We start from the raw sequence: 120,637 nt of genomic DNA on the forward strand, positions 1-120,637 counted from the left end.
AATTTGAAATGGATTCTAGTACAGAATGGAGAAAGCAAATGGATATGGAGAGTTTTGAGACATTCTTCTTTACCTGGAATATGTCTTTTTTTCATTAATGAAATTGTGTCCTTGATTGTGTATAATTCAAGTGTAGCAAAACAGCTCAGGGAAATATCTGCTGTTTTGTATAGGTTTTGTTTAGTCTAATTTTGAAGGGCTGGCGATATAAGAAATGTGTCTTGTAGTGACAAAAGAAACCAATTCTTGCTGTGAGCATAAGATGCAGCAGACATTGAGGGTCCTTTAGTAGATTAACTCTACTCCCCACTGCCCTAGCCAGCAGCTTAGCCATTGCCCTTAACTGTATCCATGGCATCCTGTTTGTCTGTCTAGATTGTAAGCTCCTTTGAGCAGGGACTGTCTCCTTTGTGACTGTACAGCGCTGCATACATCTGGTAGTGCTATATAAATAATAGTAGTAGTTTTTACTGCAGAAAAGTGCCATTAGCTTGCCTTTATAAAATTTTCCAAATTAATGGCCATGCACTAGTGTTAAACCAAACAAAAAGAGTAGGATTAGATGAATTATGTTCCAAAATAGCTGAAAGAAGATCAATTAACAAGTGGACATTGAGAGCTCTCTGTAGTGGCTATCCAATAAAACTGTTGATTGAGCCTCCTTTGGCTATTTTGGAACGTCATTTATCTAACCTTACTTCTTTGGTTTGACCACTGCAGTGTTTGCTTGTTTCCTTTTTTTGTGTGTGCGTGCACAAATGTCAGCGCACAGCCATTAACAAAAATTAGCATGCAAGGCTTTATCACCACCTATTTTGTAGGCTCTGAGGCTCACATGCTAATCCTGCGCTAAGCGCACATCAATGCTGCTCCCCTGCCGCCCTCCCCCCACATGCCCCCTTGGCCAAGAAATATCTTTTAGCCTGTTAGCAACACTAGTTCAAAATTCTAATATAAAAGCACACTTCTACGTTAACATCTTACAGATCTTTCCCACCTTACCTCTATCTCCAAACCTTTAACTTTCACAGACATGTTTTATCAAAATTAGCATTTTGGTTGAGCTCTCATAAACTTGTGCTAAATCTAGAGAAAACTGTCACCTACTGGTTCACTTGCTCTCATCCTTCACCATCCCTTTTCCCTTTTCTATTTGTCATTCCCATTCACCTAACTGACTCATTTCAGTACTTGACACAAATTTATCATTTGACAAACATTGTACTTGTTAAAACTTGGTTTCTTCTTGCTCCATTGTCTTTCTCCACTTGGTAGTCTTTCTCCCACTGCTCTTCACACATTGGTACAGGCCGTTATTATTTATTGACTTGATTACTGTAACCTTGTTTATGCAAGTATTACAAAATATGAATTCCGTAGGCTACAGCCGCTCCAAACACATCATATATCTCCAGACTTTTGCTTTTTACACAGGCTCCCAGAACACTGTTTATGATTCTAGGCCTGGCATTAAAGGCTTAGCAGTGAGGAGTCCCATCTTATTTATCCTCACTTATCATTCCTTATACCCCATCCCCCCCAAACTGATTGCTACATTCAGATGATGTCCATTGTCTTGTTCTCCCAGCCCCCAAAATGGCTCATTATGAACCAACTTGCAATTCTACCTTTTTCTTGGCCCCTAAATTGTGGAATACCCTACCTCCATCTATCTGCTGTGAATCTTCATTTCCTAGATTCAAAAACGTATTGAAGATGTAATATTTTGATTTGGCCTTTAATGTCACCTTTCAGTAAATTATAGTATGGCCTATCTGAAGGCCTGGAAAGGTCAGCTTTGTTATTTAGCATACTTTTTAAAATTTTGTGTGAACATTTCTTATCCTATTTTTTTATGGCGTTCTGTTTACTTGGAATATGTGAACTGCCTTGATCTGTTATCAGAATTTGGCAGTATAGCAAGTTCATTTAATAAACATAACATTTGAAATTTACCACAGGATGCCTCAGCATGCCCCATGGTAAGCCTTTTTAAGCTGCAGTAACCCATCCCTACTGCTAGCTTTAGCATGTATCTTATGGGTGCTTTCATCTTACCCACCAGTTATCACAGAACATAGTGAGACATTGTATCATAACCTACATTGCTCAGTCACAGATGATATACTGTGCCAACCATGTTACCAGAGCCAGTGATTATAATTTTGCCACCATGGTCCTTGCAACCCACAGGGGTCCTTTAAGGTATCCCAGTGCTCCGTTTGCATCATAGTGATGTCCAGAAGTGAAGGAAAAAAATTAGTCTGGGCCTAGTGCTACTCATAACTGTACACGGAGCAGTGGAGGTCTGAGGGGTATCTAGCTTCAGAACCCACAAAGTCTCAGTAATGACCTCCAGTAAAACTGCCAGTTTAAATAGATAGCACACCACTGGGTCCACTCCCTGGTCCAGCGGCATCAGAGACTCCTCAACTGGAGCCCCCGCCTGTATCCTCCCAAAATGAGGGTTTATTTTGAGGCTGAATCACCACAGGGGGGAGCCATACTCTGAGGGGAAAACCCCATGAGAAGCCAGCAGAACCCAAGGGGATAGATTGTCCCTGATAATCCATATATGCTTTGAACATGAGTCTAACAAAGGCAGAGGTAACGTCTGAGGCAGGAGGACCTGTGTTAACCTCCAGGGATGTCCCTTGCCTTTTTGTGGGTCCAGATACTTCTGCGTGCTGTCACATTGCAGACACTGCAGTCACTGAGGGCTCCAGGGAAGGGGATTTCCACAAAAACAGCCCTAGAGGGACTAAGCTTGGTGAACCCATCCCCCACACGCTCTATAGCATGTGGTACAAAGACACTTAAGTGGCCATCCAGCACAAATCTGGCATGAATCAGGTAAGAATACATGAGGAGTCCATATTTATTGATTTTAAGCAAAATTGAGGTGTTTCTGAGGCAAACAAGTCTTAAATCTGGACCAAAAATCAAAGATGGCCACCACAGCTGCACGAGGGTGCCCAAAAAATGGCCCAATGAAAAGTGCCAAAATCATGGGAAAGGGGTTTTTGGAGGTGGGGAATCTGAAAAGAAGTCCCAGAACTCCCCCCCAAACACACACAATCCCCCCCACCCCCGCTATTTCTAGTGCAATAGGTACGTCATTCCAGACAAGTGGGTAGTAAATCCAAACCTGCACACTATGTAGAAGGTATCCATCACAAGTTTTCAACTCCTATGGTGAAATATGCTGCCCCCTTTAGTTTTTTTTTAAATCTACTCTATTTTAAAACTCTTAATTGCAATTTTATTTTTTCATCAACTTTGAAAGTCTTTTTCTGGTGTTTCAGAGTTGCCAGTTTTTCTGGGTCAACACGGCCTGAGAGAAGAGCAGATTTGGGGTCTTGAGTGAATTAAAAGATTGAGCACCAAAGGTAAAATATCAGTGCTATTGAAAAAAAAAACAGGCAGATCTGTCAGTAACACGGTTACCCAAAAGCATACAACCTAAAATTCCATCTTTCCCGGTTTTAACTATAGAAAAAGTATGGGTAACACGATGTTTATGTGAGACTTTGAGGGGCATAATCAAAAGGGACGTCTAAGTCCGTTTGCATCCAACTCGCAAGTCGTCCAAAGTAAAAAACAGCCTAAGACACAATTTTGCAAAATACGTCCAAAATTTTTTTTTGTTTTGAAAATTGCCTTATTATGCGTCCTGCCGATCTGATCGTCCAAATCACTAAATCATCCATCTTTATACCACATTTCCATCCAACTTTTCATCCAAGTCCAAAACGCCTAGAACACGTGGGAGGGGTCTGCAAAGTGATGGACTGAACACCCAGACATGGCACCTAAATAGTGGGGTACTTTACAGGGCACTGCTGTGAACTTCACAAAAAGGGTGCCATGTCTTCTCCTCACTACAGCTCCCTTATAGGTCATGGTGAGCACCTCAAACCACCTCCAGAATCCCCTAGACCCACTTATCTACCACCCTAATAGCTCTTATGGCTGCAGGAGCCACTTATATGCCAGTACAAAAGGGTTTTGGGAGTGTATAGGGGAGTGCACATGTTTAAGTATCAGGGCAGTGATTACAGGGGTTTATGGGCATGGGTCCTCCTCTCTATGGGTCCCTAACCCACCCCCAAGACGACTTAAGCCGCCTCTGCTGGATGACTAGGCTTTCCTATGCCAGGCGGCCAGGTGATGATGGTCTGGAGGCTGAATTTTAAAGGTGTGATTAATATTTTTTTGGAGGGGGGGTCAGTGATCACTGGGGTAGTGTGTGGGGGGTCAGTATTATGTGTTTGCAGTGCTTATCTGTTGACTTTAGATCCCAGCCTGTATAACTTTTGGTTATACATGCTGTACGACTAAGTCTAAGCCGGCCCACGTCCTGCCCAACTCCTCCCGAAACGCCCCGTTTAGCTTTGGTCATTCAGCAGCACTATGAAGGCCTAGGTCATTTAGAAATACATCCAAAACCCATTTTTAGTATTGGCACTTGAACGTATTTGGGAAATGTTTGTCCAAGTGCCGACTTAGGCCGGTTTTTGGACATTTTTCCCTTTCGATTATGAGCCCCTTAGTGTATAAGAACTTTGAGAATTTCTTGAAAGTGCTAAAAAATAGTTACTACTTTAATTCTGTTTCGCATCAATACTAACAGAATTTGTTCAGCAATCATTATCTATTTCAGATGGAAACCTCACTTAATTGATAGATAATGATTGCTGAATAAATTCTGTTAGTATTGATGCGAAACAGAATTAAAGTAGTAACTATTTTTTAGCACTTTGAAGAAATTCTCAAAGTTCTTGTATACAAAGTCTCACATAAACATCGTGTCACCCATACTTTTTCTATACAAGGTAACACAGTTACCAACAGGTCTGCAGCAGTTGGGTTTGACAATAGTAAAACCCAATGCAAAATAGCCAAGCAATTGTTAGTGAATCAATCGCTTGGCTATTTTGCATAGGGTTTTACTAATTTGTATGGGTGGATCAGATTGGGTAGGAGTTTGATCAGGCAGCAGTTTAGTGAATCAGATCAGGGTCGGGGAATCGTTGTTACAGGATCAGTAAGTTTTAATTTTCTTTGCTCTATCTTAAGGTGGTAGTACTTCCTGTTTGGGAGTGTGTTAACTTTAATCTTGACCATTTGATATGATAACTGCAAACAATCTCTTAAGTGTGTTACTCAGGTGTCTAATTTATGGAATTTGCTACTGTTGACAATCCAAAATAAAAGTGAGTTTTAAAAATAAATCCCTGAATTGTAGAATCAATATTAGTATGAATTTTTAATTTTAGTACCCAATCTGAACAAGCAGGTCAAGGTGGGTTACAAAATTACTTATGCATATGCTTGAAATCTTGTGGTTTCTCATATTCACACTGCAGCACTTTACATGAACAAATTTGGAGATCACTGGCTTAGCTTGTGTGAGGGGTGAAAATTTACTCAGAATGGTTTAGTGCACCATCTCAGTTCTTTTATATTTTAATTCCAAATTAAACAAAAAACATATTTTGATAAAGATAGTGGAAATCTCCAATACAGTAAAAAGGAATCTTATCCAACATGAATTTCTGCTGCTATAGTCCAAAAATAAGAGAACCCAAACACCAGAGGAAGGTGTGTTTAAATAGGTAAAGTAAACCAAATAGCACCTTTTCATTGGCATTGGAGTCTCAGACAAGGATGCTTCTACCTTCAAGAAAAAACTGTAACTGAGACAGTTCATGAAGCACTGACGCATGATTCTCAGGCAGACTGACAAGACAAAAGATTTTGGGGAGGTCTATTTTTAATTGCTATATGTGCAAATAGTGTTAGAACCAGATCTCTCCATTGCTCACATAATATTTTGTTCTGAACAATTTTCTCTGTGATAGTGTGTTGGTATATAGGTTCAGGGCCTCGGGTGAGACATGTCCCCAAATATTTGAATTCTTCCTTGTCCATCGTAGGAGGAGATCTGTCCATCTCTCCACATTGTTCCTATTCTGTAATCTTAAGATTTTAGACATCATAAATTATTTTCAGGCCAGCAAAGCTTCCAAACTGTTCCATTAGATTGACATTTTTCCCTGGCATTTCCTACATACAACAATATATCATCATATACCAATTAATCCTATACTCTTTGGCTTCTACCCTTATGTCCTTTTTCCACTCTCCATACTGATTTTCACAACCAAGGGTTCTAGGGAGGGTAGAAAGAGGAGTGGGGAGAGGTGTCAACCCTATTTCATTCTTCATTTGATTTTTGTTCTATTCCCATTTATTAAAATTTGAACACTTGGCCTTTTGTAACACATTCTTACCCAGTTTACAAATGTACCCTGAATTCCATACCTCAGCAGTACACATTCCATTCCAAATATACCCATGTAAGTTTCAGCAAATGCCTTTTCTGGCATCCAAGCTGATCAACAGTACTTAAGTTAGTTAAAAAGGTTTTAATATAGAACCAAATCTTTTCCAGAGAAGAGAAAATGGTAAAACTAGAGGGCATAGTTTGAGGTTGCAGGGAGGAAGACTCAGGAGCAATGTTGGAAAATTCTTTCTTACGAAGACGGTGGTAGATGCCTGGAATGCCCTCCCAAGGGAAGTGGTGGAGAGGAAAACGATGATGGAGTTAAAAAAAGGGTAGGATAAACATAGAGGATCTATAATTAAGGTTGTAAATTAAAGAACTAAGGCCGGTACTGGACAGACTTGCACGGTCTGTGTCCCATATGTGGTGATATGGTGTAGGATGGGCTAGGGAGGGCATCAACGGGAGCTCTACTAACTTGGAACGTGAGGATGTTATAGACAGACTTTAAGGTAGATATCCTGCAAACAGGATGGCTGGAGTGAGCTTGGACGGCAACTTCAGCAGTTAGAACCTAGGACAATACCAGGTGGACTTTGCAGTCTATGACCCAGAAATACCAAAGAAGAGACAAGTTAATTTAATCATGTATTTTAATGGGTATAACTAATGAGTAGACTGGATGGACCGTTCAGGTCTTTATCTGCCATCATTTACTATGTTCATGCCCAGACCATAGCATTGCCAATACATTTTATAGGTTCACCAAAGCATATCTAGTCCTTGTGAACCAAGTCCATTATTGTGGTTAGTCTGTTTACCAGTATTATTAAAATATTTTGATCCCTATCTCTGCAAGATTTGGAAGAACCACCATGCATGCATGATTTTGGTGAAGCTCTGCTTACTGCTTCTGCTTCCATGCTCATCATTTCTTAATGTGTCCACCCCAAAATCCCCAATGATTTTATAATCAGCTCCCAGTCTCATCCAGTCCTCAGCTGGTTTTAGATTTTTGATGATTGATTTGCATAATTTCTTCTATTCCTATGTTTGAATTCAAATAAGCTAACTGGCTGCCTTATTTGGGGCATTTTTGTGTCCCAAAACGTTTGTCTCTATTTGTGTTTTTTAAGGAGCCCAAGGAGTATAGCTTCTCATAGTATTGTTGGAAGGCTTTCATTATGCCCCAAGTTTCCAGATGTTGTTTGTCTTGGATTAGGAGTGGCAGAGCTCTAAGAGATGTGTTAGCAATTTGCCTAATTTCCCCATTTATGAAGTCAGTACTTATAAAATTGAATTTTAGTCATTGGTTGATGTGGGAACATCTTGCTGATTCTCATGTTTTGCTCCTTACCTGACAACCTTGCAGCATGTTCTTTATGTTGCCTTTGTAACTTTTACCAGTTCTGCATCTCTCTATTTTCTAGTTAGAGTATAGGCCATTATTTATCCCTTTAACAATGCTCTTTCTGCCTCCCAGTATATCACTAAACCCCTTTATCATGTATCTTGAACTCCCTTTTTGCTAAGAAATTCAATAGAGGGTTGGGTTCATTTGCCACCAGACACTTTCCCCTGGGTTTCCACTAGTGAATGGCCAGAGATACTTGTCAACTTTATTTTTGTTTGGGTTAATGTATTAAGCTGTCTCACTGGTACTAGAACATAATCTATTCATGAGTACACTTTAGTGTTCTACTTTCAGCCCAGTGGGGCTGAGAGTCTTCAATGTGGCCAATATGCTACTGGTGTCTTTACATTGTAGCCTTCTGCAATTTGTGTGCTTTTTATGTCAGATGTGTTTCTTGTAAGAATGTGATATCCATCCCTTCTAAGTGTTACAAAGAGTTGTCATACTGGGACAGACTGCAGGTCTAGCAAGCCCAGTATCCTGGCCAACCCAGGTGAATGTATTTCCCCCACACTCTAGGTGATCATTTTCAAATTGGCCATATCCAATAAGTAATCTAAGCTTCCCTATGACTATATGCTTTTCAGATCCCCAGGGACCCCCAGCTTAACCCCTGCAGGTGTGGTGCAAGTTGTGGTACCTTCTAGCTGAACTGCTGATTTTTCAGGGGTTCATGACTTTTTGGTGCCTCCATGTACAGTTGTGAAAAGTTGGTAAGTACTTGTCCTAAATAAGTAAGGACTGTAGAATTCCTATGAGCATGGGAGCATTTACCTCACCGACTTTACCTACTTTTCAGAACATTCTTATCAGGTTAACCTTAAACTCCGCAACAAAACCATACACCAACAGCTTTGGTGTTCCACAGGGTTCAATACTTTCTCCGATCCTATTCAATCTGTTTCTGTCACCATTATTAACCTTGGCTCAATCAATAGGTTTCACAGTCTTCGCATATGTTGACGACATACAACTTATACACCCCATTCAAAAGCTTGATTCAGGAGAAATCCAAGAAATCAATCAAAAACTGGACAAAATTAGCCAATGGCTTAACAATAACATGCTCTCACTGAATATCTCTAAAACCAAAGCCATGGCTTTTCCCCTGCAACGAAAAGGAAAATTTAAAAACTCCAATCTGCATAACATCAACACCATTTAAAATGGACATTACCATTAAATTACTTGGTGTAATCCTAGATGATAAACTTACTTATCACCAGCCCATAAGTTCAGTGGTCCAAAAATGTTTCTACAAACTAAGAATGATTTGGTCTCTCTTGAGTCTCTTGGAACAAAAATCTTTTAGCATCCTTATTCACTCACTAGTTATTTCTCATCTGGACTACTGTCATTCTCTTTATCAAGGTATTGTAATTCTCTTTATCAAGGTATTATCCAAAAAGAAATGAGAAGACTCCGTCTTATAAATAATTTTCACAGCTGTGTTTTGTAGAAGGCCAAAAAATATGATCATGTCACTACGCTCTTACAAAAATGCTCATTGGCTGCCCATATCTCACCGTATCACTTTCAAAATCTTACAAAATCTTACTCCTCATTATCAAAACAAAACTAGAACACTCTCTGGCATTTATCAATAGATTATTACTTCCTTACACTGCTTCTAGATCACTTCGTTCCACTCAACAAAATCTCCTTTTGATTCCATCAATTTGTCATATCGTTTATGACACCACACATAAAACCATTTTTTCTATAACTGCACCTACATTATGGAATGTTCTTCCTAGCCATCTTAGACAAGAAACCTCTTTACCAAATTGTAAATCAAATCTTAAAACATTTATGATTGAGGATGCCTATACTGTCTATATTAAACCATCAGGAGTAAACAAGCAACATTTGTTTTACCCCCTTCCCATCTGTGCAGCCCTTTTTTTTTTTTTTTTAGAAATTGTATCTTTCTCCATTCTCTCTTTTGTATCTAGTCATTGTTTTTACTATATATACTTATTTTAAATGTACTGTAAACTGCCTAGACATAATGATAGGCGGTATAATCAAATTAAAAATAAACTTGAAACTCTGCAAAAGGAACCCTAAGTAAGCAATCAGGCCAAAAGAATTGCTATTTTCTCAAAAATTTAATATACCTGAGCATTGAGACATGGACCGTAAGCCTAAAATCTTGTATTCAGGCTAACAGTAATCACTTTACCTGAAAAAAGGATCTTATGTTAACACATTTACAATTCAAATATCTGCATCGATGACCTAAATAACTGCCTCCACAAACAAATATGTAAACACATAAAAATTCAGGATTTAGTCTGACAGTGTCTCACTGACAAGGAAAAAAATCCCAAACATGTCAGAATCCAAGTTCTATTGGAGCAATGTGCAAGACCAGAGATGGGTCTGTGGCTTGAGGGCCAATTCTGCTTATTTTACTGAAAATGTGGCTTTATAATCAAGAAAATAGAATACCTGTCCTGTTTGGCAACAGGTGTCCTAGAACATCTCTCTTCTTCTGTCTCCCCATTTTATGTTGGGTAGAGGCAAACCTTAGGCTTTTGTGTTACTCTGCATTTAGTAGCTATAGATCTAAGTGTTTCCCTGCTTTGTATTCTTATTCCTTTAATCAGTCTACTTTTTTCCTTTGAGCACTTGTATTTACCTAGCTATGTTCTTCCACACTGTTCTGATTTAAAATGACCTTCTACTCCCTCCTTTAAGCATGCAAGTTCAGAAGCAATTGCTAGTGACTAGTTAGATGTTAAGCATGCATGTACGAGGGGCGTTCAATAATTTATCTACCCAAGTATGAAAGAAAATAGCAAACGTATTGAAAGAGGTCTGTGTATGTTATGACATGTCTCAAGGTTACTCATGCACAGCTGCAGCTCAGTGTAAGTCTAACATTCCAAGATACAGGATGTCAAGAGAGTCCTTGTGCAAATCAAGTAAGAAACTTCTAGATCTGGAGCACCATTCAGTGATAAAATTTCTGACAAATGAAGGGAAAGCAGATCCATGAATGCATGACTGCAGTTTATGGCAAGTCTGCCCCATCATCCTACAAAGTAAAATTTTGCAGCAAGCAGTTTAAGCGGGGTAGAGAGTCCATTCAAGATGACCCTCACACTGGACGGCCTGTGGAAGCAACTTCCACAGAAATGTGCAAGAAAGTTGAGGATTTAAATTTTGTCAGAAAGACGAATTAAGGTTTCCTGAATAGCTGAAGAAATGGGCCTCTCGGCAGATACATTTTGGAAAATAATTCATGAAAAGTTGGGCATGTCCAAGGTTAGTGCAAGATGGGTTCCAAGAATTCTGATGCCATATCAGAAGGCCGCAAGACTCCAGTGCTGTCAGGAGAATTTGGAGATGCTCCATGAAGACAAAGTGAATTTTTTTTCATCGTTTGGTGACTGGAGATGAAACATGGGTCTATCACAAAGATCCTGAGTCCAAAATGGAGTCAATACATTGGAAGCACAAGTCATCCCCCACCCCAAAATAAGTTCAAGATAGAAAAATCTGTAGGCAAAGTCATGGCAATCATGGGATGATGAAGATCTTTTGCTTCTTGAGCTCATACTACACAAGATAACCATAACTGTAAAAAGTTACAACCAACACAATAATCACTTTGTGGGAGTCAATCAAGGAAAACACATGAGGAAAACTCAAAACAGGTGTGCTGCTTCTTCATGACAATGCACCAGTGCACATGTCAGACAATCACAGGCTGCCATCCGAGAATGTGGATTTCAGCAGCTAAACCATCTACCATAAAGTCCTGACCTGGTTCCCTTAGATGATTTCCTGTTCTGAGTTTTGAAGAAATCTCTCTGTGGACAGTGGTTTTCAAGTGATGAAGATGTCAAAGAAGGTGTGATATCCTGGTTTGAAGGTCAAACAGAAGAATTCTTTTCAAAGGGGTTAAAGTCATTGCAGGAAAAGTGAATGAAGTGTATGGAGCTATCAAGGGACTATATTGAAAAATAATTTTTTTTTAAAAAACCTCTTCTTTCCTACTGCGGTAGCTAAATTATTGAATGCCCCTCATACACTGGATTTTTAGAGGAAAACCTTTTTAAAGTATGGTGCATTTACAATTAATTAATTAGCTGTAGGTGCAGCCTATTTTCCACCAGCAAAAGATTACAGAAACTGGGCCTCTTCTCCCTCGAACAGAGGAGATTGAGAGGGGACATGATCAAAACATTCAAGGTACTGAAAGGAATAGACTTGGCAGATAAGGACAGGTTGCTCACCCTCTCCAAGGTAGGGAAAATGAGAGGGCACTCTCTAAAATTGAAAGGGGATAGATTCCGTATGAACATAAGGAAGTTCTTATTCACCCAGAGAGTGATAGAAAACTGGAACACTCTTCCAGAGTCTGTCATAGGGGAGAACACCCTCCAGAGATTCAAGACAAAGTTAGACAAGTTCCTGCTGAACCGGAATGTATACAGGTAGGGCTAGTCTCAGTTAGAGCGCTGGTCTCTGACCAGAGGGCCGCCGCGTGAACAGACTGCTGGGCACGATGGACCACTGGTCTGACCCAGCAGCGGCAATTCTTATGTTCTTAACAAACAATGTGCTCAGTTTGGTTTTCTTTTGATATTTTTCCCAGAAACATTAAAACATTTTTGAAGAGCTAACCTGCTGGGTTCCTGCTTTGATTCCTAGCAGGTCTTTCACACTCAGGTTGGCTGCACTTGGATATCATACAAAGGGAACATGCCCAGGCTCAGGAGAAAGGCCATGTACAAGGTTCCAGAAGGAGCCCTTCTGTGTAGTACCTTGCCTGAGGAATAGTTCTACAACAACTAGACTAAGTACAGTAGGAAAACAATGGCCAATAGCAAAGGACAAAAGAGGACTGGCAAAACCCTACCCCACAATGTTTTTGTGACAAGTAGATGGAAAGCAATTTGTTAATCTGCAAAAAAATTACATTCTGTAAACCAGATTATATCAAAATAGTCTAAGGTCTAAACTATATGCAATGTATTTTTTTAGCTGGCTGTAATTCTATGTATGTAGTTTAAGATTATGCTATAAGATTATCTTGAGTGTAATATGGTTGTATTACAATTTCTCCATAACTAAAATATATATAAAGAAACAGAAATGAAAATCTAACCTGAGAAAATAAAGCAGCGGCACTAGCTACTGCAGGTTGAGAGGCATGATACAGTACAACTTTGACTATGTATTTAGAAAGAATAGTAAATAGATGATGATCCTAGAGCAGGGGTGTCAAAGTCTCTCCTGGAAGGACACCTCACGTGTGCTCAAATTAATCAATGTGATAAATTAAACAGTGATATACAATTGGTCAGTCACATGAGTGCAAGATCAAACAGGAAGTCCCGCTCTGAGAACTCCCCAGCCAGCTCCTAAAAATAAACTCACTTAGCTTGAAAATATGTCCATTGGGGGCGTGGCTTGGAGCGCGCACGATATGGCAGCTTAACCGCGGCGCTCCTTGGTCCCAGGCAACAAACTGAATAAAAAGAAACTGTTTACTTAGCTCACCCGATCTGAAAATAATAAAAATCAACGTCGGAGATGGCGGCGATAAGGCAAGGAAAGAATGAAAAACCATGTACATCGGGAGTTTCGGCGAAAAGGTCGAAGGTCACTCCCGTGTCGCCGTCGAGTGTACCAATTCCGCTGGAAGCTGAGGAACTTAATGAAAAATCTGACATCATGGCGGAATTATTTAAAATCAAAATAATGTTGACTGATAATGCCAACAAAATTTCAGAAGTTAAGGAGGAGCTGATCAATCTGAAACAGGAGATCCAAACTGACAGGCAGAGAATGTCTGTGATAGAGGAAAGAATCTGGCAGTTGGAAACTTTCACACAAAAGTGTGAAGAGGAAAAGAAAGATATTACAGCCTTAAAAAATCAACTAATTGATATGGAGAATCGAGGAAAAAGAAAGAATATTAGAATCCTTGGTTTAGCTGAAAATCTTGAAGGTGGGGATCCTATACAGTTTTTGGAAAATCTTTTGCCTAAACTGCTGCAGCTAAATTCTAAATGGCCGTTAGAGATAGAACGTGCCCACAGAATCCCCACAAGAAAAACAACAAACCAGGCAGCTCCTAGACCTTTGATCTTCAAAGTATTAAGATACCAACAAGCATTTGAGATTTTAAAAGTGGCAAAAGCAAATAAAAACCTAAACTATAAAGGATCTAAATTGATTTTGGTTCCTGACTTTGCTAAATATACTGCAAATATAAGGAAACAATTCCTCACATTCAGACAACAATTAAAAGAAAAGGGCTACATGTATGGTCTATACTATCCGTCTACAATGAGAATTTCTACTGGGAATAAATCTATGTATTTTCAAGATCCTGCAAAACTGAAAGAATTTTTGACACAAGAAGAACCAATGTCTACATAATAAAACAGAATAAAGCAAATTTCTATCTAACGAAAATAGATGGAAATAAAAAGGGAAAAAAGAAGAGGAACTAATGTCTACATATAATCAGAATAAAATGAAAGTTTCATCTGAAGATAGGATATAGAAAATGCAAGATAAAATAAGAAAAAAGAAGATGATTAAAAAAAAAAAAGAAGACAATGATTACTAACAGAGTAAATTATTTTTAAAACGTTGACAATTTTTGATTCAAATATTATTACAATATATTGAATATTATGATTTAAATTAATTATTGATTTTATTCCATCCATTAAAAAAAAAAAAAAAAACATTTTATAATTTTTGATTCAATTATTATTAATATATTGGATGTTATGCTAAAATTATATTATAATAGAATTTAATACTATTTATAGAATTATTGCATCTATATTTAATACTGCTAATATTAATTGAAAAAAAATAAAATAAAATTTGGAATTGATTAAATGAGTGGGAAATTATTATAACATAGATATTTAATTCCTATACATATTAGGTTACTATAAATGATGATATTTAAAAATGTTTAAAATGATATTATTACAATTTGATATATGGAATTAGAGCTATATTTAAAATATATTGAATTTATTGTAGGGATAATATATTAGTTATATCTAAGACTTGAAAATATTAATATGATTTATCCAATTATAATTGATAAGAATTATTGCATCTATATTTAATACTGCTAATATTAATTGAAAAATTTTTTGGAATTGGTTAAATGAGTGGGAAATTATTATAACATAGATATTAATTATAGAATATTTTTGATATAAATATATATTTTATTTAATTACCTATACATATTACGATACTATAAATGATGATTTTCAAAATGTATAAAAAGATTTTATTAAAATATTTACTATTATCTATATAGGAATAGATATATCTAATTTATATATATAAAATTAGAACTATATTTGAAATATATTTAATTTATTGTAGGGGTAATATATTAATTATGTCTAAGATTTGAAAATATTAATATGATTTATCCAATTATATTTGATATGAATTATAATATACAATGGGATTTAATGAAGGTTTAAATGAATAATAAGGTGGGTAAAGAAATATGAAATGTATTGAATTAGAGGTTATTTTTAAAATAATTTATGAATGATTAGTTGCCTGGGGGAGGGGATTTAGGTTTTGCATGACCAATGTGTGTTCCAGGTCAAACATTGATAGTGGGAGGGTGGGGAGGGAAAATAGAGGGTGGGAATGGGGATCAATATATATTAATTGTGCTGAGATCTAATCATGTATATTATCATAGAATATTGGTTAAAATTTAATGATAAATAAGATGGATATAAAAATTTATTCTATGAATGTCAATGGTTTAAATCATCCTATTAAGAAGAAGAAAATATTATCGTTCCTTAAAAATCAAAATGCGGACATCTACTTCATTCGAGACGCATCTTTCTGAAATTGAATCTAAAAAATTATCTGGGGGTTGGATTTCTAAATGTTTATTTGCACCGGCTTTAAAGAAAAAAGCTGGAGTGGCTATTCTGATAAACAAAAAATGTAATGCGAATTTCAAATTAATAAATTATGACCCCTTAGGTAGATGGGTGCATGTCAAAATGGATCTGGGAAATACAACCATGGATTTATTCAATTTATATGCTCCTAATACGAATCAAATGGAGTTTTTCAAACAAATTCAACAATTACTTTTACCACTGGCTACATCTAATTTAATAGTAGCAGGGGATTTCAATGCTGTAATGGATCCAATTTTGGATAAAAAACCAAGTAGAATTATGAAATCATTAGGCTTAGATAATTTGATTCAATCTTGTGATTTAGTAGATATATGGCGTATTCTTCATTTTAATGATCAGGAATTTTCTTTTTGTTCTCAGGTCCACAAATCCTTTTCACGAATTGATTATATATTTGTTTCTAATAACCTAGCGCAGCGTGTGTTAAAAGCAGTTATAGATCCTATTATAATTTCTGATCATGCTGGTGTGTGGATTAATCTTCAAAATTATGATATTGAACATTTCAATTCAATTTGGAGATTTAATAATACTTTTTTAGCGGATTCAAATTTTCTCGAAGAATTTAAATTAAAAATACAAGAATTTTTTCAAATTAATGATTCGGATAATATTAATGCTGAGATTTTATGGGACGCTTTTAAAGCAACAATGAGAGGGAATATTATTTCATATTCAGCATATATTAATAAACAACATAAAAAACAGTTTCTTGAATTAGGAAAACAAATTAAGTTATTAGAAAAAAAATTAATTGAAAAATGGGAAAATAATACATTACAAGATTTATTAAAACTAAAAGTTAAATATAATGAGATTTCTTCTCAATTTGTGAGAAAAGATTTATTTAATAGACAAGTTCAATTTTACGGAAATTCAAATAAAGCTGGAAAATTATTAGCAAATTTTCTTAAAGCAAAAAAAAGAAAGTCCAAGATTATTGCAATAAAAGATATACAAGGTAATACACACACTAACAATAAAGACATTTTAATACAGTTTCTTGATTTTTATAAAGATTTATATTCTTCTGAATCTTATGAAAATAAAGAACCAGATGGACTTAATTTTTTAAATTCATTTATTGGACCAAATGTTCCAGATCATATAAAAAGAAGTTTAGAAGAACCTATATCTTTAAAAGAAATAGAATCAGCATTGAAGTCTCTTAGAGTTGGATCCGCTCCGGGTGGTGATGGTTATACGGTTGAATTTTATAAATCATTTCAAAACATTATTTTACCATATCTATTAAAATTGTATAAATATCAAATGAATAATGGAAATATATCAGGTACTATGGCTGACTCACTAATTATTGTCTTACCAAAACCAAACAAAGATCCTACTTTGGTTTCAGATTACAGGCCTATTTCCTTATTAAATGTAGATGGTAAATTAATTTCTAAAGTACTAGCAATAAGATTGGCAAAAGCTCTTCCTTTCATTATTGATGTGCATCAAACAGGATTTATTGCTAAAAGACATTCATCACACAACACTAGATTAGCATTTCATTCTTTAAATTTAGCAAAAACTATGAATGATCCTGCATTTATGGTATCTTTAGATGCAGAAAAAGCATTTGATAGAGTAGAATGGAAATTTATGTATCAAGCTCTAGAATGGTTTGGATTAGGTCCCGGTTTCATTAAAATGATTCAAACTTTGTATAGCTCTCCTGGTGCAAGATTATATATAAATAACAATTTATCAGAAAGATTTAACTTGCAAAGGGGAGTTAGACAAGGATGTCCTTTGTCCCCCTTACTTTTTGATGTTGTTTTAGAACCCTTGTTAATTGCATTTAATCAAACTAAGGAGATAAAAGGAATCACATTTTCTAACTGGGAATATAAACTTTCTGCATATGCAGATGATATCTTATTATATTTAAGAGAACCGGGGAATACTATTCCAAGTTTACTTAATCTTCTAGAGGAATTTGGAAAATTTTCTGGATATAAAATTAATTGGAATAAATCAGAAATTCTTCCTATTAATATTCACTGTACCAAAGGATTATTTGATTCATATTCATTTATTTGGAAAGAGGAAGGTTTAAGATATTTAGGAATTATGATTAAAAATACAATTGATGATACAGTCAAAGAAAATGAAAAAATTTTATTGAAAAAAATTACAGAAATGTGTGAACAATGGAATCCTTTACATCTTTCATGGTGGGGAAGAGTTCAAACAATTAAAATGATGATTTTGCCTGTGGTTTGTTATCAAATGAGTATGATACCAATATTTTTTCAGGGGTCCTTTTATAAAAAATTAAATAATATTATTACAAAATTTGTTTGGTTTGGGAAAAGACCCAGAATTGCTTTAGTATCTTTACAAAGACCAATTGTGGAGGGAGGGGTAAATTTTCCAAATTTTTATAGGTACCATTAAGCCTATATTCTAAGACAGGGTATGTATTGGATCCTCCCAGATCTCATGGAGAATGTACCAGATTGGCTATATTTAGAATGGCGGCTCCTGTTCCCATTACATTTAGATCATTTAATTAGTATAACAATGCCTAGAAGATACAAAGATAATAGAATTTTATTAGACACTTGGAAAACATTAAGATATATAAATAACCTATCACCAGATCCAATTTGTAAATCACTAAATCAGTCTATTTGGGTAAACTCCAGGATCAAAATTGGCGGATTTAAGATCGTCTGGAAACAATGGATAAGTGCAGGTATACGAACATTAAATGATGTCATTTCAGAAGGTTCACTGCTTAGTTTTTCACAATTGCAAAATAAATTTGGCTTAAATAAATCACAATATTTTAAATGGATGCAATTGAAGCAGGCCATTCAGGTAGGGTTCCCTGAATGGAAAAATCTTAATACTCAATATAGTCTGCAGGTTTTATGTTTCCAGGCGGATTTCTTGGGTCACCAAGCCGCAAAATGGTACAAATTGATATATGGATTTTTAAATAAAAAAAAGAAAACCGGTCTTAGGGATATTTGGAGTATTGAGATTGGACAGACAATTTCTGCGTCTCAATGGCCACGATTTTGGTCCTGGAGATTAAGATCTACAAAGTCAGCATCTATGAGTCAAACATGGATGTTTTTATTACATAGAGTGTTATGGACCCCTACGCGCCTGCAAAAGATAGATAATACTAGATCCAATAGATGCTGGCATTGTAAAATAGAAATAGGGACGTTAGATCACTTAATTTTTTTTTGCCCCTGTGTAAATGCATTTTGGAAACTAATTTGGCCCCAAATTAACAAATTACTAGAAAATCATGTAGGACTCTCATATGATACCATACTATTTGGCACTGCAATGAGAACTCAGAGTCCGATCTCAGCAAATAATAACAAGCTGCTATTAATATTGACAGGAGTCGCCATGCAACAAATCACTCAAAATTGGAAAGACTATACCAAATTAAATTATACATTCTGGTGGAACTCTGTCTGTCATATCTACAAAATGGAAAAAGTATTAGCATTACAACATGGGAATCTTCATAATTTCAAGAAAATTTGGCAACCATTGACTAATTATTCTAATGATTAGACTTCTTAGCACATTCGCAGTACTTATATAGGAATGGGGTGGGTTATGCATAATTTTTGGAAATATTATTTGTAAAAATGGGGAGGGATTTATAACTTTTGATTATATATAATTTATAATATATACTGTTTATAAATTAAGTTTTATTAATGATAGATACAATGATATATAGTAATTAATTATATTACTTGTGAATCATTTATTGTAAAAATGGAAATTAATAAATTAAAAATTAAAAAAAAAAAAAAAAAAAAAAGAAAATATGTCCATTGGTCCGTAGTTAAGGAAGGAAGGCAGCACTCTGGCATTCTAAGCCCTCTAAAAACTCTTCATACTTGGACCTCTAACCCTTCATTGTAGTTCCTTTCTATCCCATCTCCTGTAAACCGTGCTGAGCTCTACGAATGTGGAGATGATGCGGTATACAAACCTAAGGTTTAGTTTAGTTTAGTTTAGACACCTCACTTCACTATAATAATTTGTATGATTTATTCTATAAACATTATTACGTGGTCTTCTCCTCAAGTGCTGAGACATCAAGTTCTTCCCACTCAGAGAACCTATTGACTTTTATTGCTTTTTTGTGTGGCTTTTAAGTATCTATAGCAGGGGTTTGTTGTTTTTTTTTTTTTTGAGACATTGCATTGTTTGATATAAATTCAGAAACCAAGACTGGCCCAAAGTTTCCCTTCTAGAACTAGATCACTTGGGTGTTCTGCAGTATGCACAAGACTGTTCCTTCTGACACTGTTAGTCAGATTAAGATTAGTTACAAGAAAACGAAAAATGTTATTGTATAGAGATTACACACTTCCAAGGCTAACAAGTAACTAAAAGTACAAGTTTTGGGAACTTCTAAGGCCACTTCACAAAATGCTGCACACTGCTTCAGTTGATTTGCACCAGTGGTCTCAAACTCATGACCTGCCCGGTACTATTTTGAGGCCCTTTATGGAAAACTTGTGCCTTAAGTGTCCGGCGGTTGTTGTAACCTCACTCACGCAAGCGCTTTCTTGCATCTGTACGCGACTGTAAGGTGGAGTCCAATCGCATGCAGGCGCAGGAAAGTGCTTGCATGAGGTTACAGCAGTGAGGCGGGCAACGTTCCAGAACGTAAGGTAATCATTGGAGGCAGTGCAGCTTGTGCGTGTGTCCTGTGCTGGAGGAGGTGAGAGCTGAAGATGGTTATGGACGCGACCACCAGACACTTAAGGCACAAGTTTTCCATAAAAAATCATTCTTTATAATACCGAGGGCCTCAAAATAGTTGGTCCAAAATCTTGTCTCTTGCAGTTGATACTTTTTCACTTTCTACGTGTTGCACTGCTTTCAGCTGTGTATAGCTGAAATTATCAGAAGCAATTAAGGAAAGATTTAAAAACTATATTACAACTATATGACAACTTTGCATGAGGTAAAACTCGTTATAGTTACTATATCGAGTTTTACCTCATGCAAAGTTGTCATTTCTATAATAAGACATTAACTATTTTTTTCTGAGGTCCTCCCAGTACCTACAAACCCAAAATGTGGCCCTGCAAAGGGTTTGAGTTTGAGACCGCTGATTTGCACTGTACAGTCCAATAGCTCCCTGAGCAGTAGTGAGAAGATGGAATTGTTCATACAAAGTTTTCTCTTTTTTAAAAAAATTGTAAAACATTAGTTACTACTATTAATATCTTTTCTATAGTACTACTAAATATAAGCAATGCTATACAAGCACACATAAAAATAGTCTTTTAAGCAGCTTACAATCTAATAAAGACTAACATACAAGAATCACTTTACTCTTATCAGGGAAGTAAATGAGACTAAGAATCATGTGCCTCAGCAGTGGAATGCACTGATTTAGGTCTTCTTGCAAATAAATATTAAAATTCTCTTTAAATGCTTATCTAATGGGTGATCCCTGTAAATATTGCTGGTTGTAGTCTGAGTCAGTTGTACCCTGAGGCTGTTGGATTCTTAATTCATTGGTCCATAACGCTAGTGCAGCTCCTGAGGTTTGTGAGGATTTCACAGAATGTAACACTCATCCCAGGAAAGTGGAGATAAACACGCTGGTGTCCAGGTTTAGTGTTGCATGCCACCAATGATCCGGAAAGTACAGCACCTGCCAAGCCCAATAGAGGGAATAAATCATCAGAGGAGACTGCACAAAAAGGTGTGATGCTTTCTGTCTATGCAAGGGACACTTGTAGAGTCAGTCAAGACCACTCAGATCTACTACTCAAAGTTTACTGTCCGTTCCCTTATTAAGAGTTATTAATAAACTACGCTCTACTATATTTTCTGTTACAGCACCTCGAATATGGAATTCCTTGCCTGCCCACTTGAGGGAGGAAACAAATTAGACAAGTTTAAAGGATTCCTGAAAAGTTTCTTGTTTAAAGATGCTTTTGAGTTGTAGAAATTTTAGTTAGACACTTTTAATTTCAATCTGCAGTTCACTCGAACTTTCTGCCATGTTCTTAAAGAGCTTTAAATAATTTCTCCCTCCTTATGTTTTTTTCCTTTTACGTTCACTTTCCTTTACTTATTGTGGTTCACCCTATCTTCCACTGTGTTTCAGTACATCCGTTATTGTCACTGTCTGCGTGTTAACTATGTTTGTTTAATTGATGTTATATGTATCTCTCTATAATTATTATTGTACATCGCTTAGAAGTTTTGATAAGCGATTAATGAAATTTTATAATAAACTTGAAACTTGAACATAAGAGTTGCCATACTGGGACGGACTAAAGGCCCAGTATTCTGTTTTCAAAAGTGGCCAACCTAGGTCACAAATACCTGGCAAGATCCTACAGAGTAAAAACAGATATCATGCTGCTTATTCTAGGAATAAGCAATGCATTCCCCATGTCTAATGGCTTATGGGGCTTATTTTAGGAAATTGTTCAAGCCTTTTTTAAATGCTGCTAAGCTAACTGCTTTCACTACATTCTCCAGCAACGAATTCCAGAGTTTAATTACATGTTGAGTGAAGAAATATTTTTCTGGTTTGTTTTAAATCTACTACTTAGTAGCTTCATTGCATGCCTCCCCTAGTCCTAGTATTTTTGGAAAGAGTAAATAAGCAATCCACATCTACCCATTCCATTCCACTCAGTATTTTATAAACCTCCTCTAAGCCATCTCTTCTCTAGGCTGAAGAGCCCTGGCTGCTTTTCTGTACCTTTTCTAATGCTGCTATATCTGATCCTGGCTGCAAAGTGACAGAACACCTGTTCTGGGAAGATGGAGTGGGGGAGAAGACATAAGTAGTATAATGGGTACACTATATGTCAAACTGATTGACAGGTAAGATAAGGATTGACCAATCAGCATTCACTTCCAGGTTAGACCATGCCCACCCCACACCCACTGCCCCTCTCCTCGGGATGAATGGTGGTAGCTCCACCCACTGCCCACCCCCACAATTGCACACTCATCTGTGAACTTTTCTGATGACATCAGCAAAACAGGGTATCTGACAACCCTCAACCCCCCACCCCCCTTCCTGCTGAAATGCACTTTCTGATGATGTCATTGGAAACCGGTTTTGTCTGACACTGGAAATGCAAGTGACTGCTACTGGAGTATATAGTCATTACAGGAAGCCATCAAATAAAATAGAGAGCAGAAAAAAAAATGTTAGCTCCCCCCTGTTAAAAGACAAGATTAGCAGTGTTGTGAATCTGAAACAGAGAACAGTGCTAGGGTCTGCTTTTAAAAATCCAAGATGTGGCATTATTTTTACAGCTCCCGCAAAACCTTTAAGTTACAAATACATCTTAAAAAGAGGCATGTCCAAACATGCCCGGGTAACTATTTGTAGAGGTAGAAGTCCTGTTGTCATGGTGAGGGTTTAAAGGAAATGATGTGGCGAATAACTTGCAGTATGAACAAGCACTAGGTAATCTTTAACAAGCTGTGTTAAAGCAAGTAAAAAAAACAACCCCAAAACAGCTAACAGAATGACAGCAGAAAAAAAAGGTGATCCCGGAAATGAAAGTGGCCGCTACCAGAGTCAATACCGGAAGCAGTCTAATAAAACAGAGAACATAAAAAAATGTTATCCCTCCTGTTAAAAGACAGAGGCTTTAAGACCTAGTTTTTAGAGAGAAGGGACATAAGAAATTATATAAGAAACAAAAAGCACATAAGGACAGTGCTCCAGCCATCACTCAGCAAAGACACCTACAGCTTGGTTATGTAATTCAGTGTTCTTCAACCTTTTTACACCTATGGATTGGCGGAAACAAAAGAATTATTTTGTGAACTGGCAAACTATTAATACTGAAATAAAAAAACCCGTTTGTGCCCCATCCCTGCAGCTCAGTCCCCGTCCTGTCCCCGTGAACTTGGTCCCAGTCTCCATCCCATGTACAGGGAGTGGGGAAAGAGAGATCCATGGTGCATCTCTCCCACTCACTCTACTGCCATATCTAACATTTTTCCCTCTCTCATCCCCCGGATCATGTGCACTATTTTTCACTATTGCCCACCAGTCCCATGCCCAACATTTCTCCTATCACCCCTCTCCAGCACCATGCCACACCTCTCCCTCTATCACTATGTCCAACATTCCACCCCCTTCAATCTGTCCCTCTGTTCCCTCTCCACCACCATATCCAATATTTCTCCCTCTCATCCTTCTCTTCCCCCTGTATCTCTACCTCACTCCTCTCTGTCTATGCCCAACAATTTTCCTCTTTCTTCCTTTCCCCATGTGCACCATCTTTCCCTCTCACTTGCACACTCATCCCCAACAATTCTCCCTTTCTATCCCCTCCCTTGTGTCCCAAGTTCATGCCTTCCCTATTCCTTCTATGTCCTGAGTTTGTGTCCACTCTCCCTGCCTTCCAACCTTTGTCCCAAATTCATGCCCCTCCCTTGTCCCATGTGCTCCTCCACCCCCCCCCCTTTTCTCCCTTTGTCCCACGTTATCGCTTCTCTCCCTTACTTGTTCAGGGCCATCCAGCTGGGCATGCCCCCCTCTGCCGAAGCCGGATCAGTGTCCCCTGCAAACATGTGTCCGTCTTCCTTCTGGCTTGGCTGCTCCTTATCTTCAGCGCCAGCTGTACTTGTTTGCTGGGACAGCGCACAGCGGCTCTTGCATGCTGCTGACCTGGTTCCGGGTCAGCCATGTGCAGTGTGCAAGAGCCACTATGCACTGTCCCAGCAAACAAGTTGCAGCAGGCACAGAAGATAAGGAGCAGCCAAGCCAGAAGATGGACATGCGCTTGCATGGGACATTAATTCTTCACAGACCGGCAGGAAAGTTTTGCGGACCAGCACCGGTCTGTGGACTGGCGGTTGAAGAACACTGATGTAATTTACTTGTACTAGGTTCCACAGTCTGGACCTGTCAACTAGAAGAATGTCACTGGAATAATTAAAGAACTGAACTAGAAAAAACCTCCCAAACCCCAAGAAAGGAAAATGACTCGGGGAAAGAGACAAAGACCAACTGAACGCTCAATCAACTGATGTTAGAAATTAATGACTGCTTAAGCGGGAGAGCCCTCAGTCACACAGCCACCACTGGGAAACCCCAGGGAAAAGCTGACGCGAATTACACCCAGAAGAGTGTTAACTGCGAAACATCCCCGGGCTCTCTCCGGACTGGAATAATTAAGCCATAGAGAGGGAGGAGACAGAATACAAATATAGAGACTTAAAAAAAAACAAACAAGCATTGCTGATGTACTTTCTGGACTCTTCTGGGTATTTTGTGACGCAAGTTGATGAACCCGAGTCTGGCTAAGTATGACTTTTTCTTTTATTCTTTTGAGAAACCTAAAGAACTCTGAATGAAGGCTCATAGTGCAATAGCAGGAGAAAGATGCTGAAAACACACACAAAGAAAAAAACAAAAATGGAAAAAAAAACTTGTGGGATTGCTAGAGCACATCAGCTTTCACAAAGTCTCCAGAACTTTGAATCTCTTACTAGATTTGCTTTTAATAGTACGCCACTATGAAGCTTAATTGGGCCATTTGATGGTATATCAGATCTGAATAAAATAAAACCAGAAATAAAACTAGATGGGTACTCTGATTCTTCTGAGATTGGATGGCTAAGTCTTTCCAATCATGTTGATGGAATTCCTTTCACTTTTATAGAGCTATCTGATATTTTAGAATTGTGAACCACTTAGGTCTGAATAAGGACAGTGGTATATCAAGCTTTTAAGATAAACATTATTGGATGGGTTGATTCTCTGATTCTTCTAGATCAGAGGTTCTCAAGCCAGTCCTCAGGACAGACCAAGCCAATCAGGTCTTCAGGATATCCACAATGAATTTGGATGAGCTACTTCCATTGTATGTAGATCTCTCATGCATATTCATTGCTTTTATGCTGAAAACCGAAGTGACTAGGTGCATCCTAAGGGGTGGATTGAGAACCCCTGCTCTACGTGAACTGCTGATCCCAGTCCCAGTTTTCATGAAATGCCAGAGTAGTGAAACTCACCTCACCTGGATGGATAGTACACTCCAAGGGTCGATCCACATCTAGCAACAGAGGGTATGTTTCCATCAGCCATGAGAGTGTTGTTCTATTCGGATTGAATTCTGGTGTCTTCTCTGGGGGATAAAGGAACCAGCGCTTTGAGGAAAAGAAATTAAGAGCACAAATTTGGGTGAGTTGAGGTGGCTTCCTGACTCTTGTTTCCTTTGAACAATTATTAATTGTCTGCAGTTTTGTTTCTGTGAGCCCTTCCCAAAAGCATTAACTAGTCAACATTTGGAAAGAATAGGGCCTGTTCTCACCTTCCTGCCAAATATCACTTCTGAAAAACCTGGTCCATGCCAGTGGAATGGGACACCGGTGCCAGAGCCTGTGGAAGACAGGAAGTAGGGATAAGGGTAAACCTTCACTTTTTGTCCAGGACATTCTTACTGTACAGACTGATGATACACATATATATTTACAGGTGCTCTTAAACAGATAATTCACTTGCAGAGAGAGATGTTTTCACACACAGAGGAACATATTTTTGGTTGGAGTAAAACAAACCTATATTCAAAGACAAATGCTTGCACATGTATAGTCCATTCTAGTTATTTGTGGTAGTATGGTTCCTGGAAAAATTTGCAAACCACAAAATCACAAATAACAAAATTCTACACCTATGGGAATACAGAGGTTAGGTTCCAGGAGTACATTTTGTGCCTCCAAACCATGTAAAGTGAATACTGGATCATATAGGGAAAATAGGACTAGATTCCTGCATGGTACAACATTTGACAAAAACCATAGTAGAACATTTAGAATGTTGCAAACATATTTTTTATTTGCAGTACTGCTTATAAAAGTAGAATTCTTAAAATAATTCCACAGAACAGTGCTGAAAAATCCTGCACAGAATTGCACAATCACAGTAAGCAATTAGTCTGCTTAACAAGCAATGTAATGCACCGTGGTTTTCTCATCATTAGAAGTAACACTGTTAAATGAAAAAATTGAATACAATAATGCTGGAAAATAAATCAGCAATGTAATGTACAGTATTGCACAACCACAAGGCCCATTTTACAAAGCCACAGTAGCAATTCTCCTGTGACACATGCACCAAAGCCCATAGGAACTGAATGGGCTTTGGTGCATGAGCCACAGTGGGACAAGCTATTGGGCTTTCTAAAAGGGGCCCTTAGTGTACTCACCACTATGGTTTATTAAACTTGTTGTACTGCTCGTTCATTTTACTGGTCCAAGCGGTTTACAAAATATAATAAAAATAAAATGAAGATAAAACAAATATAAAAAAGAACTCCATTATTAAATAGTAAAGACCTAATCCATATAAACAGCAGGTATACTAAGAAACATTCACTCTTACAAAAAACATTCACACCTAAATAAAATTATATAATTACCATTAAGCTTTAAATTTTCCCAAGACTGCTAACTGAAGATCAAGAACATTCAGAAGATATGAGTAATATCCGATTGATTTCAATCTAGTCCGAATGCTTCTTTAAAAAAATACTGTTTTTTAACATAAATTTGAAAGATTTCAGATTTGCCTCTAGTCTCAGCTTTCTTGGCATATGATTCCATAAATTTGGAGCTGCAAAACAGAATGCTTTATTTTGAGTAGACTCCTATCTAGCTCTATGAACAGAAGGTATTACCATTCTATTATCCTGAATAGATCTCAAGTTCTTAATAGCGAATAAGGAATTAAATATGAATGTAGATAAGCAGGCTGCAGAGAGTAAAAAACTCTATGCGCAAGAAATAAAGCTTTAAATTGGATTCTATAAAGAATGGGTAACCAATGATATTGCAAATAAAGAGGTGTTACCCCTATCGATTTTTTTCTTAAAGCCTAAAACTTTTATTGCGGTATTCTGTAGAGTTTGTAATCTTTTCAGATTCCTATTTGAGGTCCCCAGGTATACAATATTGCAATAATCCAATTTTGAAATTATTAAAGCATGGAAAAGGGTGTGTAGATGTTTCTCCTAGAATAATCCTCTTATGGTCCTCAAGGCCCTTAGAGGGGCATAATCGAAAGGGACGTCTAAGTCCGTTTACGTCCATCTCGCAAGTCGTCCAAAGTTAAAAAGAGCTTAAGACACATTTTCGAAAGATACGTCCAACTTTTTTTTCGTTTCGAAAATCGTGTAATTATACATCCTGCCGATCTGATCGTCCAAACCACTAAATCGTCCATCTTTATACCACATTTTAGTCCAACTTTCCATCCAAGTCCAAAACGCCTAGAACAAGCCTTGTTGGACATGGGAGAGGTCTGCAAAGTGATGGACTGCACACCCAGACATGCCACCTAAACAGTGGGGTACCTTATAGGGCACTGCTGTTTTACATGGTCTAAGTCACAACATCCAAGTTCTATCAATCATGGGCTGTATAACTTTTGGTTATACATGCTGTACGACTAAGTCTAAGCCGGCCCACGTCCTGCCCAACTCCTGCCCTTGCCACACCTCCTGAAATGCCCCGTTTAGCTTTGGTCGTTCAGCGGCACTATGAAGGCCTAGGTCGTTTAGAAATACGTCCAAAACCCGTTTTTATTATCGGCACTTGGACATTTTTGAGAAATGTTCGTCCAAATGCCGACTTAGGCCAGTTTTTGGACATTTTTCTCTTTCAATTATGAAAGCCCCTTAATGTATAGAATCCCATTTTTATAACATCTGATACTTGTTTTTCAAAGGTCAATTGATAATCAACCCAAATTCCCAGATATCTAAAACTTTTTACCAATGGGATATGCTTTCCAAAAAATTCAACTTCCAAATTTGGTTGTACGTAATGTCCTGTAATCCAACAAGATACACATTTCTCAATACTCAGGACTAATCTATGGTCAGCTAATCATTAGGCAATTACTGAGAGTCCTTCTTTCAGAGGATTCAAATCTAAATGAATTGGATCAATTTTAGCAACTAATAGAATATCATCAGCATAACAATATACTCTAAAGCCCATCTCCTGAATCAAAGAAATAAGCAGCGCTAAAAAGATATTAAATAATATAGGAGATCCTTGGGGGATTCCACAAGATAGCTGATATTTTTTAGAAGTAGATGTCTTTCCTTTTACTGAATATGTCCTATTAGGTAGAAAAGATTCAAACCAATTCAAAACAATGGATGACAACCCTATTGATTACAACCTTTTTACCATTAAATCAAGGTCCACAAGATCAAAAGCAGCAGCCAAATCCAATGAAATAGCAAAGAGATAAAATCCATTATCTAACATTTCCAATGTTTCACTAGGACAAAATGGTTCAGAGGTACTATAGGATGCTATATAAAGAGATGGTACAGAAAGATTAAGTTACTCACCTCTGTTAATCTTTTTTCTTGTAAATAGCCTCTGGAAGTTTCACCATAGGGTCTTGCATCTATTCTACCCTTGGCTGTAGAACTAACAAATAAATCCATCCCCCTCTCCTAGGTCACCTCTCAGGACACTCCCCTCCCAGCTCAGTAGGTAGCAAAGCCAGGAAGATCTAGTAGAAACAGGAAATACAAGAAAAGAGAGAGGGGAGGGGGGTGCGTGGACTCCCCGCTACAAGTTAATTCTGCTCATGATCATGATAACCAAATACATGATTAACAAATGCCACAAAAGGCCAAATTTGAACATACATAAACTGCAAAACTGAGTAACGTTTCTCTAAGCAGACACAGCCTGAACATCAGTGGCACGGCAGAGGGAATCACCAGCAGAAGGCCGCAAACTGCGAAGCAGCCTGTTTAGAGTGCTGCGGCTGCCGACGAGTGCTGGAGGGAGGTTTGTCGGTCTTCTCACAGTGGGAGGATCGATGGGGGAGGGCGTGGGGTGATAATGCTGGGGGAGGGGGGGCCCGGGACGATGATGCTGGGGGGGGCGATGACTCTGCTGCAATCCAGCCCTGATGGCAGCCGTTCTCAAACTGCCGGTGGCTGCCCTGAAGCTTTAAGACCCAAAGTTGTGAACTGGATTAGAAACTGTTTGACGGACAGATATCAGAAGGTGGTGGTTAATGGAATTCACTCGGAGGAAGGAAGGATAAGTACTGGAGTGCCTCAGGGATTGGTGCTGCAGCCAATTCTGTTCAATATGTTTGTGAGTGACATTGTCGAAGGGTTGAACTGTAAGGTTTGCCTTTTTGCAGATGATACCAAGATTTTTAACACTTCTAGAGGGAAAGAAAAATGGTAAAACTAGAGGACATAAATTGAGGTTGTGGGGTGGTAGACTTAGGAGTAAAATGAGGAAATTATTTTTTAAAGAGAGGGTGGTGGATGCCTGGAATGCCCTTCTGAGGGAGGAGAAAAGTGACAGAACTCAAGAGCATGGGATGAGCACAGAGGATCTCTAATCAAAAAATAAAGGGTATAATTGCAAGAACCAAGGTCAGTACTGGGCAAACTTGAATGGTTTGTGTCCTGTATATGGCTATTCGGCTTACGATGGGCTGGGGAGGGCTTTGATGGGAACTCCAGTAATTTGGCGTGGTCTAGATAGACTGGAGTGAGCTTCGACGGCAACTCCAGTAGTTAGAACCTAAACACATTACTGGACAGACTTCAACAGTCTATAACACAGAAATATCAATGAACAAAGACAATTGAAAGCATGTACCTATTGGGCAGACTAGATGGACCATTCAGGTCTTTATCTGCTGTCATTTACAATGTTACTACCCTGTTTCCCTGAAAATAAGACCTATCCCGAAAATAAGCCCTAACATGATTTTTAAAGATGCTCCTAATATAAGCCCTACCCCAAAAATAAGCCCTGGTTAAGACCCCTGAAGCAACCCCTCTACCCCCTCACCCAAATGTACCCGACACTCCCGGACTCCATCCCTGACACTAGTGCTGCCTGATTTGATGAAAAAAATTGAACTCGTTCATTCAGCAACCCCCATACTCCTGCTGCTTTAGGAGGCATCGGAGCCGAGGTATGTCAGTCTCATGGTGGGAGGGTCAGTGGGGTTCTGCTGCACAGGGGGATGGGAGGGAGGGATAGAAAGATGCTGCACAAGGGGATGGGTGAGAGGGGAGGAACGATACTGCACATGAGGGGGGGGAAGAAAAAGGAAGAATTTGGAAGTTCAGCACCATGCTCATCGCTCTGGATCGATGTTTCGCCCCGTGTCCAGGAGGAGAAGAAGGGAGAGATCATTGTTGTACATGAAAACATCCCTGCATTTTTTAGATCCAAAATTAATATGACACTGTCTTATTTTCAGGGAAACAAGGTATTAAATTGTATTGTTATTTAATTGTAGCATTTCAAATACACTATTCAAATTGTAAAAAAATATAATCATTTTAATTTATATAGTATGATAGATGTTATTTATGATCTGAGGTATAAAATGCTTATAATTAAGCAAAAGGTCTAGGGCTCCAATAGAACTATTCTAAACTGAATTTGTGATATTTCCAACCTTAAGTCAATATTTACAGAGGTTGTGGTAAGATCAGATAGCATAGCTGGTTTTAGGAAAGGTTGGGATACTTTTTTGGAGAAAAAGTCCATAGTCTGTTATTGAGAAAGACATGGGGAAAGCCACTGCTTGCCCTGGATCAGTAGCATGGAATGTTGCTACTCTTTGGGTTTTGGCCAGGTACTAGTGACCTGGATTGGCCACCGTGAGAATGGGCTACTGGGCTGACCCAGTAAGGCTGTTCTTATGTTCTAACATACCTGTAGTGATTTATGTGCTGCCAATCCTCTTTCTCTTCCCCTAGTCCCTGCACCAATTCTCACCTGCAATCCCAAAACTGTATGCTTTGCTGGTGCCTGGGATCTGGAAAGGAGGTGCAGAATACTTCTCGAATAGGGGGCCCCATTCTGTAAAGTTATTGTCGCCAAAAAAGTATAGTGTGTCTGCAAGAGAAAAAAATAAGAATCATCATGTTATATAGCACTGATTTTAAAGAGATAGTGGAATCTTACTGAAAATGAAGGGACTGATGCACTCTGCACATCCCAGGAAAGGAACAGGCAGGAAGGTGGAAATCAAAGGGGGGGGGGGGGGGAATAAAGTACTCTACATCTCCTAGGGACTGGAATCCTGTGGTTCTCTCAGGAACTTAAAGAAATAATACTAAGCTGTACTGACCACTCCCCAGACAGTCCTGGTCCTGAGGTTTCAGCAAATGCTCCACATATTCCCGGAACCGAACATTCACTGTATAGAAGGAGAGAAGAATCTGAGTTCAGGTGTCCAACTTCCAACAGGGTAAGAGACACAAAAATGGTATACAGGATTTTTTTTCAGATCTACACCATATCTTTGCAATCCTCCCAGCCAAGATCTGAATTCAAAAGTTCATAGGATATCTGAGGGAGAGGAAGGGATAGTAGATAGTATGGAGGATGGGCAGATTGGATAGGCCATATGGTCTTTACCTGCCTTCATTTTTCTACATGCCTACATTTCTATGATCTCCTGCTGTTCACTCTTTTTTATAGTGACCCTCTTTCTTTTAAAGTCAAGGGGAGTGTGTGGCGCAGTGGTTAAAAGCTACAGCCTTAGCACCCTGTGGTTGTAGCTTCACACCCATGCTGCTCCTTGTGACCATGGGCAAGTCACTTAATCCTCCCATTGCCCCCAGTACATTAGATAGATTGTGAGCCCCCGGAAAAAACAGGGAAAAATACTTGAGTACCTGACTAAATTCATGTAAACCATTCTGAGCTCCCCTGGGAGACCGGTATAGAAAATTGAATAAATAAATAAGTAGGGGGCGAAGGGGAAGGCAAAGTTAGGTGGAGCCATTTACAGTGAAAGAGTGATGATGGTAGTCTAGTACTTTGGAAAATCCAATGAATGGTCCAAGATGTTATTGAAGAAAATGGCACCAAATGGGCAGATTGGGAGAAAGACGCTCCTTGGGCTTAATCCAGAAAATGACTTATCTGTGTTTAGCTGTCAGAAACAAGGGATCTAAAACTATAGCTTGCTAGTTAGTGAAAAAGGGAAAAGACTTTGTGTGATGAGTTTCCTTCACTCCTGTGGCTCACAAATTTGAATCAGATGTTTCAATTATACTCTCCACAAAGTGCCCCTTTACTCCTGCCACCCAACCCCACACTATTTCTTGCCCATTATGAGTTGCCCAGGTAAAGTAGTCTTACCTTTCTGATAGGAATAGGTATTGGCTGTGCTCAGACGCACCAGATGCTCACCGTACTCCTCCAGTAGCCTCTCCTTTGTACAAAGGGCTTGGAACTCCTGAAATATATGTGAAAGAAAGCACTGAGCAGAGACTATGTGACCAACCCCAAGACGACCAGTTCCATGGGCCAGTCCCACAGACAGCCCTAAAAGCTAAGCTAAGCTAATAAATAGCTCCCAAGCTGTGATTTCTCAATGTGCCTTAGGTACTAGTGCTAGATTAGCAGATTCAGAACACAGCTAAGTTATATAATGTAATTCTGGTTGGCAGATGTCAAATGCAATGCATTGACTAGTTATTTCTAAGAATGTTATAGCAGGGATAAGGGCAAACCTTCACTTTTTGTCCAGGACATTTTTACTGGTGCTGTTAAACAGATGATTCACTTGCAGAAAGATATGTTTTCACACACACAGGAACATATTTTTGATGGACTATGATGACTAGGAATCTACACAATCATACTTGCCAGAAAAGGAATAAATACATGACCCTCTGTGGCCACTGACTAAATGCAGAAACCAGATACAATGAAACCAAGCCCTTAAGTGTGTGTCTCTGTTTGTGTATGATGTATTCTGGGAATGCAGCCCCCTCTAATAGATGAGTGAAGCACAAGAAAAGAGTAAGACACTAATAACCAAAAGGAGTACAAAGTTTCTGGGGATCAAGGAAATAGGGTAAAATGATATGCTGCAGCTTTTAGCTCTAGAGCAGGGTCCCAAAGTCCCTCCTTGAGGGCCGCAATCCAGTCGGGTTTTCAGGATTTCCCCAATGAATATGCATGAGATCTATGTGCATGCACTGCTTTCAATGCATATTCATTGGGGAAATCCTGAAAACCCGACTGGATTGCGGCCCTCAAGGAGGGGCTTTGAGATCCCTGCTCTAGAGGGAGACCTCTGCATAGTCCCTCAGTACTCCATAGGTCATCAGGCTTCCCAACTGCACAAAATGAAGATTATTCCCTAAACAAAGTCAGTTGTCACTCACCGAGTTATCTGTGAGTCCCTGAATGATAACTGGTCTCAAAAAGGCATATCTGTGAGAAAGACAAGGAAGGAAAAATTGTGTCTCTCTTCATAACCATCAAAGTACTTAAAATGAGCAGTGTATTGTGGTTGCAGTCACTTCAGTAATAAGGGTCAAACAAGTTAAAGGTGCACACCTTCTACCGGAATACTAACTTTTGAGAGCTATGCTGACCTGATTTAAAAAAGTGTACCTCTCAAAAACCAACATGAAGAAAAACCAAAAACATAGGAAAAAGCAGTAGATAAAGACCATATGGCTTCTCTAATCTGCCCGCCCACATGAACTACTAAGCACCTTCAATCCTCTCAGAGGTACTTTAGACTGAGACCAACCCATCTCAAACATCTTTGGATGGCTGTCAGATGGAATATCCTCAGAATATACTGGTACAAACTACCACCAGGAACTCTCACTCTTAAGGGCTTACCAGGAGTTAGGCTTATGCCTGCATTCCTCCTATTGAGAGTCACTCTCCCAAGACTCTTGAAATATGCTTTGTTCATCTGAAGTATCATAAATAGGTTCTCCTTTTTACCTTAGGGTGAGAAGATGCCAATCCCCCCATCAAAGACCCCCCTGGAGTCCTATAACAGGGAAGAGAGGACTTCCCCTCCCTTTCTGGGTCTTTCCCCAGTCCTTAGGGTCACTTAATGGCTTCAAAACCCCTTGTATCTTTTTAGAAAGTACATATACAAATAACTATGCAAATCAGGTCCTTCAAATACAAATCATTCCATTCTATCTTCTGAGTTTTCTTTAGTCAACAGTCACCCTGACCAGGGTGTCCTCATCGAAAATAATTTAGATATCTGGGTCCTGCCACCACCCTCCTAGTCTCTCTATGCTGTCTAGTACCTCCCCATACAGGACCGTAATCCTCTCCTCCCTGAGTTATGTGATGAGTTGATCTGGAAGTAGATGAGGAGACCTGGGTTCCTGATGTTCCTGGGATGGGATGTACATCCCATCACAAAATCATTAGGACCTTCCCAATCATAACTTTAGATTTCTATTTTCTTAGGCATATAGAGAATGACACGGTGACAAATTTTTCCCCGTCCCCACGGGAACTCATTTTCCCATCCCATCCCCATGAGTTATTTTCCTGTCCTTGCCCCATTCCTGCAAGTTCCATCCTCATCTGCACAAGCTTTAATATCATAAGTGTTTGAGGATTGTGCAGTTAAGGCAGAGCTTACATGAATGGGGCAGGAACAGTGACAAAACTCATGGGGACGGGATGGGGAAATTGAGTTCCTGTGGGGACGGGGACAAATTTGTCTCCATGTTATTCTCTATATACAGCTTGATTTCCATACAAGTGAATCTAAAGTGTTTTACATCGTCAAAAATAAAATGCATCAGTACCATACAGTATAAAATGTACAAAATAATTTCCACAAACCCTAATACAGCTATCCTTACACTCATTCTCACCCAGGAAAGATGAGAGTGCATCACAGAGCTACAAAATAATAATGACTCCCAATTTCAATGCAATAAATACAAACATAAATACAAGACATAATATCAAAAACATAAAATTGGCAGAATCACAGTAAATACAGCAACAAAACAAAACACAGAATAAAGCAATAATTCCCCCCCCCCTTCCACTAACAAGTGCCAACAAGTCCAAAAACCTGTATTACTTCCAAAGGGGCAACAGCCTTAGGTTCACCTCTTGAGGAGTATCTTTTCTCTCTGGGGAATGGCCAGAGTGGAACAGCCTCAGCTTGGGCAGCTGGAACTGCAGCAAAACTTCAACTGCAGGCAGGCCTCCTTCTAGGTGCCTAGAAGTAAAAGACTCCACAGAGTTGTGCTAGGGATATTCATGCCTAATATTCCAGGGCTACAAATTAACTGCTTTGGTTGGTTGGTTTTAGAACAGCAGTTAGTGCATGAACAGGAATGGGGACCCATGAGAGCGGTGAAAAGCCTTGCTCTTACAGTAATCACTTTTTCTTTTTTTTTACTGGTCAGTCCCTCTATGCCTTCCTTCCACCCTGCACCTATGGTTTTAAGGAGCTTCAGCCATTACGGAAAATCTTCACAGGCCTCCTCAGAAGCCTTCCTTCTGCCGAGTCCCTCTTTCTGATGTAACTTCCAGTTTTCACGAAACAGGAAGTTGCATCAGCAGAAAGGATCTGGTAGAAGGAAGGCTCCGGAGCAGGCCTGTGAAGATTTTTCTTTTGTGGCTGAAGCTCCTTAATGTACTGATGGGTGCAGGGTGGGAGGGAAAGTGGGGAGGAAAGCATAAAGAGGCCGACTCATGGGCACAAGAGTTGCATAGGTTTTTGGGTTTTTTAACCACAAGGGGAGGGTTTCTGGGACTACAGGGCCCACAAGTGGGGGCTGATGGACCTGCAAAGGGGGGGAGGGGCAGGCTGACTGGCTCCAGAGCTGTTGTTGAAGGGAGAAAGAGGTGCTGGATCTGGAGGAAAAAGACAGGGTGCTGGGGGGGGGGGTGGAGAGCTAGAGCTGGAGAGAAGGTAGAGAGGTGCTGGATCCATAGGAGCATGTTGAAAGAAGACATGTCAAATGGGCAGGAAACCCTGGAATGTGAGTTAATAGAAGACAGAGGGAAACAGAAACCAGAGCCTGAGACCAACATGATTTGAAAAATAAAATGAAGATACAACAAAAAAGTAGAAAATTAATTTTATTTTCTATTTTGTGATTAGAATATGTGATTAGAATATTTGTGATTTGAAATGTGTATCCTGCCAGAGCTGGTGTTAGACTTAGCTGGGGATCACAAATTCCACTGCCTTCTTCAGCTTCCAGCAGGGGAGGGGGGAGACATGATCGAGACGTTCAAATATGTCACAGGCCATATCGAGGTGGAAGAGGATCTCTTTTTCCTTAAAGGACCCACAGCAACAAGAGGGCATCCGTTGAAACTCAGGGGTGGGAAATTTCATGGCGATACCAGAAAATATTTCTTCACTGAAAGGGTGGTTGATCGCTGGAATAATCTTCCACAACAGGTAATTGAGGCAAGCAGCGTGCCAGATTTTAAGAAAAGATGGGATTGGCATGTGGGATCTCTTCATGGAGGTAGTTAGGGGGTGGGCTATTAGTGTGGGCAGACTAGATGGGCCATGGCCCTTTTCTGCCGTCATGTTCTATGTTTCTATGTTTTGGGCTTTCTCTGGCTAGGGGGCAGTGACCCTAGTTGCACCTCACCCCCAAACGCTATCCCTCTTATATGTGATCTTTATGTTTTGCACAATATAGGAAGAAATGCATATTTCTATATGGTATTGTACTACATGCAAAATGTAGCTTCTTGGAATTTTGGTTCAATTTATGTTTATCATTTTTGGTCAGCTATTATGTATTTGACACTCTGAGATTGCGAGTTTGATCACAGTCTGCTCGCTGTGACTCTGGGCAAGTCCACTTAACTCTCCACTTCCCCAGGTACCACAGTCAGAGTGTGAGCCTTTTGGGACAGATAGGGAAAATACTTGAGTACCCAGTTACTATTCAATGTATTGTAAACTGCTTTGGGATCTAGCTAGGTACTTGGGGCCTGGGTTAGCCACTGTTGGAAACAGGATACTGGGCTTGATGGACCTTCAGTCTGTCCCAGTATGGCAACTCTTATGCTTTTATGTTCTTTATGAAAAGAACAGTTAATAAATCCCAATAAATAAATTTGTGTTCTGTAAGTATAACCGGGGAGACAGGGGTTTTGTTGATTCTTGTTCTATATTATTTGTGATTGATAAAATCCACAGTTGTACAGAATATTGGCTCTTTTTATACTTTAATAAGCATAACTATTTGAGGCTTGTGTGGATGGGATCAAACAGAGTTCATGGAGATGGGGGTGGGGAGAAACTTTGTCCCTGTGTCATTCTCTAGCAGTATATTAATACCACAAATAAATAAATTGGCTAATTTTCAAAATACAAATAGGAACATCATCAAACACAGAAGAAAATACAATAAATTTTTTTTTAATAAATGCAATAACTACAAAAACCAAGGGGTCCTTTTATCAAGCCGCGCTAGCGGGGTTAGCGCGTCGGACATTTCATCACGTGCTAACCCCCGCGGCCAGCTAAAAAACTAACGCCTGCTCAATGCAGGCGTTAGCGGCTAGCGCAGCAGGCGGTTTAACGTGCGGTATTACGAGCGTTAAACCCCCACCGCAGCTTGATAAAAGGACCCCATAAAGCAGTAAAAGAAGAAACAAATATTTCTAATGGCAGTGTCTGGAACTGTTGCTGTTTTGCAATAAAAAATTTTGAACAAAAAATAAAAAAGAGATTTTCAAAATAAACTGTTTGCCCATTGAAAGGCAAAATATGGGAGAAAACTATGAAGCTATACCCATTTTGGAAACCCAATCTAAAATTATTTAAAGTTGTCATTTTTCAGGAAGGTCTCTGTCATCCACTCCCCTTCCCAAGCAGAAAACCTAGGAAATGCCAGTAAACTGCGCCAGCACCAAACTGAATGAGACCAACTTTGAGGTCCATTGTCAATATCCACTGGTCTGCCAGAAAGGACTGACTGACTGATACTGTGGTAGCAGCTGCCCTTCCTGGGCTTGTGTGTGCTACCTCTTAGGCACACCGAAGCCAAACTACTTCCGTCCACAGAGATAGCTGAAATGCAGGGATTTTATTCATCTTGAGTGTCCCAGTCCTCTTGAGCCTTGCAGATGTGACCCTGGAGGATCCAAGTTCAGCAGCAACAGCAATGGCTGCTGCCTTCGATAAGAAGCTGATCCGGTCCTGCTTCTAATCTACTATCCGTATGGCTATGCAAGTAATTCTGATTTCTCTAAGCAGGACCATAAAACTATGCAAGAACTGGGGAAATCGGGACAGGTTCAGCTTTCTTGGGTTGATTTGGTTAAAGTGACAATCTAGTAGCAGGGGCTCCGATACCTACTGTTGTATGAACTCTGCATAGGTGAGCGACGCACCTCTTCTCTCCACAGTGCAATGTTTTTCCTCTAAGAGCCTTGTGCTTCTGTTCATCAGCCTGCAGCAGGTGACAGGGAGAAAGTACTTTTTCAGAAAAACACATCCAGAATCCTTTATTATGAATTAATTTTCCCCTAAAGCAAGGTTTCTCAAACTAGTCCTCAGGACACACCAAACCAGTCTAGTTTTAAAGATATCCACAATGAATAAGCATGAGATAGTTTTGCATACAAAGGAGGCACTGCATGCAAATTTATTTCTTGAATATTCATTTTGGATATCCTGAAAATATGGCTGGGTGTATCCCAAGGACTGGGATGAGAACCCCTATGCCAAAGCTACAGTGTAAATGAAGTTATCACTTTCACAAGAAAAGTCTTTTCATTCAAATAGTCTCAGCAGAGTGCTAACAAAATAATTTCTGGGCAAAATTAGAAGACTTTCAGGAGGGAATGAGAATTAGGGGATATGATAACATGATTAGAATTTATGAAGAAACTAAAATCCAGTCAGCTGTGATTAGATATAGATACTGTACAGTCTTGATTATCTGACCATCCGTCATATCTGACAGACACCCGCCCCCTCACACGCACACTTATGTCATTGCACTGCCATTAAGAGTCATGACTTCTCTTTCCATTTTCCAGCGTAGCATAGAGGGAAGTTTTGCACCTGAGACAATTTGTTTTGAACCCGGAACTCATTTTACTGTAAAAACAGCACCGTTGTGGCCTAGGACCCTGCATTTTCTGCCTTTGTTTATGCATGAGATAATCAAAACTGTACTGTATAGATACACTTCTCCCTCCAAATTCATGGGTTTAGGACTAGCGAATTTGGTTATTCGTGAGTTTCTAAACCCTGACTCACCCCCGCCTCCCAGATCTCTCCATGCCATACCTGATGGCATAGCGGTGAAGCAGAGCAGGGGCGATCTTCCTACGCTCCTGCCTCCTGCCATGACCTGCGATTGTAAGTTGTAAAGGTACAGAGCCATGAAAATTCTGAGTTCCTTTCCTCCTTTTATGTGGCCGACTCTGACCCATCCCTTCCCTCCTCCTGCCTCCAGGACCTCTCCACATGTTACCTGGTGGTCTAGCGGTAAAGCGGGGCAGGCGCGATCTTGCTATGCTCCAGCCCCGTGCAGAGCCATCAACAAAAATGGCTGCTATGAGTTCCTGCTGTAATCTCATGAGACCACGGGAACTCATGGCAGCCATTTTTGTTGACAGCTCTGCAAGGGGCAGGAATGTAGGAAGGTTCCTCCAATACTCAACTCAATAGAAAACCTTCCAGTCAATTGATACAATCTCTTGGTGGCTTAAATGTAACTTAAAAATCAATTTTTGTGCTAGCTATACCTCATAATAACACCTCATCTTAGGAGTGAGATTCTTATGTTGAGGATAGTCTCAATTTCCAAGTTTACTGCTAGTGCAGATCTTAATACTTGCATTCTGCCAGAAGAGCTTCCTTCTGGAGCTCTCGGGATATAGTATATCAATTTATAATCCTGTCAGGGCTTATCAATGAACTTTCAATAGCTTCAATACTATGAATTTAAAAAAAGCTATTTTAACATTTAATTCATCATTAACCATTAAGTTAAATATAAAATAGTTTTATTAATTTTATGAAATAATCTTAAATATACCTCATATAACATCACCATACATATAGAGCCCACCCAATTCATACATTAACTATAAAATCCCCCTAAAAAGATTTCATGAAATGTTCACCCATCACTTGGATATAGCAGCAATCAAATAGCACCAATATCCACCAACCAGCATACAAAATGTTTGGATTCAAAGTTCTCACTCATAAATATTCATAATTTGCTTCAATTGCATTTATCCCATTGATGTTCAGTGATGTCCAGTTCACCCATACACAATGTTCTCATACAGCTTGACACGATTCACGTGTTTCGCCACCAGGCGTCTTCAGGAACTTACTGGGTATGACTCCATTTCAAATTAACATGCTTGAAATTTCATATACAGCAATTCATATGGTCAGAGTGTCCAAACCAGGATTACCCATTCAACTTCAAATTGAAAGGAATGCACTGCTTTCATTGTATGCTAATAGATCTCATGCATATTCATTGGGGAAATCCTGAAAACCCGACTGGATTGCGGCCCTTGAAGACCAACATTTGACACCCCTGGTCTACAGGGAAAGCTGATCAATGTCATCTTGATCTAAGTATATGCTCCAACGACAGACGCAGAAGATGAAGATATAGAGTTGTTCTACAAACAACTTCAAAATTAAATAGATCAAATGCCAAAACAAGATCTACTAATCATTATGGGGGATTTCAATGCCAAAGTAGGAAGCACACCTGAAAATGCAGTGGTTGGACAGCACAGCATAGAAGAAAGAAATGAAGCTAGTGATAACTTAGTACAGTTTTGCAAAATGAACCAACTGTCAATCATGAATACGCATTTCCAATACCACAAACGTTGCCACTACACATAGACCTCTTCAAATGGCATGCATCAAAATCAAATCTGCATAGGACAGAGATGGAAATCTGAAGTTTTGACTGCAAGGACTAAACCAGGAGCTTATTGTGGAAGTGACCACAAGCTTTTGACATGAAAGATCAAAGTAAAGGTTTGCAAGAAGATCATTAGAGACCTCCCAAAATATTACATTGAAAATATTCCATCAGGCTATGGGATAAAACTAGACAACAGATTTGCTTGTCTTGATACAGAAGATAGAGATAATTAGTGATGAAGCTAACACCCCCACAAAAAAAAAAACAACAACCCAAAAACACTCCAGAAGAGAATGAAAGCCAAGAAATTGCCTAGGATCTCAGAAGAAATTAGAAAAGTAGCAGAACAAAAAAGACAAGCAAAACTTTCCTTGATAAGAGAAAAAGTATCACAAATTATCTGCGTGTTTCAACATCAAGTTTGGCAAGATAAAGAAAAATAGCTAAAGAATATTTGTCAGAAAATTGAATCGGAACAAGTAAACAGAAAAACCAGATTAGCATATCAGGAGGTTAAGAGATTGCGGCTGAAAATCCAGCCTAGATTAGGGATGGTTAAAGACACCAATGGAATTATATTGAATGATCCAGAAAGCATTAAAAAGAGATGGAAAGAATATACATAAAATCTATACAAAAAAGACAATGAGAATAATATTGGGGAAATTGAACTGGAAACTGATGTTAAAGAAGAACCAGATATTTTAAAAGAAGACATCATAGCAGCAATTAAAACTTTATCGAAAAACAAGTCACCTGGTTTTGATGATATTCCAATTGAATTAATCAAAGGTACTGAAGATGCTATCATGGCCCTCACTCGACTGTGTCAACAGATTTGGAAGGAAAAAACTTGGTCAACCTATTAGAGAACATCATCGTTCATACCTATACCAAAGAAAGGTGATGTCAAGGACTGTAACAATTACAGAACGATTGCATTAATTCCACATACCAGCAAAATATTGCTGAAAATAATACAATGAAGATCTAAGATGGCGGATTGGGAGTAGCTGTGGAGAAGCCGACGCGCTCATGGTGTGGATTCCCTGCGAGCTATGGTAAAAAGGAAGTCTAAACTTCGGGTATTCCCCGTTGAGGCAGCAGCACCATTGGGCCCGATGGACGTCTTCGTGGAGCGCGGCTCACGAACGCCACAGCCGGAGGATGCCATGGCTGGAGAGACTGCACAGGCTGAGGTGCGGGATCTCTCCTTTGAGGCTGTTATTCTGTCTCCGGACGAGCGAAGACCGCCTAGCTGTCCTGCAGCGACGGAGGAGTCGCTTGTCGACTCGCTGGCTCGAGATGCCCTCTTGCTGTCCTCTCCGTTTGGGAGGACTAACCCTGGAAGGGGGGAAGGAAGAGTTTTCAAGATCACAGCAAGCGGTGAGGAGTTCACAGCAAGCCCAAGGAAACTCTTCAAGTACCCTGGCGGCTACAGGTATTTCAGTAGCCCAAGGAAATCTTTTGATAAATGAAGTGGTATCTGGCTCGATGGGCACTGCAGGGATACCTGGAACTGAGATTGTTCCCTTGCAAAGGCCCAAGGTAATTACGATGGAATCCATATGGGAGGCCATATCCAATATGCAAACTTTACTGGGGAGTTAAATTCAACAATTATCTTTGCGCTGTACTACTGTTATATCGGAAAATTTGGAACTTAAAGATAAAGTAACAGGTCTGGAAAATAAAATGAGTGACATTGAGCCTAAAGTAAAAACTTTGGAAGTACAAGCCCTGACTTGGGATAAGGACAGTGCTAGTTTGCACTTTAAACAAGAAATGTTGGAAAATTCTGTTAGAAGATGTAATCTTCGGATCATCAATTTTCCAAAAGTACAAACAACAACTGCCCTAGTTATGTTTAAAAAATATTTGTCAGAAATTTTGAAGGTACCAGAAACTTTGTACCCACCTCTCACAAAAATATATTACCTGCCAACGAGAGTTAAATCTCAAAATCCAAATCAACAGAATTTATCTGTTGATAGTTTGGATTTAACACACTTTCTAGAGAGGTCGGATACTGAGAATCAGGTCCCCGCTACATTAATAGTACAGTTTGCAATTGATTCAGACAGGGATTGGTTGATTAAAATGTTTTTTAAGCATAGAGATGTTCATTAGGATGTACCCTGATGTATCTCGCTCGACCCAGAAAAGAAGAAAACAATTCTTAATATTGAGACCACAGGCTGTTCAGCTAGGGGCGACCTTCGTCCTAAGATATCTCTGTAAATGCGTTTTGACATATGGGGGGATTAGATATGTATTTTATGATTCACAGCATTTATCTAAATGTATTTCTGATAGAGAATCTTCATGAGCTTCTTTGTTCTCCTGTTAAGCTCTAAAAAAAAAATTGGTTCAAGAGCACTCAAAACGCCTATCTTGTTTGCCTTATACTAAATTGCTTTGATGACTTATTTCAGTCTTTTTCATCAGCTTCGTCTCCAAATTTGTGGACTAATAATGCGGTGTATAGTTTAATTTTCTTTAGCTGTTTGGAAATTTGATTTAATTTCAATCTACAGTGTATGTTTTCTTTTATTGACCTGTAATTGTTGTCAATTATTAAAATTATAAATAAAGAATTTAAAAAAATAATAATACAATGAAGACTACAATCATACGTTGAGCAAGAACTACCCGAAGTTCAGGCTGGTTTCAGTAAAGATCGAGGAACAAGAGACATTATTGCCAATGTTAGATAGATACTGAAGAAGAGCAAGGAATACCAAAAGCCCCTATACTTTTGCTTCATCAATTACAGCAAAGCTTTTGACTGTGTGGAGAAATCTTGCACAAACAGGAATGCCCAAACACATAACTCAACTGATAAAGAGCCTCTATGAAAATCAAGAAGCTGTAGTGAGAACAGAATATGTCAACACGGATTAGTTTCCAATAAAATGTGGCATTAGATAAGGATGCATCTTGTCACCTTACCTGATCAACCTTTAGTGAAGCCATCTTCAGAAAAGCAAATTTGGAAGAAGAAAGAGTTGGTTTCAAAGCTGGTGGACGAAATATAAACAACCTATGCTAAGCAGATGTTACAATGCTCATCACCAGCAGCAAAAAAGACATGCTGTATCTACTGAGAAAAGGCAAAGCTGAAAGTCATAACATGGAATTAGAACTGAACATAAGTAAGACGAAGATCATGAAAATTATTAAGATTTTAGCTCGCAGGTGATAGAATTGAAGTTGTAAAGGATTTCAATATCCTAGGCTCTTTTGTAAATGAAGTAGCAACTAGCAGGGAATAAATACTCCGCAGAATAGCACTGGGTCACTCTTCAATGAAGGCTCTTGACAAAGTATTCAAAGGCAAGGAAATAACATTCCAAACGAAGCTCAGACTTGTTGATGGACTTATTTTCTCAGTGGTCAATTACAGATGCGAAAGCTGGATAGTATGAAAAAGAGACAGAAAGAAGATTGACTCATTTTTTAGCTTTGGTGCTGGAGAAGGATGTTATGAATGCCGTGGACCGCCAGAAGAACCTGCTTGGTAACCTTCAGTTGTTTTTCCCTGCAGCCTATTGGCTAACTAAGCTTCATTAGGAATGTTTGGCAGTGGGCTACAGGGGAGGGGGAAGGAGGGAACAGTAGCTACAGTAACAGTGCCTTAGCAACCTTATGTCCTGGGTTTTTCTTGCAGCGCATTGGCTGGCTAAGCTTCAGTTATCTTTGTTTCACTTTCCATGCTTCCCCCAGCTTGCATAAACTTCAGCAGTGTTCTCCCTTTTACATTCCATATCTCTTGCCTCAGCCTCTCTTTCCCTCGGAACCCATTAGCTACACTGCAGGTTTTCTTCTTTAGCTAGTCAATAAGCTGCAGAGGAGATAGGGCATCATCCTTCATTCCTGATTTTCTGTGTAGCCTATTTACTGACTAAGCTTCCTTAGGAATGTCTGACCAATGGGCTGCAGGGGTAGGTAGGAGCAGAACCTACAGAGACAGTGCCTTAGCAGCCTTCAGTCTTGTTTTTCCCTGTAGCCTATTGGCTAAGTAAACTTCCAGTAGCTGCTAAGAGAGTGCCTTAGCTACCTGCTTAGCAACCTTCAGTCTTGTTTATCCCTGCAGCCTACTGGCTGGCTAAGCTTCCTTATCTGACCAATGGGCTGCGGGGGGAGGGGGCACAGGAACATCTGAAAAATCCCCCGTTTGACCTCCCTCAAATTAATTTGGCAAACTTCAGACCTATCTAAATCACTTTCTCATATTGAAAACCGTAAATTGACTCCATTTCATCAAAATCCTTAGAGACATTTTCAAGATGACAGTCAGAGTTTACTCACTTTATATAATAGGATAAATAAACAACCAATGGGCTTGCTTGCATACCAAAACTTTTGCCAGAGTTCTAGCCTGCAACCCAACCTGGCGCCATCTCTAGCAGTATTTAAATCCACACTAAAAGCCCATTTTTTAATGTTGCTTTCAACTCCTAACTTCCACTCACCATAAAATTACCTGCCATTCTCTGCAAAAAACTCCCCAAACCCCCCCCATATGTTCTGTCTGTTCAAATTAGATTGTAAGCTCGTCTAAGTGGGGACCATCTGTTGCATGTCGAATGTACAGCACCACATACACTTTTCTGCACTATAGAAATTATAAATAGTAGTAGTGGTAACCTGGCATCCTTGATAACAGCACCTCTACTGCCCACTGTTCTATATGCTCTTCTCACCACGGTGCAGTTGCTTAAAATCTTTTTTTATTAATTACCTATATACCACTGACTGGTGTTTTAAGTTTTTTTCAGTTACCCATCTCAAAATAAATGAGTTCTAAGACAACACATTTTTCTCTAGATGCCAATACATTAATACCAACTCAAGCAAACTGTCTGCTTCTCTGGTATTCTACACCAGTGTTTCTCAACTTCTTTAAGCCAAGTACCCCATAAGTCTAACAAATATCAACCGAGTACCCCCGCCCAAGCTGCGCCCCAGACCTGACCCCCCATAATAATTGTACTAATTGTAATGCAATTTCTTCCATTCATTTTTCATATACACACAATATAATCTTATTAACAATACATAATGGTAACCACAAATTAAAAAACACAAAGCATACTGTACGCAGAGAAATTGTTAATTATCATTTATATTTGGGGTTTTTTCAAAGAGGTCAAGGTAGATGACTTAAAAATATGCAATGTCACCTCAGGAACAGCTACAAAAAAATAGACAAATATAGTGCAGATATAAATTTTCAAAACTGACACATTTTGATCACTATATTGAAAATAAAATCATTTTCCCTACCTTTGTTGTCTGATGATTTTATTAGTCTCTGGTTACACTTCCTTCTAACTGTGCATCCAACAATTCTTTCTTTCTGCCTCCTGCACGCTTTCTCTCCTCTTGACCTCATTCCCTTCCCCAACCATCTCTCTCTGTCCTCCATAAGTCCAACTTTTCTTCCTCTCTCCTCCATCCCCATTAGCAACATGTCTCCCTCTCTCTCTCACTCACCATCTGTCTCTCATTTCCTTCCTTGCTGCAAAAGGAGTGGAGAGAGAGATTGAGATCCATAGAGCATTTCTCCCACTCCCTCTACTGCCACATCCAACATTTCTTCCTCTCTTATCCCCTGGATCAAGTGCTGCATCTTTCACCACTGCCCACCAGCCCCACACCCAACATTTCTCCTATCACCCCTCTCCAGCACATGCCACATCTCTCCCTCCATTCCCTCCATCACTATGTCCAACATTCCTCCCCCATTGCATCCCTTTCAATCTGTCCCACTGTTCCCTCTCCATGACCATATCCAAAATTTCTCCCTCTCATCCTTCTCTTCCCAATGCATCTCTACCTCACTCTCTCTCTCTGCCTCAAAATTTTCCTCTTTCTTCTTTACCCCATGTGCACCATCTCTTTCCCTCTCTCACACACTCATGCCCAACAATTCTCTTTCTATTCCCTCCCTCCCTTCTGTGTTCCAAGTTCATGCCCCTCCCTTCCTCCTTCAACATGCATCTTTTCCCTTCTTCCTTTTCCCTTCCAGCCATGTGCACCTCCTCTCTCTATTTCCTTCCATTCCACTTTATCCATGTGCACCTTATTTCTCTCTCTTCATTTCCTCTTCATCCATGTGCATATTTTCTCTTTCTCTTCAGTTTCCCTTCCCTCTCCTCCATCCATGTGCACTTCCTCTTCTTTCTTCCCTTCCTCTCCATCCCATAAGCATATCCCTTCTCCTCCATCCATGCCCAGCATTTCTCCATACCCATCCATCCATCCAGCCTTATCAACTCTCTCTCCATTTCCCCACATCCCTCAGTCCAACATCGCTCCCTCTCTCCTCCTCCCCCGGCAAGTCCAGTGTTTCTCCTCTTCTAACCTTCCTCCTTCTGCTGCCTTATCATAGAAACATAGAAGATGATGGCAGAGAAGGGCTACAGCCCATTAAGTCTGCCCACTCTGCTTACCCACCCCCTGTCCATGCCCTAATGACCCAATTTCCTTATCTTGACCCTCGTAGGGATCCCACATGGGTATCCCATTTATTCTTAAAGTCTGGTACGCTGTCTGCCTCGATCACCTGCATTGGAAGCTTGTTCCAATGATCAACCACTCTCTCTGTGAAGAAATACTTTCTGGTGTCGCCATGAAATTTTCCGCCCCTGAGTTTGAGCGGTCCCTTGAGAAAGAAAATATCATCTTCCACTTCGACACGTCCCGTGAGGTACTTAAATGTTTCGATCATATCTCCCCTCTCCCTACGTTCCTCAAGAGTGTAGAGCTGCAATTTGTTCAGTCTCTCTTCGTACGAGAGACCCTTGAGCCCCGAGATCATCCTGGTGGCCGTCCGTTGAACCGATTCAATTCTGCGCACATCTTTACTGTAATGTGGCCTCCAGAATTGCACACAGTACTCCAGATGAGGTCTCACCATGGCCCTGTACAACGGCATTATGACTTCAGGCTTTCAGCTGACGAAACTTCTATTGATACAACCCAATATCTGCCTTGCCTTAGATGAAGCCTTCTCCACTTGATTGGCAGTTTTCATGTCTGCACTGATGATTACTCCTAAATCTCGTTCTGCTGAAGTCCTAGTTAAAGTTTCTCCGTTCAAGAAGTACGTCCTGCATGGATTTCCGCTTCCGAAGTGCATGACCTTACATTTCTTAGCATTGAAGCCTAGCTGCCAGGTTGAGGACCAACTTTCCAATGTAAGCAGGTCCTGCGCCATATAATTCTGTAAACTGCATTCACTTACTATATTACATAGTTTGGCGTCATCGGCGAATAGTGTTATTTTACCTTGAAGCCCTTGAGTCAGATCCCCTATGAATATGTTGAAAAGGAGTGGACCCAGGACCGAGCCCTGCGGCACTCCACTGGTCACCTCCGATGTTTTAGAGAGGGTACCATTAACCACCACCCTCTGAAGTCTGCCACTCAGCCAATCATTGACCCATGCAGTTAGTGTCTCTCCTAACCCCATCGATTCCATCTTGCTTAGCAGCCTGCGGTGTGGGACACTGTCAAAAGCTTTCCTGAAGTCCAGGTACACGACGTCCAAAGACTCTCCCAAGTCCAACTTTCTTGTTACCCAGTCAAAGAAGCTGATGAGATTGGATTGGCAGGACCTACCCTTGGTGAATCCATGCTGACTGGGATCCCGAAGATTCCCTTCATTCAAGATCGTGTCCAATTTGCTTTTAATTAGTGTTTCCATGAGTTTGCACACTATTGATGTGAGACTCACAGGTCTATAATTCACAGCCTCTGCCCTGCAACCCTTTTTATGCAGAGGAACGACATTAGCTAATTTCCAGTCCAGGGGAACTTTCCCCTTACTTAGGGAGAGATTGAATAGCTCAGCCAACGGTTTCGCCAGGACATCGCTCAATTCTCTGAGCACTCTTGGGTGCAAATTGTCTGGTCCCATGGCTTTGTTCACCTTGAGTCTTGCCAGTTCACTGTAAACTTCACAAATTCTGAAACGGGTCTTCTGTGCTTTGTGTTGCCTTCAACTGCGGACCGTGTCCCGGTGCCTCACAGGTGAAGACTGAGCAGAAGTATTCATTCAGTAGTTCGGCTTTATCGGAATCTGCTTCCACGTAACTTCCATCCGGTCTTCTAAGGCGTACTATCCCGCCTGTGTTCCTTTTTCTGTCACTAATATACCTGAAGAAGGATTTGTCCCCCTTTTTAATGTTTTTTGCCAGAATTTCTTTCACTCAAAGTTTTGCCTCCCTAACTGCCATTTTGACCGCTGTAGACCTGGTCCTATATTCTACTTTTGCCTCTCTTTTCTCCGTGCGCTTGTAGGAGAGAAACGCTTTTTTCTTCTCCTTAATGAGGTGCGAGATCTCCGCGGTGAACCATTGGGGTTTATTGTTTCTTTGTCGTTTATTTACTGATTTTATGAAGCGGCTAGTTGCTTCATGTATGGTTGATTTCAGTGTTAACCACTTAGCTTCTACATCATCGGTCTCCGCTTGGTCCTGCAGCGTCTGATGGACGAAATCTCCCATGCGTGCGAAGTCTGTGCCCCGGAAATTGAGTACCTTTGTTTTCGTGTTTGATCTAGGGAAGCCTTTCCTAAGGTTGAACCATACTATGTTGTGGTCGCTGGAGGCTAGCGTATCTCCTACTGAGACCTCTGAGACGCTTTCCCCGTTGGTGAGTACCAGGTCGAGGATCGCCTGGGCCCTAGTGGGCTCCGTTACCATTTGTTTGAGACGTGCTCCCTTTATGGAGGTTAAGAGCCTCCTGCTACCGCTGGTTGTCGCTGAAAATGAGTTCCAGTCTGCATCAGGCATATTGAAGTCCCCTAGCAGTACAGCTTCTCCTCGTAGAGTGATATTCTCTATGTCTTCAATTAATTCTGCGTCCATGTCTTCCAGTTGTCTTGGGGGTCTGTATACCACACCTAGATACAGGCATTTTTCTCTGCCTCTTGCCAGGTTTACCCAGAGGGACTCCCCGGTGTACTTGACATCTGTGATCCTGGTGGTTTTGATGTCCTCTTTAATGTATAGAGCTACCCCCCCTCCTAACCTGCCCTCTCTGTCCTGATGAAGTAGATTGTAGCCCGGTATAGCCATATCCCACCCATGTGAGTCCGTGAACCAAGTTTCAGATATTGCCACCACATCTAGGTCGGCATTCCTTATTTCAGCCTCCAATTCTAGAATTTTGTTACCTAAACTGTGTGCATTGACATACATGGCCCTCCATATCTTGTGTTTGCTAAGTCCCTGTGAGGCGTATCCTACCCGAGTCGGTGTGACTCCCAAAGAACTGTTTTCAATGTGGGTACTTACCTTGGACATGGAAGCGGAGTTTCGACTCACCTCATCAGGATAATTCCTTTCTGCACTAATATGTGAATGGGTACCCTCCCCCGACTTACCTAGTTTAAAGCCCTGTGAAGCAGGCGGGCTAGTCGGTGTCCAAAGACGTTCTTACCCCTACTGGTCAGATGGAGTCCGTCTGGTCCCTGAAGTCCTTGTAGCGCTTCCCCATGGTTTAGGAATCCGAAGTTAATATCCCAGCACCATCCCTGTAACCACTCGTTCGTCCTCAGGATATGTTCATCTCTGGCTCTTCCCTTGCCTCTAACTGGGAGGATCGATGAGAAAACCACCTGCGCTCCTGTCCGCTTCAGCCTCTCACCCAGTGCTCCAAAGTCTCTGGTGATGGTCTCCGGTGTGTTCCTGGCAGTGTCATTGGTTCCTATGTGGACAAGAAGCATAGGAAAGTGGTCTCGGGGCGTGAGTAGTCTATCCAGACTGGCGGTGACATCTCGTATCCTGGCTGCCTGACCTGGAATCTGGATTCCACACAGGGCTTGGTATCAACTTCAATGAAGAGCCTTCATGTCCACGCACTCAGGAAGGCCCTGTCGGCTCCACCTACTTTGACACGTTTGCGTCAGAAGGACAGTACCAACAATGCCTCGTGAGCGGATAGACTCAAAGGCTCTGTGTCAGTTATGCTAGTGCCAATGCCGGGCCTTGTATAGACTCTGGACTCCCTAACAGGAAGCGGGAGGGTGGCAGAAGATAGAGGGCTCTTCATTGCTGGAGTTAGCTTGGTGTTGCCCAGACTGTAGGGTCACCCTGGCTAACCCAGAAGGCAGAGGGAAGCTAGCTTAACTAACGCAGAGAATTTGAGTCTATCACTTGTGAGGCCCTGTTGGTACCGCCCCTCCGACGCAAACATGTCAAAGTGGGTGGAGCCAAAAGGAACTTCCTGAGTGCATGGACGTGAAGGCTTTTTGGCGGAGGTGGGCATGCCACTGGAGGAAGGGGGATCGGGGAGACTCACACCACATACCCCCCCCCAAGCAGCAAGTGTACTTTTACTGCATGTTGAGAAACATTGCTCTACACTGTAAATTAAACATAAAAAATTACTATATTTAAATCAGTCCCATCCCCCAATATCTTTTACCTAATCTCTCATCTCTGTTGCCATCATTGTCCCCTACATCTACCCAAAGCATGCCCAGCCTTCACCACCTTTAACAGGACATCATTTCAGATATCCACCACCTTCTTTGCCTTAAGCTACACAGAAAATGATGAAAAACTGTATTGAACTTTAGGATTTCTGAAATGTTTGTTTGTCTGGCTGGCAAGATCTCATTAACAGAAACAGGATGCATCTCTGATGCATGTGAGCAACAGTGCATTCTGTATGTCCAGCAAGTTCTCGTGAGCATTCTGTAATACTATTTAGTACAAACAAGGAATGGAGCAGAGTTGGTAAGCGCCCTTCCATGACAAAACATCTTATTGGCTTCTGAAGCAATTAAAATCTCATCTTAGCTATGAGAACTATGGAAGCATATGATGTCTCCTTTCAGGTGAAGACTCATCATTGTTAGGTGTAACATATTAGATAAATAGCTGCCACGATGGCAGAACAATTTCATATCTTGATTTTGATGGCATACCCATGCAGCACTGTTCTTCCATCAACAATTACTTAGCTTTCCCCCAAAAAATTCACTTTGTTATCCGTTAGAAAGAAAGTCTCTGATTGAAACCACAAAGTAAAAACAGCAAGAACAAAATCAAACTATACTCACTACTAACCTAATTTTAGCTGCCTTTACTGAACCAAATGATGTTTTCAGGATTTAGCTCATGCCTTTTTCTGTATTACACTTCTCCCTCCGTATTTGCAGTTTCGATTATTCACGGTTTTTAGCTTGCTGACGCCCCCCCCCCCCCCCGCTGATTCCCAGTACTTTCTTCACCGTGTTTTGCCTCTCCTTCAGGAACAGGCCAGGTCTCGCACCATGTTATTCACGGTTTCACCATATTCACAATGGTTTTTAATAGAAAACAGCAAATAATATGAAAAAGTTATTTGAGGTTTTTCTGTATTTGCAGTTCTGTTAATCCCCCTATCACAGCGAATACGGAGGAAGAAGTTGTAGTTCAAGGCCAATTACATTCAGGTACAGTAAGTTGCTATTTTCTTATTTGCGGAGGCTTACAGTCATGTTACTTGACCAAGATCATAAGGAAATTTTTACAGTTACAAGTATCCTGCCAACAAATTAACAGCACACTACTGGTTCATATTACATCAATAAAGCCAAGTTCCTTCTGTGCAGTGTTCCAAGTCATTATCTTCCTGAAAATTGGACATAATCCAGTATGTTTTGAATAACAATATAGTTTGCAATAGAGGTTGCATAACATTGCTGAAAATACTGTATATTTACATTATTCCATGAGCTATGAAATACTAAGCCCCACCATACAATTTTTAGGGGTTTAAATGCATCAAAAATATTAAACACTATGTGAAGTTATTCACTACCGCCAAGAGCAATCGCAGGCCAACAACATAACATGCGGTTTTAATTAATTATTCCAAACAATCTAACAAGACCGTCTTACTTACCACCCCCCATCCCACTTTAGATATTCTGAATGTTCAGCAAGTATCTGTGAGGTGAATGCCAGGAAGAAAAAGTGTTCCAACAATGCCATCCGCAGCCAAAAGATTTGTGAAAATCAGCTGTTATAACCACTTTCTTCACTCTGGGATTTCTAAGAGGCAACAAAAAAAATAGTGAGACCTATCAACCCCAACTGAATTAAGAAAGGGAACCACACCAGCTTTAAAGCCACTCTCCTACGTTGTTCCAAAGTGTTGATGTCAAATAAAAAAATCTGAAGCTTAATTACATACCATTAAAAAACCCAACCCAAAACAAACAGTACTCCAGTAACACAACGTAGTGGAACCCTTCTGCGCATGAACACGAGACGTCACCGCCTCCATACCCCGCTTGCAGTTTGCCGCAGCCATAGTATTGCGCATGCTCCTTTCAGAAGGCTGTTTCAATAGAAAACAAAAGCAAAACCAAAAAACCCAAAGAAAAAAAATGCGCGAAACTGATTCTGTGATGCCCACATTTCAAAATGATTGGGATGCCAAACCCAATACTTGTTACCCTCCATGAGAGATCCCCAACCAGTTCTCAGGACACACCCAATCATTTTTTCAAGATATCCACAATTAATTTGCGTGAGACAACTTTGCATACATCTTAAAGCAGGGCTGCTGAATTCCAGTCATCGAGGTCCATAGGCATGCCAGGTTTTCAGATTATTCTCAAAGATTATGCATGAGAAGGGTTATCATATATGTAGTAGTAAAAAAGGATCAAAAACAAATGTCACACTCTCCTCTATACTATCTTATACTGCTTGCTTCAATTCTTTCATAAATCTCTCATCCATTCAATAAAGCACCATTTAAATATAGTACCTCAGTGGCTATACTTGAACATCATATTTCATGTAAAGTTCAAGTTGTACCGTAGCCATCCTCCTCATCAGTGACTTACTTATCATTATCTTAATTTTTTTAATATTTTAAATATTTTTGTGGTATAAAAACCATAAATAAATGTATCTTAAAGTTGATACACTGAATGGGTTTCCGACATGAATTCAGCATTTCGCAGAGAAGCTGTTTCAAGAAGCATCCCCTAAAACAGGGGTGCTCACACTTTTTGGACTTGCGAGCTACTTTTAAAATGACCAAGTCAAAATGATCTACTAACAATAAAATTTAAAAAAAAACACAAAGCACACTGAAAGACAGAGAAAATGTTAAATATCATTCATATTCCGGAGTTTTTTCAAAGAGGTCAAGGCAGATGACTCTATGCCAGGGGTCTTAAAGTCCCTCCTTGAGGGCCGCAATCCAGTCGGGTTTTCAGGATTTCCCCAATGAATATGCATTGAAAGCAGTGCATGCACATAGACCTCATGCATATTCATTGGGGAAATCCTGAAAACCCGACTGGATTGCGGCCCTCAAGGAGGGACTTTGAGACCCCTGCTATGCAATATCACGTCTGTAACAACCATACAAAAATAGACAAATATACCCCCTCCCTTTTTACTAAACTGTGATAGCAGTTTTTAGTACAGGGAGCTGCGCTGAATACCCTGCACTGCCCTCGACGCTCATAGGCTCCCTGCGCTACAAACCGCTATTGCGGTTTAGTAAAAGGGAGTCATAGTGAAAAATATAGACAGCGGATATAAATTCTTAAAACGGACACATTTTGATCACTAAATTGAAAATAATATCATTTTTCCTACCTTTATTGTCTGGTGATTTCATGAGTCTCTGGTTGCATTTTCTTCTTCTGATTGTGCATCCAATATTTCTTTCCTTCTTTCAGCTCCTGTATGCTTCCTCTCCTCCAAACCTCATTCTCTCCCCAACTTTTTCTTTCTCCCTGACCCCTTCTTTCTTTCTTTCTCCCTGCCTCCCTTTCTTTCTTTCTCTCTCTCTCTCCATGCCCCCTTTCTTTCTGTTTCCCTTCTTTCTGACTCCCTGCCTGTCCCCTTTCTTTCTTTCTCCCTGCCCTCCCCCAAACCACTAGGTTTGGCGCCATCGGGGAACAGGCCCCCAAGCCACTAGGTTTGTCACCGCCATTGGGGAACAGGACCCCAAGCCACTGCTGCCCCAAGCTCTCCCTGCAGAAGCGTCACGCTGACCAGCATTCCGCTCTCTAATGTCAATTCTGACATCGGAAAGGAAGTTCCGGGCCAGCTAGGCAGTGATTAGCTGGCCCAGAACTTCCTCTCCAACATCAGAATTGATGTCGGGGAGAGGAATGCTGGTTGGTTCGACGCTTCTGCAGGGAGAGCTTGAGGGCGGTGGTGGGGGATGTTGGGGAGAGGAAGGCTGATCGGCCCGGTAGATCGGGACGGCAACACGAGTCTATCACGGAGCCCGGGATGGGCTTCGCAATTGACTCACGTTGCCGTCCCGATCTACTGGTCGATCGAGATTGACGTATTGGGCACCCCTGCCCTAAAGCATTAAACAATCTTTCAGTGCAACCTGAAGCTTATGCAGTAAATTTAACCATAAATATATAGAAATAAACTCAAACTGCTCTCTCATCATTTTAGACTGTATATCCCTATGAACTGTCTTTCTTTGGTTAGTTAGAAATATTATGAATTGTAAACTATATTTTAGTTTGTATGCCTGGGAAACAACACTGTTCATTTTAAATCTTAGTTTGGATTGCCAACTGTCTGTAGATTTGCCAGTAGGTTTGGCCTGGTATGTAGAGACATGTGACTGCTTTTCAAAAGGAATGTAATAAAGATAAGAAAACTTCAAATTCATTCAAAAGGTAGGATAAATTGTTAAAGAAACCTGTAAGCAGATGATAATCCTAATTGGTTTCTCATGAGATAGTGGCTCCAGATGACACCACACACTCTACCCTGTTTGTCACATGGCCTCTCCTACGTTCTCTCTAAAGACGATCTAAAGGCGAAAAAACAATGTAACAAGGCGGTGGCTGCTGCCAGAAGGATGCTGGGCTGTATAAAGAGAGGCGTAGCCAGTAGAAGGAAGAAGGTATTGATGCCCCTGTACAGGTCGTTGGTGAAGCCCCATTTGGAGTATTGTGTTCAGTTTTGGAGTCCGTATCTGGTGAAGGACGTAGGAAGACTTGAAGCGGTCCAGAGGAAGGCGACGAAAATGATAGGAGGCTTGCTCCAGAAGACGTATGAGGAAAGACTGGAAGCCCTGAATATATATATCCTAGAGGAAAGGAGGGACAGGGGAGATAAGATTCAGACGTTCAAATACTTGAATGGTATTAACGTAGAGCAAAATCTTTTCCAGAGAAAGGAAAATGTTAAAACCAGAGGACATAATTTGAGGTTGAGGGGTAGTAGATTCAAGAGCAATGTTAGGAAATTCCACTTTACAGAGAGGGTGGTGGATGCATGGAATGCGCTTCCGAGAGAGGTGGTGGAGAGGAAAACGGTTACTGAGTTCAAAGAAGCGTGGGATGAACACAGAGGATCTAGAATCAGGAAATAATATTAAATATTGAACTAAGGCCAGTACTGAGCAGACTTGCACAATCTGTATCTGTCTGTATATGGTCGTTTGGGGGAGGATGGGCCGGAGAGGGCTTTAATAGCTGGGAGGGTGTAGATGGGTTGGAGTAGGTTTTGACATAGATTTTGGAAGTTGGAACCCAAGCATAGTACCGGGTAGAGCTTTGGATTCTTGCCCAGAAATAGCTAAGAAGAAAAAAATGTAAAAAATTAAATTGAATCAGGTTGGGCAGACTGGATGGACCACTTGTGCCTTTATCTGACATTATCTACTATGTTACTCTCTTTTCTATTATCCATTCCTCTCACACTTATGAAGATGGCTGGAAAAAAGGCATAATTTTTTTAACAGAAAAGTCCTCATCTTTTGAAGACTGCTAAACCTCACCTCTGCCTCTACATTCCAGTGAAATAGTGCCTGCCCCATGCATTGGTGTAGCTGGGACTGACTGGGACTCAGGCAGAAAAATGAAGATGGACTTCTCCTTATAATACCATTGCTTCTAAAGTGGTTGTGACTGGGGTGGGGAAGGGAAGAAGGATTAATATTTCCTAAAGTTGACATATTACTATTAATACATTCAGAAAAATGTACTTATTTTTCTCCCTTTGTTGTCTAAGCATTGCTTTGTTTCTAGTGTCTCTCTTCTGCTTTTCTGTTTCTATTTCTTAATTCTCTCCAGGGTCTCCTGTCCTTTTGATATTTCTTCTCTATGTCTACTATCCATCTTTCTTCTGGACTCTATGTATCCAGTCCACTGTTCCCTTGCAGGGGTGTCAAACTCAATTACATAAGGGGTCGAAATCTAAAATATAGGCTAAGTTGCAGGCCAAATTTTTTATTAACATACTTAGAGGTCCTTTTATTAAGGTACGCTAACCAATTTAGCGCACACTAAATGCGCATCTTAATAAAAGGACCCCTTAGTCTTAGTAGAAGTATAGGGTTACAAGTCTCCAGTCCCAAACAAAATAAATAAAAAAGACTTTTCCTTTCTCTTTTAGGTTCTACTTCACGCTTGTTGTCTAACACTAGCTCTGGCAGGATACACATTTCAAATCTGACATATTGTACTCATAAAACAGAAAATAAAATTATTTTTTCTACCTTTTGTTGTCTGGTCATTTTTTCTACCTTTTGGTGTCTGGTCATTATTCAAATCATGTTGGTCCCAGGCTCTGGTTGTCTTCTGATAACTCGCTTGCCAGGGTCTCCTGCCCATTTGTCGTTTTCTTCTTTCTCCGTGCTAACCATCCATCTTCCATCTCTGTCCTCCCCTTCCGTTTCCCTTCCCTCCCCCGGAGGTATGGCATGTTTCTTTTTTTTTTTGTCTCCATCCCTGCAGCTGCAGCAATGGAACCCACCATCCCCAGATCTACCATCTCTCCTTTTCTCAATTACCTTTTCATCCAGCATTTCTCCCTCCTTCCCCACCACCCCAGGATCCACCATCTCCCTTTCTCTTCCCAACTACCTTCCTATCCAGTATCTCTATCCCCCCTCCACATCATCCCTTGTGTCCAACTTCCGTCCCTTTCTGTTCCTTCCCTCCCTCCATCTCATTGTCCACCATCTCTTTCCCACTCCTCTGATTTTAGACCTATTATTTCTTTCCCTTCCCCCACCCTCAGTCTGGCAAATGCACGTCTCTTTGGACCCCTCCTTCTCTCCCTATGTGTACTTCTACATCAGGGCCCGCCCCCCGCCCCGAAGGCCTGCATGTTTTCCCCCTTCTTCTTCCCAGTCTCACCTTCAAGATTTGGCCGGCCGTTCCTTCCCTCCCTCCATCCCAGCTTCCCGGTCTCATCTTCAAAGCAGCCTGCAGAGGATCGCCGGTCGGCTGTAGTGAACCTAGCAGGCTGCCTCTGCCTCCACAGCACGTTCCCTCTGCCGCGGTCCCAACCCTCCTCTGACATATGGGATTGTGGCAGAGGGAACTTGCTGCAGAGGTTAACAGCAGCCTACTAGGTTTGCTACAGCTGACTGGCGATCATCTGCAGGCTGCTTTGAAGATGAGACCGGGAAGCTGGGATGGAGGGAGGGAAGGAACGATGGGCCAAATCTCAGGCCAAATATAATTACTCTATGGGCCAAATTTGGCCCATGGGCCTGAGTTTGACACCCTTGCTTTAGAGCTAGAATCTTTTTTGAGTCATTGTCCCTTTCCATGTCCAGCTTATCTCCTCTCTCTCTTCCCTTCCTCCTGTGCCCACTCCTTGTAGTCTGGCATCTCTCTCTTCCTCCCTCTCTTGGTTCAGCATCTTTCCCCTGATCCAGTCTCTCTTGTTCTCTCTCTCTCTTTCCTCAGCTCCTCACCCAGGTCCAGCATCTGTCTCTTCTCTTAAGAACATAAGCCATACTGGGAGAGATCGAAGGTCCATCAAGCCCAGTATCCTTTTTCCAGCAGTGGGCAACCCAGGTCACAAGCACCTAGCTAGATCCCAAGTAATAAAACAGATTTCCCCAAGCCATCTCAATAATGGCCTATGGACTCACCATTTAGGAATTTATCCAAATCTTTTTAAACTCTGCTAAGATGATTTCACCACATTTTCTGGCAATGAATTCCAGAGTTTAATTACATGTTGTGTGAAGAAATATTTTCTCTGGTTTGTTTTAAATTTACTGCTTAGTAGCTTCACATGCTTTGCAGTCCTAGTATTTTCAGAAAGAGTAAACAAGCGATTCACATCTACCCTCCCTTTTGGTCCTCAGATTTCCACCCCCCCTCCCCTGTAACTTTGAGTGTCCACTGGTCTTTGTAATTTTTGACGGAGTAAAAAATTGATTCACTTGTATCCGTTCTACACCACTCAGGATTTTGTAGACTTGAAATTTTTGCCAGCACGAACAGCTTCTCCGGCCTGCAGCTCGCACCAGCATTGGCTTTCCCTCTGACATCACTTTCTGGCCCCACGACCCAGAAGTGATTTCAGAGGGGAACAATGTCACAGAAGCAGCAGGCCAGAAAAGCTGCTTGCATTGGTGAAGATTTAAAGAGGTATAGAGGCGGGGGAGGGTGCAAATGTGGCATGGGGGAAGGGGACGGAGAGGTGTTGTGCCCCCACAAGACAGTACCTGGGATGGTCCATACACCCCCCCCCCCCTGCTTTCCCCTTACTACACCACTGTCTGCTCCTTCTCTTACCTCTCCCTTTTGGTCCAGGACTCTCTGGCTCCATTCTCTCTGCTCCCACCCCCAAGTCCAGTCCCGTTCCCTGCCACAGTCTGGTATGTCTCCCCCTCCTATCTCTACCTCCACCTCCCATGTCCAACTTTTCTCCAACAACCCCTCTCCTCCCCTGTGGGTCTGGTATCTTTCTACTCTCCCCCACTCCTGCAAATGCTGAAAACTGCTCTCTGTCCAATGGAGCCTTTCTGCACATCCCAATTCCCAGCTCTATAATGCAATTTCATGTGGGTGGGATGCAGAGGAAAGACAGAAAGCAGTTTTCAGCACTGCTTCTACCCTGACCCTCTGCAGTGTTTTCAGAAGAGAGTGTGTCCTAGTAATTTTTCAGGATTCGTTCAATGGTAGCTATGTCCCTGGCCCCATATTTGACATAATGCAAGTATTTCAGCACTGACTGAAATCATACTCCAATTCTCATACCCTCTTCTCATATTACTTTCACCATATGTGAAGAACTAAGATTTGGAGAAATTGCCTCCTAGACAAAAAAAAAAAAAAAAAAAAGGAAAAGTCGAAGAAGGGGGGTGGAGCTGCTAAGTTACCCATTCCACAAAGACTTTTTTGTTTGTTTGTTTTTTGGCCAATCCTGGGTTTAATCTTGCGTCCTCCAAAGCAGTGTAGTATTTGTAGTCCATGATTCTACTCATTTAAATCAGAGCTGCAGATTCCATAATGCAACATGAAAGAGAGTGGTAAAAAACCAAGACCGACTAAAAAGTCTCTCTCCTGAAATAGGTAAAATTGGCAGCTCTGTATCTTTACGGTAGGGTGTTTTGCTTGGAGGCTATTCTCGATGTCAGGGAAATCATAGGCAGTTCTGCTGAACAAATTATTCTGTTTACTAACGTTTAACTAGTTCTCTACAACCACACCTTCGAAGCCTGCCTCGCGCTTTAAAGTGGATTGTGCTCCAATGGGAGACGGAGAAGTATTTGAAAGAAACTATAAAAGAGACGTTCGATACCGCCGTGTAAAGTGATTGGCTCACCTACTTAAAGCGAGGTTTACGCTAATGAGCGCTCGCGAAAAGTATTTAAATGAACCTATGTAAATAAACTTCCGGAGCGTTTGTGTAATTGGTTTGCTGAGAAAGGTATCCGTTGGAGCAATGTGCGCTCGCGGGAAGGGATAGCTCTTGCTCATTGTACAGTAGAGGCCGAGTTACTTTTAATTAGAGAATATCTTCGGGACAACTGACGGTAAGTTACGAGATGTTGATCGGGATACATTTTAATACTTTCTATTTTTAATCATAAGTTTTTATTAACAAATATCGGATACATTTATATATGATTGAAACAAGCCGTTTTAAGTGCTGACCAGAAATGTGACTTTTAATGTCGTAAGTGCGTCTCAATTATTTGACTAATTGAATTAAGTAGTAGCCTTTCAATACAATAACAAGGCATTATTATAGCAAATATTTTAAGACAATTGTGACTATTCCTGCGAAAATTAGGTTTTAGTGAATACTGTTAATAACACAACAGTCCAAACTTCATCCTTTTTATTTGAAAAAAGTTTCAGAAATTTAAGTATGTAATCTTCTTAGGCCTTTTATGGGCCCATGATAAGAAAAATAGGCTATTCTATTTTGGATTTGCTACCTTAATCACCTTTTCCCAAACACTTTTGTAAGCTTATTACAATATAGGTATTAAGGAGAAGATATTGGTGTACATACTGATACATGTTTTTAGCTGGTATATGATGTTGGGTGTTAATCATCATGTTTTTAGATCAGCTACATGTGCATTGTTTGTTTTGGGATTATGATGTTCTTAGTGAAATCCATAGGAAAACTAGAATCAAATTCGTATGGGCAACAAGTTGACTTAGGGCTCCTTTTACTAAGGTGCGCTAGCGTTTTTAGCGCATGCACAAGATTAGTGTACACTAGCTGAAAAATTACCGCCTGCTTAAAAGGAGGCATTATCAGCTAGCGCGTGTGGGGTATTTTAGCACGCCTTTGTAAAAGGAGCCCTTAGTCTTTCTGAATTTATCTAATGGGATTTCTTAAAAACTATGAAGCTACTGTCACACTATGTAGCTACTAATAAAATTTTTTTTTTTTTTTGGGGGGGGGGGCAAAAGCTCTACCCTGGCTACTCCCCAGATCTTACCCCCTGGTAGCACTACAGTAAATCCCTGCGAATTTGTGGTTCACAAATCGCAGACTCGGTAATTTGTGGTATTTTCCAATCGCCTTTTCCTAGTGCTAAAGTCACTGTTACACCAATCAGGATCTGCTTTGATATGCCAGATAGCATGTCAAAGCATCTTCTGATTGGTGTAACCATGACTTTAGTATTGGGAACAGGCGGTCGGAAAATGTGCCCAGCTTCCTAAGTACAATTTAAGCACCTGCTGGCGCCCCAGCTGCTTTCTCCTGCCTTCGATCAGCTGAAAACCATATTCACGGTTTTTCAAAACTTGTGGGTGTTCCTGGAACGGAACCCCTGTGAATTTCAGGGGAGTACTGTAATTGTAAATGCCAATTCTCCCATTCATTTTTCATATACAGTATGCACAATATAATCTTATTAATAATACATAATGGTAACCACAAAATTAAACTACTTTCAAAAAGTTCACTCTTTTCCCCTCCCCACCACTTCTCTCTCTCTCTCACTCTCTCTGCATTTCTGCTTCTATCAGCCCTCTCCAGCTCTAAGCCACATCTTCTTCCTCCATTCCCTCCCGCATCCATTTCCATCTGTCCCACTGTTTCCTCTCCACCACCACATCCAACATTTCTCCCTCTTATCTCTTTCTACCTCGCTGCTCTCACATCACCATGTCCAATAATTTTCCTCTTTCTTCCTTTCCCCCATGTACACTATCTCTTTCCCTCACTCACATCCATTCTTAACAAGTCTCCCTTTCTATTCCCTCCCCACCTCGGCATCTATTTTCCCCATCCTTCCATCATATGTCCCAAGTTCATGCCCCCTCCCTTCTGTGTCCCAAGTTAGTGCTCCCTCCCTCCTTTCCAGCCTTTGTCCCGAGTTTGTGCTCCCGCTCCGCTTCTGTGTCTTAACATGTCCCCTTTTACATTCTGTATCCCAAATTCATGCTCCCTTCCTTCCTTGTCTCAATGCGCCCTCCCACCTGTGTCCCAACATGTCTCTCTCCCTCCCTCCTGTGACCCAATGTGCTTCTCTTCCTCCCTTCTGTGTCCCAAGTTCATGTCCCATTCCAAAAGTGTGTACCTGTGTTCTGTCTGGCTCTAAAACATCCAAGTAGATCTCCTCCTCCTTTTTTCCAGCTGTACTTCTTTCTTCACAAAGCCGCAGTAGCAGCAGAGTATGGCCAGAGGTCCTGGTGTGCTGGGTGTGCAGCCACACAGCTTAGAGGGAACATTGCTTTATACCTTTTCACTTTTTATCTAGACAACTTTCTATCTCTACTATTTTTATAGCATTACCAGACATATGCAGTGCTGTACAAAAGACAGTCCCTGTTTGAAAAAGCTTACAATATAAACAGACAAGACAGAAACAGGATCTCCTTCTCTCATCCCCTCGCTTTCACATTTCTCATCTCCCTATTTTCTTTTATCTGCTTCCCATTACCACATTTCTACCCTTGTATACTCATTCTGCTCACTCATCTCCCTGACAACTCTCTCATATGGATCCACCACTTCTAGTATCTCCCTTCCTTGTTGCTTACTCCACCCTTGTAGCACAGCATTTCCTTCTTCTTTCTCTCTACCCTTGTAGCCCAGTATTTCCTTCCTTTCTTTCTCTCTACCTACAACAAGTCCAACATCTCTCATTTCTGCCCTTCTGCTCTCTCCTCCCGAGTATGACATCTCTCACCTCTTCAGGCCCCCATTCCATATCCCCTCTGCCTTTCCCTAGCCATGTCTTCTCTTTCTTCTCTGCTTTCCCTGAGTTGTCCATATCTCCCTCCCCTACTGTCCCTTCCCCATCTTGCTCACTCTCTCCATTTTGCCCCCTCCACATCCATTTCTCCCTTCCCCCCCTCTGCCTTCCCTCATGTCCATCTCTCCCTTTCTTACCCCCTCTGTCCTTCTCCAAATCCATCTTTTTGTCCCTCTTCTGTCCCCCTCTGCTACCTCTCCCTGTCCTACCCCCCTCTGCCGTCCCAAATCCATCTCTCCGTTCCTCACACATCTGATGACATTCCCTCCCTTCCTTACTTCATTCCTCACATCTCTCCCTCCTCTCCTCATCTGAGTCCTTAATCGCTCCCTTCCCCCAGTCCCAAATGCTCCCTCTACTGGTTTTCTACACCTAGCTACGGGCCAGTTGCCTGCTGGTTGGCACTCTGGCGCACCCCCTCCAGTATCTACTTCTCTTCCCACCGGCCACGTGTGTACCTTCAACTTCTTAGAAAAGCACTGCGCCACCCTACCGCTGGCCCTGGCTCCACTGCGGCCCACCCTCTCTGACAAATTCCTGTTTCCGCTACAAAATAAACCTGCCAGGACATTTGATTAAGATACCCAATTAAGCAGGAAAATAGAATTGAAAAATCGATTCAAAAGGCTGAATCGAGCAGCACTAATGTATACTATTGATGAGACAGGGAAAAAAACCTTCAATTGTCAGGCTATTCCTGTTCTGGGTTCATGTAATTTTCTGATATTTCTCAAGTCACTTCTAAATTGGTCATGAGACAGTATTTTGCTTTCTATCACCTTGATTCCCAATAAATACTACTTATGACTTGCATTATTAAATATCTTCATAGAATTATCAGCTAAATGTCAAGAGCTTTTATAGTTAACAGTACTGACATTTAATGAGAGGATCTAAGTACCTTTTACTCTGATTTTGTTTTACAGGAGCTTCTGCACTTCAGTTTCATTTTCTGCAACAGGCCTTTGCAGGATAATGGCAGCAGCTGCACTAGAGGAGGAACTGAACTGCTCCATTTGTTTAAGTACTTACCAGGATCCTGTGCTGCTGAGCTGTGGACACAACTTCTGTCAAGGTTGCATTGAAAAAGCATGGGATAATCAGAATTCAAAAACGTATACCTGTCCTGAATGCCGAATGAAATTTAACAAGAGACCAAGGTTAAAGAAAAATCGGAAGCTATGTAATATAGTGTCCCGGTATCTCTCAACTCAGGTAAAGAAGACAGACTCTGCTGTTTTGTGCTCCTACTGTCTTGATTCGCATTCGATGGCCACTAAAACGTGTGTGCAATGTGAGACATCCTTCTGTGAAAATCACCTTCAGAAACACAATGAGGCAGTGGATCATGACTTAACCGAGCCTACTGCATCCCTGGAGAGCAGGAAGTGCTTAGCTCACCAAGAGATCCTGAAGTATTACTGTGCCAAAGATGACTGCTGCATCTGTGTGTCCTGCTATGTGGCTGGAAATCACAAGAATCACCAAGTTGACCTATTACCTGCAGCCTGTGAAAAGAAGAAAACAAATTTGCAAGATGCTCTGAGGAAACTGAATTTCCAGACTAAAGAAAATGAGCAGCAACTTAGAAATGTGGAAAAAGATAAAGAAGCTGTTACTATGAGAGCTGCAGAGATTATAGCCAATATTAAAGGGCTGTTTTTGGATATTAAAAAGCAGCTAGAAACTAAAGAAAATCAAATCTTAGATAAGATTGGAGAGGAGAGAGCCCATGTTATCGACAATCTCTTGGAAGAAAGCAAAGAACTGGATGTGGAAAAGGCCACTGTTGCTGAGAAACTATTGAAAATTAAGGAACTTTGTGCTCTTACAGACCCCCTTACTTTCCTGAAAACATGGGAACGCTCAGAAGTAAAGGACTATAAGGACTTTGAGGAAAGCCACTTCAGTGAGGAGAGTGACATGGATGATTTGGAATATGATGAATCTGATGAGGGCTCTGAAGAGGGCTCTGAAGATTTTGAGGAGGCTGTTAGTGAGGATGTAATAACTACCCTCGATGAAGAATTGATAGCTGATATAATACAGACTGGTCTGGATGAGTTTGTTGATATGCTGCCTGTGCTAAGAGAGCAGAGGGGGATTTAAAGTTGGGCCATGTTTTTGAGTGTTAGTTTCTATTTGTTTGCGCTTATGGTTTTCCAGTTGATAGACTGTTGCTCCTAATTTATTTTAAAAGTTTTGCTTCTCAACTTTTTACAGTAACAACAAACATGCTAGTTCTATGAACTGAATGCTTTAGAGCAGAATGCTAATGAAGACAGGCTACTAAGTGGAATTGATCTTTGAGAGACCACATGTGGAGAATTGTCTCTTCTGGCAATCACATATACCTCCTGAAGGGTCGTCATTTTTCTCCAAGCTGAAGTTTTTCTGACATGACAAAGGAAACAAGGTCATTCAAGTTCTTGCTGTCATTTGTGACTATCTGAACTGATAGGAACTACCAGCTCAAATAAGAACCATATAGTTTTTTGCAGGAGTCTGTCTTGTGGCCTGTATAATTTTACAAAATAGGATTCATTTGAATGTGCATCAAAAGCACATAGTCATCTTGTTTATCCAGTTAAAATATTTGTCCAACTGATTTCTCCCAAAACAAATATTTATTTTCTAAAAATAAAACTCTAAAAAAATAAATAAATTAAAAAAAAAAATCCTAACTTGCTGTAAACTAAATGCTTCTATATCCAGCTAATAAAGCCATTTTCTGTGTAGAGAGCCAGTTATAACCTCCAGCAGCTCAATGTCCCAAAAGAAAGGATTTTAGCTGCCAACCTGTGCTAGCAGTAACAGGAGCTTTTGGTTGTTAGTTCATCCATCTCATTTAACTGCTGACTTCTCAATGCTATTCTGCTTGTACAGAACAGGTTTATCGGTAAGCTTTCTGATAAGATCCTAAATGACCCAAAACCACTTTAAAAGGGGTCTGCTGTTTTTGCTAAGAATATTGTACATTCTCTAACTTATCACTTGGTGTCTGTTTTGGAAACAAGTGTTTGTTTTAAAAATCAAGCTGTGGCGTGAGGGGGTTGTGGTTAATGTGCTTGTAACAGATTTCTACAAGTCTGCAACTAAGAACCTTATTTCTGACTAGTCTTTAAGCCTGTTGCATTAACGGGTGGTAGAATAGGTTTCTGTCTTTCTTTCTTTCTGTCTCTATCTCCTTGGCCGCTGTCTGTCTGGTTTGTTTGTTTTTTTTATGTCTGTCTCCTTGACCGCTGTTTGGTTTTTTTTTTTTTTTTTGGGGGGGGTTCTTTTAATCTGTCTCCCTAGCCCCCTGTCCATCTGTGTGTCTTTCACTGCCACCTACCTGTCTTTCAGTGTGTGAGACACACAGTGATACCTCGGTTTACGAGTGCACCGGTTTGCGAGTGTTTTACAAAATGAGCAAAACACTTGCAAAATTGGCACCTCACAAACCGAGCTTGCTTCGATGTATGAGCGCCTCCCCCCACAATCCTGCACCCCCCTCCCCTCTGCGATCAGACATCCTCCCCATACCCATCACCCACCTGAACACATCACTTACCCCCCCCCATCTGGCACCCGGCACCAATGCACAGGACATGCCAGTGCCGGAAGAGCTGTCTTCTGTTCGCTGGGCCTTGAGCATCTGCACATGCTCAAGGCCTTAGTTCCTGCTCTCTCCGAGATTCTCGAGATCTCTGAGAATCTCAGAGAGAGCAGGAACTAAGGCCTTGAGCATGCGCAGATGCTCAAGGCCCAGCAAACAGGAGGACAGATCTTCCGGCACCAGCATGTCCTGTGCGTTGGTGCCGGGTGCCAGATGGGGGGGTAAGTGATGGGTACGGGGAGGATGTCGGATCGCGGCAGGGGGCGATGGGAGCGGGGGGAGAGGGGGCCTTCGTGAGTGGGAGGGAAGCAATACTAGTTCTCGGGGGGGGGGGGGTAGAGCAGTGCCACTGGCCTCATGGGGGGAGGGAACGAATCAAGCGAGTTTCCCTTACTTTCTATGGGGAAAGTTGCTTTGATATAAGAGTAATTTGGTTTACGAGCATGCTTCTGGAACAAATTATGCTCGTAAACCAAGGTATCACTGTATTTCTGTCAGTCTGTCAATGTCCTATGTTTTTTGGGTTTTTTTCTTTCAATCTCTCCCTGGTCCCCTGTCCTGTGTGTGTGAAGATGTCAGCAGGATGTTGGGGGAATATGCCCCTTCTCCCCCCTACTTTTTTTTTTTTTAAATCACGCATTGTCTTGGAAAGCGCAACTGGCAGAATAACTTGTATAAAACCGTCACTCATTGGAAATAGAACGTGCGCACACACTAAATTTTCTCTGCTTTACAATTTCTCTGCCGGCTACGGAACACGCAGGTAGGAGTGCACATGCGTGCTTAGGGTTTTATTATTAGTGATGTCACATTACATATGTAGGTGCAGTAATAATAAAAACTAGGTTCCTAATATTGCAGTACCATCTTTAAAAATAGGTAACATAAGGCTGCCCTGTGTAGTATTATGCCTGAAAGCCTGGGTCAGCCAAGGTGACTGCATAGCATCCTCTACTTGCAACAGCCAATAGCAGAAATTCAAATTGAGGCTGCTGAACAAAATACTGAAAAGGACCACAGAGCAGGAAGAATCCACCTCAAGATAGAAGTGGCTATAAATAGGCCCCATGTGCTGTAGAGTTTTGAGTGACAGATGTTGACAGTGGTACAGCAACATTTAATGGAGCCCTTGGGTCTATGAATGGTTGCAATAGTGGCAGGTCAGATGACTCGTGATGTTAATAAAATGTGGAAACATTAGTTAGGACAACTTTACTGGTGATGGGATCCAATCCATAAATATTCTTTAAAAATGTGATTGTAGTCATTCTTGGTCTGTAGCAGATATGTATTACTGAATGCCTAACTGATTGATCCCACTGACAATGACAACATGCCTTAGCTCAGTACTTCTCAACTCTTCTGTTGTTGAGCACCATTCCAAATATGATATCTACAACAAATGTATGAAGTACAATAACTTGTAAATATTTTGTGCATATTTTATAGTAGGCAGCATGGCAACCAGACTATCTGGGTGGAGAAACAGTGCTGTCTTTGCATGTATGTTGGCTTTTGTTAGTAACTACTCTTGCTTCTTGTATGACTGTTAAATTATTTTGAATTATTGCTTTTTATTTTAGGAACTTACAGAAAAACTTTGGGTGTGCTGAGTCTATTAGAAGTCTAGAACATCACCCCTGAAAGGAAACAAATATAACGGTATAGAACCAGAACCTGGATGTCTAGTTATCTTTATCTAGGCACCACAGCTATTCTAGCAAACAGGGATGTCTAACCTATGAGAAGCATACTGGTTTGTTTGTAAGAACTTGTAGTGAGCAATTTGGGGGGGGATATTTAAAAAATGTATATTTATTACACTATAAAATAAAGTACTTCTATCTGTTTGTGCCTTTAACTTTATTTGGCTTTATTTGTCTTGCTGTAAAGGAATGACACAAAAAGAGCTTTGATTATGGATGTGGAGGAAGGGGGTTGGGGAATGGAGTTGTGGGGGAAGTAGGTAGATGCCTGCCATCATGTAGTGGCTGTTGGAAATATGGCTGGAGGATAAATGGAAGGAGGCTGTTTAACTCTTATCTCATGTTGCCTATCTAGAACACCAGACTTGGATGGGGTATTTCTCCGGAGATTTCTCCAAGATTGGACTGTCTTCCTCCTACTGTAGCTCTGGTATCTGGGTCTTCCTTACCAATTGAGTTTTCTGCCAAGATAATGGGAGTTATTTTTGATTCCTCTCTTTCTTTTTTTTTTTTAAATTTTTATTTATAAATTTTCCATTCTTACAATATTTGAATCATAAAATTATTATTAATTATTACAATTCTAGATTATTATCATTAATAACTCATAGTATTTAAAATATAATATGATAAAGATTATACAATAACATAAAAATATAATTCCCTCTCCCTTTTTATATAGTATGTTTCCAATTTCTTAATCAAATCCCACCCCATTCATATATAATTTTTATCATTGTGCTAAGAAACTAATCAGTAGAATATTTTGTCAATGGTTGCCAAATTTTCTTGAAATTAAGAAGATTCCCTTGTTGTAACGCTAATATTTTTTCCATTTTATAAATATGACAGACAGAATTCCACCAGAACGTATAATTTAATTTGGTATAATCTTTCCAATTTTGAGTAATTTGTTGCATGGCGACTCCTGTTAGTATTAGTAATAGCTTGTTATTATTTGCTGAAATCGGACTCTTAGTTCTCATTGCAGTGCCAAATAATATGGTGTCATATGAGAGTCCTACATAATTCTCTAGTAACATATTAATTTGGGGCCAAATTGAATTCCAAAATGTGTTTACACAGGGACAGAAAAAGATTAAATGATCTAACGTCCCTATTTCCAATTTACAATGCCAGCATCTATTAGATCTAGTACTATCTATTTTTTGCAGGCGCGTTGGGGTCCAGAACACTCTATGTAATAAGAACAACCATGTTTGATTCATAGATGCTGACCTTGTAGATCTTAATCTCCAGGACCAAAATCGTGGCCATTGAGATTCAGAAATTGTCTGACCAATCTCAATACTCCAAATATCCCTAAGACCTGTTTTCTTTTTTTTATTTAAAAATCCGTATATTAATTTGTACCATTTTGCGGCTTGGTGACCCAAAAAATCCGCCTGGAAACATAGATCCTGTAGACTATATTGATTATTTAAATTTTTCCATTCAGGGAACCCTACCTGAATGGCCTGCTTCAATTGCATCCATTTAAAATATTGTGTTTTATTTAATCCAAATTTATTTTGCAATTGTGAAAAACTAAGCAGTGATCCTTCTGATATGACATCATTCAATGTTCGTATTCCTGCATTTATCCATTGTTTCCAGACGATTTTAAATCCGCCAATTCTGATCCTGGAGTTTATCCATATTGATTGATTTAGAGATTTAGCAATAGGTTTTGGTGACAGATTACTGATGTATCTCAATGTTTTCCAAGTGTCAAATAAAATTCTGTGGTCTTTGTATCTTTTAGGCATTGTTATAGTTATTAACTGTTCTGGATATAAAGGGAACAGGAGCCGCCATTCTAAATATAGCCAATCTGGTACATTTTCTAAAAGATTTGGGAGGATCCAATACATACCCTGTCTTAAAATATAGGCTTGATGATACCTATAAAAATTTGGAAAATTTACCCCTCCTTCCATAATTGGTCTTTGTAATGATACTAAAGCGATTCTTGGTCTTTTCCCACACCAAACAAATTTTGTAAGAACATTGTTAAGTTTTTTATAAAATGACCCCTGAAAAAATATTGGAATCATACTCATTTGGTAACAAACCACAGGCAATATCATCATTTTAATTGTTTGAATTCTTCCCCACCAAGAAAGATGTAATGGATTCCATTGCTCACACATTTCTGTTATTTTTTTCAATAAAAGTTTTTCATTTTCTTTGACTGTATCTTCAATTGTATTTTTAATCATAATTCCTAAGTATTTTATTCCATCCTCTTTCCAAATAAATGAATATGGGTCAAATAATCCTTTGGTACAATGAACATTTATTGGGAGAATTTCAGATTTGTTCCAATTAATTTTATATCCAGAAAAAGTACCATATTTTTCTATTAAATTAAGTATACATGGAATAGTAGTTTCCGGTTCTCTTAAATATAATAATATATCATCTGCATATGCAGATAATTTAAATTCAAAACTGGTAAATGATATTCCCTTTATCTCCTTAGTTTTATTTATTGCAATTAATAAAGGTTCTAAGACAATATCAAAAAGTAAAGGAGACAGAGGGCATCCTTGTCTAACTCCCCTATGCAAGTTAAATCTATTTGATAAATTATTGTTAATATATAATCTTGCTCCAGGAGAGCTATACAATGTCTGAATCATTTTAATAAAACCGGATCCTATACCAAACCATTGTAAAGCTTGGTATATAAAATTCCATTCCACTCTATCAAAGGCTTTTTCTGCATCTAAAGATATTAAAAAAGCTGGATCATTTATATTTTTTGCTAAATTTAATGAGTGGAATGCTAATCTAGTATTATTTGATGAATGTCTTTTAGCAATAAATCCTGTTTGATGTACATCAATAATGAAAGGAAGAGCTTTTGCCAATCTTAATGCTAATACTTTAGCCATTAATTTGTTATCCACATTCAATAATGAAATAGGCCTGTAATTTGAAACCAGAGTAGGATCTTTGTTTGGTTTTGGTAAGACTATAATTATCGATTCTGCCATAGTACCAGAAATATTTTCATTTTTTATTTGATATTGATATAAATTTAACAGATGTGGTAATATGATATTTTGGAAAAATTTATAAAATTCAACAGTATACCCATCTCCACCTGGAGCGGATCCAACTCTAAGAGACTTCAATGCTGTTTCTATCTCTTTTAAAGATATAGGTTCTTCTAAACTTCCTTTTATATGATCTGGAATATTTGGTCCAATATATGAATTTAAAAAAGTTAATCCGTCTTGTTCTTTATTTTTATAAGAATTGGAAGTGTATAATTCTTTATAAAAATCAAGAAATTGTGTTATAATATCTTTTGTATTGGTATGTGTGTTACCTTGTGTATCTTTGATTGCAATAATCTTAGATTTTCTTTTCTTTACTTTAAGATAATTTGCTAGTAATTTCCCCGCTTTATTTGAATTTCCATAATATTGTACTTGTTTATTGAAAATGTCTTTCCTCACAATTTGAGAAGAAATCTCATTATATTTAACTTTTAATTTTAATATTTCTTGTAATGTATTATTTTCCCATTTCTCAATTAATTTATTTTCTAATAATTTAATTTGCTTTCCTATTTCAAGAAATTGTTTTTTTTTTGTTTATTAATAAATGTTGAGTATGAAATAATATTTCCTCTCATAGTTGCTTTAAAAGCATCCCATAAGATCTCAGCATTAATAGTATCTGATTCATTAAATTGAAAGAATTCTTGCATTTTTATTTTAAAATCTTCAAGAAATTTTGAATCCGTTAGTAAATCATTATTAAATCTCCATATTGAATCAAAGTTTTCAACATCATAATTTTGAAGATTAATCCACACACCAGCATGATCTGAAATTATAATGGGATCAATTATTGCTTTTAGTACACGCTGCGCTATATTATTAGAAACAAATATATAATCAATTCGTGAAAAAGATTTATGGACCTGAGAACAAAAAGAAAATTCCTGTTCATTAAAATGAAGAATTCGCCATATATCTACTAAATCACAAGATAGTATCAAATTATCTAAGCCTAATGATTTCATAACTTTACTTGGTTTTTTATCCAAAATCGGATCCATTACAGCATTGAAATCCCCTGCTACTATTAAATTAGATGTAGCCAGTGGTAAAAGTATTTGTTGAATTTGTTTAAAAAACTCCATTTGATTCGTATTAGGAGCATATAAATTGAATAAATTCAGGGTTGTATTTCCCAGAACCATTTCGATATGTACCCATCTACCTAAGGGATCATAATTAATTTAAAATCTGCATTACATTTTTTGTTTATTAGAACAGCCACTCCAGCTTTTTTCTTTAAAGCCGGTGCAAATAAACATTTAGAAATCCATCCTCCAGATAATTTTTTTGATTCAATTTCCGAAAGATGGGTCTCTTGAATGAAGTAAATGTCCGCATTTTGATTTTTAAGGAACGATAATAATTTCTTCTTCTTAATAGGATGATTTAAACCATTGACATTCAGCGAATACATTTTTATATCCATCTGATTAATAATTATGTTTTAGCCAATATTCTATGATAGTTTACAAGATTAGTTCCTAGCACATTCAATAAAAATTTATCTCCTATCCCACCCATTATTTTCCCTCCCCTCCCACCCATTATCATATTCTGATTTGGAACACGCATTGGTCATGCAAAAACTACATCTCCATCCCCAGGCAACTAATAATTCATTATATTATTTAAAAACATATTTCTAAATTCAATACATTCTTTATACTTCCACCCTTATATAATTGAAATTTATATCCATTTAATCTATAAAATTTTATAAATTTACTGAGAATTATATATATTTGATTTATAAAATTAAATTCAATATCATGCATACATGTAATATAATATTCTTAATAAATAAACATATTACAAATATAGCTCTTATTCTCTATATATCAGTAATTCATCATATAAATTAAATATATCCATTTTTATATAAATATTAATATTAATAATAATGCATTTCAATCATTTTCATAGATCATCTTCATAATGAATTAATTTGAATGAATAATTGAATAAAATATACATTTTATATCAATAAATAAGTTTTATAATAAATTCATATTTTATTAATTATCTACCAATCAATTACTTAATTCCTTATTTTTCATAATAAATTAATATGACTGAATAATTGAATTAAATAAAAATTTTATAATAGACATCTATTTTATTAATTAATCCTTTCAATAATCAAATTATTTTCTTGTATATATTTCATAAATTTATAATTTTCTTACATAGAATTAAAATATTGTTTTTATAATAAATTAATATATTTCATTTTTAAATCTTATTCTTAATATAACAATAACAAATTTTCCTTTCAATATTTTTAATGATAAATTTATTGTAAATCATTTCATTATTCATTAATCATAATAAGTTAATATGCTATATAATTGAATAAATTCTCTATTTTGATTAAAATATGTATTTTATATAAATATTTTAATTTTATAATTTATTTATTTATATTTTAATAATTAAAAAAATTTTTTTTTTTTTTCTAGTAATATTAATGAATGTGGATGATAATATTTTATTAATAATTAATTTAATAAAATAATATTATATTATTGCATCCACTATATCAATAAATTATATTTCCAGTTAGTAACATTTCTTATGTCTTAAAATTTTTTTTTAATAATCTTCTTTATTTTCCCTTTTTTCCATCTTCTTTCTTCTTTCTTCAGCTGATTTGTTCTTTTTATTCTGTTTTTTATGTAAACATAGGTTCTTTTTGTGTCAAAAATTCTTTCAGTTTTGCAGGGTCTTGAAAATATATGGATTTATTTCCACTGGATACTCTCATAGTGGATGGATAATATATTCCATATATGTATCCTTTTTCTTTCAGCTGCTGTCTGTATGTGAGGAATTGTTTTCTTATGTTTGCTGTATATTTAGCAAAATCCGGTACTAAAATCAGTTTTGATCCTTTATAATTCAAGTTTTTATTTGCTTTTGCCATTTTTAATATTTCTTGAGCTTGTTGATACCTTAAAACCTTGAATATCAAAGGTCTTGGAGCAGCCTGGTTTACTGGCTTTCTTGTGGGGATTCTGTGGGCTCTTTCAATTTCTAACGGCCATTTTGAATTGAGCTGAAGCAGTTTAGGTAAAAGATTTTCCAAGAATTGTACAGGATCTCCCCCTTCAATATTTTCAGCCAGCCCCAAAATTCTGATGTTCTTTCTTTTTCCTCGGTTTTCCATATCCACCAGTTGATTTTTTAAAGCTGCTACTTCTTTTTTATCTTTGTCATATTCTTGTGTGAAGGATTCAAATTTCTCCATTTTTTCTTCCATCACTGTCATTCTCAGTCTTTCGGTTTGGATCTCTTGTTTCATGTTAAGAAGTTCTTCTTTAACTTCAGATATTTTATTGGCATTTTCAGTCAGCATCAGTTTTATTTTGAACAGTTCAGTCATAATATCGGACTTTTCAGTGAGTTCTTCAGTCTCCATCGGGAACGGCACACTCGATGGTGACAGGGGAGTTACTTTTGTTCTTTTTGCTGATATACCCGATGTCGAAGGTTTTTCAGCTTTTCCCTGCTTCATACTTGCCATTTCCGACGTTGTTTTATGTATTTTTAATAGCGATTAGACAAAGTGGAAGTTTTATTTTTATTCCGTTTGTTGCCTGGATACGGGAGCGCTGCAGTTAGGCTGCCATATCGTGCGCGCTCCAAGCCACGCCCCCTCCTCTTTCTTTAGTCAAGAAATGCTTCTTTAGTTTGCGAATGCTGAGGAAGGTTAGACATCTTTTTCATCACTGTCATTTTTTATCTTAGTTCAATCAATTATATTATTTCATCTTCATTACTGTAAAGCTATCTACCTCAGCATTACAAAAATTTGTCTTCATAGATTACAATTAATTCAGAATACTGCTGTGAAGCTGTTCTTTGGAAAATATAAATTTGACCATGTGACACCTTTGCTTCAGAGTCTTCATTGGCTCCCGGTTTATTTTAGAATTCAATTTAAATGCACTTGTATTTCTTTTAAAATTCTACATGGTATCTTTAATCCTCTTATTCCTTTATTTTGGACCATTTACCGATTCTCCTTTGCAAGAGGTATCCCATGATTTAAACTTTCCCTTCCTTCTAAAAAAGGGGTTAAAGGAGTCAAGATCTTCGGTCAGTCTTTGGTCTTTAAAGTCTCAACTCTGGAATGATATCCCCCCCTTTTTTTTTTTAGGAGTTTGTTTCAATTTTTCCTGTAAATCTTTAAAAACTCTATTTGCCAAACATTTTGAAAATTAATTCTTTTGAAATTTTGCTATTATCTTCTATTTATAATTTGTAAATCATTCCGTTTATTTAATTGCTGTAAACCAAGTTGAGATGTCTCAGAATGATGACTCGTTATACAAAGTTAAGCTTTAGTTTAGTTTGGCAGGCAATCACCACGGACCAATGAGTACTCAGCATAATCTCTCAGGGATATTTCCTCAATTTCTTAACCCCTACCACCTACCCATCAGCATATTCTACAGCTTGCTCTAGAGCAGGGCTGCCCAAATCCAGTCAGCTTGCTCTAGAGCAGGGCTGCCCAAATCCAGTCCTCAAGATCTAATGGCAGGCCAGGTTTTCAGGATATCCACAATGAATATGCATGAGAGAGAGTTGCATACCAAGAAGGCAGTGCAGGCAAATCTCTCTCATGCATATTCATTATGGATATCCTGAAAATCTGGCCTGCCAGTAGATCTCGAGGACTGGTCTTGGGCAGCCCTGCTCTAGAGCTATCTCTTCTCTTGCAGAGCAATGCCATAGACTAGAGGAAGTTCCGTCCCACCAAGCAACAGGCTTTACTCCAACATCTTCCTAATTCCAAAGAAAACCCTAGGTCTCTGACTGATTCTCAACCTCGGACCTCTCAATGCCTGCCTCTAAAAAGAAAAGTTCTGAATGATTTCCCTTCCAGCAATTCTACCATTACTCAACGATTGGTTAGCCACCCTAAACCTCAAAGATGTGTGCATACATATGTAAGGATGAGCCCCCCCCCCCCAAAAAAAAAAAAATGTAAGGTTCTGGATGAGTGATTCTTCCAATCCATCCATCCCATTGGCATCTCCTTTGCTTCAAATTTCTCAACAGGCATTTCCAATACAGGGTTCTTCCTTTTGGCCTGTCATTGGCCCCTCGAGTTTTCACAAAATGCCTCGCAGTGATCGCTGCTCACCTACGCAGATAGCATCATATGGTGTTTCCCTACCTGGATGATTGGCTTCTGGTAGCACATTCCAAGGGAACACTTGCTGCTCACCATCCAGGTTACTGTTCAAACGTTACAAAATCAGGGGTTCATCATCAACTTCCAAAAGTCCACTCTAACTCCAATGCAGTCCCTCACTTTCATTGGAGCACACTTAGACACACTATCTGCAAGAAAGACATCAGAAGTCTAGCAGAACATGCTGGGCAGACTCCTGCTCTACCTGCTCGCATTATTCTATGACTCTTAGGCCACATGGCAGTTTCAATTTCTCTCGTTCCCAATTCCAAACTTCAAATGAGACCCCTTCAGTGGCTCTCAAGCTGAATTGGAATCAGAAATGTCTCTCACGCGCAAGGTGAGTGCTATTGCCTCACAGAATTCGTACTTCTCTTCTGTGGTGGATTCATTCCAGGTCTCTTCAAGAGGGTTGTCTGTTTCAGCCTCCGCCTCAGCTTACCATAATAACAGATGCATCCAACTAAGGTTGTGGAGTGTACCTAGACCACCTTTGCACTCAGGATCCTAGGTCACCAAAAGAAAAGATTCTTCATATAAATCATATAATCCTCCACTGCCCCAGGTACATTAGATTGGAACTCCGAGCAGTTTTCTATTGTCTTCAAGTTTTCTGACCCTGGCTTCTGAACTAGAGGGTCCTCATACAGACGGACAATCAAGTAACAATGTTTTATGTAAACAAGCAAGGGGGTTTCAGGTTCCTTCCCTCTTTGCAGAGAAGCTTACGGTCTATGGAAATACGTGCTCTCTCTTTACATACACCTTCAGGCAATTTATATACCAGGAGAGCACATCCTTGCAGATTCCTTCAGCAGGAAACTCGATCCTCATGAGTGGACTCTCAACCTGATCATCCTTCAGCAAATATTCCAACAATGGGGAAACCCTCACATGGATCATTTTGCATCCCAGGATAACACCCAATGCAATCTATTTTGTTCATTCTATCCAGCTCCTCAAGCCATGGCAAGAGATGCTTTTTCCATTCACTGGGGGAACGATCTGCTGTATGCTTTCCCCCCATTTCCTCTAATTTCCAGAGTACTTCAGAAAATTCTCAGAGACAATGCGCATGTCATTTCAGCACCTCGTTGGCCCAGGCAGATCTGGTATCCACTCTTACTGGACCTCGATGTTCCTCCAATTCCACTGGGAACCCATCCTTCTCTCCTATCTCAGCAGAATAGTCAACTTCTCCACTCCAATCTGCGTAGTCTCAGCCTGACAGCTTGGAAGCTGAAAGCTCATTCCTAACTCACCTTCCGTTCTCTCAGCCTGTAAAGTCAGTTCTCCTAGCAGCACGCCGTCCTACTCGGAAATCTTATCAATCAAAATGAAAGCGATTTACCATTTGGGCACATGCTCAGAAGCAAAACCCTTTCCACTGCCCTCTCAACTATATTTTAATTTACCCGCTTCACTTGTCAGATTCAGGACTTAAGTCAAATGTTGGTTTTCATTTAGCAGCAATTACAGCTTATCCTTTCCTGGACAATAAACCAATTTCTCAGCATTCTTTAGTTTCTTGTTTCATAAGAGGCCTCTCTAATATCAGACCTCAAATACGAGAACTTCCTCCATCATAGGATCTCAACCTAGTCTTGGATCAATTGATGAAGGCTCCTTTTGAACCATTGGGATCTGCATCTCTCATTCCTCACATGGAAAACAGCCTTTCTCACAGAACTGCCATCAGCCAGGAGAGTTAGTGAACTCCAAGCTCTTGTCATCTACTATCCTTATATTCAGTTCTTTTCTAACAGAGTGCAGTTGAGGACTCATCCCAAATTTCTTCCCAAATTGGTTATAGACTTTCATTTGACTCAAACCATAACTTTACCATTATTTTTCCACCTCCACACTCCTCTCCAGCAGAGCAACTCTTCCATACGAGCCTTATTTATTTATTTATTTTTAACTTCAAAGCAATTCTCAGTTACATAAATCTAATCAACAGTTTGTTTCCTTCAACTCTGCTACTCAAGGTCAGCCTGTAACAAAAAGAACTATATCTGCCTGGATTGCTCACTGCATCAAGTTCTGTTATGCTCAGGCTCAGTCTCCTGGCTGTATTGGACCACATGCGCTAAGAGCTAAAGTTTCCACCATAGCAAATGTGAAATCAATCCCTCTTCAGGATATCTGTAAGATGGCCACTTGGTCTTCCATACATACTTTTACAAAGCATTACTGTTTAGACCAGGGATTATCACAAGATGTACGCTTTGGACAATCAGTTCTACGCAATTTATGTGCATTATAAGAATTATCCTCCACCTATTCAATAACTTCAGCTTGGGACTCACCTTCAAGTGTGCCTGCATATCCCCTGCTTGTCTCCGGAGAAAGCAAAGTTGCTTACCTGTAACAGGTGTTCTCCGTAGGCAGCAGGGGAATGCAGCCACATTTGCCTGCCCATCGTCCCAACTATTACGTTATCTACTGCTAGGGACACAACTGTCTGCAGAGGGAGGGGCTCAAGGAGAAGGCACATGCCCAGTAAGCTCAAAGCTTACCATTAGCTAGGAGAGAGTACCGCCAGTCAGGCTCAGTCAATGGACTTCACCTTCAAGTGTGGTTGCATTCCTCTGCTGTCTACAGAGAACACCTGTTACAGGTAAGCAACTTTGCTTTATCTGCCATCATGTTGGTCTCCACGTATTTCTTTTACAGTTAATAGATGAGAAATATTTTGGGCCTGTAGTGCATAGCCTTTCTTTAAGAACTATAGTTTGCCAAGTTAATCCTACAAAGCTGCTGCTCCTCTTTGGAGATATTCATTACTTCATCCAATACTATTGCAATAAGGTTTTCAGACTAATTTTTGCCTGGTTGAATTACCATTTTGTGATGCAGCAATTTGCCTCTCATGGCGCATCTGCAGCAACTGTATTCTTGTCATCACTTCTTCACCTATGGACAAAGTTATAATTAAAAGACAGTTTTCTGGCAGATTATGTTGAAGGTCATGTGTTGAAGGTTTGTTGATGCAATGGAGGAGGATCCTTTTTGAGTTATCTTTGCCTGTTGTTTTTATTATATTTCTAACACAAACACACACATAAAAAAGGGAAAGGGATGCATTATACTGGCTTTCTGTGCTTGCAATCAAAGCAGTGTACATATTATATACAGGTACTTATTTTGTACCTGGAGCAATGAAGGGTTAAGTGACTTGTCCAGGGTCACAAGGAACTGAATATGATTCTTAAGACCTGGATCAGTAGCATGGAATATTTCTACTCCTTGGATTTTGGCCAGGTACTAGTGACCTGGATTGGCTACCGTGAAAACAGGCTACTGGGCTTGATGGACCATTGTTCTGACCCAGTAAGGCTATTCTTATGTTCTTCCACTTGCACATACAAGGTGTGGTTCTTAGGCTGCTGCACTAACCATTAGGGCTACTACTCCACATACATACACAAGGTGTATAAAAACCCTTCGTCTATCCAACAATGCTGGAGTGCTTTATGTTCAGTTACATATAAATGCAAGCTAGAGAAGAGGTATACAACTTTCAAAGATGCCACACTGGTTTAAACAAGTAAATAACAAGTACTGCTGCATAATAAGCTAAAATGCTGGTATCATTTGTTTTTATTCATAAAATTTTCAGTCATGTTTTAAAAATTCCACCAAGCTGTAATTTATTTAGGGTCAGCATGAAATGGCAGTGATGTGTTAATTCTCATACACAGCAATACATACTTGAGAGCCATATTTGATTGCCCAATTCAATCTGTTTGCCATACCATCTGAGAAATATACATCTATCACAGGAGTCCAAATTGCGCCCGAGTTCTTTATTGCATTTAAGGAAGCTCAGAGTGGAGTTTTCATCCAGGTTCATAAATTCAAAGAACTTATCAAGAACTAGAGTATCTCCACTCAAATCACTGCTTCTAAAAGGGCAAGAAACCTATTTTAAGCAGAAAGGACAGACTTCTGTCATGCATGCCCCCTGCTTATCTGGGAGATGCTACCACCTAAAGGACACAGGCTCTTTCTGGCAGCTCTGAGACCAGCTGTCTGCTTCTCTCAGTATGGTTATAATTCTATTTCTTTGATCAGGTGCTGTTTGGCTTTTCTTGACTCAGGTATATTCACAAAGGTGACCACAGCCTGCTGGACAGTGAGAATTGGTCTGAAGCCATTTCATGATATGCTGTAGATGGCCTCCATGGCTGCAACCCTGGCACCACACAAACAGGCCTTTCACCACATGGTGGCATACAGCACACATGCTGGCACACTGTCGGCACCTGAAATAGTAAGACAGAATGTTAATACACAGCAATCAAGATATATAGACATAGTGTTGTATGAGATAATTAAATAAAATAATGAAAAGCTTTTGCTAATTCACCATAGTGAGATATGAGAGAGCCTAGAAAAAAAAAAGAGTATAACAATATATTGGGATGAATGAAAAGTTAATTGTTTAGTTTACTTGCACATGATACACCTTTGCTGGCACATAGATCGAAGTAGTTGACAATGAAATCAAAGTTGAAATGTTAACAAAAAAATAACTGCAATTACAATAGGAAAGCAATTCCATTCATAAAAATAAGAGACCAAAAAGGATTATAAATCCAAGGAAAAGGAAGAAAAGCAAAAAGGTAAATAGGTGATCACCTTTGTCTGTGATCCCTAATTCAGATCTTAAATTCTTAATGAACATTTCTGATGGTAGCATCAAGGGAAGACTGTTTTACAGTGATGATGCCATAAAAGAGACTAGAATCCACCAGATGGAGAACCGGATGATTATCAATAAGAGACCTCAGAGATGGAAATATATGGAATGACTACAATGCTAGAAACAGAGCCTATTCTCAAGAAAAGCCCCAAAGGCTAGACAAAGAATCTTAAACTGTAAGTGAAATGAGACAGGAAACCACTGCAGACAGATTAATCAAACTTACTTGGTTTATACAGAAATAAGATATGTCCGGTGGTTAGAACTACAGCCTCAGCATCCTGAGGTTGTGGGTCCAAAGCCCGCGCTGCTTCCTGTGACCCTGGGCAAGTCACTTAATCCTCCACTGCCCCAGGTACATTAGATAGAGACAGATAGGGAAAATGCTTGAAGAACCTGTATGTAAACTGCTTTGAGTGTGGTTGTATAACTACAAAAAAAGGTGGTATACAAGTCCCAATCCCTTTCCCTAAAGATAATATGGGACTTATTTTCAAAGCACCATAGTAACCCACGTGTCTAAGTGCTTTGAAAATGAGCTCCTATAATGAATGAATGATAGTAGAGGATCTACCCTCTTTAAAAGCAAGAAAGTGTTACAGAGGCTTGTTACCTGGAAAAAAGATACTGTACAGTAGAATCTCAATTAACCTGTATTCTCACCCAACTGGAAAAAAATTGCCAGGAAAAAATAAAGTCTCCCAAAGCACTAGAAGCGGCAGCAGTCCTGAGCTGTGAACCCCACCTCCCTCCTGACCCAAAGCACCAGTGTGACAACGGTCCTGAGCCACAAATCCCTCCTCAAGCCCCGAAGCAGACGGTGATCCTGTGCCACAAACCCCCGCGCAGCTGGTCAGCAGGAGGTAGCGCTCAAAACAGGCTGCTTGCAGCCAGCTCTGGCAGGGCCTTTCTTCTGATGCATCATTCTGAAGCATCAGAGGAAAGGCCCTGCTCGTTCCTTTCAAGAGATCTTCTGGTGAGTCCCAATGTTCTGTTATCATTCTGGTAATTTCAGGGTGAGAAGGGAAGTATGTGGATTGTGACTTGGCACCGCATAACAGCAAAAGCTGAGCGGTCAAAGCCTGTGGGGGCTCTAAGTCCAACTCCCAAGGAGACACTGTAATAAGATGGTTTGAAGAGTCTGCAATATCAGATCCTATCTCTGGTCTAGGGCTGCCACTGATTCCTGGCTATCTGCCCCAAACTGCAAACCAGAATTCTCCAAAGAGGAGAATTTCTTGGAGAGCAATGGCATAGTATCTGACTCCAAATCATCCCAGTCCTTTCTTGTCTGGACCTCTGGGGCTTCACTCAGAGGAGGTAACCCTCTCTGTGCCCCCCCCTCTAGCCCCCCTGACGCTCCCTTGTACTTTTGGTAGGCTATATACATCAGAGTCACAAAATTGGGGTCAAAGACATGGCCTGGATCCTCTGGGGACTTCTGTTGGACTGATCTGTGCCTCTTTTCTGGGTCAGTCGCCTCCACACAGCAGCACATAGTTACAGTTTAGAGGCTCCAACAGGGATTTCAGATTCATCTCCCACTCTTTCTGTGACTCATGACCTATGGAAGGACCAGAGGGGGCTAAGCCCATGGCTCCCAAGCTCCACGGATGTTCCTCAGGCTCCCATCCAGCGCAAAAGTTGCATGGTATAGGGGTCAAACCACCTGAGGAGTCTATAGCAATCAATTTAAATCAAAACTGAGGGGTTTTTGAGGCTTTTAAAATGGGAAATCCAAGATGGCCACTAGGGCAAAATTTTAACAACCCCCAAAAATGGTCCATGGGAGCAAAACTAGAAGTTAAAAAATCCAGAAAATAGGATTTTAGAGGTAGGGACCCTTGGACTAACCCCAGAAACCATCAGCTTTGCCTATTTGAGACCCAACCCAATTTTCCCATAGACAGTAATTAGTTGTACTCACAGATCTGCCATGTGCGGTGTCTGCATCAGCTTCTCACTGCAGCTGGAAATGGAGAAGGGATTTCTGCTTCAGACAAGCAAGGGTGGTTCCAGTAGCTCATCTCAATGGGCTGCCTTTTATTCAGGTTCCAGAAACCTGAAACACTTGACCCCTCATGCTCCCACATGATTCTTTGGGGAGGGGAATGCAGCTGACCACAGCAAAGCCACTTGGCCAGTCGTGGAATCTGCGTGCCAGTGCCTGACACTGCAGGGGTGAGCACTGCTCCCAGGGAACCTAATCCTAAGCTCCAAGTGTTAGAGCAGGCTAACGAGTCAGGTGCTCTTTTAAAAGTGTTCCCCCTGGCTTCAGACCCAAATGTCTGGCCCTTCTCCCAAGCACAGCTGTCCCAGGACTACTGGGAATCTCTTGCCACATGGAAGGCTCGAAAAAGATTGGATTAAAAACCAAAAATAATAAATCTAGTGCAGAGCAGAAAAAAAGACATCTTCTCAACTTGCTTGTAGAAGTTAAGAATGAGGAGAGAGGACACTGCCCAGGGAGACAAGGAAACGGAGCTGAGAAAAATGATTGCTGTCTTCTACAATCCACCTCATGAGTTGGGGTTCACAACCCATCCGTAAGGAATCATTTGCTGTTTGCACAGGAATTATGCTTCTGTGCTGCTCAAAGATGGTTGTTGTAGAATAAACTGAGCCCAAAATGGAAAGTATTTGAGATTTTATGTGCCACTAGATCAAAATTTGGACTTACAGTACATCTGCCATTATAAGATTTGGATGGCTCTGTGCTTCAAAGTTTGAAGAGATAGTTTTAGAGTACTGTTAGACATGCATTGGATAATGCAGGCCTAAATAACAGCTATAACAAAAGGTACTTTATGGCAGCTATGTCTTATCCATCTTCTGAGAAAAATTTGGCTAAAAACCAATTATTTGTTGACACTTTTTTATGAAATAGTATTGAAGAATGACTCAGTGTTAGTACATATTGAAGAGAACTTCGATGGTTTTGTACTTTTGCTTATGTATGGCATGAAGGGATTTTTAGTTTGATTTTATGTTGATTATATTTTTTTAAGATTATAAATGCTGTAAGAAATAATATATAAACTGTTGTATAATGAAATATTATGTATGTTTTGTATGGAATCCCCTTAGATTTAAGCAGTCTAGAAATGTAAAAAATAAATAAACTGGCAACATAATATCTATTATTCCATGCGGTTTCCTTGAGGAAGAGTGTACAACAGTTGGAAAGAAACCAGAATTAAAACAGTATGAATAGCACCCGTCCTTGCCTACATCAAAACAAGATGGTTTCTGCAGGCTAGACTCTCCTTAGAATAAGATGCTTCCAGGCCAAAATTTGAGCATTATGAGTACTATAAGATGACTTTCCCTGGCCTGTTGCATCATACACTAAAGCACATCTTTCTCTCTCAATTGCACATGGCATAAAAGCCCTGTTCATTGAGCAAACAACTGTCACAGATACAGTCTAGCAACCTAAACAACCCACCTGTCATTAGCTCGAACACTCTTATATCCCCAAGCATCTAGAAACAGCTGACTTGACTTTCTTGGTAAGCACTCTGGTATCATTCATCTTTCAGTTTCATCATTCTCAACCCAAATAACCTAGCTGTCAGAAGTAGTGCTGCCTGATTCACAATTCGAATCGATTCACCGATTCACTTTGGGTGAATCGATTCGAATAGATTTACCACGACAAAAAAAAATCGGCCTCCTGATTCGTTGATTGACCCTCCCTCCTCGCCCCTAAAGCAGGAGCGGCAGCGCTGCGTTTTGCTGGCTCCTGTTTAGAGGGCGAGTGGGTAGGGTCAGTCGAGAAGTGGCTTCCCTGCTGGTGTCTGGCTTCCCCGCATCAATTTACCTAATTTCAGCAGCCTGCCCTGCATAAGATCGCTGGCTCTAGCGATCTTTGCAAGCTGCCATACGTCGTCTGAGTTGTCTTTTCTCTGCCACGGTCCTGACCCTTCTCTGACGTCAGATGAGGGGCGGGACTGCAGCAGATAGAAGACAAATCCGAAGACATATGGCAGCTTGCAAAGATCGCTAGAGCCAGCGATCTTATGCAGGGCAGACTGCTGAAATTAGGTAAATTGAACACGCAGGCCTTCGTGGGGGAGGGGGGTGCAGGCTTTCCGGGGGGGTGGTACATGCCTTTGGGGGGGTGCAGCCTTCCAAGGGGGGTACAGGCCTTCAGGGGGGGACATGCAGGCCTTCAGGGATGGGGTGTAGGCCTTCAGGGGGGGTGCAGATGTTCAGGGGAGGGGGCCCTGGTGTATAAGTACACGGAGGGAGGGAGGGAAGGGGGGGTTCAAAGAGACATGCATATGCCGGACTTAGGGGGGAAGAAATAATGGGTCTAAAAACAGAGTAGAGGGAGAGAGATGGTGGACAATGGGATTTAGGGATGAAAGGAACAGAAAAGGAGAGATGGTGGACCCTGGGATGGTGGGGAAGGAGGGAGAGATGCTGGATGAAAGGGTAGTTGAGAAAAGGTGGATCTGTAGATGGAGATGAAAAAAAGGAAAGATGCCAGACCTCCGGGGGAGGGAAGGGAAACGGAAGGGGAGGACAGAGATGGCCGATGGATGGTTAACATGGAGAAAGAAGAAAGAAGGAGACCCTGGCAAGCAAGTTATCAGAAGACAACCAGAGCCTGGGACCAACAAGATTTGAATAATGACCAGACAACAAAAGGTAGAAAAAATAATTTTATTTTCTGTGATTACAATATGTCAGATTTGAAACGTGTATTCTGCCAGAGCTGGTGTTAGACAGCAAATGTGAGCTAGGATTTAACAGAGAGAGGAAAAGTCTTTTTTGTTTGTTTATTTTGTTTACACCACAGCACCAGTGTGGTTAGGAGAAGGCAAAGGGGGTGAAGAGGCTATAAAATAAACCCACCAGGATGTTTGAAAAAAACACCCAATTGGGCAGGAAAATCGAATCGAATAATCGATTCAATAGGCTGAATCGAATCGAATTTTTTTCGGGCAGCACTAGTCAGAAGATCCCGCATCTCTAGTGAATCTGCTATCAGAGACCCAGCACTTTTCATAGGCATCCCCCACCCTCAGCAAACCACCCCTAATTAACCCACCTGTCACAGATCCAGCCTTTGTTGCTCATTGGCCGCTTACAGTTGCTGCAGTTAATGTGTAGTGTGGTGGAGGCCTGATTGAGGCAGTTGATAGCACTGCATGTACTCAGTTTGATAACCTGATTAGAAATGTTCCACAGCTCGAAGCGCTGCAGTAAGTCAATGTAGGACGTGTACCAGTGCTCCTGAGAGTAAAGAAACAGAGATTAGATCTAATCCAAGAAAAGGAGCCAGTAAAATTCAGAAAACATGTAAGTTTTAAAACTTATCTCTCTTATCTGGAATAGCAAAACAAACAAGCATACACTGTGTAGTACTCCAGCTATTCTTCAGCATTATCCATAAGAACAGAAGAATATCCTTTGCTGGGTAAGACCAATCGTCCACTATCCCATCTTCATGGTGGCTAATCCAGGTCACAAGTACCTAGCAAAACCTCAAATAGTAGCAACATTCCATACTACCAATCTAATTCAGACTCAGACCCATCTGAACCCTGTTTGGCATCAGTTATGCAGTAGGATCAGAACACTAGATAGTGTGTGGATATTTCATTGGGAGTGCACTTTCCTTTAAGCTAATAACTTGGTAGTGTTAGGATGTACTGAGACGATGAGATATGAAATCCTAGGTTGAATCTTAAATGTGACACCTCTATCTATTACATATTTAACAACAAAGATCAGTAATTTTTGAATTTATAAAGTCAGATAACCAAACAGTTTATAAATTCATCAATATGGGGAACATCACAGAGAATCAGTAAGATAGATAGATGCCTTTGAAATCCCTTCACTTCAAAACTTCAGAGCTTTGGAATAATTTTCCTGCCCAGCTGTGCAATCTGGGCTCTTTCCAATTATTCTGAAGACACCTGAAAACTTGGCTATTTTCAAAAATGTAAATTTCTGCTTCCCCCTACCACCAATTCTCACTGTACTTCCCTTTTAATTTTTTTTTAACTTTTTGTAAACCGTGTCGAGCTCTATATTTATAGAGAAGATGTGGTATATAAGCTTAAGGTTTGTTTAGTTTAATTATCCAGCACCAAATACTACACAAGGAAATAATATATTAACTGCAAGAAAAAAAAAAGACTTGCATGAAACAAAGTAAATTCAAGGGAAATTAAAGTGAGTAGTTGGAAAAATCTGATTGTCAAATCAACACTAATTTTTGTAAACTTTTATAACAGAGAAAAATCTGAAAAACATAATATTAAATATGGACTCAGAAGAAAAATTACACTGTCCAATCTGTAATAAGCCCCCCTTTTCCTGTGTTTCTGTAATAGGTTTTACCTTTCTCATTACATTATACATATCTTGACCCAAATATGTTATGCTGCTGACTTTGCTTTTTTTGGGGGGGGCGGGGGCAATTTATGATATGGATTTATATTCTTTCTTTCCTATGGGAATTGCAAAATGTCTACAAATTCAATAAAAGGATTCATCTTAAGAATTTTTTAAAACATATTCATAAATCAAGTCACAGTGCTTCATCATCTGGATACAATGACATCTTTACAATACAATTTCCACAAGTTACTGAAGTTTATAGTCAAGAATTACAATCAAATTAGAATCCTGCCCTGGAATTTGGAGAGAACGTTTTCTTTTGCAAATAACTGCTTTATTCCTAGTAAATAAAGTGCTTCTAGTGTAAATCTTTTTTTATTGTCGTACGACCAGCAAACAAACACAATAGATCAGAAGCACAACAAGGTTGAAAAAACAAAAGTACAACAATAAGTAAGTTGTATTTTCTCCCTCGCCCCCCACCCCCAGCCTCCTTCCCTTGTTTGAACACAACCCGTACCCAAGCCACCTCCAAAAAGCCAAACCCAAACCTCACAAATACCGCCCCCACCTAATGAAGAAAACCATAATGACTGCTGAACAAGCTGTGTTCTTATGCTGCTCAGCAAGCACCAAACAGAGGTGGACCAAAGCCCCACCCTTCCCCCCACAGAAACCACCACCATCCTTCTCAAATCATGAACAGCACACACCAACACATCCATACTAACCATCCACACTCAGCCAAACACCATACCAAGCACCCAATAAAGTGCTTCTAAAAAGATAAGTGCAATAAAAGGCTACATCCTTTCTGTACCTGGGTCTGCTCATCAATCTCCTTTCGGATGCGTTCTCCCAACACAATCAGTACAGATGCCGCCATCTGTACATCACCCTGTTCTGCGTAGAAATGCAACATGTCCCGCACGATGGGGTTAAAGAAGTCTGAAGGCAGACGGTTCTCATAGAGAGCATGGGAGATAGAGATAAGAGAGATGGATTCCACTGGTGTTAGAGATACTGTCTCAGCCTCATTGCCGCTCACGTGAGGGGAGTCTGCCTTGTCTTGTAGATGATCCAGAGCTGAAGGATTATCCATTATCTCATGACGCAGTGGGAAAGCCTCCTGTGGGAGGATATATTCCTGTTCCTCAGCTACAAAAGACAGTGTAACTGATTACTATCCCTCTCCTCCTTCTGCACCTGCTTCTCAACACAGGAGTAAAGGCCGACAGAATTTCAGTTTAGGTGCCGAAACCAGACCAAAAAGCACAGTTACTTACCATAACAGGTGTTATCCAGGGATAGCAGGCAGATATTCTCAACATGTGGGTGGCATCATCCACGGAGTCCCAATGCGGACAACCTCGCAAGCAGACTTGCTTGAAGAACTTTAGAAAGTTCGCAAGTGTGAGTGCCTTCCCGCCCGACGCAGGGCATGAGTCTCCTCAGTTCAGATAGCTAGCTAAGAAGCCAACCAGGGTAGGTGGGTGGGTTGTGAGAATATCTGCCTGCTGTCCCTGGATAACACCTTTTATGGTAAGTAACTGTGCTTTATCCCAGGACAAGCAGGCAGCATATTCTCAACATGTGGGTGACCTCCAAGCTAACATGAATGGGATGGTGGGAGTGTTGGCAATTCAGGAAAATTAATTTTGTAAAGCTACCTGGCTGAAATGGACATCCCGTCTGGAAAAAAACATCCAGACAATAATGAGAGATGAAATTATGAACCGAGGACCAAATGGCAGCTTTGCGGATTTCCTCAATAGGAGTAGATCTAAGGAAAGCTACTGATGCCACCATGGCTCTGACTTTGTGGGCTGTGACTCGACTCTGTAGATGCAGTCCAGCCTGAGCATAGCAGAAAGAGATGCAAGCAACCATCCAGTTGGAGATGATGTGCTTGGAAACTGGATGTCCCAACTTGTTTGGATCAAAGGAGACAAAAAGTTGAGGAGCAGATCTGTATGGCTGAGTCCTTTGCAAGTAGAAAGCCAAAGTACGCTTATAGTCCAAAGTATGAAGAGCTGTTTCTCCAGGATGAGAATGAGGCTTTGGAAAAAACATTGGAAGTACAATGGATTGATTGAGATGAAATTCTGAGACATCTTTAGGTAAGAATTTAGGATGATTATGGAGGACCACCTTGTCATGATGGAATACTGTGAAAGGTGGGTCTGCTACTAAAGCTTGTAGCTCACTGACTCTGTGAGCAGACGTGAGAGCAATGAGAAAAAGCACTTTCCAAGTGAGATATTTGAGATGAGCCGAATCCATTGGTTGAAAAGGAGGCTTCATCAATTGAGCAAGAACAACATTAAGATCCCAAACCACTGGAGGCGGTTTGAGAGGTGGCTTGACATTGAAAAGTCCTTTCATAAATCTGGAAACCACAGGATGAGCAGAAAGGGGTTTCCCTCCGATAGGCTGATGGAAAGCAGCAATGGCACTGAGATGGACTCGAATGGATGTAGATTTGAGGCCTGAGATAGATAAGTGCAAGAGGTAAGCTAATACCAAAGACAAGGAGGTAGATTGAGGCTCCTTGTTATGAATAGTGCACCAAGCAGAAAATCTAGTACATTTCTGGTTGCAGCATTGTCTAGTGGTAGGTTTCCTGGAAGCCTCTAAAATGTCTTTGATGGGTTGAGAAAACTATAAAGTGGCAGTTATGTTGAGAGGATCCAAGTTGCCAGGTGTAGAGACTGCAGGTTGGGATGAAAGAGGGAACCGTGACCCTGTATAAGCAGAGATGGAAATACTGGTAGAAGCAGAGGCTCCCTGCTGCTGAGTTGAAGTAGAAGGGAGAACCACAGTTGTCTAGGCCACCAAGGAGCTATCAGAATCATGGTGGCATGTTCTCTCTTGAGTTTGACAAGTGTCTTGAGAATGAGAGGGAATGGAGGGAATGCATAAAGAAACTGATTGGTCCATTCCAGCAGAAAAGCATCTGCCTCCAGTCGATGAGGAGAGTATATCCTTGTGCAGAATTGAGGCAGTTTGTTGTTGTGGGGAGACGCAAAGAGATCAATCTGAGGAGTCCCCCACTGAGAAAAAATGTGATGGAGGGGTGTGGAATTGAGTGTCCATTCGTGAGGCTGTAGAAGACGATTCAATTTGTCCGCCAGACAGTTTTTATCTCCTTGAATGTAGACAGCTTTCAGGAAGGTGTTGTGAGAAATTGCTCAATTCCAAATCTTCAGAGCTTCCTGATAAAGAGGGAGCAATTCTGTTCCCCTTTGCTTGTTGACATAGTACATGGTGATTTGGTTGTCTGTCTAAATAAGGACTACTTGATCGTGAAGAAGATGCTGAAAAGCTTTGAGAGCATTGAAGATCACTCTGAGTTCCAACAGATTGATATGACACTGACGATCCATGCTGGACCAATGGTTCTGAGTATGGAGACCGTCGAAATAAGCCCCCCAATCGTAGGTCGAGGAATCTGTCATGAGAACCTTCTGATGAGGGAGCACATGAAATAGTAAGCCTCTGGAGAGATTGGAAGAGAGCATCCACCAGTGGAGAGACTGTCTCAATGAAGGAGTCACTGTAATGTGTTGAGAGAAGGGGTCAAAAGCTTGAGCCCACTGAGATGCCAAGGTCCACTGAGGAATTTTGAGGTGAAGTTTGGCAAAAGGAGTCATGTGAACTGTAGAAGCCATGTGACCTAGAAGAACCATCATGTGTCTTGCTGAAATCGAAGAGAGGGAAGACACCTTATGGCAGAGCTGAAGAAGAGCATCCTGATGTTGTTGAGGAAGGAATGCTCTGAGTGTCCAGAACAGCTCCGGTGAAATGCAGGTTTTTAGAGGGCTGTAGCTAGGATTTTGGGAAGTTGATCTTGAACCCCAGACTTTGTAGGAACCAAGTAGTCCGTTGGGAAGCTACAATAACCCCTTGAGATGTTGAATCTTTGATGAGCCAGTTGTCCAGATATGGGAACACTTGAAGACCATGGTTCCGCAGAACTGCTGCAACTACAAGTAAGCACTTAGTGAACACTCTTGGAGATAATGCCAGGCTGAAGGGCAGCACTCTATTGAAAATGAAGATGTCCCACCCAAAATCTGAGATACTGGCGAAAGGCTGGATGAATGGGAATGCAAGTGTAAGCCTTTTTGAGATCTAGAGAACATAACCAATCCTTCTGATCTAGAAGGAGATATAAGGATGCCAGAGACAGTATGCAAAATTTTTCTTTGACTAAAAATTTGTTGAAGGCTCCGAGGTCCAATATAGGTCACAGATCGCCCGTCTTCTTCAGAACTAGGAAGTAATGGGAGTAAAACCCCTTGCTCAGCTGTTCCAAGGGAACTGCTTCGATGGCACAGAGTCGTAGCAGAGCTTGAGCTTCTTGAAGAAGAAGGGCAGTCTGGGATGGATTGGAAGGATACTCTCTTGGAGGAAGATCTGGTGGAATCTGAAGGAAATGAAGAGTATCCTTCCCTGATGATTGACAGCACCCAGAGGTTGGATGTTATGAGTTGCCATCGTTTGTAGAATTGATGAAGACGACCCCCAATGCAATGAGAAGAGGAGGGGACAGAGGCAGAACAATGGAGGTTATGCTCTGTAGTAGATGGTCAAAAAGGCTGAGAGGTCTTAGGTGCAGCAGGAGGCTGAGGTTTTTGCTGCCGCTGTTGATGTTGTGGTTGTTTCTTAGGAGGCGCTCTTGTATATGAAGCTGCTTTCTGTGAGAAACACCTCTGAGAAGATGGAAGAGGCCTGAAACCCTTAGAGGTGGAAGGCTTAGGTTTAGGTCGAATGATGGAAGCAAACGATTTCTCATGCTCCGACAATTGTTTAGTAGCTGCCTCGATGGAGTCATCAAACAGTTCATTGCCTTGACAAGGGATGTTGGCCAAACGATCTTGGAGATTTGGGTCCATGTCAATAGTATGAAGCCAGGCAAGCCTGCGCATCGCTACTCTGAAGGCAGTGACCCTTGAGGAAAGTTCAAATGCTTCATAGGAAGATTGAAGAAGATGCATACAGAGTTGAGCCAGAGTGGTGCTGGAACTCTGGAAGTCTATGTGGAGGAATATATCTGAAAAAATCAGGCAAGGTGTCAACCAAATGCTTGAGATAAGAACTAAAAACAAAATTGTAATTCAAAACTCTAGTTGCCCCATAAAAGAATTTTGATACAGGTGGCGGCCAAACTTGTTCATGGTCCTGCCCTCTCTTCCAGGAGGGACAGTGGAATAAACTTTAGCAAAGAAGATTCCACGAGAAGGGACTGATGAGATAGCTGAGATTTCTCGAAGCCCTTACAGTGGACCATCCTGTAGCGTGATAACTTCCCTGGTACAGCAGGGATAGAATAAGGTGTTTTAAGATTTTGTCTGAAAGTTTGAGAAAGAAGTCTTTTAATTGGCAATTTGAGAGACTCCACAGGAGGAAGAGACATACCCATTTTTTCTAAATACTCCGCTGAGTACTTGGAGTCAGAGTCCAAAGCTATATTGAGATCTTTACTCATTTGACGAAGAAACGTAGAAAAAGATACTTGATCTACAGAAGGATGGCCTCTTGAGGGAGAAGATGACTTTGAGGCGCCTCGGAGAGCAGAGAACGAAGGTGAAGCCTCTCTGGAGTACTGATACCTGAGGTCTAAATATGCAGGTAGAGATGATTCGCTGAGAGAAATAGGAGAATCCCTTGGAGAAGAACCAGAGTGGTAAGGTTCTGGAGGTCTCGATCAAGGAATTGGAGGCCTCGAAGAGAAGGTAGGCTTGGAGAGACGAGGCCTGTCTCGAGAAGATGACTGGGCTTGATCGGTACCTCGACTGATGTGGAAAACTATGCCTCGAACCAGGCAGATCTCATTGAGGAGAATGTCGTGGAGACTTTGCCCTATGCCTCGAAAAGGGCAATGCCTTATGTGAGGAAGGAGGGCTGGAGGCTGGAGATTGAGGTTGAGACACCACGGAGATTAAGCTCCTTGCGTTGAAGTATCTTGAGTCATTTGTAAGGATAGTGTGTGTAGACTCCAGACGAGGCACTCGCAAAAACTTGACTCTTTGCATAGAGTGGGTAGAATCAGCTTGAGGCACTGCCAAGGGCTCGACTCATTGTGATACTGCTGAGTGCTCAGACTGGACTGCAGGAAGCAGAGTTGAGGTATGAGTATATTTGGCAAGCATATTACCAAACTCCTGAGACAGAATGATCTGGATATGCCTGCAAATGTGGCACTGAGACCTGAGGATCTGGGACATATAGTGTAGCTATAGTCTCCGAGGAGGAGGAGGAAGAATGACGCTTTGGCTTGGAGACATGCTTCTTGGGCAGCTTCAGAATCACCGCTGGAACAGATTGCTTCGCTACCTGACCTGAGGGAGACAGCGAGGAAGGCGGTCCCTCAGGAAAAGACTTAGTAGATTTACTCGAGGACGAGGACTTCTCAAACAAGGAAGGCTTATGGAGGATTGAGGACAAGGAAGAAGGCGGTAGCCCCGTAGAGGACTTGACTGGATTCGGGGTTGAGGTCAAGACCGGGGTTGGAAGGTTATCCATACCGCCAAAGATCTTCTCTACCTGAACTAATGGCTCGAGGTTGAAGGGTAGCACAGCGAGCACACGACTCCGGATGATGGTCAGGCCCCAAACACTGGACACACCACTTATGTGGGTCAGTGAGGGAGATCGCGTGCTGGCAACGGCTACACTTCTTGAAGCCTGTAACTGGCCGTGACACAGACGGATAAATAGCCACAGTGAAATCGAAGCCCGCAGGTTGAGGGTGCATGACACGAAATAAAAGAAAGAAAATATAAGTTTAAAAAATAAAATAAAATGAAAAACGCGCAAAGAACACAGCAACCCTGTAAGAAAAAAATACACGAGCCGCGGTGAGAGAAGGCACAAAGTAGAACTGAATCTAGCACAGTGTCGAAATAGGACTTCTCGGCTCTGCCGAAAACTGAGAACTGAGGAGATGCGTGCCCTGCGTCAGGCGGGAAGGCACTCGCGCATGCATGGTGCGGCAGTCGTGAACTTTCTAAAGTTCTACAAGCAAGTCTGCTTGTGAGGCTGTCTGCATCGGGGCTCCGTGGATGACATCACCCACATGTTGAGAATATGCTGCCTACTTGTCCTGGGATAATCCTTTTTCTGCCTGGTTTCAGTTTCAGATGAAAGGTTATTTTAATTTTCAGCTGAACATGATCATGTGTTTTCAGTGGATGCCCAAAATCTGTGCTTTGTCCATTTTGTCTTCCTCCCTCCCACCCGGACATCCCACTCCAGCAACCCCCCAACGGGCCTATTTTACAATCTCTGGTTGTCTTCTGATATAGCTGGGGCAGGAGCAATCCCCCATTACCCCTGCCAAGATTGGGGCATCACCAATGTCTTAACACCATTAGACCATGAGGGATGGTAAAGTAGTCTGGGGGTGGACTTACTCTTTATTTTTGTTTGGGTACTCCAATTGCAAGTAGTGCAATCATTACGATATTATACAATATTTTATATGGTAGATAAGAGTGCTCCAAACAAAATTTAGTAGGAATTTTAAGTCTATAAATTTGGGATGATAAGCTCCTTAGGAATTAGCCTCTCTATGGTGTCAGCTGTTATTCCAAGCATGGCAGTCAGTCACTGTAAAAGCACTGTGGCTTTTAGTTTTCATTAACTGTGGTCCATGCAGGTGGAGGCTATTTTTGCTTGGAAGTAAAATAGGGTGTTTCATTATTTAAATTATTTTGGCTTGGATACTGGAGGTTTAGTAGTGGGATGCAGACTACAAGCTCTGACAATCCCCAGTCACTGGTTCACTTTCATACAACCAAACTTGAGTTTTGGTTCTGCCTCTGGTCAAAAGCTTTCAGGCAATTTCAATGGCAGTTCTGATTTTAGCCAAAACTGAACAAAAAAAGCAGTTTTGGTCGACCTCTACACAGGGGGTTGCAAAAATAAACTACCAATTTCGCTATTATAAACTGAAAAATGATGAAATATTCTAATTGAGAATAAGTTATTTTATCAAGCTCCTTATTCTAATTAACAAACTTTGCTAAATAATTATTGTATGGATCATGCAGTTTACAGATCTCTTTATAGATATGTAATTTGTTATAAGTAATAATTTGAGCCATTACACCAATTATAATGTAGTTAAGACATGGTAGAAAAGATTACACTTCTCCCTCCATATTTGTGGTTTCAGCAATCGCAGTTTCGATTATTCACGGTTTTTAGCTTGCTGGCTCCTCCCCTCAGATTACATCAGCTTACATAGAGAAATCACTGATTCCAAGCATTTACAGAGAAAATCACTGATTCCCAGCACTTTCTTCACTGTGTTTTGCCTCTCCTTCAGGAACAGGCCAGGTCTCCCACCATGTTATTTGTGGTTTCACCATACTCATGATGGTTTTTAATAGAAAACAGCAAATAACATATGAAAAAGTTATTCATGGTTTTTCTGTATTTGCGGTTCTGTTAATCCCCTATCACAGTGAATACAGAGGGAGAAGTGTAATTCTGTAAGGGGGTTCCACTTACTATGGGGGTTTTCCGGGTCCATCATATACAGTTCATCTTCATCTCCCTCTACATCTCCAAGCAGATAATCTGTAGGAATGTCACTACCTTCAGTTTCCTCATTCTCTAAGAAAAAAACAGAAATTATATACTCTTATCATCAAACTGTAGACTCAGACCACAGACACTTCCTTACTTTAGTCATAATAAAATCATAATAAAAATAAACCAGTCTTCACTAACCAATTTAAACACAATACTAATCTTTGTATAATATGGCTCAAGAATCTCAAAATGTCAGAACTACTGCAGTCTTTGAGGCGCAGAAATGAAAAACTGAAGACTGATATGGAAGAAAAACACCCTGTTGCTCTATGAGAATCAAATTAACACTTCAAGTGCACATCTCTAGGATTACATACTGTCCTGCAAAAGACAGGGAACCTAGAAAGACCACTTCTAACCAATCTCAGAAGCAGAAAAACGGTAGGCTCAATAAACATTCCACAAGAAGCCTCATTTGGGCCCATGTGGCAAGAGACACTTCAACTGAAGCAGAAGGGGAGCGGGGAGCATGGAACATAGGATTTATTATTGAACTTAAAGCTGTGGTCTGCCCTCCATGTGGGTCTGGCCCCACGTGTGTTTACAATTGATAACATACAGTCCAGATGTCTACAGAGTGACTTCTCTATTGAAGTGCTGATGGGATGTCAGATTCCCCTCTGAGCTATCGTGCTCAGCAGGGTTAATTCCTCATTCTTCCCTCGTGACACACTTCATTAAATTGTTACTTTCATATTCTTGTTAAATTTCTTAAATATTTCATCTATAACCTAATTCATTGAATCTTTTAGTAGTATAAATTCATGATTTAATTTCACCACTTAGCTTTTCAGCTGTTAATGTTAATCCCCTTCACCAATGCGTTTCGTTTCTTTGTCAAGGCACGGGGAACTACATTACTTTTTATCACTCCTACAGCCGCCAGCTTTTCTCAGAGGGGAATCTGACATCCCATTGGCACTTCAATAGAGAAGTCACTCTGTAGACATCTGGACTGTATGTTATCAATTGTAAACACACGTGGGGCCAGACTGTAGACTCTGTAGACATCTGGACTGTATGTTATTGTAATATCGTTAAGAAGAATTAGAAGTGAGAAAGGATGGCTCATTTACAGTTTGTGAACAGCTTATTACCATCATTATTAATTAACGTGGTGGCTGGATCCATGAGGATATTTTCAGAACGACTCTCCCCTTTGCTGCGCTCCATTCGGGATTCACTGACTATCCCAGGAGGTATATCCTTCATGTTAAAGCTATAAAAAAAACCAAAACCAAAACATACTGGTCTTTCTTACACCACAGTAATGTATGTCACATATACAATAAAAGAAAACCTGCCTGTTCAGGAGTCACTGGAGTCTTAGATATCACTAAACACAAAAAAATAAGAGAAATATGCTTCCTTTCTAAAAAGCTTACTCTTCTCGGCATTGCAATGGAAACTGATGCTCAGAAAGCTGTACAATGTAACTTGAGATAAAAGGATTAGAGATATATGAAGTAATAAGAACATAAGAACATAAGCAGTGCCTCTGCCGGGTCAGACCACAGGTCCATCCTGCCCAGCAGTCCGCTCCCGCGGCGGCCCAAACAGGTCAAGACCTGTCTGAATCATCAGAAGGGGCTCCCTTGCCACCTTGGTTTCCCATTTAAGTCCTGCCTTCCTATCGAAGTCCTAGCCCTCCGGTCTTGCACATGCATGACCTGGTTAGTTTATACTCATTACCTGGTTAACTTCCTATACTTGTGTTACATCCCAGCTCCTCCCTCAGTATCCCACGATCCCTTTATCCCTCAGGAATCCATCCAATCCCTGTTTGAATCCTTGTACCGTACTCTGCCTGATCACTTCCTCCGGTAGCGCATTCCAAGTGTCCACGACCCTTTGGGTGAAAAAAAACTTCCTTGCATTTGTTTTGATTTGCATTTAATAAGAGAAGAGAATTCTCCAGTGCTCCACTGATGGGTTTATGTTTATTTGGTTATATCCCCCCTTTAACAAGGTGGGTTACAATCCCGCTCTCACAATAAGCATTTCAAACAGACATTTCGGTGTCAGGTCAAAAGCGCGCCGGGACAAAGGCGCGCCCAGACAATTGAGCGCAGCGTGGAGGTGCACGCCGCTCTAAATTATTGTTTTTAGGGCTCCGACGGGGAGGCATGGGGGGGACCCCCCCACTTTACTTAATAGACATCGCGCCGCGTTGTGGGGGCGTTGTGGGGGGTTGTAACCCCCCACATTTTACTGAAAACTTAATTTTTTCCCTGTTTTTAGGGAAAAAGTTCAGTTTACAGTAAAATGTGGAGGGTTACAACCCCCCAAACCCCCCATAACGCCGGCGCAATGTCTATTAAGTAAACTGGGGGGGTTCCCCAACAAAAACCCCCGTCGGAGCCCCTAAAAACTGTAATTTTGTGCGGCGCGCACCTCCACGCTGCGCTCAATTGTCGGCACGTGCTTTTGTCTTTCGCGCCGTTGTCTATGAACCGACATTTCAAACAGACACACATGTAAAAATTTCATCAACATATTATATGATTTACCCAATGAAACTGCTCAACACCTATGCTTCTTTTTGCAAAAGAGATCATATCATGCTATTGATTCGCTGTTTCAGCACTTAATAAATGCACCCTACATTGCAAAGATGCCTCATGTAGATACAGGGGTGCACGGAAAAATGCTCACAGCAACTTCATAGTTACCAAAAAAAACCCAAAAGGAGCTAAGCAATGCATTCTGCACTAGAGACTGCAGTAATAATTCATCACCTGCTCCTGGAGAGAAAGCACCTTAAGTTCTAGTGCTTAGATATATGGATAGCCCAATAAAACCTCTGAAATTCAAGTTTGCTAAGGGAAGCTGCTTTAGAATTGTGTTTATTGGCCCTTAAATGACAAAAAGCTTCCAGAAGAGTTAAGTGCTGTAACCATGTCAGAACATCGCCCCCAAATGTGGCTGAATGTGTGTTTCTGAAGTACTAAAGTGCTTCAGTGCTCACATGAATGGTATATAGCAAAGCACGTTATTACTGTGTCAAACCACCTGCCTCTTAATTTTATCACTGTCCAAGCTAGTTCTGCTACCTTGTAATATAATAGTTCCTCTGTTCAAGAGCTGCAAGATGCTAATCTCTCTCTCTCTAGTCAAATGACAGACATGCTTCCAGTTTTACCTGTTCATAAGTGGGAGGGCTGTGCCACTCTTCCCCATACTGTGGTTCAAGTTGGCAGGTGGCACAGTTCCAGGAATGCAGTATATAATTTTCAGCATTGTCCATGTTTGGGCAACCTGTCTCAGGAAAGTGAGATTTAAAGGGGTAAGGGAGGGAGTAAAGCACCAAGAGTGAATGAATTAGGCCACTCAATACCAGTAAAGTTTAGGTAACAGCACATACAAACAGCATTATAAGATTATAGGCCATTCCTTATTTCTGCCCCTACAGAGCTCATCTGGAAAAGAGTTGAGGAAGTGGTGTCATTCCTGTCTGTACTTCTTGCATCTTTCTTTCTCTGTATCTAGTCCATCTAAGTGGATAGCAATGCATTCTTGAACAATTAAAAAAAAACTCCAGAACAAACCTGGGTGCACTGGGGGAAGATTTCCATGGGTGCTAGCTCTAATGACATATTAAGATCTACCTCTTTGGTGGTACAGTGCCTTATGATCATGTGAGCTTTCTCACTGCAATGTGCTTAAGGTGCCAGCCAGGAAGCCTTGAAACACATAAGAGCAAGAAACCTCATATGAGAATTCAAATACAGTAAACCCTAGATTTAACGGACTGTTCAAGGGGGGGGGGGGTGTACGTTAATTGTGATTGTCCGGAAAATCCGAATGTCCCGAAAATGACGACGATATAAGTGAATATTTTGTTTACACAGCTTTTCTTTTGCTTTATGAATGTTTTGACAGCATATTCTTCACAAACACGAGCCACAGATACACCTGATTTCAATTTCTCGATGAGATCCAATTTTTGTTTAATACTCAAGTTTGTGTGTTTTTGGTTTTTATCCATGACTTCGCTCTTTGCTTAATTTGCTGCCGTAAACAAATCTTTCTGTTTTAGAGGCTTGTGAATTTTCTGGCAGTGCGCATGCCCAAACTTCAATTCTCAGAAGTGCCTGATGTCGAATATTTTGTCCGTTAAATCTTAAGTCTGGATAAAAGAGGTCCGGATAATCAAGGGTTTACTGCAATGTTGAACATGGAAAATACTTCCCCAGATTTACTTCAGCACTCCCCCTGATCACTTAATGTCACATGAAAGTAAAGATCCTACCCTCTTCTCTAAATGGAAATGGTTTAATCAAGAAAGATGAAGGGATTCTACAGTTAGAATCCTCTCTTTGAGTTGAGACTGACACTCCCTGCCAAAACGATCTGAACAAAGCACAGCCCCAGACCAAAGGCAGCATTTACCTGGTAACGGCCAAGCGCACTGGCTATCTTGGCATTGTGGTCACACAGCTCTGCCAGTGGTCTCCCAGCTAGGACATACTGCTTGGCTGTTTCCACAAACCAGTCCATAGAGCTACTGTCTACATCTGTCTGGAAGACATTGAGGCCACTAGAAATGTTCTCAAACTGTTCTGTGATGTCTGGCTTTCGCAAGAAAAAGATAGGGTGGCGCCTGTCACCCAAATATGGCTTGCGGTTGGAGTCCGAAGAGATTAGACTCTCTTTGGCTGCAAATGCAAGGTCCCCAAAGAGGCCATAACATAAACCTTCAGGGTTGGCTCGGTCAATGGGCCGGCTGGCATCTTTGAAAATGTGCTGGTATAAGGTACTGTCTTTGGAACCGGACAGGAGGAAGAAGGGGTCATGCAGGTGACGCCAAACAATGCCCGTGGTGACATCCTTGTGCTCTTCAAACATGGCAAAAGGGATGAAAGGCCGACGTACATCCCATACATAGATGTTGTGGTCCACCATCATTGAACAGGTGCCAATGTGGTACTTGCGCTCTGGTCGCCATTTTACCCGTGCCACAGAAGCAATCGTCTGCACACAGTAGATTTCCTTAGCTCTATTCGTATTCATATCCCAGACCTTCACCATTTTGTCTCGGCCTCCTGTGGCCAACCAGCCCCTAAAAGATGAGGCAAAAGCAGCTTATCAATCTGTACAATGGTGCTCAATAAAGGACCTGATTTACTATGCTTTATTTCTATAGATACAAGATGCATCAGGCACATAATGTTATAAAACAGATGTGGTAATCATTACAATAATTTGTTAATGGCTCCCAGATTTTAATAAAATTCTTATAATTACCATGTTGTATAGCTAATGATCTTTTCATTTTATATATGTGACAAAGTGAATTCCACCAAAACAACCTATACAACATGGTAATTATAAGAATTTTATTAAAATTTGGGAGCCATTAACGAATTATTGTAATGATTAAATGCCATTTTTTTTTCTATTGGAAGATACACCATCTAATGCTGGGAGGGGGGAGGGTCACATTTTATTGTTTATCTCAGAAAAGAATAATGGGTAGGGGGTGGGATGAGGGTTAATTATAATAATACATATTATAAGATACAGTAATAAGAGTTGCAAGTGTTGTACTTTAATGTTGTTTATTTAATACTTGTACACTTGATGAAAGTTTGAAAATGAATAAAGAATTTTAAAAAAATAAAACAGATGTGGTACAAAACATGCACTGGTAATGCAGTAAACTAACAGACAGCGCATCACAAAATAACCAATAATAAGAGCCTTCAGTTTAATTTGAGTTATTACTGCTCTGCATCTGCACTACTACTAACCGTTCAAATACCAGTCTACCATAGTTTAAGGTATAGATGATTAATTATATACATTTGCCAGTGATTTATCCCTTGAATCTATAATAAATTTCTGTGAGGAATCAACTACCACCCCCTTGTTCTGTATAGGCTACTGGGCTATGCACCTTCTTTCTCTGATACCCCTTTCCCCCAATATAGACACAGATACTACAACAGCAGCTGTTGTAGACAAAGTCTGAAATGACCCTGGTGGCACTCACCTGTCCTCAGGGTGCCAGTCGCAGCAGAAGACTGGGCCATTATGGGCTGTGAACATCCGCTCATAGCGGTCTGGCCGTCTGATATCCCAGAGTTGCACATTCCCATTCTCAAAGGTTGCAGCAAAAGTGAAGTAATCTCGGATGCTGAACTGGACATCTCGTACACTCTCTGACTGACCTGGGGAAGAACAATTTGAAGGTGGTGTGGCATTCACAGAAATACATTGTCTGCAATGCAATAACTATATATGTATATAAGAAAATAAATTACTGCTTCTGAAGTTAAGGCATGCAAATTCAATCTGCAAATCTGAAGACAATGTACACCTGTCCACTCAAGTTCAGCAGTATTTTTCTGTCCCTGCAGGGCTCATAATCTAAAGTAAGTACCTAGAGAAGTGCCTTAACCCTCCATTGCATCAAGATAACAAGGAGGTGCAGTGGGATTCTCTGGTTCTCAGCTCACACTGCTCTACCCGTTAGGCTACTCCTCCACTCAACAAGAGAAACATTCTTACCCCACACACGCTGTGAAATATTTCAATTCTGACATCTAGAATACCAACTGACATCAACTTAAATATTGCTTTCAGGAACTGGGTTAGTACTCAGTGGCAATGCTATGTATACAGAGCACCTTAATCTCTGGGAAAGTTGAGAGGGGTGGAGGCAACATTCATGACTCCTGAAAAGGAGACCCATTCTTATGTAATGGCAAAACAACTAGTGTCTGGATTTAAGGCCAATGACTGCAAGGTAGGTGCACTGCTATTTGGCTCCTAGCTGAGGGTTTTTGCCGTAATAACTGAGCAAGATGAGCTGGAAAAGTTACATGAAAATGGAATAAAATTCACAGGTCACTGTGAATAAAGGACCACAGTGCTGGGTCCTAGTCCTAGCTCCAAATGAACATGAGGAAATCACCAAAAGTTTTACTCGTCAATTACTGCTGAAACAGCTAATAAAATCTCCCTAAATCCTTGGAAATATCCATGCTTGAAATATTATACTAATCTAATCTGCAACATTGGTTGTGGGTGTGATGAAATAGATTGTTTTTGTTTCTGAAATCATGAAAACATTTTAAACTTTAGCCTCTCAATCTGGAAAGCAAAAAGGAAGTTACATGAGCTCACCATAATTTAGTTAAACGAAAACCAATGTGGCTGGGTAGTGATGACCCATTCAACATTGTAAAGGTATCACGACAAAAAGATTTCTAGTCTGCCAAAACACTAATCTTGGATATAGCCAATCACCATCACATCTCTCACAGATGTAATACTTCTGGGGAGATTCTGCACAATGCAGAATTAGCGCAGAATTCCCCTCCAGCACACTGTACACAGAATTCTGCACAGCAACTGACATGGTAAGCACCCCGCCCAGGAGTCTTTAATGAGGGACTTTGTCAAAAGCTTTCTGAAAATCTAGATACACTGGAGTTCTGAACTTGCACACAATAAAAATCTATCTAAAATTGTAGATTTCCCCAGACTTGACAGATGGATATGGAAAATAGCAATGTTACTTACCGTAACAGTTGTTATCCAGGGACAGCAGGCAGCTATTCTCACTAGTGGGTGATGTCATCCGACAGAGCCCCAATGCGGACGTCTCACAAGCATACTTGCTTGAAGAAACTTCAGAAGTTTCGAGATGCCCGCACCGCGCATGCATGAGTGCCTTCCCGCCCGATGCACTGGGCGTGTCTCCTCAGTTCAGATAGCTAGCAGAGAAGCCAACCCAGGGGAGGTGGGTGGGACGTGAGAATAGCTGCCTGCTGTCCCTGGATAACAACTGTTACGGTAAGTAACATTGCTTTATCCCAGGACAAGCAGGAAGGTATTCTCACTAGTGGGTGACCTCCAAGCTAACCCCAATGGGATGGTGGGAGAGTTGGCAACTTAGGAGAATAAATTTTGCAATACTGTTTGCCCAAACTGTCCATCCCGTCTGGAGAAAGTATCCAGACAATAATGAGAAGTGAAGGTATGAACCGAGGACCAAGTGGCAGCCTTACAAATCTCCTCAATCGGTGTCGATCTGAGGAAGGCTACAGAGGCCGCCATTGCTCTGACCTTATGGGCTGTGACTTTACAGGGAAGGGGTAATCCAGCCTGGGCATATTTTAAAAAACAATAAAACGACAGAATAGAACACACGATAAGAGAAAAAAACTCAAAACCGCGAGCACTAGAAGGCAAGAACAAGGGTTCACTCAGCGCAGAGTTGAAGCAAAACTTCTCAGCTCCGCGGAAAGAAAAGAACTGAGGAGACACGCCCGGTGCATCTGGCGGGAAGGCACTCGCGCATGCGTGGTGCGGGCATCTCGAAACTTCTGAAGTTTCTTCAAGTAAGTATGCTTGTGAGACGTCCGCATTGGGGCTCTGTCGGATAACATCACCCACTAGTGAGAATACCTGCCTGCTTGTCCTGGGATAAAGTATTTTAGCTTCCTGATTTTAGATACTACTTGCCATCTTTCAGAATGATCACCAATGGACTCGTACTTTTCAATCTTGGTGCTGAGGGAGGATAGTGCCATAATGGAGAGACTTAATTAATTCTTTGCTTTGATCACTAACAGCAGATCAGCAATTTCATGTTTGAGTTCTTTCAGTACCCTGGAATGTATATCATCTGGTCCAGGTGATTTATCACTTTTTAACTTGTCAATTTGGCTTAGTACGTCTTCCAAGTTCACCGAGATTTCTTTCATTTCCTCCGCATCAACACCCTTGAAAACTATTTCCAGTTCAGGTACATCTCTTACATCTTCTTCCATAATGATCAAAGCAAAGAATTCATTCAGTCTCTCCATTATGGCCCTATCCTCCCTCAGCACCCTTTTTGCTCCTTGATCATCCAAAAGTCCCATGGTTTGTTTGTTTTTTTGTTTGCTTCTAATGTACCTAAAAAAACTGTTACTATGAGTTTCTGCCTCTTTGGCAAGTTTCTCTTCATATTCTTTTGTAGCTTTCTTTATCAGGCCTTTTCTCCTTTTCTTCATTTGGACCCCTCTTCCATTCTTTAAAGGATGTTTTTTTGGCTCTAATAGCCTCTTTCACATCATCTTTTAACCATGCTGTTTCTTGTTTTCTTTTCTTTCCATCTTTATTAATATGTGGAATACATCTGATCTGGGCTTCCATGATGGTATTTTTAAATAACATCCATGCCTAGTTTACAATCCTAACCTTTGCTACCAATGTGAAAAAAATTATACAATTTACAAAAGGGATCCAAACTTGAAACAAAAAATCAGGGGCGAATGACAAATTTATAAACAGAAAATTGTATATACAGTATATAAAATAATTATCACTAACCAGTCAAGAGCAACACATACTACTGCAATATCAATATCAGAATGGAAAGCACTTGATGTACCTAATCACAAGTTTCTAGCATGAAAACCATATGATTAGTTTAACATGGATTGACCTACAGTATAGTGGAAAATTTGGGATTCAAAAGAAAAGCAAATCTATGATTAAAATGCATTGTGAAAAATGGAAAAAAAAATGTGCATTTTGAAAATCACACCAGATTTGTATGACTTCACCTTACCAGTTCAGTTTAGCTGCTCTTTGCAATCTTCTCACCCTTTCTATTCAATATTGCCTCTTAGATTGGTTTACATGATTTTGCTGTTTATTTTCAGTAATACCAGATTTGTATGATTAGGTTTGCTTTCTACTGAACCTCCAAACTATTTACATTTTCCACTATGGATCTATTAACCTCTCAATCTCTATTGTCAATCTGTATTAATCTCATCATATGGTTTTATTTTACCTTTCGACACTCCTCCTTTTGTTTTTTCCCTATATGTTCTCTCTTTTTACTTGAAAATTGTAGTTCTACCCTGTTTCCCTTGTTGTTTCTGTTTGTTTTTAAATTGTTTTTAATAATTATTATTGTTTTAAATGATGTATTTTAATCTCATATTTGTTTTTAAGACAATGTACACCGCCTAGAAGGCTGATTGGGCGGTATATGAAATTTTAAATAAACTTGAAACTTTAGCCAATCTGTTATATTCCATTTTATAGTGCGGTTATAGTGTGGACAATAAAGTTTGGAAACTTGTGATCAAGAACACAGAATCGGTGCTTTCCATTCTGATACTGATAATAGTACTTCTTGTCCAATTTGCCTGTCTTGACTAGACAGTAAGCTCTTTTGAGCAGGGACTGTCTATTCTATTTGCTGATGTACAGTGCTGCGTATGTCTAGTAGTGCTATAGAAATGATAAGTAGTAGTAATATTTATTTGCATATAAGGTTAATAATTATTAGATTTTTAAATTTTATTTATTTAATTATTTATATACCACTTATAATCTAAGTGGTTTACATTCAGGTACTTTATCATATTTTCCTATCTGTCCCAGTGGGCTCAAACTCTATCTAGATAATTTTCTGCTTTTGTTTTATTCATTTAAATATGCAATATTGTGTTTTTATCCCTAACAAACCCCCTCCTTTACTAACGTGTAGCGTGGGTTTTAGCGCCGGCAGCGGCGGTAATTGCTCCGACACTCACAGAATTCCTATGAGCGTTGGAGCAGTTACCGCCACTAAAACCCACGCTATGCATTAGTAAAGGAAGGGGAAAGCTAACAAGCAAAATATAGCCATGTCAATTTTTATCAGCTGGTTTTAAGATTATTTATTAAAAACTGAATTTAATTGGACATATTTTGCATTGGTGTTGTTTCTGCTTTGTGGTGTCCTGTCTTTGTGCAGCAGTTTGTCTCTCTTCTTTTGTCTATTCGCTGTGGGTATCCTAAAAACCTGACTGGCTAGGTGAGTCTTGATGACTTGAGTTGAAATCCACTGAATAAGGCTGACTTTGAGTTAGAAGCTTGAATGAAGAAGTGGAATACCAGGGTCAAAAAGTTTTATATTTCTGACTAACAGAGAGTCCTGCTTTGAAAGGCCTCTCTAAGTGGAGCTCCTACAGAAAAATCACCCCACAACACCACAGAAATAGTTGTTCTGTAAATCTGCAGTCAGAGTTAAGCAGCAACATGACAATTTTAAAAGTACAATACTTACCAACAGTGGGGTTAAACAATTTTAATATCACCTCCCCTAATATAACTAATGAAGAGGTAAATACTTAATAACTATTTCACTATATATAAATTTGATGAATTAAGTGGGGCTCAAAACCCAAACCTTTTTTTATTTATTTCTTCGGATTGTGCATCGCACATACCTATACAAGCTCTTGGTGACATTACAGAGGAAGGGGTTAGACGAAGGTAGGGAGGACTATGGAGGGCAGGAAGGAGTGGAGAGGAGAGAAGCATGTAGAATATTTCATAGAAATTCCTAACTTTACAGATAGGAGCACCATCTTTGTAAATGATATCTAAATGAATTAAAGTAATATGTAAAAAGGAATAGAAGGGAGGAACCGTTAAACAATAGAATTCAGGGAAATTCAATTAATAAAATAAAAAGAAATAGGGGTAAAAACAATGGAATAAAATTAAAAATAATTCATAAACTGGAAAAAAAAAATCAAATAAGTCTGAGAGAAGTCCAATTTCCTGAAGTAGCTCTGTTTCCTCAGCATATTTTAAATAATCCAAACAGCAAAAGTCCAGATGGGACAGATATCAGCTCAGGCTTTCCAGCTGCTGCAGCCCCGACTCGTCGCTTCCAGGCAGAAGATGCACAGAGATAGAACAATCCAGCGCTGGGATGCACTGCTCTCGGTGGGCGGCGGATGCTCATGGGCAGCTCCCAAAGAATACAGTACTGGGTCAACCAGAATGAAACAAGCACTATTTATCACTGCATCAGTCCGCTATCCTGAAATAAGTAAATGAACTGTCTGAATAGCATTAAGGTCTGGATTCTGCAACCGGCACCACTGTCTGCGGCTGGATCGCGTGTCAATTGCGCCTGTGACAATGGTAAGTGCTGGAAATGTAGGCCAAGGTTTTCTAGGCCTACATTTCTGGTGCCTACCTTTAATGCGAATAGCCTAATGCCACTTCCAGCGAAAGGCAGCCTAAATCACCTACAAAGGCGCAAGTATGGCACCTTGAAACTCAATTAAAAACATTTAAACAGCACTTTTTAAAAAAATTGAGCTTGGGTACCTAAAATAAAATTGGCGCCGGTTAGCAAATCCGGGCCTAAGTGATTAAAAGCACTTAGATGAATAGTCTTGAACTGGTGAAACTTCCTTTGCTGATTGTGCCACAATTCATTTACCTCCTCTTTTACAAAAGCCAGCAGTGTGAGCCAGCATGGTAAATGCTCTGATGCCCATAGGAATTGAATGGGCATCAGAGCATCTGCCGCACAGCACTCAGCTACGTGGCTTTGTAAAAGGGGGCCTTATTTATTTCAGGACAGCAGACTGGTATAAAGATAAATAACGTTTGTTTCATTCTGGTTGACCCAGTGAGTGGAACTAGGTTTAGGTTTTGAGCACCACTTAATAATTCATCGTATTTATATTTCGTGAAATAGTTATGTATTTTACCTCTCAATAATTGGATAGAATTTTAAAGTACTGCAATTTGTTTTCAAGGAGTCTGATGTTCATTAAATTTCTCTGTTCCAGAATGAATAAGGAAGGCCTAATTTAGAGACAAAGTCATTTTTTAAGCCTTATAACTTAGTCCTGTTTTGCAGTCTGACAGATAAACTTAACTTATGGAATCAAGTTAAAATATTCTTACCTGAGAAGGTGCTGACAGAATCCTTCTTGCGCAGATCAAAACATTTCATGTATCCATCCTGAGAGCCACTGAGCAGCATATACACTTCAGTGGGGTGGAAGCACACCTTGTTGACTGTTCGCTTGTGCTCAGTAAATAATTGGTCCTGCTTGTTCCGGGATGGCTTGCCCAAGTTCCAAGTTACCACAACACCATTGGTAGCTGCTGTGGCCAGCAAGTTCTCATCCATCTGATGCCAGACTACATCTGCACAGCTGAAATTCAGAGAAGGTCTCCTTCCCACACGTAGGTTAAGCTTCTCTGCAAACTGCTCCTCCTCAATGGAGTAGATCTTGAAAATATTGCGGCCAGCGACCACTACTTGGGCAGCATCACGGCATACGCTGATAGCATTGGCGGGGGCATCCAGATGGCAAAACATTGTGCGGCCAGTTATGGTGTTACCACCAAGAGCTGTTGTTACTCTTGCCATTTTCTCCATGGTCAGTCTCCTCTCTATCCAAGTTACAAGCCCCTTTCCAGACTCCTCTCGAGACCTGACAGAGGGAATGTTTGCAACTCATATGTCTATGAAGCATGCTAAAAAAAAATCCATTGTTTTTGAAGTAGTTTAACTATTAATTAAAAAGATAACCTCTTCAGAAGGTAAGAAATCCAATTCTTTGATCTTCATTAAAAAGCCATTTAATTTTAATTTTCAGTTGTTCCTTTAAACAAGAATATTTCAATGAAAATGGCAGAGCAACCATGATTTGCTCTTTTAATCCATTTGGGATCAACAGTCCAAAAAAAAAAAAAAGCCCCAAAAACTATCCTAATCAAAGGTTTCAATTCATGATCGGTTTAAAATAGCAACATTTTGTTCTTCAGGCCAATATATGGATCAGGGTCCACCTTTCACAAATGAGAAAAGCAGGTCAGAATGTAAAAACTAGATAGGAAGTAAAATTATGATACTGAAAGATTATACTTGGATTTGTTTTCTCCATACAGGCAATCCCCGGGTTAAGAAAAGGTTCCGTTTTTTTAAACCGAATTTGTATGTAACTGGTATCCTAGTATTCTTCCCACTTGCTCCACCTCCTTGAGGCCCCTCTTACATTTCTTTCCATCCATCCCACTGTTCCTTCTTCATCACCACACCCAACATTACTCCCTCTCTTCCCCATGCACCTCTACCTCACTCCTCTCCCACCACCATGTTCAATAATTCTCTCTCCCACCTTATGCCCTATAATTCTACTCTTTCTTCATCTCCCCATGTGCACCATCTCTCTTTCCCTCTCTCAGACACCCAATTCTCCCTTTCTATTCCCTCCTTCACCTCAGCATCTTTCCCTCTATTCTTCCATCCCATGACCAAAATTCATAATCCCCTCCCTCCATTCTGTCACAAGTTCATGCCAAAGTCTGTGCTCCCTCCCTCCTGAGTCCCAATGCACCTCTCTCCCTCCCTCCTGAGTTCCAACATGTCCCTCTCCCTCCCTCCATTCTGTGCCCCAACTATGTGCCTCCCTCCGGCAGGTGTTTACCTTCTTCTGGCCAGTTCCCTCCTTCTTCCAGCTGCAATCGTTTCTCTGCACAAAATCACGGAAAGCGGCTGAGCCGGAAGCCTTCCTTCTGACGTCAGAGGGAGGGAGAGAGAAGGGCACATTGGAACTAGGAAGGGAGGGAGAGGGACGTGTTGGGACTCAGGAGGAAGGGAGAAGGGCATATTGGGACACCGAAGGTAAAACAGGAAAATCCCCCCCCGCCCCGTTTGTAAGTACAAGTCTGACCTGTTGGATGTTCGTAAAACGGGGACTGCCTGTATTAGTTTTATGTAGAGTTGTTGGTATGATTAAAATATTTAATAGCAATTAATCTTACGATTACAATTTTTAATCTTCAATTGACTGATCCAGCATTCACTGGCCCTGAGAGCCTTCCTGCAGCTATGGAAACAGAAAGTTGCATCAAAGGAGGTGGGATACGGCTATAGAAATGCTTTTGGGGATGACAGAAGCAGCCTGCTACCATTGCAGATGCTGCCCATGACCCAGGCAAGTACAGCAATGACAGACCAACTCAATCCATAGTTCTATTTTTAAGATCATAAATTAACATGCAACACACTAGTTTTGGAGACTGTTTAGGATTACAATGTAAATATGAAATGTTCTTACCCTGGCCTAATATTAGCTCCATAGCCATCAGAAGTTCTATTATTATGCAGAAAAATGTCAGGGTTGGTATAAATAATATGTGAGTTTTGGAGATCTTCCTTTGATGTGGCTGAAGGCTGTAGGAAAGAAGTATTATATATCATCGCCATAATGCAGGAATTTCCTTAGTGGAGATCTTCAAAGCAGCATTCTGGAAAAGTTGAGAAAGATTCACTATGGGACAATAGACTAAGCTTTTTTCTCATAGATACATCTAACCTTAAAGTACTTTTCATAGCCTACAACCAACCAACCAACCAACCAACCAACCAACCAACCAACCTACCATCTAACAAGCAGAAGGACCAAGAGGTGATAAAGAGAAAGGGGATGAAATTTGGATATTGTCTTTTAGTCATTACAATCAAATTGGTTTACTTATACACAGATATTTAGTGGCTGGAGCAAGTTTCCAAGTTTATTTAAATTTTAATATACCGACTATCAACGTGTACCTAGCTGGTTTACAAAGCTAAAAATATTAAAATAAATTTTAGAAGGAGGATAGGGAGAAAAGACGGGAACATTAAATAGACAAAATACGAATGAGGGTGAGGAGGGAGGGAAAAATAATAATTATATTTTTAAGCACATTACGCCATATCTTTGACAACTTCACTGGTTGCCAGTTGTATTTAGAATCCAATACAAAGCAATTATGATCTGTCACCAATTTCTATATCGCAAAGTAAAGCCTTAGGACATCTACCCCATAAGAAACATTTACGGCCTCTTTTACAAAGCCGCATGGCAACAGCCCCGAAGCCCTTTAAATCTCTATAGGCTTCGGGCCGCTAGCGTGGCTTTGTAAAAAAGGCTGTTAATAGAAAAAAGTGGGATGATTAATATAGAATATATAATGAACAATTTCTAATTAAAAAATATTTAAAATAGTTATTGGTAGGTGGCGGTGGGCATAAATGATTATAAATTCTTACATGACAGGAACTTGAAATGATATATATATCATAAGAGGTTCTAAAGATCGATGTCTGTAATATTTAGGATACGCCCACCACCAGTTTTATTGCTCAAAGAAGAAAACAGTATATATAAAAAACAACATCGTTAAAAATGTTTATCATGGAAGTGTTGTCATAATGACAGTCAGAACATGATAAGAAATTGTTCATTATATATTCTATATTGATCATCTAGGTACCAATTTCTATATGGCACGATTCCAGAATTCTTTAAGAGTAAGATATCTAGTTATCAACCAAGATCACTGCGTTCAGAAGTCTGCATTGTTGAAAACAAATGTCAACCCAAAATATGCAGAAACCAATGCAATGACCTTTTCATGTGCAGGGGTAAAACTATGGAATGCCCTTGTTGGCCAAATTTGGAAATGCAGTGACAGTTCATTTAGAAAACTGTTAAAAACACAATTATTTGTTGATGCATTTTTCTGAGTATTAACTGCTGTTAGAATTAATGCTGTCTGTTTCTACTTGTCCTGATTTGTTTTAACATTTTATGTATGTAACCATTTTGTAAACTGTTTTGATATAAAACGGTTTAGAAATTTTTAAAATAAAAATAAATATTATATACTTTTTATATGAATTACTTTATAGGTATTCCTCCACTGGGTTAACAGTAGTCCTAATAATGTGGACTAGAAATTTAAGTTGGTGAATGATTCTTTTTTTGTTTCTTGGAAATGATTTGTAATTGCTTACAGTTTTTATTTGCTGTAATAAATGAATAATCTTATAAATAAAAATTAAATAAATACTTGGGCCCAAATTCTGTAACCAGCGCCTAAAGTTAGGCACCTATTTTGGAGACGCCCAACTAGATAGGCACCAATCTAAATTGAAGAACAAGCTCAAATTAAGCTTTTTAATCAGCACTGATTGAAACCTAGGCGCCTATCAAGAAAACGCGATTCTGTAAAAAGGCGCCTTTAAAAATTTAGGCGGCCTTCAAAAATCGTTTGGGCGCTTCTCATAGAATTTGCTCTTTAATGCCACCTGTTCTATATCTTCCCTACCTCCTCAAAATCCACCATGCGAACTTGGGCCATCTGACGATGTGATAAGTCTTCCTTTTGATAAGTATCTTAGCCTGTGTTTTTGGAGATTTGATTTCATCTCCTGTCCACTGGTAAAATTCAGAGGGGGGGCATCTGAAGGATGTTAAGGTCACCTGAAGAAGGGACCTGTGTGGTTATGAAAGCTCTTGTATCACATTTTTTGTTGGTCCCATAATGGGCATCACAACATATTAAGGGCTCCTTTTATAAAGCCACGCTAGGGCCTTAACGCGCGGAATAGCGTGTGCTAGCCGCTACTGCCTCCTTTTGAGCAGGCGGTAGATTTCCGGCTAGCACACACTAATCCGGTGCGTGCGTTAAAACTGCTAGCGCGGCTTTGTAAAAGGAGCCCTAAGACTAAGGTTTGTTTATGGCATTATAGTGTTATTTTCCTTTAAGTTTCCATCAGGAAACTTATGGAACTCGACTCCAGAATCATAAAGACATAAAAAGGATGGAGTCGGTCCAGAGGAAGGCTACTAAAATGGTGCGTGGTCTTCATCATAAGGTGTATGGGGACAGACTTAAAGATCTCAATAGGTATATTTTGGAGGAAAGGCGGGAGAGAGGAAATATAATAGAGACGTTTAAATACCTACATGATGTAAATGCGCATGAGTCGAGTCTCTTTCATTTGAAAGGAAGCTCTGGAATGAGAGGGCACAGGATGAAGTTAAGAGGTGATAGGCTCAGGAGTAATCTAAGGAAATACTTTTTTACAGAAAGGGTGGTAGATTCGTGGAACAGTTTCCCGGAACAGGTGGTAGAGACAGAGACTGTGTTTGAATTCAAAAAAGTGTAGTATAGGCATATGGGATCTCTTAGAGAAGAAGAGATAATGGTTACTGCAGATGGGCAGACTGGATCGGACATCTGGTCTTATCTGCCATCATGTTTCTATGTTCTATCTTGCAACTGATGAGTGAGCCACATATGGTCTCTTTTACAAAGCTGCGCTAGCGGCTGCACTGCGTTAACGGCCCCAAAGCCCATAGAGATTTAAAGGGCTTCAGGGCTGTTGCTGTGTGGCTTTGTAAAAGAGGCCTTATTGTATTAAAAACAGAATACTTTATACAATTAACACTGAAGCTAACTAAATAAAACATTAAGGCCATCAAGCAGATAATGAGTTGTCCAATAAAAAATAATCTGGCAAAAGTTATTTCATTTGGGGGGCTCTAAAAGTCATCTCATAGCAGCGATACTCAGGTGCAGATTTAGCAGGTCTAAGATAGTTGGATAAAAGTTTCCATATATTTTTAATTTGCAACATTCAGTAGTGCTAAAATAACCAGATTTCTTACTAAAAATCTGCCTAATGACAGCTGGAAAAGCCATCTGGTTATCTTTAAGTATAGAGATCCTGTTGAATATTGACCTCAAGAATTTTGAGTTTTCTTGGTATTCAATTATATGTCCTTTGGAATGGAAAAATCAAGAACATTCTATTGAAATTTATTTTTTGGGAGCCACATTTGCTTTTCTGAGAAAAACACTGTTCAGTTATTCCTATCCATGCTAGAAACATATAGCTCAGGTGCCAGTCACAAGGTGGCTTGAAAGCCATTATGCCTTAACCAAATCAGAATGTCATCTTTCTCTTTGTATGCTATATATTTAAGGAGATAAACATATAAGATTCCCTGTTTAGTTCACATGCAGCTGTTGCCCAAACTTATCCAGGTGCTTGTGGCCTTTTGGGCTGATCCTCTTCTATCACAAACCAGGCAAATGATGTGAGAAAAAGGGAGGATTAAAGGGAGGACATTACATATAATACGGCAGAGGTTCTCAACCCAGGGCTAAATGCACTAAAACTTCCAATCATCACTAAACAAGCTTAGCGACCGATCGTATATGCCAACTCGATGCTCTAAACAGGCCCTACATTCTCCGATTCTGAGCGTCTGACGAGGTCATTAATATTAAAACCAGGCATCCAATCAATGCTCTAAACTTGCATGCCAGAATCAGGTTGGTAGGACCAACCCAGAAAAGCAGACAAGTGTCAATCTGCCTGTTTTTTCATTTTTTTCTAAGCTCATAGATGTGTATCTTGCCCATAAAAAAACATGCCATGCCACCGCCCCCTCCCCTTCTCAATGATGGTCCTTCCTGATGAGCCCCCCCCCCCAAATTGCAAACCACCTTCCCCCGTGCCAGCCAAAATCATAAGGAGGAATGCCCACTCTCTCCTGCCACCATGGAAACCCCCCTTGTGCCAGCCAAAATCAGGAAGAATGCCCACTCCCATCCACTCTGAAACCCCCCTGAACTGACCCATCCTCTCTCACACTCTCCTTCCTACAAAAAAAAAAAAAAGGCAGGAGGAATGCCCACTCAGGGTCTTAAGCGTCTGAGCCAATCTCAGTGATACAGCCTGATTGGCTTAGATGCCTAAGGCCCTTCACCTGGGAGAGGCTTTGAGCGTCTGAGCCAATCAGGGCCTTAGGCCCCTTACCATGCATTCCAGGATGTACTTGGAAGGGGAAGGGCCCCCATTTTGCAGTGGGGGCCTGAGGAGCAAGAGGGACTGGGTGTTTCTCCTGTTGCCAACTAATTTACAGATATGGGAGGGAGGGTTTGGGGGCCATCTGGTGGCAGGAGGGAGTGGGCATCCCTCCTGATTATTTTTTTTTGTAGGAAGGGCAACAGGAAAAGAGGTCAGTTCAGGGGTGCCTTACCGGGGGGGGATCCACAATGGGCAGGAAGAAGTTGGCATCCTTGCTGATTTTGGCTGGCACGGGGGGAGGGGGAGATCCACAGTGGTAGGAGGGCGTGAGCATCTCTTTTGCCTCCATTCTGGTTAGGGGGGGGCACTGGGGGGGGCTGTCATTGGCCTGGGAGGGGTGGGGGTGGCATGGGCATTTTTTGTAATGGCTCAGATATTGTGTGTGTGTGTTTAACAAATGCACAACATCTGTGCCAATAAAAAAAGAAAAAAAGCCCCAACAGCTGAGTGGCAGGAGGCTGCTTTGGGGCTTCCCCTACCACTCAGCTGTTCGGGCGTCCCCACACCGGCTCTGCGCATGTGTGCAATCGCTCTCAAAATGACTGGTCTGACGGGAATTATGGCAAACCTCCGTGCAAATCATTTGCATGGAAACTTGTTGGAATGTTGATCGCTGTTCCACAATCGGACAGCAGTGATTCGCATGGTCTTAGCAACCGTGTTTACTGCATCTAGCCTCCATTCCTCGGGGCACATCCAGCTATTCGGGTTTTCAGGATCCATATCCTGGAGGCAGTATATGCAAGTCTCATGCATTTTCATTGTGAATCCTGAAAACTGACTGGCTGGATGTGACAAGAAAGCTGGATTGAGAGCTACTGCAATAGAGTGAGCTTAAAGAACTGCTATGGTGACAAGCAGAGAACAGGGTTTGTGTCGTGCTTTTTTTTAGACCAGGAAGGTGTTGACTTGGAATACAGTTCCAAAAGTCTGAAAGAAACACTTTCCAATTACATGCTAGTTGGAATTGGCAAAACTACAGCCTTAGCACCCTGAGGTTGTGGGTTCAAATCTCTCGCTGCTCCTTGTGACCCTGGCAAGTCACTTAATCCCCTCATTGCCCCAGATATACTAGACAGAGTTTGAGCCCACCGGGACAGATAGGGAAATATGATAAAGTACCTGAATGTAAACCGCTTAGGATATAAGTGGTATTTAAATAATTAAAAAAATAAAAAATATTGAGGTTTATAGTACAGTACATAGCAAATAACTGATTTTACAATTAGACCAATAGTGACATTATGGGATTTGTAATATGTACTAAAAGACTTGACTTAGAAGGGAAAGACAAATGTGGTATATGGCATATTGTACAAAAGGTTTTATCACATTTCCCCCCCTTTTACAAAACCGTAGCATGGTTTTTAGTGCAGGCAGCGGCAGTAACAGCTACGGCTGGCGCTAAAAATTGCGCTACCGTTTTGTAAAGGGGGGGAGGGTTTATGATTAAAGATTTAAAGAAGTACTTATTTACATAAGGGGAGGACAGACTACATTTCTACATCTCAGCACTGCAAAGCTCTTGTTGTAACTAAAAGCTGAAATTTTAACTACCTGCTAAAATACAAGGATTTTGAATACTATAAAAATAACAATGACTTGCTTTTTATTTCAAAAGGAGGGGCAAGGCAACCAACATTTTTGTGTATATCGCACACAAAAATGAGGGCAATTTCAAAAAGCTATTTACAAGTTGTTCACTCTTTCTATGTAAATAGTACACACTGATGGTCTTTAGAGTTTTAATGGTCATCAGGATCTGTTTTGCTTTGACTACAGCTGCTGTTCTCAGAATCTACTGCCCTAGGCAACCACCTAGTTTTGCCTAATGGATAGGCCAGTTCTGATTAGTCTCCAACAGGACACATACAGCACTTAGAACCGTAACATCTCATACAGGCATTCTGTGAATTCTGCTAAGAAATGCGAAAGACTCAAAAAACCAACCATCAGAAAACAAAAGGTTTCATGGTTTCAGCTCTTTCATGCTTCCCTTCCTTAGCTGAATCACACACAGGCAGATGTGAACGTTTGCAACAGGCGACCAAGCCTGAGCACCACTGTAAGCCCCAACCTTCTTCCTAGTCTTCCCACTTTTGTAGTATTTAAAGATCCAGCCTGTACTTCCAATGCCTGTTTATTTATTTCTATATCTAAAACCTCTGCTTAAAAACAAATCTATATGCAAAGGAATATCCAGCTTTCAGTACTTTTCTTGAGAGGTCTGGAGTCAGCAAATCCCGGAAACCGATGGACTTTACACAAAAGAAAAAGTTTATTCTCTAACCTCCAAACTGCGCCTCTAAAGTGGCTGGCTGAAGTTTTCAAATCGTGGAAAGAAAAACAACCACCACATCAAACCATGAAACGCACAGAAAGAAAAGATGGCGACACCAGAGTGAGGCTTGAAATACACAGAGAGAGGCTAATGGAACACAAGAATGAGTCTTGGAATGCACAAAGAGACGGCCAGAACACCAAATGGAGGCTTGGAATGCACAAAGAGGTGCCCAGAACACCAAACTGAGGCTTGGAGTGACAGAAAGGCAGACCATCAGACAGAAGCTCGAACGCTCATTGAATGGACAGCGAATACCACCCAACAAAATATATACACTGTAAAAAAAAGTAGCCGAAAAAACCGCAACTGTAAAGAATTTCCCTCAGCTGGCCTTCAAAAGTAGCCCAACAACTGGAAACACTCACCGCCTATAAAACCGGCCGCTGTTTCCGGTTCTGCAGTCATTCTACTGCGCGTGCCCCTTACGCCTACATTTTCTGGAAAAAAGGCGCGAAACTTGTGTTTTGTTTTAAGATGGTAGCATAGATTGAGGACGAAGGTAGCAGAATACCTATTTAGTTGGATATAAAAAAGACAGATTTACTGTCTCATTTCTAATTATTGCTGATGTAGGGTTACCATATTTGTGAAGACAAAAAAGAGGGCTTACCAGATGTCAGGGTTTCTCAGACATGTCCTCTTTTTGAGTCTGGGTGGCTTTATAATTTTATAACTTTTGTCTGGGAAAACCAGATATCTAGTACTCCCTAAGCAACTTGTGCACCTATCCGGAGTCCCCCCCCCCCCCACCTACCTATTCGGAGTCCTTCCCCTTGCTCACTTGGTGCGGCTGTAAGTCTTTGGCCATTGGCAGCGTGACTGAGGTAAACACACTGCCTTTGGCAACCCAGAAGCTTCTCCTCTGCTACTGCTTCCTGTCCCCGCATAGGTGGAAAGCAGTAGCAGAAAGAAAGTTTCCAGGTCGCCAGAAGCAGTGTTTTTACTTCAGTCATGCTGCCGACGGCCTGAAGACATACAGCAATGCCTGGTGATCAAGCACCATATCGGGGGGGGGGGGGTGTATGTGTGTGGTGTGGTGGTAAGAGAGATGCTGGACCGCGGGGATAGGGCGAAAAGGGAAGGAAAGATGCCAGACCTCCAGGGGAGGGAATGGAAGGACAGATAAAGATGTCAGACCACAGGGGAAAGGGAAGGAGAAAGATTTCAGACCATTGGATGGGAAAGGTGGGGGGGGGGGATGAAGAAGAGAGAGATGTCAGACTAGGGAAAGGAAGGAGTAGAGAGGGATACCAGACTAAGGCAGAGGAAGGGAAAGGCAGAGATGCCAGACCGGAAAGGGAAAGGAAAGAGGGGAGAGAGATGCCAGATTGTGGGAAGGAGAGATTAAAGATCCCAGACCATAGGAGGGGGAAAGGGGGATGACAGATGTCAGACCATGGGAGAGAGAAAAAGAGGGAGGAGATGGTACACAGGGATAGAGAGGAATGGGAGAGAGGGAATACATGCACAGGGATGGGGAAGGGAAGAGAGATGGAAGAAATGTTGTTTCCAGTGCAATAGGTGAGACATTCTAGACAGATAGGTAGTGTCCCCATAGCTGCGTGCCATCTGCAGAAGGAATCCACTCTGGATTTTTCCTTGTGCTTCTGTTGTACTTCACTGGGCTCCTTAGCTCCACTTGCAGTTCTTCCCTTTTGCATACGTGCCTGCAGGAGTATTTGTTCTGCTCTCCACATTTTATTTGGTGTACTTTTTGTCTTTTTCTCGA

General features: G+C 40.5%; 3 protein-coding genes across 12 annotated transcripts; 1 reads left to right on the top strand and 2 right to left on the bottom strand.

The window, feature by feature from the left end:
* Nucleotides 1-20,665: 20,665 nt before the first annotated feature.
* JMJD8 (jumonji domain containing 8) lies at nt 20,666-53,624 on the bottom strand. 6 transcript variants are annotated; one of them, XM_033962679.1, is made up of 10 exons: nt 53,560-53,624; nt 53,269-53,417; nt 38,806-38,898; nt 33,853-33,901; nt 32,819-32,915; nt 31,800-31,868; nt 31,445-31,564; nt 25,972-26,039; nt 25,678-25,807; nt 20,666-21,323 (listed from the first exon to the last, which is right to left on the bottom strand). In XM_033962679.1, exons 2-10 carry the CDS (start codon nt 53,355-53,357, stop codon nt 21,181-21,183), a joined length of 858 nt encoding a protein of 285 aa, XP_033818570.1. In that variant the 5' UTR covers nt 53,358-53,417; nt 53,560-53,624; the 3' UTR covers nt 20,666-21,180. The 6 variants fall into 6 exon arrangements, with proteins under 6 accessions (XP_033818570.1, XP_033818572.1, XP_033818569.1 ...); XM_033962681.1 differs by lacking the exon at nt 53,269-53,417 and having other exon boundaries at nt 53,560-53,585; XM_033962678.1 differs by lacking the exon at nt 53,560-53,624 and having other exon boundaries at nt 53,269-53,553.
* Nucleotides 53,625-60,940: 7,316 nt separating this feature from the next.
* Nucleotides 60,941-69,291, top strand: LOC117368962 (E3 ubiquitin/ISG15 ligase TRIM25-like). Of its 2 annotated transcripts, none has more exons than XM_033962781.1 (3): nt 60,941-61,152; nt 64,770-66,742; nt 69,025-69,291. In XM_033962781.1, the coding sequence occupies exon 2, from the start codon at nt 64,819-64,821 to the stop codon at nt 65,950-65,952; it is 1,134 nt and encodes a 377-aa protein (XP_033818672.1). In that variant the 5' UTR covers nt 60,941-61,152; nt 64,770-64,818; the 3' UTR covers nt 65,953-66,742; nt 69,025-69,291. The 2 variants fall into 2 exon arrangements, with proteins under 2 accessions (XP_033818672.1, XP_033818673.1); XM_033962782.1 differs by having other exon boundaries at nt 64,770-66,259.
* Nucleotides 69,292-81,012: 11,721 nt separating this feature from the next.
* Nucleotides 81,013-119,337, bottom strand: WDR24 (WD repeat domain 24). Of its 4 annotated transcripts, none has more exons than XM_033914643.1 (11): nt 118,855-119,002; nt 111,973-112,162; nt 109,808-110,343; nt 103,095-103,272; nt 101,492-102,161; nt 100,242-100,357; nt 98,197-98,318; nt 97,016-97,120; nt 89,316-89,653; nt 87,195-87,379; nt 81,013-81,695 (listed from the first exon to the last, which is right to left on the bottom strand). In XM_033914643.1, exons 2-11 carry the CDS (start codon nt 112,119-112,121, stop codon nt 81,527-81,529), a joined length of 2,568 nt encoding a protein of 855 aa, XP_033770534.1. In that variant the 5' UTR covers nt 112,122-112,162; nt 118,855-119,002; the 3' UTR covers nt 81,013-81,526. The 4 variants fall into 4 exon arrangements, with proteins under 4 accessions (XP_033770534.1, XP_033770533.1, XP_033770532.1 ...); XM_033914642.1 differs by lacking the exon at nt 118,855-119,002 and adding an exon at nt 119,274-119,337 and having other exon boundaries at nt 81,527-81,695; XM_033914641.1 differs by having other exon boundaries at nt 81,527-81,695; nt 118,778-118,921.
* Between the last annotated feature and the right edge of the window lie 1,300 nt (nt 119,338-120,637).

Source organism: Geotrypetes seraphini, chromosome 11, assembly GCF_902459505.1.
Source record: "Geotrypetes seraphini chromosome 11, aGeoSer1.1, whole genome shotgun sequence".
In the NCBI taxonomy this organism is placed as follows: domain Eukaryota; kingdom Metazoa; phylum Chordata; class Amphibia; order Gymnophiona; family Dermophiidae; genus Geotrypetes; species Geotrypetes seraphini.

Bases quoted from the DNA above. Each gene is read 5' to 3' on its own strand.
- JMJD8 (XM_033962679.1), bottom strand. From the start codon at position 53,357: ATGGCATTGTTGGAACACTTTTTCTTCCTGGCATTCACCTCACAGATA. The intron at 33,902-38,805 runs GTAGGTATCGGA...TCTTTCTCACAG, and splicing joins TATGCAGAGTTCATACAACA to ATATGCCTTTTTGAGACCAG. The intron at 31,869-32,818 runs GTAAGACTACTT...CCTTCTATACAG, and splicing joins TACCTATTCCTATCAGAAAG to TGAATGTTCGGTTCCGGGAA.
- LOC117368962 (XM_033962781.1), top strand. From the start codon at position 64,819: ATGGCAGCAGCTGCACTAGAGGAGGAACTGAACTGCTCCATTTGTTTA.
- WDR24 (XM_033914643.1), bottom strand. From the start codon at position 112,121: ATGGCGATGATATATAATACTTCTTTCCTACAGCCTTCAGCCACATCA. The intron at 97,121-98,196 runs GTAATAAGCTGT...TTTTTTTCTTAG, and splicing joins CACGTTAATTAATAATGATG to AGAATGAGGAAACTGAAGGT. The intron at 87,380-89,315 runs GTACAGAAAGGA...CTTTACTCTCAG, and splicing joins AGATTGATGAGCAGACCCAG to GAGCACTGGTACACGTCCTA.